Below are 134,992 nucleotides of genomic sequence, written 5' to 3' on the forward strand. Positions count from 1 at the left end.
CACTCTGAACTGCTAGAGAGGAAATGGCATTCTTCAATAGTGTTAACACAGGCCAGTAGAGGAGTGCCAAGCTGTGGCTCCTTTGAAAGCTCATTTCCAATTTTTTGAGTCACCTGTAGACATAACTTTTCTCCACGTCAGACTCATGTGACACATATATCATCATCTTAGTAGAAGAGCCTTGTGTTAAAATCCAGATCAGAAATACTGATTTTTTTTTTTTATTAAACAGAATCCATTCCCTACTCCCTATGAAACAGAATTGTAGAAAAATAGAATCAAAGGTAGAATTAGCCACATGGACACCTGATCCGTCATTTCTTTCTAAAATGGAAGAATAGGGATTGCATTGAAGCCGTAGATTGCTTTTGGTAAGACTGCCATTTTTACTATGTTAATTCTACCTATCAAAGAGCATGGGAGATCTTTCCATTTTCTGACATCTTCTTCAATTTCTTTCTTCAAAGACAGACTTAAAGTTCTTGTCATACAGGTCTTTCACTTGTTTGGTTAGAGTTACTCCAAGACTTTTTGTATTATTTGTGGCTATTATAAAGGGTGTTGTTTCTCTGATTTCTTTCTCAGCCCATTTATCATTTGTATAAAGATGGCTACTGATTTTTTCTGAGCTAATCTTGTATCCAACCACAGTACTGGAGGTGTTTATCAGCTATAGGCATTCCCTGGCAGAATTTTTAGGGTCATTTATGAACACTATCATATCATCTGCAAATCTTCTTTTTGTTGTCTTATTGCTTCAGCTAGAACTTCAAGTACTAAACTGAATAGATATGGAAAGAGTGGACAGCCTTGTCTTATTCCTGATTTTAGTGGAATCGCTTTGAGTTTCTCTCCATTTAATTTGATGTTGGCTGTTGACTTGGTGTAAATTGCTTTTATTATGTTTAGGTATGTTCCTCGTATCCCTGATCTCTCCAAGACATTTATCGTGAAGGGGTGTTGAATTTTGCAAAGGCTTTTTCATCATCTAATCAGATGATCATGTGGGGTTTTTTTCTTTCAGTTTGTTTATATGGCGGATTACATTGACAGACTTTTGTATGTTGAACTACTCCTGCATCTCTGGGAGGAAGCCTACTTGATCATGGTGGATGATTTTTTTAAGTGTTCTTGAATTCAGTTTGCCAGTATTTTATTGAGTATTTTTGCATCAATGTTCATGAGTGAGATAGGTCTGTGATTCTCTTTCTTTGTTGCATCTTTGTGTGGTTTGATTATCAGGGTAACTGTAGCCTCATAAAAAGATTATGGCGATGTTCCTTCTGCTTCTATTGTGTGGAACTAACATAGCATGTACTCACTCATAGTGGATAGTAGATGTAAAGAAACTAATAACCAGGCTACAACCCTCAGCTCCAAAAAAACTAGATAGCAAGAAGGACCCTAAGAGGAACACATGGATCATCCTGGGAAGAGGAGATAGATGAGATTTCCTGGGTAAATTTGGGTGGCATAGAGGGAAGGGGAATGGAAACAGGAGGGATAAGGATGGTCGAATTGGGGGAGGGACAGAGAGGGAGAGCAACAAAAGAGATATCTTGATAAAGGGGGCCATTATGGGGCTAGGGAGAAACCTGGTGCCAGGGAAACTCCCAGGAATGCACAAGAATGACCCCAGCTAAGACTTCTAGCAATAGTGGAGAGAGTGCCTGAACTGGCCTTCTCCTGTAATCAGACTGGTGACTACCCTAATTGTCATCTTAGAACCTACATCTAGTAATTGATGGAAGAAGATGCAGAGATCCACAGCCAAGCACTGGGCTGAGCTCTGGAAGTCCAGTTGAAGAGAGGGAGGAAGGATTATATAAGGGGGGGTGCACATCGTCAAGATAATAATGGAGAAATGTGGTGATATATTGTGTACCCAATACAATTTGCCTGAAGATCAGAGGACAGAACAAGCCACTAGATTAAACATAGGTGCCAGACAGTGGTGGCACACACCTTTAATCATAGTACTTGGGAGGCAGAAATCCATCTGGGTTTCTGTGAATTCAAAACCACCCTATATTACATGAGATTGATTTGATCTAGGTGAGAAATAGAGCCAAGCAGTGGTACACACACTTTTAATCCCAGTATTTGGGAAGCACACACTCGATTAATCCCAGCAGGAAGGAAGTGATGGCTGGACAGAGAAAGGTATATAAAGCATGAGGAGACAGGAACTGAAGCTTTTTCAGGCTGAGGAGTCCTAGATGTAAGACTTGGCTGTGGTTTGTTCCTTTGTTTCCTCTGATCTTTCAGCATTTATCCAAATATCTGGCTCCAGATTTTTTTTTTTTTATTATAAGACTATTTATCAGTTCAAACTATAGGGAAACCCACAGAAACAGCTGGACCAAGTTTGTGGGAGTTCATGGACTCTAGACCGACAGCTAGGGAGCCTGCATGGGACCAAGCTAGGCCCTCTGCATGTAAGTGACAGTTGTGTAGCTTGGTCTGTTTGTGGCCCCTAGCAGTGGGACCAGGATCTGCTCCTGGCACATGAGCTGGCTTTTTTGGAACCTCTTCCCTATGGTGGGATGCCTCACTCAGCCTTGATGCAGGGGGGAGGAGCTTGGCCCTACCTCAACTTGATATGCCATGTTTTGTTGACTTCCATGGGAAGCCTTACCCTTTCTGAGGAGTGGACAGGGGGTGTGGGGGTAGAAAGGAGGTTGAGGAAGGGAACAAGGGGAGAGGAGGGAGGAGAAACTGTGGTTGGTGTGTAAAATAAAATTTAAAAAATAAAATGGGAGACTAGAAACTCTGAGTAGATAAATGTCATGCCCATGGTCACAGAGGAGTAACACTTTCATGACTTGAATAAGGACTTTCTTTTGCTACAAGTCTGCCCTTTACGTCCAGTCCAAATCTTGTGGTCAGAGAGTCCCCTGATGTGAGTCTGGTCACCACTCTGCACAATGCTTGGAGCAAGTAGTGGATTCTCATCAAAGGTCAATTTAGTAAATATCCAGGCAGGAGCTCTCGGCTTCTGCTCGACCCATAGACACCTCCCTCTCTCACTGCATGTTGCCCTCCTTCTTGAACTAAACTATCCACCAATGTAAACGCCAGTCCCACTTCAGCAGGGACAACAACTCCAGAGGATATCTGGTTAAAGATGTGCTGTGAAATAATTCTCTTGTATGCTGTAAAGATCTGTCACTCAAACTGGTCTAATAAAATTCTGATTGGCCAGTAGCCAGGCAGGAAGTAGAGGCGGGGAGACCAAACTGAGATTGCTGGGAAGGAGAAGGACAGAGTCGGGAGCCACCAGCCTGATGCAGAGGAAGCAAGATGAGAATGCCTCACTGAGAAAAGGTACCAAGCCACATGCTTAAACATAGATAAGAATTGTGGGTTAATTTAAGTGTAAGAGTGAGTTAGTAATAAGTCTGAGCTACCAGCTGAGCATTTATAAGTAATATTAAGCCTCTGAGTCAATTATTTAAGAAGCAGCTGCCTGGTATTTGGGAGTTGCTAGGTAGACACAGAAACTTCCACCTACAGAGATGAAGACTATTCAAAACTACGTGTCAAAGCATTTGCTAGAAGACTTTCAAACGTGTGATACAGAATGAAGATGTTTCTAAAAGCAAAGATTCATGATGAAGCCAAGGCATGTGGGTAGAATACAGTGAAAGAGAATTAGGCCAATGTACCCATTAATGCAAAATCTGGGGAAATCATTGTTCTGACTCTTCAAGGTCACATAGCTATTTGGTGCTAGGTGGGGCACTTGACTCTAGTGTCAAGATTCCTAGTCTGGAAACTCCATCTAATGCTGTTCTCTCAGTACACCAGAGGTGAGAGTGTTGCTGTGGATATCGCTCTCTGTAAATAAAGTTCTGATTGGCCAGTGGCCAGGCAGGAAGTATAGGCGGGACAAGAGAGGAGAGAATTCTGGGAAGTAGAAGGCTGGGAGGAGACACCGCCAGCCGCCGCCATGAGAAGCAACATGTAAAGACACTGGTAAGCCACACGCCATGTGGCAAAGTATAGACTAACAGAAATGGGTTAATTTAAGATAGAAGAAGTAGATAACAAGAAGCCTGCCACAGCCATACAGTTTGTAAATCATATAAGTCTCTGTGTGCTTTCTTGGTTGGGTCTGAGCGACTGTGGGACTGGTGGGTTAATGAGATTTGTCCTGACTGGGCCAGGCAGGAAAACTCTAACTACAGAGTGCTAAGTTTGGAGATGTTTGGGAGGCTACAGAACCTTTATGAGGTGGAGCCTTGCTGGAGAAAGTACATCTTTGAGAGTTTATAACATCATCTCATTTCTCTCTGTTCCTCTGCAGTAGAAGATGTTCTCTCTCATCTTCCTGCTCCAGCTGCATGCTGCCATCCCTTCCCATTATAGACTCCTATTCTGGAACCACAAGACAAAATAAACTCTCTTCCATAAGTTGCTTCTGGTCATGGTATTTTATCATAACAAAAAGAAAAGTAACTAATAAATAGCCTTTAATAAGCTTTGAGTATTTTGTCTATTTCTAAGAGGTAGTTTACAATGTGTTATATTATTCTATACTCTTAAAAATATGTCTCAGCTTTATGTATAGCTAGTCATAATTCACTACATTTATAGGATAGTATGTTATTTAAAATAAGAATATTTACCAAAGCAATAACTCTGTCCCTCATATCTATGTCTCTTTTCCTTCAAGGTTAGTTGTATGACAGATTTTTTGTTTTTCCTACTGGCACCAACTCATCTGATCAGCTCTAAGTACAGACTGACATCTGTGCATTCACCTAAGTCCAGATCCACAGCCATGGGTCCCAGGAACCATACAGCTTGTCTAGTTAGTTACCTGTTCATCGCCTCCAGGACATTCAGGTTGGAGCCTCATGATAGGTCAGTCCCATGGACACAGACTGCAATCCTGCTCTGTCCAGAGATTCATAGCTTTGATCTGTAGGTCCTATGGAAGGCCATCGTGGAGTTCTGTGCATCAGATACTTCCCAACCTCATGGTGGTGACACAGGAGAGCATGTGGAGGTCATATTTAAAGTTTTCATCTGAAGTGATTATCCTGGATCTTCTCAGAAGAGGGGGCAAAACAGACAGGAGCTGATTCTACCCCTGAACTTAGCAGGCCCCACTGAGAACATTGGGAAGACTGTGGGACATGAGGTCTCATACCGGCAACACATGGTTACAGAGAACGTGGCATGCAGCTGTCCCAAACCCAGATGTTCCACCAGTATAGATCATGTACTGAGCTTGAATACTTGCTACCAAAAACAAAATACCAATGCCAAACATCTCGTTAATAATTTTAGATCAATCCCATATTGAAAAAACAATGTTTGAGAAATACTGGATTAAGTAAAACATGTACTCAAAATTCATTTCATTTTTTTCTTTTTACTTTTTTAAAATGTGGACAACAGGAGAAATTATATTTCTGAGTGGATATCACATTCTGAGTTATATAAAGAAACCAATTGTTATTGCAGGATTCCCAGGTCATGCAATGTGTAGTCAGTGGAATAGGACCAACTCTGATTAATGCCTCCAATATGTGAGCAATTCTGCATCTCTGGACATTTTTCAGGGACTTCACCATCCTGAAGATGGTATGGATAGATTCTGCCCTTGGAGGAGCCTCTAGCTGCGACCCTCCACTTCATGGGCTCACACCATGGCCTTTGTAGGCTTTCTGGCTGAGGTCTTATAGGTACATTGTTCAAGACGAGATAAGGGAGCACCGATTCTCCAGATAGACAGGCTTTTCTACTGGTCTCTTGTTAATTCATCTGTTCATCTTCCAAAGGTAGAGCTAATCCATAGATAAGTCATGGGCTGGGCCCAAACCAAGGGACAATGAAATAGATGGACTAGGCCCACTGCACAAGGAGCCAAGAGTTTTTAAAGACAGTAACCTCACACAGAGAGGTCATGGCATTGGGAATGGAGTAAGGACCTCTCATAGAAACAGAATGTCAACTGACCTTGGGCCTCATCTCTCTGAAGCTATGTGACTTCTTCACTACTCATTGCCTTGTGTCAGGCTCAAAAGGCAACTCATTAATTTATAGGCAGCAATAAATTGCCATGGAGCAGAATGTTTGATCAGTAAGTCACCTTATTCTTCTTCCTTGAAGGACACTGCTTAGGAGAATGATCCGTGATTTCAGGAGGTTGCTTATGTGAGGAGGCAGCAGATGTGGGAAATAGAACATTAAACTAGTATTTGGAGAAGGAATAAATGGACACCCTTTGAAGACCTAAACTACTGAGGATCAGTCGCCCAGTAGATCAGACAGGAGCCTGGTCCACTCCTTAACTTGAATGAGTACTCAAGAACTACATGCAGGTGCGTGTGTGTCTAATCTATTAGTGAGACACAAGATTTGATTGAGGTAGTAACATGTCAAAGAGTAATGCATTTATCCTATAGACTTACACAAAAGGAGGTTTTAGAAATAAACTTTGGCTCATTCTCCCCATCCTGAAAGACTAGAGTTGGACTGGAGGAAGCTATCCAGCACAGCTTCCCCAGGCCCATGAGAGCATAGAGATGTCCCTGGGAAGGACATATCAAGCTGGGATGATGAATCCTGGGAGCATGCCCCTTGCTTCCAATTCCAGCATCACTAAGTTGACAGTCTGGCTCTCTGTGCAACTTCTCAGTGGCAGAGGCCAAACTGTGAGCTTGCCTTGCTTATGCATATGAAAGTTGTGTTTCCCATCCTGGAATTGGTTCTGTCATTGGAGACAGCAGTCAGTCATGGATGGAACTCATTTACATAATGAAGCACAGTACAAATTGTGTTTTCTAGTCTACACAACTTGCAAGACAAATGCTCTGGACTACATAATTGTGTCCCTGTTACCAAGGCCCTTCTGTGTCACTGAATGCCACTGTCTTTCTATATGATCTGCAGCAGTAGGCCAGCCATGTTCCAGTTGAGCAAAGGCACCCAACTTGAAGTCTGCAAGATGAGCTGGTTGAACACTGTCCTGTACTTTGACAAGCATAGACTGCAGGTGTCAGGGGGAGGAGGGGAGCTGGGCTATCATCCAGAGTCTGCTCTTGGAGCTTTAAAAACTGTGGTTCTGTGATGCACTTTTTGATGTCTAAAATATAAAACCGGGATTGTTATCTCCTTATTCAGACACTCAACAAGTATTTATTGAGCATCTGCTGTATATCAAGGCCTGTTCTAACTGCTGAAGGTGCACATTAGTGATGAACATACAGGGATATCTGCACTCAAGGAGGGAGGGACAAAGGGACAGAGGAGACCATCAGTTAACATCTTTTTTTTCTTTTTTAAGGAATAATTATGTTGGGGGAGAGGCTTTATGAAAAGTTTTAAAAAATAAAAAAAGCTGGGTATGAAGGGCATACTTGAAATCCTGGCACTTAAGAGGTAGAGGCAGGAGGGTCAGGAGATGAAGACCAGCCTTAGTTACATAGTAAGTTAGAAACCAGCCTTGGATGCATGAATCCTTGCCTCAAAAAAGAAAAGTGTCTTAAAAAATAAAAAAGAGCAAGAGGAAAATTTGGAGTGCCCACTAGTGAACTAAGGTGTTTCTGAGCACTGACTGGCTTACTTCCACCTTGAGCATGGACACTGGGGATACTCAGGTGACCACCCAGACACTTTTGTGGGGCTAATCTGAAAAGACCTCCACACTAGGGAGGAAATCAGAAATGGTTAGCAGACTTAACAACATCTGCTCTAAGAAATGACAGGTCCTAAGCCCTTGCTGTTCTCATCAGAATGAATTGCCCTGTGTGCGGTCTGTTCAGCCACTAGGTCTTTAAAGTACATTATGTCTGGCTGTTTGCCAGTTTGCGTTCTGATAACTCAGCAGTGCCCCTCCACCAAGGTTCACCAGCTTCTGCCCATCTGCTCTCAATGGGCAGAGAGCGGGAGAGACCTCCCCAGCGCTAATGGTGGCCCTCAGTATCCCTCCATGGCAAATGTCTCTGGTGAGGGCTGAGGTTTTCTCTCAGTGCTGTTCTTTGCTAGCCCTCTGCTCTGGGCTGCTCCCACCTGAGCCTTTTAGGTCTGTACCCATCAGCCCTCTGAGAGGTGGCTTTGGATGCAGGATCCCTTTTCATGTTTCCCAGCTGTGTTTCTGGATGTTAGATTTCATAAAATTTCAATTCAAGTTGTCATTGACTTTCCTTTCCCCCATCCCCTGGTTTAAAAATGCTAAAAATATTCAACAACATTATTAAATAAAGTCAACAGTATAGTTTCTTATCTTAAATCAGGTCTTTCCAACAGAGCTCAAGTTGGAGCACAACCTTGATGTCATGTCCTCAAGCGTAGAGTTTGATCAAGCTAGAATTTAGTCTACAATTCATAATGAAAAACACCTCTTGACTCCCTCAAGGTCACGTATTTCCATTAGCACCATTCAATATTTACCTAGTCCTTTGTGCTATGAAAGTCAAACATTTCAAATCTTCTCTCTCTCTCTCTCTCTCTCTCTCTCTCTCTCTCTCTCTCTCTTTGGTGTGTGTATCCCATTTGTAATAGATAGGCCTGATGGATAAAAGTCCTCACTTAAAGAATCTGATTTTTGTAGAAACAAATTTATTAGGTTCCTTAAAGGATCTCTTAAGTTATTTCCAAGCACGTCTGGAAATAAATGGGAGTTGCTTTTGTGGTCTTTAAAGGCCAACCTTAGCACGAGGTCACCTTCCACACTGTGGGGGTGGTGGAGGGGAAGACAAGGTCTCAGGAGATCTGGCATCTCTCTCTGTAAGTGCTGGCTTGTCATTGTCAGCCCTAGGGGACAGCTACCTTAAAAGCCCTGCTGACACTCTAAGAGGACATCCACTGGCAGTCAAGGCCGGGGTGCCTCAGAGCCCTACACTCTGTACCCAGGACTCCTGCTGCCTGGAAGAAGCCACTCAAAACCCACAGCAGGGGCAGTTGCTTTAAAGGATGAGGGGAGTAACATCAGCATAGAACACAGCACCTTCTAAGACATTGAAAACAAAGCAAAAAACAAACAACCACAAAAACCATATCTTCAGAATACACTCCTCAGTCTCATTTATGTAATTATACAATAAACAGAGAGCTGACACCCATGCAGGTTCCAGTGTGTAGGAACACGAATGTACGTAGACAATGATCTGGGAGGACAGAGAATGGCTGACAGCTGTGGACAGGAGAGAATTAAGGGGGAAAGAAGGGGACTTTCAATTTTTCATACATTTCCCCACTTCATTCAAGTTATACAATAAGAATTAGTTATTATTTTTAAAGTTTAAATTTAAACTCACAGTATACTCATACAACTATTGGGTCAAAGTCTTGGGACTAATAAAATTTTATATATTATTATCTGGTTTCACCTGTCCCAGATACCTAACTAAAAAACATTTTCACTTAAAAACTAAGTTTGTAAAACATTTTATAAGTGTTATTTTATTCAGTTAATATGCAAAGGAATGCAATATAGGACAGAATTCTTTTACTAAAAACATTGAGACACGTATTCTCTCATGTAGTTACTGGACAGGGAAATATGATTTTGGAAACAAGCACTGAGTGTATGGCTAATATGTCACAAGATGCCAGAGTTAGGTCGGTGACATTCATGTGTGGTCTGTTAGATGCTGTTCTGGTTTATTTACATTATTTACTTTTAAAATCATACTTTATTTTATGTATAGCAATAGCTGTTCTGATTTAGAATTGTGAATATTTTATAAAATGTACTAGACAAGAAAAGAAACACAACTGCTTTGCAACAGTATTTTTTGGGGGGGGGAGAAGAATGTAAGAATGAAATGCTTCCAATTGCTACCATTACAGATGTGGGCAGGATGAGTCAGTCAGTCATGGTTTATTTTACAAAGAAAATGTGATTCTTCCCACTCGAGGATTCTGGTTTTGTTTTTTGGTTTTTTTTTTTTTTCTTTTTTTTTTTTTTTTTTTTTTAGCAGAGGATCGAACCCAGGGCCTTGTGCTTAGGCAAGCGCTCTACCACTGAGCTAAATCCCCAACCCGAAGTCCTATTTTCTACAACTAAGATAGGACCTTCCAAATTCTCGAGCTCAGGACATGCTAGGCCAGCACGTGTAACAACAACCGTTTTCATCTGTGAGATGCCAGGTGCCCAGCATCTACTGTGTTTAGCACAACACAAAATGGGCTTCTTTCTCTCTGTTTGATATCTTAAAAAAAAAAAAACCTAAGATTTATTGAAAGAAGCAATTTCCTCAAACTCAGGACATGCAAAGCTGGGATTTGAATTTTGGGGTGTCTGGTTCCAAAGACCACACCTTTTCTACTGAGTCTTGTCAACAGAAATCTGCCACCATGAGCCATCTTCTAGGTCCTTTGAGTTCATGTTGGCATACATGGCTGAGGAGTAAATGACTTTGATGGCCCGGCACTGAGTGAGTGATAGTCAGGGTTAGAAGAAAAGCAAGTGATCAGCAAAGGAGCTCTCCAGTCTTCTAAGACTGGAATTTTCCATGTGACTGCTCCAAAGGAAACAGAAATTAATGTTCAGTCTGCAAAGAGTATGTCTACACTCTACTTCTATGGGTTCTGTGCAGATCCAAACAACTTCAAATAAAAATATTGATGAACAAATGCACTTACATTGAACACATATAGGCATTTGCCTCGTAATTCACTAGTTGAGACACTCTGTACATCGCACTTGTATTATATCAGGTATTGTAAGTAGTCAGACATGATTTTAAACGATGCTGAAGTAAGCACATAGTTTATAAGCAAGTGCTATAGCACTTTGTAGAAGGAACAGGCAGATTTTGATGTCTACTGGATTCTGAAACAACTCTTTAAAGATACCAAAGGACAGCTGTATTTGGATGCTAATTACAGACGTATATACAGTCTTCACAACATACCACCCTTTCTAGTATTTCAGAGATCATCCACAAACAACCAGTTGTCACAATTATTTTGAGAGATGCTTATTCTTTTGTGAGAGAGCTTCATGCCATAGGGCAGTTGGAAGAAAAGGGAGGGCTGGTCTCATGAGGTCAGATGTAGTATGCAGCTTTGTGAGAGTGGATTGAGTACCACGTGGTCAACAGGTCCCCCCTCTGCTGTGTGTTCTGTCTCACCACAGTCCCAAAGCAGCAGGGCTCTTGTGATCAAGCAAGGAAGAGAGGGAGGGAGAGAGGAAGGTAGGAAGAGAGAGAGAGAAAGAGAAAGAAAAAGAAGAAAGGAAGAAAGGAAGGAAGGAAGAAAGAAAGAAAGCTAAAAAGAAACTGCTATAAGTTTCTTTTTTATGTTGAAGAATATTTATTCCTTCTTTTTTATTATTATTATATTTGTGTTTTAATTTTACACATCAGCCATGGGTTCCCCTGTCTTCCCCCCTCCCGCCCCCCCCCCCACCTTCCCCCCAGACCCTCCCCTCCATTCCCATCTCCTCCAGGGCCAAGACTCCCCTGGGGATTCATTTTAACCTGGTGGATTCAGTACAGGCAGGTGCAGTCCCTTCCTTCCAGGCTGAGCAAAGTGTCCCTGTGTAAGCCCCAGGTTCCAAACAGCCAGCTCATGCACTAAGGACAGGTCCCGGTCCCACAGCCTGGATGCCTCCCAAACAGTTCAAGCTATTCAATTGTCTCACTTATCCAGAGGGCCTGATCCAGCTGGGGGCTCCACAGCCTTTGGTTCATAATTCATGTGTTTCCATTCGTTTGGCTATTTGTCCCTGTGCTTTCCAATCTTGGTCTCAACAATTCACGCTCTTACAGTCCCTCCTCTTTCTTGACAATTGGACTCCTGGAGCTCCACCTGGGGCCTGGCCCAGGATCTCTGCATCCACTTCCATCAGTTATTGGTTGAGAGTTCCAGCATGACTGTTAGAGTGTTTGGCCATCTGATCACCAGACTAGGTCAGATCAGGCTTTCTCTCGACCATTGCCAGCAGTCTACAGAGAATGTATCATTGTGGATTTCTGGGGACCTCTCCAGCACTCTGCCTATTCCTGTTCTCATGTGGTCTTCATTTATTATGGTCTGTTATTCTTTGTTCTCCCTTTCTGTTCTTGATCCAGCTGGGATCTCCTGCTCCCCTAAGCTTTCTTTCCCTCAAACCTTGCCCTTCATTACTCCCACTGTCATCCAGGTTGTTCATGTAGATCTCATCCATTTCTCTGTCATTGGGTGATCCCTGTGTCTTTTCTTGGGTCCCGTTTTTTTAGGTAGCCTCCCTGGAGTTGTGTAGCAGTCTAGTCATCTTTGTTTTACATCTAGTATCCTCCTATGAGTGAGTACATACCATGTTTGTCCTTTTGAGTCTGGGTTACCTCACTCAGGATGATTTTTTCTAGATCCATCCATTTGCCTGCAAACCTTATGATGTCATTGTTTTTCTCTGCTGAGTAGTACTCCATTGTGTATATGTACCATATTTTCTTTATCCATTCTTCAGTTGAAGAGCATCTAGGTTGTTTCCAGGTCAGCTATAAGTTTCTTAAATGGAGCAGATCTGGTGCAGAGGATTGGTTGAGAAGATAATGGAAGAGCCGTCTCAGCAGGATCAGGAGCACATGCTTCCACCCCTGGGGACAGGAGATAGCAGGAAGAGATGGCTTTGCCAAATCCTAGAGCAGGTTTCCCAAAGTGTCCAGGGAGGACCCTCTGTTCACCAGAGCAAGGGCTGAGGGGGTAGGGAGAGGGGGAGGAATGGCCTCCTACCATCCCCTTCTGAAGGTCCAGGAATCTAAAAATATAAAATTGCAACCTAAAAAAATAAAAACTGACAGCCATCAGATTGCCAGCAAATAGGGATCAACCTTTAACTGGGCCCCTCTGTGTTTTACGATGGGCAGCTCTGTCAGCAACCCAAATGTTTAGTTTTTTTTACTAAAGATTGCTCTCTGTAGCCCTGGACTTAGTTATTCTCCATACCCCCTACCAGTCACTACCAAACCCAAAGTTAACTTTTAATGTGCTCCATGTGACAACCTGCTTTGCCTTGTTTCGTATTCCTCCTACTGTGAGACCAGCCATGTTAGGAGAAGCCAGTTTTGAGCAAACATCAATTAACTATGTCCAGAAGGGCTGCAGGGACATACAAATATCATTTAGCTGAAACCCTCTAAAATCTTGTTAATGGAAAATTGGAAAACCTAAAAAGCAATTTGTCTCTAGAAGTTTAACTTCAGAATTGCCAAAATTCCTTTGTCTGTGCCTAATGCTTACTTCTTGCTATAAAAAGGTGGCCAGAACCCACCTCCAATGCCACAGTCTCAGAATCCCAAACTCTGGCTGTGTTCTTAGCTAACTGATAAGCTTTTGTGCCCTGGGGTGATTTTCTTTTCTTTTCTTTTCTTCTTCTTCTTCTTTTTTTTTTTTTGGTTTTTTGTTATTTGTTTTTTTTTTTTTTTTTTTTTTTTTTCTGGAATGAAGTCCGCTTCTGGTTCAATAGACTTCGGTGGTCTGCCCCCCATTATTGTGTGACCCCCAACCCAACAATTCCTCTCAACAGCCTTCTACATTTCTCTCAATAGCTGTAATGTCCTGAAGCTAGGGGATAAGGAATCTTGGGAAATGTACTTCCCTGTCTTACAAGACCAATCTCAAATCGAAGGCCCAAACCACAAGTGACTGGCCTTACCCAAAATCAACAATGAGGTAAGGAGTAGGTTGTAAATATGGCAGGGGGAGGTAGGACAGGGGAAGAGAAGGATTGAGTACCATGAGGTCAACAGGTCTCCTGCTGCCACATGTTCTATATCACCACAGTCCCAAACCAACAGAGCCAAGCAACCATAGATTGATACCTCTGAAACCACAGGCCAAAATAATAATCCTGTCCTCTTTTTCAGTTGCTTGTCTCAAGTATTTGTTAGAGTCGTGCAAAGCTGACTGACAAACTTAGTGTCAAATAGTTTAAAGTTCTTTTTTCTTTTTTTCTTTCAGGAAAATGAGGAAGAGACACAAGAATGGGATAAAATTCGGGAAGTATGATCCCAAAAACATATTGAAGAACAGTGAGTGCACTCTTGATCTGAAGATAGGTTTAGAAGCAGCACTAGGGCTGGCTGGTGGTGGCACATGCCTTTAATCCCAGCACTTGGGAGGCAGAGGCAGGCAGATCTCTGTGAGTTCGAGGCCAGCCTGGTCTCCAAAGCTAGATCCAGGAAAGGTGCAAAGCTACACAGAGAAACCCTGTCTCGAAAAACAAAAAACAAAAACAAAAAACAAAAAACAAAAAAGAAGGAGGAGGAGGAGGAGAAGAAGGAGAAGAAGAAGAAGAAGAAGAAGAAGAAGAAGAAGAAGAAGAAGAAGAAGAAGAAGAAGGAGAAGCACTAGGTTCTTATACCCATAATTCATTGTGATGGAGCTGGCAGACAAAGGAGGTTGACGGTTGTCAGAGGAGGATCCACCAAACCTGAACAGTCAGCCCCACCCAGGGAGGGCTGAGGGGTGGAAGGCTGAACAGCCTGAACATCCATGTCTCCATGCTCCCACGTCCAAGGTTGCTGAGTGCGCTGCCCAGGGTCTGCAGTTCATGAGGCCTGGACGTCCCTGAGGTAAATAACCATCGGTATGTTCATTCATTCCACAGAAATTTGTGGAACCCCCTAGCAACACCCTAAGAACCACAGAGAACCGTCAAGTAATGGGAATATTCCAGTATCTCTGTGAGTCAGAGTGATGCTGTCCAGCCCATTTGGAGCAGAGGGAAGAGATTGTGAGGACAGACAGGGTCTGGCCAGAGAGAAGCGTCGGTGCACACCTCCTCCCTTGCTGCTCTGAGTCCTGATGCACACATCTCTGTGGTAAGGTCACAGCTGCTTCATTAACAGAGACAGCACCACAAAACCAATGATGTGTTCTTCTCGATTCTAGTTTATTCTACCCAACTCAACAAACATCTATGATGTGCCAACTGGGTATCTGGTGGTGGAGCTCTTTATGAATGGTCTCCTTTCCCTCAACAAGGCAGAAATGGCACATGTAGGCAACTTCAAATCCAGATAGTGTTACCAGAGACCTGAGTTCCCCTGCAGGTTTCTGTGAGGTGTGTGTTGTAGGGGGGAGGGTGTGGTGGTGCAGGGGAGGGTCCCCCAGGACAAAGCAATGGTGACATTGGTCAGGGCTGGGAAGCCACCTCTGCAGTTCTATCAGCCACCACTTCTGAGTGCTGATTGTCAACCATGGGGAAACCTTTTCCTCACAGTGCGCCTTCAGAATTCAGAACAACCAGACAGTTCTAGCCAGGCTTCTAGCTCCTGCAGGGCCCTGAAGAGCTTCCTCCCAGTTCTCAGGCACGGAGGCCTCACTGTCCATCTCTCCTCATCTGGAACAAGGCAAAAAGTAAAGACCAGGATATCTTTTTTGCATTGAAGTCAGATTTTCTCCTGTTAGATTAATGCTTCATACAAAGTACCTGTGGAATTTAACCCAGGAATATATTTATGACCTATTAATAATTTTAAAATCTACACCCGATAAACTCTTTGCCAACACTTTTTCTTGGGGGAAAAAAAAGCATTCATGTGGTTGATAAAGGACTCCATCCATTCCACTTGTGATACAAAATCGCATTCCTAGGGTGATACTGCTGGATCTTCAGGCACAGACACAGTGTTTCATAAGAGGGAATGAGTCACATCCAAATCTAGCAATTTTTGGTGTAGAAAATTTGCTTCTTGGAATGCCAGTTTGCTTTGAAAAGCTGAATTCTTTTTTTCTTGGAATACCAGTTTGCTTTGAAAAGCTGAATTCTTTTTTTCACACACAAAGAAAGATTTTGCATTTTCAAAGCATAAGCAAAAATGTAACCTGCTGGGCGTCTCCGCTTACCTCCAGAATGTGGGATATCAAGTGGCGTTTTGTACAGAGCTCTTGGTCCATTTGTTTCAAGAAAGCATAGTAGGACTGCTGTAGTCCTGTTGAGATCTCCCCAACCCTCCACCTCATGGGGATTTGCAACTGGGAACTCTGAGGGGTAGCTTGGGATTCCAGTCTGGCTCTCTGGTCCTCCTTCATGCCTGTCCAGGGCTGATCTCCTGACCCATGGCACCCCAAAGTCCTGCTACCTCATTTGTTTTGAAAAGAAACCTGCCTGGTTGGAGTCCTAAACTGCTTCGCTATTGTAATATTCACTGAGGATTTTTGTTGCTTTCAACACCTGAAGACATCCAGTGAAGTTTTAGGCATTGCATAATAAAACCAACTATTGTCATTGGCTTATACAGCCAAGTCCAAATACCACACGTCACTCAAATGAGCGTTTGGGAAATGAACTTGAGGGTTGGGTGGACTGGGGGCTTGTTTGCTTCTGGTTTTGTGGACTGAAGTGGCTGGGGCAGTCTAGCAGGTGTGGGAAAAGGCAGATCAGCTTCCGAGTACCCCTCCCTCCACCCTCCCTCCACCCTCCCTCCACCCTCTCTCGGTGTTAATTGAATGTCAACATTAATGCCTTTGGAATGAACAAAACAACCAAAGCTGAATTTACCTTTGGAGGGAACAATTAGAGAAAAACAGAGCATAATGAAAAGGGAATTTAAAAAGTTCCCTGTCTCCCATGGGCCACGAGTAAAAGGGCGCAGCCGCATTACTTAAAGCTGTTCTACCGTGTGTGTGTGTGTGTGTGTGTGTGTGTGTGTGTGTGTGTGTGTGCGTGTGCGCGCGTGTGTGTGTGTGCATGTGTGTCTGTGTGTCTGTGTGTCTGTGTGTGTCTGTGTGTGTGTCTCTCTGTGTGTGTGTGTGTGTGTGTGTGTATGTGCGTGTGTGTGCGCGTGTGTGTGTGTGCGCGTGTGTGTCTGTGTGTCTGTGTGTCTGTGTGTGTGTGTCTCTTGTATGTGTGTGTGCGCGTGTGCGTGTGTGTGTGTGTGTGTGTGTCTCTGTGTGTGTGTGTGTGTGCAACGCAAGCACTTCTACTAGTTTTCTAAGTCTGAGTCATCACTTGAATAGATAAATCCTTTCAGCCTGATGAGACGGAAAGGGAAAATGCTTCCCCATGAAGCCAAAGGCTTTCCCCAGGCCTCAGCAACACTCTTGTTCAACGTGTGTCATGAGTGTGACACAGCTCTAGTGCCATGTTTCTGCCCTCACCCCTCTAGGCTCCGTGGGGAGTAGGGGTGCCGTGCAGAACTTTCTCCTTGATGGTGTTTTATGGGAGCTTAGGCTTAGATGCTAGCAGGCTGGGGTGGGTTCAAGCACACACGCTCTGGGGCCAGACTGCTGTGAGATGCAGCTTTCTTCACCCTGTGACTTGATCCTGGGCAAATGGCGTCGGCCTCGGCAATCCACAGTTTTCTCAAGGGGAAAGTCAGTGTTGCTGGAGTATCTGCTTCCCAGGGTTTACATGAGAGATAAATCAAACGTTGAGAGTGTTATTAATGACTAAACGTGAGTAGCCCAGACAGAACTTATCAATGCTGATAAAACCAGTGACTTGTTTATGAACTGTGCAGGTGAACACATCCTGTTGATTTCAGCAGCTACATCGTGAAGGTGGGAATACTAGGTGCCAAGTGCTGAGGACACTTCATCAGTATGTGTCTACTGTCAGCAAGAAAACTGAAGAACTGTAAGGTCAGGGGCTGGCAACTGAAGGGAGAACCCAGTGTGTTGGCCTGCAGGGATCCTGTGCAAGAAGAGTCCCAGGCAGTTGCTACCCGCATCACTCTCTGGCCTGCACCTCTCAGTTCTCCCATTCCCACGGCCCTGCTCAGAACAGCATCTCACTGCTCACAGTGCAAAGTGCTGGTGCTGACGAGCAGAGCCCTGTGCCCCTTCACGGGTGAGGTGTCTTGCCAGCATGCCCACTCAAGTCTGCCAAGAGCTGACTAGTACGGCCCTCACAGGCTCGGGTTCATGGCTGAGTCTAAGTCCTAGGGGAGCATAGTAAGAGCACATAACCATAATTACTGCATGTGCCAACACTGAACTAAAACAAGCAGACCCACAAGCAAATGGTCCCCATGTCTGAGTTAATTGTAGTGAAAAGAAATGAGGAGGCTGAGCTGGCTATCAGTTCCCATAACCGGTTTGCACCTGGATGCTTTGAACAAGTCACTTCAGAAGGAATTTTCAGAGGAACTATTAATTATAATCATTAAACATAATTGCAACAATTAAAATTTTAAGATAAACTTGGACTTAATCATTATTCAACATGATTGGCACAGGTTAGCCATGAGACTAAGTTCTGACCCAGAGAATCAAGATTTTTAAGTAGTAGACCACAGAATACAAAATCAAAGCCCTGGTCCCATGCTCCCTGTTACAAACAAAAACTCAGAGAAAGCAAACGGTTGGACACACATGTGCATGTGTGTACACACACACTTACTTCTCTCCCTCAGTGTCAAGAACAGGTGTGCTTTTCCATATCTGCACTCAATCTTGACAACTAGGCCACTCAGCATGACCTCATAACTCAGTGTTCTTTGCTCCAGGATGAACTGAAGTGAATGTCTAACTTGTTGTAATCAGCTCTTTGAAATGCTAACTAAAGCACAATTTAGTATCCTGCCCAACAGGTCACAGGCACAGAAGGAGGCCAAGACCAGAACATTCTCCCACAGCAATTACAACCAAATCCTGGAAGCATGTCTTCATGCGCCCACATGGGAAGACAGCACATCATTTCAGAGACCAAAGGTGACCAGGAGCAAGCCAATGCTACTGGGGACGTCACAGCTATTAGGAAAAGAGGCAGGGCAGGAACTGACACAGACCGGAGGAAGCCATTCTCCTGAGTGTTTTAGAGTGTGTGGATTTCTCTGTGGAAGACTCACACTTTTGGTACTCTTGGATACACCCACTGTCTTCATGACCCGTCGTGGTGGAGGCTGTCTGTGAAAAACTATCCCTACCTCACTAGGCTCAAAGGCGGCTGGGACTCGAGAGTCTGTGTGTGACATAATCACCTATGAAAACAGGCAGGTGACTTTCTCTGATTTGCTCTCCAGTTTTCCTTTATCTCTCCTTGGGGTATGTGGAGACTTACTGTAGCTGTGTATGGTTTGTTTCAATCCAGACTCCCCACTCCTCATGATCATAGAGTTCAGATTCTCTTTCTTTCCCTAAACCCTCTCCCAGACACATGCTGCCTCCAGAACCACAGCTGCCCAGTGGGTTTGTTCTCCTGCCATTGCCCTTCAAGATGGCGGGAGCCTGCCTACCAAATGCCCTGGTGCCTCTGACGGGAGGGAGGAAAAGAACATGTTTTGTTCCTGCGCTCAGCCTCAGCTGTGGGCTCCGCAGACACCAACGACATTTTTTCTTAGGCTGCTTCAAAGGTGACATGAGACTGGCCCAGAGCAAGAGCACTAAGGAGCCTGACACCCAGGAAGTAGTGCTGTCTAAACTGCCCTGTGGGGCCGGAGAGATGGTGACTGGGTTAGAGTGATCACTGCTCTTCCAAGGGTTCGGTTACTAGCGTTCACATCAGGTGGCTCACACCATCTGTTACTCCAGCTCCAGAGGAGCCAACACCTTTCCTCTGTGGGTATGTCCCCACCCCCCACCTCCGAACCTGTGAGACAGACTCTCGATACCCCCTACCTCCTACACACACACACACACACACACACACACACACACACACACACACACACACACACACACACACACACACACACACACACACACGCACACACGCATGCACATGCACACACGCAGGGGAGAAGGATAAAAATAAATCTTTAACTTGTCCCAGAGGCAGGCTCTGAGGTCATCACCAAGGAAAACTGGGCTAGGTTTATGGAAGTGAGTGGCTTTGGGAAGCCAGGTCAGTGGGGTGGTCACTGGACATCTCACAGAAGAAAGCTATGCACCAGAGGGATGGGGGGACCTCTCTCCAGAGCTCTGTGACGAGGCGGGGGGGGGACTCCCTCCAGAGCTCTCTGGTAAGGAGGAACCACTGGACAAATAGAGCGAAGCAAATGCAGATGACTGCATTGCAAGTCCCATCTTGAGCCAGAGTGGAGGCATCATGATGATAGACAGACATGAAGTGATAGGTAAGAGAAACGACGCAGAATGGCAGGTTGATAAGCAGAAGTGATTACCGTCAAACCTACCCATAAACTCAGTCAGCAAGTCTGAGAGGGCTTTCCTACCCCAGGTTATTAGTCGGAAACATGACCCACAGTTCTCAGTGAATACCAGCTGCGGGGCATTGATGTCATGTTCTCGGGGCAAATGAGCCATTTTCAGGTACAATTTTTTTTCTTCTCTGTTCTGGGTAGGAACGCAACTTGAATGTGGAAATACAAGAATGGGATAAGCTGGGGACAAAGCAGAAGAAAGAGCCCTTTCTTCTTGACTAATGGCAGCTTTGGCTCAGTTTTCTTTTGGAAAATCCCCATATTCTGAAGCCAGGAAGTCCAGAGAGGTGCAGCTTCACAAGGCAGAGGACACTGAGGGCAGAAGAGAAGAGGACTTGAATCTATGCTGTGATGTTTACAGTGCTTCCATGGGAATTGTGTGCTGTGGCACACTCAGTGACAGAGGTAGTGTAGCACTGTGGTTCTAAAATTGTATCCCAGGGCACCAGTGGTTAGGTGCAACTCAAGATCACCATTTTCCAGCTGTGTATCATCTAAACAACTTGACCAGCCACCTTTGGCTTCAGTTAACCCATCTATAAAATGCAGGTGTCTATCTATCTCAGATGGGATTAATATAGAGACTGAATGAGTTCATGATGGATTTTTCTGGCCATTTTCAATGGTAGAAAGGTCATAGCATGGTCCTGAGATCCACTCTGAGTTTCTAGATGATCATCTGCTTTTCCACTGGTGACAGGATGTCAGTTAAGAAGAAATAAAAGAGGAAACCAAGTTATTTGTAGGGTTCCTGGATTCTTAGAGGATCCTTCCTGCTTATGACAGAATTTGTTGTCACCGTGTCTGAACTGTCCATTCATTATTGTCTGAGGCTGGTAGAATCTGAGCATTTGGGTGTTGTATAGTAATTTCCTCTGAACTGAAGAATTCCATCATGGAGGGAAGCTCATTAGTACTCAGGAAATGTGTGTGTGTGTGTGTGTGTGTGTGTGTGTGTGTGTGTGTGTGTTCATATTCATGTGTTTGCTACATGTAGGCAATGCTGGTGGTCACAAGATGAGCCTCCTGGTGTGGATGCTAGGAACTGAACTCCTCTGCAAGAGCAACAAGTGCTTTTAATTGCGGAATCATCTCTCTAGGCCCCAATACTTAGGAAGGCTTTGTTGTTTTGTTTTTCTGAGACAGGGTTTTATTATGTAGCCCTGAATGTCCTGATATTCACTCTGTAGACCAGGCTGGCCTTGAACTCACAGAAATTTGCCTTAAAGGTAGGCTATTTAAGACTTAGGAAATAAACAACTCAGAAGTCTCAGGAAGTCCCTGAAACTTATCAGATTCACAAGGCCCCTCCCTCCCCATAGTTATAGAAGCAGTAGGGACTGCTGAGGAGAAGAGACTCTCTCACCTGTCTAGCTGGCTACAAGTTGTGCAGAGAGGCCCAAGGCCCCAGCTTTAGTGAGTCTTCATTCATGCTGGGGTGGGCTTTGGTGAGAAAGCTGCCTTTAAGTCATCCCTACTTCTGTAATCACCCTTCACCCATACTCTCATAAGAAACCCCAATAAGCTCATTTGCTACCAAACTGGACTTTGGTAGTGTTGCTGCTTTGATCTGTCACCAGTTCCCTTTTTGGGGTGAGTAGACTTTTGTTCATGTCTCCCCAGAAATAGTTTCACACCACACCAAGTTTTTAGGCTTTAAAGCACCGATAAAGGCAAATTCCTGGATGAATGATGCCTAGGTCAGAGCAAGCTAGACTGACACCATGAGTAACCTTGCTGATAGAGTAATCAAAAAAGTTCGGGGAACTGATCTGAATCACTGATATGTACCTCTCAAGTCAACAGTTACTTCCTTTCTTGATAACCCAAAGAAGTGAGAAACTTGACAAGAGCCACAGGAATTTATCCTTAGTGGCTGGGCCTTGTAGTAGCTTTATAACTACACAGATAACTAGATTTTTGCCACTTTAACTTTCAGTCTTTTCTTTCTGCAATCTTCGATATCCTGTCCTTTCCCAAATCTCTGCATAGTCCTCCACATTCTCCCAGGCCACCTTCCTCCTCCAGCCACACACTGAGGACTTCTTTGTTGTAGGCCCAGCAGTAGCTCTTGTTCCTGTCTGTGAGGGTTTGAATGAGAAGTATCCCCCATTAGCTCATGGATTAGAACATTTGGCCCCCAGATGGTGGTGCTGTTTGAGGGATTATGGAATCCTTAAGAGCCTTGCTAGAGGAAGTACATCACTGAGGACAGGCTTTGAGGATATGTAGCCTCACCCAACTTGCTATTTGTCGGGTTCTTTTATCACAACCTCAGGAAAACAACTAATATGTCATCTGCCGGGTAGCTATACCAACCTGTTGCTCTACCCTCAGACCCGTTCTCTGCTACGAAGACAGGTCACATGACCCAGACTTGGTTATTCCTCTGGTTACAGAGATTGCCGGATGAGCGGTTCCTGCCTCAATCAGGGACACCTGGATTGTATCGCAGTGTGACAAAACCAAGGGGACCTGAGTCTGGGGCTGTTGGTGACTTCTAGGCACTGTGACCCAGAAATTGACTGAAAGGAGACATGGGAGGAAGATTCCATTGGTTTTAAGAGCTCCCTGGACTTGTGAACTGTAACCTGTTTCTTTGTATCAGGCTGAACCGCTCCTGTTAATTGTTTTAGGGTTGCTAATATTGTAGATGTTTCTAGGAGACGTTGCCCGGCATGGTTCCCGATTTCTCTTTCCAGCCTCATTTTCCCCTCTAAGCTGTGCCCCACTTTCTACTCTGTGCTAGCAGCCCCTAAGCTCATCTAAGCTGCCCATCTTTTTGTGGTCTTTTGTGCCTTCCTGTGTGCGCAGACATTCACCCTGCCCCTTCCTGCTCCACCCAAGTCAATCACTAACCTCCCCCCCACTCGACTTCTTTCATGGTTTCTTTTTTTTTTTTTTTTCATTTTATGTGCATTGGTATTTTGTCATGGGTGTTGGGTCCCCTGGAACTGGAGTTACAGACAGGTGTGAGCTGCCATGGGGGTGCTGGGAATTGAACCAGGTCCTCTGGAAGAGCAGCCAGTGCTCTTAACCACTGAGCCATCTCTCCAGCCCCTCTTTCATTCATGGTTTCTTACAGATGCCCCTTCTGCTTCATCCCTGCCAATCTGTAGGTGGGGGAGTTCTGCTCCGTTTGTTTGTTTTTATGTGACCTCAACTCAATTCTTCAATTCTTCAATTCTACTGACATTTCATAACCGGAAGAGTGAGCTTCCTCGGGGATAGTCTGGTGACACCAGCCTCAGGCTTTGCCCTGGGGCTTTAATGTGGGCTTTTTGTATTCCAAAACCCGGCATCTGCCCACAGACCTCAGCCCTCTGCCCCAGGCTCTGCTGCCCCTCTGCTTTCCAATTTACTATGATCTGAATGTTGGTATGCCCTGAAAATTCATGTATTGGAACCTTTTGCAGGGTACAATTGTATCAGTGGGAGGTGGGAGGGGTTTTCTGGAGGTGATTAAGTCAAAAGGTCTCATCCTCATGAATTATATAAAGAATCAGTGCCCTTATGAAAAGGTGTGGGGGAGGGAGGGTACTTGTCCTCCCCTACTAAGTGAGGAAGCAAGTCACCATCCATGAAGCCCAGAACTAGGCTCTGAAAAACCCTGAATCTGCAGCACCTTCATCTTTACTGCTGGCCTTCTCAGCCTCCAGCACTGGGATTTCTGTTATTGTAAACTATGCAGTCCAAGGGTGTCTTCCCTTCTTCCTCCTGTCCTCCTGTCCATCCTGTCCCTCTTTCCCTCCTCTCCATTCTCTCCTTCTTGTGTATAGGCTGCCAAGTGAGCATGAAGGTATTTTGCTAGAGTGGCCCATATGGACAAAGACACAGCTCAAACACTTCTTTCCTTGGACCCTTCTCTGATGACCTGGGCAGAAGAGAGGTCCCCAGAGGGTCCCGAGCAGCTTTTATGTTGTAAGCAAAGCTTTAAGGACACAGGAACCTGCTGTGTGCTAGGAAGCCTGTGTATTGCCAAAGCCAAAGCAGTCCTCCAGCACATTCTCAGTCTATTGTGAGACAAGGCAGTGTAACCCACACCTCAGTCCTGCTCTTTCCTCGTAAGACTTGAATATTTGCCTTTTCTCCCTGACTAGCTATACACTCCATAGCTTCCTAATGGTGGAGAGTAGTAATCAGTCATTCTGTGTGCTGTTACAATATGCTAAGTTAAACAATAATGGTTTAAGATGATAGTTACCACCAATTAGACATTATACATGGTTCTGTAACGTATCTTCACTTACTGAGAGTTACTCTTTGCCTTGAGAGCTTTCCTTGAACAAAGATTCAGGATAAGATGAAGCATCATCATCAAAGGCAAAAATGACTGGGTAGACTTCAAACATCAGTGAACTAGGCTATTAGAAAATGTCAACAAGTAAATACAGAAACAAGATTGAAATGTCCGGCACATGGGCTTTCAAGTTGGCTATTTCATTTTTTTTTTTTCACTTGCTTGAGGAATTTTCAAACTCCTAGGTAATTTTCTGAGTGGAAGATACCTGTTTGGAGCTGGTAAGATGGCTCAGCAGTTAGAAATATGTGCAGAGGACCTGAGTTTGGTTTCCAGCACTCATTTGGGGAGCTTACAACTATCTGCAGAGCTACCTTCAGGACATTTAACTCAGTTTTCCTGACCTCCACGGGCATCTGTTCTCTCTCTCTCTCTCTCTCTCTCTCTCTCTCAAAAAGTAAAATGGATCTTTTAAAAATATCTTTTAGAAGGACTGACCATTATTATTATTATTTTTGGCTTGGGAGGAAGTAGAAGAAAATTTATCAATAAACAACACTATTAAAATTGTTTCCTCTCTATTCCATATGCTGACAGAAAAGCATTCAAACCGTTAAAACCCAAGTAGGAAAGATGATATATTTCACGGGAGAGAGACTTTTTATTTTATTCTGCACATCTGTAGTCTAGTACAGAATCCAGCAGCTGCTAGGCATTCGAGTATCTGTTGAGTAGATTTCTATACATCAAATTCAGTGAGAAGTCTCAGAAATTGAGAATTAAGGCATTCTTGCAGAAAGTGCTACCCTACAAAATTTTAAGCCACATGGTATTGTATTAATAAAGATTCTTATTGTACAGGCTTTCAACTAATTTTGGTCGAAACATAAACGGTTGGATAGTACATAATTATTTTCACAAAAAGCCACTACCACAACTGCCAATTTCTCCATGACTAACCCTGCCAGATGTTTCTCTGGTTTTGCTGAGTCACTTTTTCGTCCCCGCTCGGAACTCTGTGTTCTCACTAACTCTGAATTCCCTCTGGCTTTTTCTCATATTTTGCCTTTTACCTGCATTGGGAGGGGGGAAGGGTGGTGGTTAAATTGTTCTTTTTACCATTTCCCATGAATAGAGCAGATTTCTTTCTTTTTTTTTAAATTGCTCTCAATTTTACCTTTTATCATAAATCTTAACCTGGCCTTTTCCTGGGAAGACAGACATTTTGAGGAAATTGTGCTCAACAGCTATTAAGCCTGGTCCCATGACTGGGCAGATTCTGAATCACCCTAGAGTGCAGGCTGTTAGAAAAATGAACAGCTCCCAAACTTCTTCATTCTGCTCTGGAACTACCTCTCCTCCAGTTAGAAGTCCTGGAAGCCAGAAAGAGCCTCAACCAACCACCTAGAGACAATTGGGGCTGGGGCTGGCTGCGGAGCAGAGCGGTGCCTTGAGATTCACATAGATTTGCATTTTCTCACCAATCTGACCATCTCACTGCCTGCCCGTTCCACAGGGAAACTTCGGTGACAGACAGAGTCCATCTCTTGAATGTTCACTCAAACTTCCAGCTGCATGCATCACTGCAGAGTACTCTTCATTGATTTAAACATGCAGCACCTCCCCAAGAGCTGGTAACTGTGCTAAGGACTAAAGGGGGAAACATGACCGGCCCCCTGCTGCCAAAAAAAGCTTGAATGGGGAAGATTGACATGTGAGTGCATAATCAAAAGTGCATGAATTACTGGATGCAATTGGTAAAGCTGTTAGCGTGCTCTATATACGTGCATAGGAAGGACTGAAGGGGTGTCCTGGCCATTTGCAGACTCCCCATCAACCTCATTTCACCACTGCTTATGTAAAAGGAAATCGAGCTCTCTACGTGTCTTCATGCATGTGTGTTTTAAGGAATAGCCAACAGGATATTTCTGCCTACCAACAATAAGTTCCTCAAACTGCGTGTGTTTTCCACGCCACTGCAGAACATTTTTGAGTGTCCGTGAATGGAAAAATTGATCATTCTTTTAACAGTTTGCTTGATGCAATCTTCCTTTGCTCCATCAGGAGTAGCTGGCAAGAGGGAAAGCCCCTGGAGTAGAGGACCAGATAGAGCTACGCTGTGTCGATTGGCCCGTGAGTCCACATGGACCTGCTGGCCTCAGGATTGGTACTGTAAAAGGATATCTTGGAGGTTCTTCTGCCCTGTCTGTTCTCAGATATAATCAGGAAGCCTAATCAAAGGCACTGGGAGTGTGACAACAGGTTAGTAATTTTTTACACTTCTCAGAGCCTACGAGGCTTTCCTAAGCTTGACTTTACTAAAGGAAGTGAAAAAGAAAAAAGTGTATGAAGCAGTGTTTCACAACCTCATGAGGGATTAAACGACCCTTTCACAGGACTCCCCTAAAACCACAGGAAAACACAGATATTTACATTACAATTCATAACAGTAGCAAAATTACAGTTATGAAGTAGCAATGAAAATAACTTTATGGTTGGGGGTCACCACAACATGAGCTGTATTAAAGGGTCGCAGGATTAGGAAGGGTGAGAAGCACCGGTACAAAGGAAGGAATACGTTGAAGAGTCAACAAGGAATGACGAGAACTCTTGACAAGACGTTGGATAACTACTACCAATACGACAAGTGACATTCTCAGACCTGACCAACTTCACAGCAAAACCTAGAAAGGAAGCAGGAAATAAGAAAAACCCAAGCTTGCAAGTGATACCTGTTTGTGGCAGGCCTCAAGTGACGGAGGTGTGCTTGAATGGGTGGGCTCCTGGGTCCGTTCCCAGCATCTAGAAAGGAAAACAAACAAATAAAACTGGAAGTCCAAATGGTATTTATTTATTTTTCAGTTTCGTTTTTTGTTTCTCTGTATTTTGGAGGAATTCCCTCCAAACCCACAGCTATCTTCCTCAACGTGAGAACCATCTTTCCTGGAACCCCCTGGCTACAGAAGTCATGCTCAAATTCTCCCAGGCTTTAAACCCCAGTTCCTCAGTCACTCTTTGAAGCTGGGAACGGGAACCAGGACCGGGTGGGTATGGGGAGGGGATGCCAAGTGGCCTTTAGGTCTAATCCAGGGCACTTGTCCATGGCAGACACGTGTATTTATTGCACCGCCCTGCACAATGTTCTGCTACCACTGGGGGCTCAGGCAGGGCCTAGAACTGCCCTGATTTATTCGGGAAGGTCCAGGGACCCTGATACATCTTCTGCTAGGGGCGGAGGCTACGTGGAAAGCCCAGGGAAAGTAAGGCTCCCTTGACTTTCAACTCAGGTCCCTCCAACGCGACTCCTTGCTTCTTCGCAAGCCACCCAGGCTGGTCTTCCAGGGATCGGCGGGGCAGCCTGGGTCTCCGCAGCACCTGGATCCGCCTGCGCCGAAGGGGCAGCTCGGTGCTCGGCGGCGCTGTTGAATCACGGGTGAGTCACCCCTTTCGGGGTCTCGGAGTTTCCTATGGGAGGAGGCGGGGCAGGGGTGTGGATTGACCGGGAGCCGCCCACCGCGAAGGCGAGTGACCCGGGCTGGGGGGCGGGGAGTCGCTGGCCTCCGCGGAGGCGGCGCGGGGTGGAGAGGCGCCGGTGGCCGCGCGGCCCTTTATAATGCGCCCCGCGCGGACCCCGGCAGCCTGGATATAGCCGGTACCCATCTCCCGCTCCCTCCGATCGCTTCCCCATAGCGCAGACCTCCGCGCCGCCGCCGAAGCCTCTCCACCTCCCACCAGCAGCCCTTGGACATGGCGATCCCCGTGCGCCCGCGCCTCCTAGCGGCCCTCGCGCCCACCTTTCTCGGCTGCCTCCTTGCCCAGGTGACCGTGGCTGCAGGTGAGTAGCACTGGTCATGAGGATCTCGTGGCGTACCAGAGACAGGCTGGCTGGGGGCTGCTGTGGTTTCTTGGGGGACCCCAACGTGTCCCGCCGCACCTGTGGACGGGATAGGCTGCGCTTGTCCTGAGGGTTTGAATGAACGCAGGGCGGGAAGGTAGTGGGTGCGCGATCCCCCCTGGCGTCTGTCGCCGCTGATGATGCCTGCTCTGGGCGTCCACCGCGGTTGCATAATGATCTAGGGTTCCCGCTTTGACTTTGAGGAAAGAGCTTCCTAGGAAGTTGTGCCCTTGAAGGTGGCGGGCCCGTGGGTCCGCTTCTGTCCAAGCCAGAGTGCTTTCTGCGGCTTGCATTTTGTCTTTGACAAGGTGTGCGCCTTCCCGCAATGAGTAGCCGCTCTGTGGCCTTCAGTTTAGATCTGATAGAAGCAACCCTGTTGTAAACTCGGGCAAGACAGAGTGCATATCCCACATCTGCCCGATGTTTGGGGTGAGACTGAGACGGAGGACCCGAGGACTTGCACAAAGAGACGTTAGTAACAGTATTTTAATGGAATGGCATCCCACCATGTGACAGGTGCCACGTGGGCCGCCCCTCTACCTTGCTGTCCGTGGGAGTTTCAGTGTAGAGATATTTTAGATTACAATCGGAAAGGTCAAGTTTGGCTTTTTTTTCGTTTATGCGCATTCCGGACTCGCCTCACGTGTGTACACTCTTTTAAACTTGTTCAAATGCTTCGTTGCTGCCTCTACTTGGAGCCTGACCACGTCAGAAGGGTCTGGGACTCTCTAGCACGGTGAGCGGACCTTGGGCGCTCCTTCCACGTTGTTATAAAGTGGGCTTTCCCTTGAATAGTTCAAACAAGAACTTTAGGGTCTTGAGCCGTTCCCACGGACTGCGATGTGGATGTTGCCAGGAGGAAAAAGTGGGTCTAGAAAAAAAATGGACACACTTACACACACACACACACACACACACACACACACACACTTCTTTGTAAGTCAGTAACGTTTTTGTAACTGACATTTAAAATGTGCTCCTTTTGAGGCTGCGAAAGTGTTTCGTGAACACAGAAGTGCATGTTATTATAGTTCTTTTGTGTTGTTTATAGGTACTCCACAGAAAGCGTTTAATTTAACCTGGAAATCAATTAATTTCAAGACAATTTTGGAGTGGAAACCCAAACCCGTCCATTATGTCTATAATGTGGAGATAAGGTAAGCTAAGTTAAAGACAAAAGGATAATATTTTTGCTCTTCCAGCTCTTGTGCACTAACGCCGACACTTTAAAGCTGATGTTAGGTGAGGCTATTTAGCAAATGATAGAGTTCTCATGGTGATATGCCGGCCACTGTCATGTCCCATCAAGGTGGAAACATTTCTATACTTTAAACTGATATGACAGGAGCTGAGGACGTACCTCAGTTCGTTGAGTGCTTACTTAGCACACTTAAAGCCCTGGGTTAGATCCCCAGTGATGCATAGAATTGACATGGTGTCTCTCAGGAGATGTGTACGATTAAAAATCTGCAGTCAGTCTTTGCTATACATATGGAGTTCCAGGCCATCCTGCAATACATGAGATCCTATATCAAAACAAACAAACAATAAAAACAAATAAATAAAATGATATCATGTCTAGTTATTTGGGGGAAATTATAGGAAAACTATTAAGTGCATTAAGCTTTAGAGGGGTGAGCCTGCTCACGCAGGCATTTAGATTATGCTTTGGGATCAATGGCGGCTAATCTCCTGTAAGCACCAATGTGCCTTTCCAGTTGCTAGCTGTCTAGACTGAGCTGCTCCTGGCATGTCAAGGGAGAGGTAGGAAGGATTCCAGTGTCTACACTGCCCTGAAGCCATGTTTGATTCATTCATCTATGGACTCTGTGAATCAAATTTTGGTTGTCCTCATGATCTTGGTGGAGGCCAAGTTCCTGACTCACTGAGCTGCTTAGAAACCACTGCTGGATTGTCTATATCCTTTGCTGTCTCAGGGCTGTTTGGCTCCTTCAAGCCTGTTCACCAATTGATAGCGCTCAGGAACAAGTAATTCAGCACTTGAAATCTAAGTATCGGGGTGTGCCACGTTTTCCTTTGATGGCTTTCACGTATTCTTGGCAAGCCTTTGGTTTCTGATAGGTTCAAGGAGATGTGCAAGGAACTTGGGAAATCGAGGCTGCCTGGTGTGGAAATCATTTTAGTAGCGATGATGGAGAGATGTAAGAGCGTCCCTGGCAAAAGTCAAGCATGGTTTTTGCCTCTGTGTTCTGCCGCTCCAGCTTGTGCCAAACCTTTTGTGTGGATCTTTCAGAGGACTCTCTTGTTTTTCAAAATCAACTCCATAACTATTGCCAAACCCAAAGCGAAGAGAACTTGAGTGTGAGCATGCATGCATATATGCATGTGTAGCTATGCATATATAGATGCAGATAAAGAAATTTCCTAATCTATAATTACCGTTGTGGTCCAACTTATCAGTTCAAAGGCTGGTGATATGGTTCAGTAGTAGGGTCCTTTTCTACCATATGCAAAGGCTTGGATCCCATTCATAATCAACTGAGTTGAACTGGTAATGGTGGAATTACCCCTGTAATCCCTACACACCTTGGTCATATGAAGCCCGAGGATTCTGAGTTCGAGGCTACATATATGTTCAAAGCCAACTGGAGCTACATAGTGAGACTCTGACTTGAAACAAATTAGACCTTGCCAGTTCATAGTCTAATAGCTGAGAGCTGTTAACAATTAATTTCCTTTGTGTAGACCTGGCATTGACCTTAGGAAGCACTTTCCTTCTAGACATGAAGATTAGGTTTGGGGAGGAATTGTTGTCTTCTAAATATATTGTCTTAATTGGAACAAAACTGGAAATGTAGCTTGGATTGACTTGATTTTTGAAATATTAGCCTTTACCAGCTGTAAGTTTGGGGCAATTTTAAGGTGGTCATTATTGAGATGAATAGAGCTCATGATCTGCAAACATCAGAGCTCAGGGCACAGCTCAGGAATGCCCTCAGGCTTGGGTATCCTACGGGTCAGCTTACCCTCCTCAGGCCCTTGCTTCTTGGCTGGTTGATCCTGGAAGCATTTCCATCAGCCAGTGCCTGAGACCTGAACTAGCCTTCACCCTTCCCAGGGGAAAGGGGACTCCAGGACTAAGGGAATCATAGTCTTTCTTCTCAATAGGACTGTTGCTCTGGGAAGCCAGGGACCTACCCTGACTGCTGCTTGTGAGTGCCAGGCTGCCTGGAACTGAGGTGTGCCACATCCTCAGGAGACTCTGTCAGTCGGATGCAAGGTTGGGAGGAGGGCCTCGCTCATCACTGCTTCTCCTGAATCTTCTTTATTTTCTCATCTCCTCCCTAAGGAGACAGCACCTTAACCAGGGGACCCTGTTCCCCACCTCCACCCATGCTGCTGAAGCTTGGCTGTGTGGTGTTGGCCCAAGGGCAGCTCTGTGGTACCAAAGCCCCTTGGCTGAGTCTCCATAGCATCTTCTCTGAAAATAGGCTCAGTGGTAGCTGGGAAGTATCAGAGGCCCAGCCTCAGCAGCATGCCATGACTTGTGCCATCCAGTCCATAGTGTGTGCTGAATTCTGGAGCTGAATTTAGAAGCATCCAGACACAGGTTCTAACTCAATTAGTGAATGTCTGTTTTCTGTTGGAACGCCTCAGGAGATGAGGAGGGACTTTTATTTCCAAATTTGGGGAGTGTTGCACTAACCTAGAGGGACCTTGAAGACTTTCAAAGTGGTTATGCTCTTAGCAGCCCCCAGAGGACCTTGCTGGAGAGCTGCCCTCTCGTTGACCTGCTGTCACAGGATGATGCAGGCCTCTGCTCTAAAGTTTTTTTTTCAGAGAGCACATGTTCCTACTTGTGAGCTGGGTGGAACAAAACACCCCATCTCTCAGTTGTATGTCCTCACCCAGAGCCTAGCCCCCAAACGACCTGTTTGTCTTATTGGTGGAAAGAAGCCATTAAGCTCACCATTGGCTTTTTATATAGAAAAGATGTCATCAAGGTGCATTTTAGTCATTCTGGATCCAAACAGCCTCTATACTTACCATAGAAGAAAATTTAAAAAAAAAAATACTAGAAGCTAAAATGTTCCTGTTTTAATGTGAGTGTGTAACTCTGAGGATAAAGGACATATGTACCCAGGTTCTTTCAATTTGGTTATGTTTTTGAAGAATCCACATTTGTGCCACTTCTGTGTGGATTTAGATAATTGAATCTCTATGTGACACCCCTGCTCATTGTGTCATATTCTATATCTATGTTGGATAATAAAGTCTATCAATAAGAGATTCCCTACGTGATTACATTCTGCCATGATTATCGTGGATGGTTAGTCAACCACTGACTCTCCTATATCCCAGATATTATGCCGGTCCCTTTGCACATGTTACCTCATTTGCTATCATTTCTTTAAGGTGGTGTGGATTCTTTTTAATGTGTGTGGTCATGGGAAGTGTGTATTCACCCTGAACGGGCAGCAGTCTCATACTCAGCACACGCCGAAGCCACGCTGCTTGGGAGAGATGAAAATCAGAACTCTCGGTCCAAAGAGAGCATGCATGTTCACAGCTCTCATAGCAGTAGGGTGGGGAAAAGAAAGAAGGATCTGTCCTCTGCCCTCGGAGGCTCAGACTTTGTTGAAATGGGTATTACCTGCATTGGCTTTCTCTGACCTTTGGAGAGGTCTGTTCTCATTCTTGCAGTCACAGTTGGCGTGTGGTGTGGTGAGGCAAACAAGCCTAGCTCTACCACCAGTTACTGAGTGACTTTGAAAGTTGCTTAGTGTCTCTGACCTTCTATGCTCACATGCATTTTTAAAAGGGGGCTGAAGAGATGGCTCAGTGGATAAGAGCAATAGCTACTCTCCCAGCACCCACATAGCAGCTCACAACTGTCTGTAAGCTCTAGTTCCAGGGGATCTGATACCCTCACACAGATACATATATACCAAACACCAATGTATATTAAATAAAATTAATTGATTAATTAAAAAAATCCAGCAGAGCCAGTAAACTTGCATTAGTGTATCAAATGCTCAGGCTGGGAAATGCCTCTTCAGGTTTCCCTGTGGCTGCCAGTTGGTAGCACAGAGCACTCTGATAGGATACAAGACCTTAACATCCCATTTCTTTTTCTCCTTCCTTCCTTTAGCTCTGGATCTAGTGACTGGAAAATCAAATGCTTCTTAACCTCAAACACCGAGTGTGACCTCACAGATGAGATCGTACAAGATGTGCACCGGATTTATCAAGCAAGGGTCCTATCTGTCCCACCAAATAACACTTATTTGGGGGACCCGCCACTTACAAATGCCCCAGCATTTTTACCTTACCGAGACAGTAAGTAGCTTGGCTTATAATGCCTTCATTCTTGGCCTAGCCTTCTGTATATTCTTGTGCTTTGTGACCCCTACTGGCCATTAGATTAAACATATGACTCTATATACAGGGAGATAGATAAGCATCTAATAAATGAGCTCCCACTCTCTGCAGATGTGGCAGGAGGTTCACAGAAAGTGAACTTGTGTGTTGATCACTGTGCCATCTACTGTCTACCCTCTGGAGGTTGCACCGAGGCTAGGGTTGTGGCTTTTCCTCCAGATACTCTATCACGATGGATTTTCTGTCCCTTCATCAGATCAGAGGTCCTAGTTGAGAATTTCCCCCAAACAAGCACAGGTCCACAGGGAAGCTCACTTGTGCCTATAATCTGGTGCGTTGGTTCCTCAACCAGCTGAGCTTCATTTGATACCGAGATGAGCCAGTACGTGCCAGCTCTGGGCCAGCCTCCCTCGGGCTATGTTTGAACGTGTGGCATGTATTCTTCCCTACCTTTGTCCCAGTGTGCTAGCCTAGTAAGGAAGTGCAGAGAATTCCCGCCAAGTAGGAGATTTGTGAGGAGGTGGGGCGGCTGTCAGGACTGTGGTTCAGAGGTAGACATTTCATAAGCACATGCAGCCTATTAGGAAGACTGAACTCCAATCCTCTTGCGAGGCCTGCTGGGTCAAACAAAAGTGTTGTATTTTTGGTGTTCCCATCTGTACCCTCTAACAGCACCGTGACGTGGATGGGTACAGGACAATTGACCAGAATTTTACTTCTGATATTTGCTCTCATGGTCTGATTGCCCAGGTGAATGTGCCTGAATTCCCAGGGTCTCCATTGACAAGCCCCTCTCTTCAGACTCCTTGTGTTTTTACCCATGTGTTTCTGCTTCATCTTCATGCAGGCTCACTCACAATCATTCTCCTCCCCCAGCACCACACACACACACACACACACACACACACACACACACACACACACTGTCCTTAGGCGTGCATAAAGTGAGGACTTATCTGACCATCACATACCCAGAGCACAGGAGGTAACTGGACCAGGAACCACTAGCTTAAAATGGATTCCTTGGTGGACCAGGGACACCTCTTGGGCTTCCCAGCCCCTAATTTATTGTAGCTAAAATATGGCAGCTTGCAAAACTGCATTGGATGATGTGCGTTCCATCATCCACACATGGCCGCCAAACTCTAGAAATATGGCTAATGCTGCCAAGATAAAATACATGCCAGTTTTTGTAAAATGTAAAATATCCATGAAGTGTTTATATTGATTGCATGTTAAAATGCTAATTTATTAATGGCCCTGTTGAAGCTTATTGTTAAGATTAATTCCACCAGCTCCTTTTCAGATCTTCTAATGCTGAAAGCTCTCCTTGTAGTTCCAGAGGATGGCATTGTTACGTGCTGTCTTGGACTCTAGACGCCCACCACGCCTTTGATTCTGTACAGATGTTCTAGCTGAACGACGGAGGCGCTGTCCATTGTGACAACTAAGTGATCTTTTCTTTGCATTGATTGTAATTTCCAGCCAAGGTGATTTATTTTCTTCCATTTCAGCAAAACTCGGACAGCCGGTAATTAAGAATTTTAAACAAGTTGACCGAAAACTGAACGTGACAGTAGAAGACCCTCGAACTCTGGTCAGACGGAACGGCACCTTCCTCACCCTGCGGGACATTTTTGGCAAGGAGTTGAGTTACTCACTCTTTTACCGGAGAGACGCGAGCACAGGAAAGGTGAGAGACTTTCTCATTCATCTTTATGCCTTCTTTTATAGACCCTTGATTCTCCACGTCCCGCTGCTCTCCTAGTTCAGATACAGAGGACTAGGGTTTGTCACGGTGGTACGGACGACAGGTCCTCCCTCTCCGGCCACTTCTGAGTTAGTTGCCTTGTGCCCTTGGGCGGGTCCTTTCAGACATTCCAGTCTCCCAACCAAGGAGCTGGACCAGATAATCTCCGAGGGCTCCCAGAGCAGGGAAGTGACTTATTAATTTGTGTGCGCATGCGTGCATGTGTGCATGCCGCGGTGTGATGCTGGGGATTGCTACCCAGGGCCTTGTCCACCAGACAAGTTCTCCACCACTGAGTTACATCCCTGGCCCCCAAATGTGTCCTCTTCAGTGACTCTTTTTTTTTTCCTACAGAAAAAGGGGCTGAACTGAGTTGGATGCACCTAAGTTGTACCTTTTTAGCCTTGGTGAAGGCATCCTTAGCCGTTATCAGGAGATACTGGTCAGCCCAGTAACTTCTAATCCTGTGTCAATGAGGTCTGCATAGACTTTGGTTAGATCCCAGGTTTCACCCTCCTCAGTGATTAAATAAGGGGAAAGAACTCGTGCTGAGCCTCGATGGAATAAGCACTCTTTATCTTTTCACAGAAAGAAGCCACTACAAGCACTAATAATTTTTTCATTGATGTGGATCAAGGAGGAAGCTACTGCTTCTACGTCGAAGCTCTGATTAACTCCAGGAAAATTAACCAAAGGAGCCCAGCAAGCATCACTGAGTGCACGGACCAATGGAGAAGTATAATGGGAGGTGAGTGGCCATGGCTGTCAGTGGCCTGGTTGGCTGCCCCACGTCAGAGCCAACATGTACCTCTTTGGTTCAAACGTTCTGGGAGAAATGACTTTAGGGTGTTTTAGGGTTTCCTTTGGGTTCTCTTTGGGGCATTTAGAAATGATTCCATGTGGCCCCCTTGGTTAGCAAGCACTTCCCTGGGCCCTTGCAATGGGTTCAATTCTGTGGGGCATTGGGTATGCAGAGCAGTTAGGACTTAAGTCTCAGGTCACAGCCATCTCTGCTTGTGCTCCCAGACATTATGATCTGGGGGCAGTGGCTTCTGGACCAGTTATCTCTGGACATGGCAGATATTTCAGTGCATCTATGATGGCCTGTTGCTACAGGGTGTGTGTGTGTGTGTGTGTGTGTGTGTGTGTGTGTGTGTGTGTGTGAACACACACTCTGGGTGTTCAGTGTCATGCCTGAAAGCCTGTGGCTATCCCTCTGGGCCCCACAGAGAAGGGGCTCTGCATGCTACCAGGGAAGAAGCAGCAGGGGACAGGAGCAGTGGCCTGGCCCCTGTTAAGTTTCAAGTTATTATGTTAAGGCAAGTAAGCTGGACTCAGAAAGACTAATACCACAGTTTTCTCCTATATGTGGAAACCTATATTTAAAATTATATACCTGTGTGTGCTTTTGTGTGTGTGTGTGTGTGTGTGTGTATGTGTGTGTGTGTGTGCAGGTCATGGAACTAGAAAGAGGGCCATGAGAGAGAAGGGTAACTATAAGGGGGAAGGTAATGGAATAGATGTGATAAGAAAGTACAGGGGTGACCTATCTAGGGGGAGGAACTGGAGAAAGACAAAAGGGTATGGGCGTAAGGGATGAATGAGAACAAAGTCTAATTACATGCATTTATGAAAATGCCATCATTAAACCCATTACTTTATATGCTAACCTAAAAATAATATTTTAAAATGCAAGAATACATTGAAGCATTCTGCCTTCTTACCACTATTGACAGAAAGTTCTTTCCATTGGGTCCACACCCCTCTGGGCCAGCTCCTGAACCACAAGCCTCCAGACTCCCTTTCCTAAACCTCTATCCTGTGAGGTATTTTCTCTAGAAAGCCTCCTTGCTACACCAGCCAGCTACAGTCCCCCATCTCCTGCACCACAGTGGACCTCCTCTTTGCCCTGCCCATTCATCTTCTACTATGATCTTGGCCACATTTCCACTGCCCGTTCTTCACCCGACTCCGGGGGTCTTCTCTACCTAGGAACATAGGGTGACTCATTCAATGCTACAGCCGTTGACAGTTTCTCTCCAGCATGTGATGCTGGGTAATTCTTTCTTAACCCAAGAATGGTAGAAAGAGTGGATAGAAATAGACTTCAAATTTCAGCAAAGCAGGATGGTATAATTTGGGGTCACGCTCACCTGTGAGTGGGATTTGAGCCTCCAAATTGACTTTGTGTCTTTTTTTTTTTTTCCCAGAAACACTCATCATTGTGGGAGCAGTGGTGTTCGTGGTCACTGTCTTTATCATCCTCCTGTCCATATATCTGTGCAAGCGCAGAAAGGGCAGAGCTGGGCAGAAAAGGAAGGAGATCTCCCCACTGTGAGTGGCGGAGAGGAAAGATGCCACTCACTTCCGCATGATCTGCAGAGCACTGTTACCAAGACCTCTGATGGGAACAGAGGATGTGGAGCATGGAGCTTGAAGACTGACTCAGAAAGGCTCCCTGTGACCTGACACTCCAGCCAACGCTCTGAATCCAACACTACCATTTGTCACTTTAAAATATACTGAACGGTACAGACTGGTTGACACTACAGCGTCTTTTGCACAAACGCTTTAGAACATATTCTATGCTCAGGAAGACACTAGGTCATCGGGGACTTTCGGAAGAGCCTTGGAGAAGCGATTTCATAGGCTGTAGGACAGTGCAGTGGAAATTGGTGGACTTTTCTAGCAGCTGCCCTTTTGTAAAGTGGTATGTGGTTTATTTGTCTCCCCTTCGAGGTACTTTTGGAAGTTCAAAGCAACTGGTAGATTTTCATATTAATGTGTTAAATGCAGGATATTTCTGCTTGGGGCATCTTTCTGATATGTTACAATTTAGCACTTTAACTGACAATGGTGGGGATTAAACATTGATAGCCAATTCTATTTTTATAAGACTACTATATAAAGAAACTACATTGAGTTTTAAGATTTAAGGTACTTTAAAGTGTCCATGGTTAACCTTGCATATATTTATATAAATTTTAAAGGTTTTGTATGTGGGTTTTTCTATGTATATAGCTTCTATTTGTATATATTGAAATAATTTATTTAATATACTTTTATAATAAATAAAGGCCATTGGGAACTGAGACTATTTTATTTATATCTTCCATTTATTTTTTACTACTTGGTATTTGCATTAGGTGACTTTGCTGCAGTGACACATGATCCTAAACTCTTAATGGCTTACCACAGTGTACAGTTTTCACTGACACCATATTTGTGAGTCTCGGGAAGACGATGGCTCCTTATAGTGTCTTCTCATTGCAAGACCCCAAACAAAGCAGAGATCTCTATTTGGATCAGAGCAAAGGTGAACACACACACACACACACACACACACACACACACACACACACAAACACACACACACCAAAACCCAAACACCAAACACATAAACCCAGGTTGCTGCGCCTTCAATGTTTAAGCCACTTTTTAAAAAAATCACTATTTAGGTCATAATATAATCACATCAATCCCTCCCTTTGACCCTTGGTCTCATTCCAACTCATGGTCTTAAAACTTCTGGTCCATACTTTGGTTCACATGGCCAAACAAGTCATGTGACCAAGCCTGACAAGATTTGACCTCTGAGAAGGACCAGAAGTCACAAATTGATGGGCAGGGATATAATCTTACAGACAAGGAAGAAAATGCTGAAATCCAGTACAGACGAGAGATTTCTCCCCATTGTCACTCACTTGCATTGTGGATGAGGCTAAAAGAGGAAGAAAACTGCTTTTGACTATTTATTATCTTGACAAAATTAGAAAGATCAGAGAGGGAGTGAGATGGAACGGAGACTGAGAGCTCTTTGTGGGTGACTACTGAGTTTAGCTCTTGGTTTAGACCTCATTTGAGGAGACTAAGCCCAAGGACTTGGTCATGCTGAGCTGACTTGGTGCCTTCTAAAATGGAGAGACTGAGGGAGATCTTCACATGCAGCAAACTCTGCAGTACAGAAAGAAGATTGGAAGCGGATGAAGACGCAGGTCTGAGCTGGCTGAACCACAATCCTGCTTTGGCTTTCCTCTGGAAGGTTGGGGAGCTGCCAGCGGCCCGTCTAACCTGGTAAGCTTTACTTGTTTACTCAATAACAAACATGCTCAGTTGCCCACTGCAGGGGCTGAGCCTGCTTGCACCCCTGCAGCGTTGGTTAGAGCAGCAAAGGGCATGCCCAGCAGTCCAGAAAGAGAAGGGCCAGGCTTGGGTTCACGTCCTCAGAGAAGGGTACCTTTGCCCTTATCTTGAGTTTCTGCTCACACGTCTTGCCGAGGACAAAGAGCTCCATGTACCACATGAAGGGCAAAGCAGGCTGCAGGAGCTTGTGCCTGGCCCTGCCTTTCTCTGCCAGGAATAATTATAGCATTATGTAATTCCCTTCCTTCATAATCTAAGGAATTTGAATTATCCACAGACTGAAAGCAGGTCTGAATATAAATAAGGTACCTAGCTGTTCACAGAGAGGAAGGCTTCCCAGATCTGATGAGGCAGTAATGCAAGGATCAGAGGGCTCCACTCCAAGCGTTAACCACTGCGCGCAGCCACACCCCTTCTCATTGCGGACACTAAACAGCTGCTCCTTGATCATCCCTGCCACGGGCTCTACAGCTGAAACCAGACACCAGGATTTGCTGCCCTCTAGTGGGCCAAACTGAACACCTCCTTGCCTTACTACGTATCGATAAAGCTTACTACTAACTAATAAAAAGAACTTACGTGCTTTCTACAGATATTTTTCCCATCTTAGTTTGGCATATACGTAAGAAACTAGAATTTGTAAACTCTGAGGACAGTGACAGCTGATGGCTCTTAGTCTGAGTGCCTACCTCTTAAATAAACAATACTCTTGTTCCATCAGGAAAAAAACCTCGTTTCCAAATGCCTACATGATCTAAGACATACGCATTATATTCCTCCAACTGTTGGCTTCCTTTTTTTTTTTTTTTCATTTAAGCTTTGATTTAATACTGTGGGATTAATCCCATTTAAAGAGAGAAGCTCTCAAATGACTATCATGTAAATTTGTTTATCGCAGCAGGAACCCTCACTTAATTTTACACAAAAGGATGATCTAACTGGGTGGTGCACATGGATGATCAGGGTAGCAAGATAAGAAGACAGTTTTGGGATGTGACACAGACTTCTGAAATATGCTTTACCACAAGTCCCCACCATGGACTTTTCACGGGACCTATTGTAACTAATTATTTCAGTAAGCTGGAGCGGGAGTTTCTGTTCTCTGTGACCAGGTTTTCTGTTCCTTGTAGTCAAAAGCACCCAAACTAACACTATATAATCATCAATCATGGAGGTTAAGAATAAAGGAAGAAGCCACCCATGGTGATTTAAATAAGAATGGCCCCCATAGGCTCATGTGTTCCAATGCTTGGTTCCCAGTTGGTAGAACTGTTTGGGAAGGATTAGGAGGTGTGGCTTTGCTGGAGTAGGGTGTCACTTGTGGTGGGCTCTGAGGCTTTAAAAGTCCAGCCCATGCCTTTCTGGGCTAGCTCACTCTCTCTCTCTACTCCACGCTTGTGAATCAAGACATAAGCTCTCAGCTTCTGTTCCAGCTCCATGCCTGCCTGCCTGCTGCCATGCTCCTCACCATGATGTTCATGGACTCTATTATTCTGAGACTGAGACACAGTTAAATAGTGCTTTGTCACAGCAAATGAAAGAAACTAAGACAGCACCTATAATGAAAACTTAAGAGGCAGAGTACTAATGTAAATAAATTCCATATCCAGGAGTTCACAACTCTCTAAATACTTTGCCACTGAAATAATCTTTTTCTAGCATGACATCCTCCTCATTTGGTTATTCGTATCATAATATAAACACACTATTTTCTCCCTCAAAAACACTCTACATTATGAAAGTTCTATTCCTGGGACACCATCCTCTGCCCTGCAACTTGTAAATGCTAAGTTAACCTAGTACCTGAACCTGTCTCCACAAGTGGTTAGTTACTCTGGCTTCCTGTCCAAGCCTCTGGTCTAGTATCGAGCACACATGCTGACCTAAATGTGATGATGCCTTCCAAACACGTACTGCAGCCCCACCTTCTTTCAAAGTTCAGAGTTGACCCAGCTACTTATACAACATACTTGATATCTTAACAGGGAGCTTATTCAAACAATAGAAATGATAGAATAGAGGGTAGATTATTGAATCTACTTGATATCTAACAGGGAGCTTATTCAAACTATAGAAATGGTAGAATAGAGGGTAGATTATTGAATCTACTTGGAAAACTAAAGAGAAGATAGAGATACAATATAGATAAAAAGATAGATTATTGAATCTACTTTTAAAAGATAATTACTAATTTTAAATATCTTACATTGGATTGGATTTTTTACATTGTATACAAATTATATATATATTGAAATTGATACTGTTAGAAAATGCCATACATATATTTCTAATCTTGTTCAAGATATTGTACTTATACCGCCCACTTAACAATGTAATGCAATTTGCTAATCCTTGAATGTTATTAGGATATAAAGAAATAAAAGTTAGTAGTTAGACATTACAATCGAACTTGTAGTCATATTAGGTGTGTTTTCAAGATCGAGCAGATATATTTTAGATAGACAGGTTATCTTCAAACCCTTCAAAGATCTACAGAATATGGCATTTAAAATGTTTTAATAACTTAAATTATTTTTGTTATGACTATTAGACATATCGGCTCCTGGCAGTAGCAACCTACCTCAGAGAAAATATGGGCATTGAAAAAACTGCATATGGAGTTAACTTTCATTATGGCAAAAGTTAGCCACTGGACAACAAAGTATCCTCGAATCAACTGCTGACCAACAGGACAAAATGGACAGACAGGACACAAAACAAAGGACTACTGATTCTTGCCAAGACAAGCATGGTTGTGGCTTTAACAAACGGCATCTTCTGAGGCCAGGACAATATGGCACCATCCCGGAAGTGGCCTTTGCAATCTGGAAATCTTTGAAGGCAGCTGAACAGGCAGTGGACCGATGGCTTCTGATGTGCAGTGGAACAGCAGATGAAACAGTTATTCTTGAAAGAGTAACTAAGCTGACAGAGTCTAACCTCTCAATGGTAGCTTGACATTTAATAAAAGAGTTGAAGCCACTCACAGGCTGAGAAGAATGGGATGTGCCAAGATGAAGCCACACACACACACAAGGCAAGAAGAATGGACAGCTGAATTTTTTTAAAAAATCAGCAATTTCCAGAATTTAAAATTCTGAATCATGACAGGACACTAGTGGAATTCAGGTGTTTCTGGTACATGGATTATTCTCACCAAATGTGAGCTCAAACTGTTAAGCTTGTGTGTATCCTACTTCACAAATGAGTCTGTCAGATACGCTAAGCCTATAGGCTGAAGATGATGCCCCAACGCTGCAGAGAAACCTCAGGTGACTGTCCAGGCAGCTGGCTGTTTCTGTTAACTCACATGTTTTTGGAAGTCGCTTGTTTGCAGTTCCTGTTTTATTAGGTTATATTATTTCCTTCTTAGGTCTCTGAGGGAGTTGAAGATTAGATAGAGTTATAGTTGAAGGTTAGATAGTTATAGTTTTTCTTATTAAGAATTTCAGAAAAAAACTCACTAAAGAGGTGTAAGTGTATAAATTTGAAACACATTATAAAATAGTTCTATTAGTAATATGTTAGGATAGAAAGTGAATCAGGTACATTTTGGACTTACCAAAATGGGATAAATAATGGAATAATTTTTTCTGAGTTTGTCAAATGCAAATGGACTAGACATTGTTTAGGTATTTATTGCTTGTATATATTGTATATAGTTATTGTACTTATTGTATATAGTTTTTTTAATATTAGTTATAACTTTTTTCCTTTTTTCTTTTTATTAGAATAGAAATGGTGATATTTTATTTGTGCTGAAATGTGATTTTATTTGTATGTTAATAAATAAAGTTCCCTGGGGGGTCAGAGCTAATAGCAAGCCATTCAGCAGAAGTCTGGCAGTGGTAGCACATGCCCTCAATTCGATCACATGGCAGGCAGAGTCTGTGTGTTCAAGGACATAGCCAGCTTGGTGACTCATGCCTTTTATCCAAGTACCAACCATAGAGACCTGGAGGTCTGTATAGACAGGCAGTGACGAGGAAGTCATGTGGTTGGGTTTAGAACCAATGAGAAGGCAGAACAGAAAGTCAATAAAAAATTAAGACACACAGGAAGTAGGTCTCTCTCAGGGGAAGGACGGCAGTGGCTGGTAAGCTAAAGGCTATTTGCTAGTGCTCTGACCTCTTGGGCTTTTCACTCTTTATTTGGCTCTGTGTTTCTTATTTAATAAGACTGTTTAGAATTTCATCCACACCCGGGGCTGCTGTGACACTTGCAGAGAGCCCTCCTGGAGCTATTTGGTGTCTCTGTCTTTTCTCTTATGTTTCTACTTTTCCTATCTGTTTTTTGCTCAATCCTCACTCCCCTATTCAGGTCTGTTTGACAGGTTGGGTGGGATCCAACAGGCTGGTACACCTCCCTTTGCCCTTTACCACCTCCAGGAGGTAGAGGACCTGCCCCAACCCCTTACCAGCTACAGCACTCAGGAGAACAGGCCCTGAGCCTCACCTGGGCACCACAGTAGAGTTGTAGTCAGGAATGCAAGTGAGCTAGCACTGAGGGTGAAGAGGGTTACAGCTGGTACCACCTCCGTCATCATCTCTGGTGGAGTGGTGGAGGTGAGGGAAAGATGCCCTCCCTCCTTGCCTCTACTGCCTCCAGCTGACAAAGGAGCTGACCCTCTGCTTTATCAGCTGTAGTACTCAGAAAAGCAGGCCCTACATCTTGTCTGGGCAGCACAGTAGAGGTGACCCTGTAGATGGGGGCAGGAGTGAGCCGGTCCAAGAACATGACTGTGAGAGATCTGGTCCTGCCCCTCATCTGCCATATGGTAGTATGGGTAGGGGAGAGATGCCCCCTGCCCCTTGCAGACGGGAGAGCTGGCTCTAAGGTCATAAGAGTGGGGGAGCTGTCTCTGCCCCTCACCAGCTGCAACTCAGGAGGGTGATCCCTGGCCCTCACTTAGGCAGAACAGTAGAGCTGGTCATGGTGGTGTGTAGGTGTGGGAGGGCTGACCCTGAGGGAGAACTGGCCCCATCCCTTGCTCATCCTTGCAAGGAGTGAACTAACTAGCCAGGGCAATGCAGGAGAACTCACCATGGGGATGAGGACAGGGGAGAGCTGGAGGGCTGCCCAACCCTGCAAGTACCCAGGCCCAGAACCAGAGTTATGAGTTGGTCCACCCCAACATCCACCCTATGATCTGCTGGAGCATGTGAAGGGGCTGGTCCTGTTGTGGAAACACACAGAGGCTTCCTAGTGAGAACTTACTCAGGGTCAGAGAATCTGGGCTTGCTTTACCCAGCAGGGCTGCATAAGATTATTTTGACTATGGGTGTGTTTACTAGGTGTTTGAAAGGGTCTACACTTGGCTGTGTGGTGCGCTTTGATCTTGGAAGGGAGGGGGTCTTTTGCCTCTTCCCTTGGCATTGTTATAAAAAGCCCTTTTGAATAAACATCTAGGCTATTGGGTATCGACCCAGGCCCTCCAAAAGCTATCCTGTGTCTCTTTCTCCTCATCTATGTCTTTTTATCTGATATTTTCTCATTCCTCTCTCCTCCACCTAAGAACCCTTCAATAGATGAGAGCAGGTCAGAGCTGGACTCCCAACAGTCCCCAACATCCTGCAGACCCAAAGCTGCAGGATCTCCAGGACACAGAGCAACAGCAGGATATCTAAGAGGAATCTCAGTGAGGGCCCAGCATCAATAGTGTAGCAAAAACCAGAGGCTTCCAACCAGACCAATGACTCTTTGCAATGAACACTTAAAGTAAAGACATGTGGATAAAAGGGTTTACTGTGTGCAGTTGGAGAGCTTTTCTCCAGGTGCCACCACGCCCCCACAGTCCCACAACCCAAGTATAAAATAATCACTCAGATGCTTATATTACTTATAAATCACATGGCCATGGCAGGCTTCTTGTTATCTATTTCTTCTATCTTAAATTAACCCATTTCTGTTAGTCTATACTTTGCCACATGGCTCATGGCTTACCAGTACCTTACATCTTTCTTGTCATGGCGGCGGCTGGCAGTGTCTCCCTGCCTCTGCCTTCCACTTCCCAGACTTCTCCTCTCTGTTTGTCCCACCTATACTTTCTGCCTGGCTACTGGCCATCAGTGTTTTATTTTAACCAATCAGAGCAACACATTTGATATACTTGAACATCCCACAGCAACTGTGTGACTGACTCGCTGTGTCACACTTCAGCTTCCATGACGAGATTTGACTTTCTCCTCTTTTTTCTTTTTTGTCTCTTAAATTTTATTTTATTGGAGGGGGGTTTGCAAGGGCAGAACACAGGGGAATGAATGGGATTGGGATACATGATGTGAAAGACACAAATACTAAATAAAAAGAAAGTTAAAAAGAATAAAACAAAAAAGGCCATCTCTTTTTCACCTCAATTCTGTGACTATATATTAGGAGTGTATCAATGAATAATTTCTGGGGAAAATTAAACCACTGGAAAAAAAAATCCAGGAATTGTAAGTGTGAAAAACAGTGATTCATTTTAAATTAAACAGATAATTTTGTGTGTGTATGTGACAGGATCTTGCATGTAGCCCAGGCAGGTGTCAAACTCATAACCTGTTACTCCAATCTTCCCAGTTTGGGAATTGCAGAGATGTATAATACACTTCTAAAAAGAGACCTAAGAAAACATTGACAGGTTCCTGACAGTCTTTATTCACCCTGATCTTCAAGCACCATCAACAAAACATTGCTTTAGCACAGTGAGTCACCTCTGACAAATATCTCAAGTCATTAAAAGGAGACACAGCCTCCAGGACAGCGGGCATTTTCCCCTCACACAGATTTACAGCGTGTCTTCATCACAGTGATGGAGGTGTCATCTATGGGTCCTGCAGGCAACTGGACAAGAACATTCAGGCTAGATCACAAAATTACTAAAAAGTCCATAAATGAAAGCAAAAATGTTACACCTATAAATTATTATAAATGAAGAGGAGGCCGGAATGACTAAGATAACATTCCCCAGGTTCCTGTGATTTCTGGGGCCCACAGCTAAAGGTGTCACACTGTGGAGGGACAGCCTCTTTAGGAAACTAGTTGGAAAACCAGTTAGAAGTTGGAATTCATGGACCCCTGCTGAATCTACGGAACCAGAATCAGAATTCTCCAGATGCGTGACGTACACTGAAATTGAAGGAACTGTTCTCTGCAATTGCCCAAACCTCTTAGCCCACCATTTCCAATGTCATTCACAAAGGTTGGGTGAGGCACATGGGATGGGAAAGGACAGAGCTACAGACTTGATGAGAGGAGCCATTTATTTAGCCCCAAGCAAGCTGTTCAGGCACGCTCACAACAGAGCTGCGACCCTCTCACCATCTACTTTCCCAGAGACGCAGGAAGACGTCTGCCCTAGCCCACAGCTGTGTGAATGGCAGGCTTCCCTGCTCCAGTCCCAGTGCTGGGTACCCTGCTTCTGCCTACTTGTTAAATCTAGGTGCTTCCCCTGCGACGTCCCTCCTCCCCACTTCCGCATCCTCACTGTGCTCACATAACTCACTGCTGTGAAGACAGCTGTTCGGCTGTTGCATCCCTTTTATAGACCGCAGTCCCCTTGGCAAGAGCCACACTTATGCATTCGGATTACTCACGTATTCACCATCCTAGACTAACTCTATGTGCCAGACATTATGGACTTTATTGAACTATGACCGGAATCATCTCAGTTCTTGTAGAACTTGCCTAAGTGTAGGGTACAGTGTCAAACAAGCCATTAGAACAGTGTGCAAATGTTATGACCGAAAGAGTGAAGGCACCCACAAGAGCCATTCACCTTGAACTGGTAAGGATGCTATAATATCGCATTTTGAAGACAGAGTTCTCCAGGAGAAAGGGCAGAGTGTTTCAAGAAAAGGGACCGTTGGACCCGAAGCATCTGAACGGCACCTTGGGCACAGATAACACACGTCTCATCAAATCTGGGCTTGTGTTACTCTGCAAATTCCTAGTCAGACACTGCCTAAGTGTCTCCAGCTAAAAAAACCTAGTGGAGCCAACTAATATGTCAAAAAATGGCAAACTACAAAATTGGGGAAAATGCAAGTATTGATAATTTTTAAAATTTAGGATGACTGTTGATTTTTTTCTTTTCTTTTCTTTCTTTTTTTTTTTTTTTTTAGAAAGAGGACCATAATGACCACATGAGACCACAGAGCAAGCTGTTCCAATCTAAGAAGTTATATAAGCATCCCAAATCTATGATGCTCTAAAGGGCAGTCCAGAATCATGGCGCATTGTTTTGAGTTTTCTTAAATATGCCAAGCTCTAATGTTATAATGAGCACCAATTTATGAAAAATATGAATATAGGAACTGTCAAGTACTTCCAGCTAAAAATGAAAGACATTTGTGTTTTCTTTTCCTTCTAAGACCCCCACAAAAAGGATACTAAGCAGTATTAAAAAGACTTGAATCTACAGGGCAAACAGGGAGGGAGAGGGACCATTTATCTGCAGCATACATATAAGAAAAGGAGAACAATTTGCCACCACTGAGCTAACAAGAGGCTGAGACACCAAGACTTTCCAGATGGGCAGAGAACATTCTTGGAGTGAGGAGAAGCAGCACAGAGGTGGGGATAAAGGATGAGAAAAGGCAGTAGGAATTGCCACATGCAGCAAACTCAAGACAACAAGGACCACAAATACTCCAGGACAGGCTGCAGAGCTGGCTCAGCAGTTAGGAGCACCTGCTCCACAGCAGGTGGCTCACAACCACCTGCTAACTTCAGTCGCAAGGCATCCAATGCCCTCGACTGGCCTCCACGGGCACCTGCACAAAGGTTGTGCATACACACACTCACACAAAAGTAGTTTAAGGAGAGGGGACTGTGGGGAAGGCTCAGTGAGCAAGGTGCTTGCTCTGAAAGCGTAAGGACCTGAGTTTGCTATCCAGCATGAAAGTAAACAGCTGGGTGTGGTGGCCTGTGCATGTTAATCCCAGTATGGGGGTGGCGGCCAGATAGGAGGATACCTGGGCAGTCACTGGCCAGCCAGTCTAGCCTAATGATGAGCTCCAAGTTCCAGTGAGAGACATGATCTCAAAAATAACAACACAACTAAAAACTGCACAAAAATACAAAACCAGGTGAGGGGATGGGTGTATGGCTCAGTCAGTAAAGTAGCTTGCCTTGCAAGAAGGACTTTAGTTGAATCCTGAAAACTCACATTAGAATAACTGGTGGGACAATGCACACATGTATCCCACACTGGGGAGGCAGAGACAGAAGGATTTTTTAGTTTGCTAGCCAGCCAATCCAGCTTGCTTAATGGTCTTCAAACCAACAAAAGAGCCTGTCTCAAAGGCAGTGAATGACTTGACTAAGGAGGACACCCAAGGCTCTCTTCTGGCTTACAACACACATGCATCTACACATAAGGACACACACATAATACATTACAAATAAAAATAAGATGAACAGCTCTTTAGGAATGATACCCAGGGCTGACCTAGTACACACACACTTATTCGCACACTTGTGTGCACACACATACACATTTTTTTTCCCCAAGAAAGGGTTTCTCTCCATATCCTTGGCTGTCCAGGAACTCACACTGTAGACCAGGCTGGCCTCAAACTCAAAGATCTGCCTGCCTCTACCTCTTCACTGCTGGGATTAAAGGTGTGCACCATCACCACCCAGCTTAAAATAAATTCTTACTAAATTTATCCCAGCTGAACTTTTCACAAGTATAATGGAACAGAGAGATTTTTAGACATACCTAGGGAGTCACTGCAGGTAGAACATATTCTGCTAAATGAGAGAATAAACCAAAAAGAGGAAATGGAAGATAGGGAACTTTTTTTTCCCGAGACAGGGTTTCTCTGTGTATTTTTGGTGCCTGTCCTGGATCTCACTCTGTAGACCAGGATGGCCTCGAATTCACAGAGATCTGCCTGGTTCTGCCTCCCAAGTGCTGGGGTTAAAGACTGTGCTACCACCACCTGGCTAAGATAGGGAACTTTATGAGCTTGGGCTATAGCACCACCAGCCTGGAGTGCAGGAGGATGGGCAGCCTGAAAGAGCATCCCGAGGGCCACAGATATGTCGAACAACTGCTTAATTGTCTTAGTTAGGGTTACTATTGCTGTGACGAAACACCATGACCAAAAGCAAGTTGAGGAGGAAAGTGTTAGAATTCCTAGCCACTCCCCCAGCTACATGACCACCCTTGTGCTGTCCAGTAGCCAGGCAAGATGCTTAGTCATCCTAGGGCCTTACGTCCTATGTAACCTGTGTGCTGTGTGATCACATAATCTGCGCGAAGCGTGGTCACGCAATCTATGCACATGTGTGGCATAGCTATGTAAGCCCATATGTGCACGTGTCGGGGGAAACCTATAAAAGTTGGTTCCACTCTTCCCCTTCTTCCTGCACGGTCAGTCCACGGGCCTGTGCACCCCTTCTACTCCCTTCCCTTAACAAACTCTGTAGCGAGTTTCGCTGTTCCTTGTGTCTTTCTCTCACACGGTAAACAGTGCCACTTAATCAATAACATTACACTGCTTAATTAATAACAGGAAGGGTTTATTTAGTTTACACTTCCACAGCACAGGCCATCACTGAAGGAGGTCAGGACAGGAACTCAAACAGGGCAGGAACCTGGAGGTAAGAGTTGATGAGGGGCATGGAGAAGTGCTGCTTTTTGGCTTGCTCTCCATGGCTTGCTCAGCCTGCTTTCATATAGAACCCAGGACCATCAGCCCCCTTTCCACCATGGCCTGGGCCCTCCAACAGCAATCACTAATCAAGAAAACGCCCTACAGGCTTGGCTGCAGCCTGATCTTGGGGAGACATTTTCTCAATTGAGGCTCCTTCCTCTCAGATGACTGGTTTGTGCCAAGGTGCCATAAACGTAGCCAGCATAATAAAAAAATTAGTACCTATTGTAATGATGGCTGACAGGACAAGGCTAACAAAATGATGGAATCAGACTCTAGAGGGAGGTCTGCAACAAACAATGTGTTCTTTGGCTCTGCATGCCCCACAGGATTGTTCGAAGGCTGGTAAGGGGTTAACCACACACATAGAACTTAAGCTTCAGTCTACTGATCATAGAAGCAATCGAGTGGCCAGGAATGGTCCCATGCTGTCTATTCCTCCGCAGTGACCTAGCACCACTAGCTTGCTGGTATCAAATCCAAATTCTCATATATCAATAGATAGTGCCACCCTGTCATGCAACCCTGTCTACACGCCATCCACATAAAACTTGTATGACAAGCCCCTCCTGACCTGGTCTCTTTCTGCATCAACACCCAAATCTCCAAATTTATCACAATAAGCTCTCCAAGTTCAAGAGGTAACATGGACTCACCTTTCCATGGATGATGCTGACACCACAGTGTTATAAAGAACAGATGGGATAGCACCATCTTCGGAAAATGCAACTTGCCACTAAGGTGAATGTATAAAAATCAGCTGCACTTTTTTATCATGGCAAAAACGAGAAAATTAAGTGTTAATAGTCGAGATACATAAGTCTAGATGCTAATCAACAGATAAATGTAGAAAATGTGCTATATATGTGCAGTGGAGTTCTACTCAGCAATAAAGAATGAAATTATGTCATTCTCAGGAAAAATAGAAGGAATTGGATATGGTTATGATCAGTGAATGTCAGACTCAGAAATACAATTACCATGTTTTCTTCTGTGTAATCTAGGATGGTTAGAAAGCAAGGAAAAGAGAGAGGGAGGGAGGGAGGGAGCAGACAGAGGGGTTATTTGTGAGGAAGGACACAACTGGGAGAGGTGGGTGGGAGAGGGTAATGGGAGCAAAGATGAGCAAAAGTACAAAGACACACATGTACGAAAATGTCATAACAAAACCCATTATCTTGTATGCTAAAAAATAAAAAGATACAATTGATACTATCATCAAGTATCAAATGCTCAGGAATAAGACTAAATAAGGAGGTGGAATATACCTACACAGAAAGCCACGAAACACTACTGGGCAGAAAGTAAAGTCCTGAGTAAAAGGACTTTACATGTGTTTCATGATTGCAAGAATTCTCTATGTCTATTAGGCCTGGTTAGTCATGCTCAAATGGGGTTTGTATGTGGGTTCAGAAAGGGTGTGTCTTCAGTTCTATTAGTTTCCCTCACAAATAGCTCAGTTGCCCATTTTTTTGCTTTATTCTATCATGTTTTAAATTAATATTATTAGACACAAATGGAGAATTGTTACACTTGTTACAGGATTGGCTGTTTTATTAAATGTCACTATTTATTTATCATCTACTCTGTCTGATATTAGAGCACTTAATAAATTAAAGACTCATACCAAGAGTTCACAGGAGCAGCTCTGAAATATCAACAGGACATGTTATTTATGGAAGGAGCCTGCAGTGAACCGTCCCCCAGAGGACGTAGACACAGCTAGTAACCATGTAGAGTTCAACCTCACTGGTGATTGTGGAAATGTAAAATGAAGACATGAGGCCCTACAGTCCATGGCTAAAGACACACAGTGAGAAAAAACCAAAACAAAACCACCAACAAAAATACTGACCATTGTCAAGGACTGGGGAACGTGATTCTACACTTACAGTGGAAGCATTCAGAAGGCAATTTCAGCAGAACCTAAAAAACAAACCCAAGTAAGTCCCACTCCAAAATGCACCAAAAGACACACCAAGGGATATCTGTAAGGCTTATTCATAGTGGCTCCAACAGAAGGCGACCTAAGCCACTGATGACTAGGTAAAAAGCATGCAGGTAGTTAAGTACAGCCACAGAACAGGAACTGCTGCCGCACCAGCTGTCAACCTCAGCACTGAGAGAATAGTCATGTACAAGAGGGCACCTTGTAAGTAAAAAGTCTAAAAACCGGGCAAAATGACACTAGCCAAGTAGGGAGCTAATAATTGGGAAAAGATGTAAATGAGGCTTTTGAACTGTGATAAATTTCTATTTCCTGGTTTCAAATGACTGCAACTGTGGACATACAGAAAATCACTGTGCTTAAATTTAAGGGCTTTTCTGTACACATGCTGTAGTAGTGTTTATAAGGTTTTAAAATGATTTAACTGTATGGGGAGGAGAATGTAGCAGGAAGGTAAATGGTAGGAACTCTCCAAAGCTAGCAAGTTATGACGCACAACCTGTAATCCTAGTACTTGGGAGGCAGAGACAGGAGGATAGCTGCAAGTTTGAGGCCCACCAGAGCTATGCCGTGGGGCCATGTCTCAAAACCAACCAACCAAACAACAAACAAAAACCCTAGTCATGTTAAAAAGATAAGGGTGAAAATGGTCACCCTTGGGGGCCAAGTGTACTGCTAGGTTGGTGCTGGTGAGTGAATGAGTGAGTGAGTGTGTTTCATTTTGTTGGTACTAACATTCTAATGTGATATACACATGGTATATTTATAGAGAAGGTCAAAACCTTTCCATCTTTCATAAATGGAAAAATGAAATAATAAACATGTTTAAAACATTGTGAGCTGCTTCTTAAAATTAGTAACGTCAATCTGACAATGGAACTCGGTTACCAGGTGCAGGTCAAAGTTTTAAGGACTAAGCTTTAAGGCTCAAACTCATGTTAAGAAAATGGCCCCACAGTACTGACCCCATAGCTATAAGAAAACTGCCAGTCACCAGCAGACACACACTTCATACCAGCAGTGCCTAGCAACACTGTTTACACACGTTCTCATTAGATAAAAAGAACTCTGGACATAGAACAACATACTTGATTTGCAGAATGCAATCCATAAAGTTCTTCCATTCACTTTCTGATTTACTGTTCAGGTTAAACTAGCATTTTTCAGTGTAGTTTGTGATAACCATGTAGAGAATGACTGTAGCTATAATTTGCCTGACCCTCCTCAAGACAAATCTCTCTCACCCGCCAGTCCCGCAGCCACTCAGACCCGAACCAAGTAAACACACAGAGACTTATATTACTTAAACTGTTTGGCCTAATGGCTCAGGCTTCTAGCTAGCTGTTCTTATATCTTAAATTAACCCATTTCTATTGATCTGTAAGTCGCCATGTGGCTTGTTGCTTACCAGTACCTTAACATCTCATGGTGGCAGCTGGCAGTGTCTCCTGACTCAGCCTTCTTCCTCCCAGAATTCTCCTCGTTCTTTGTCCCACCTATACTTCCTGCCTGGCTACTGGCCAGTCAGCACTTTATTAACCAATCAGAGCAACACATTCAGAGCATCCAGAACATCCCACAGCAAATGACTGCATAATCACTCATGTTTTGGAAACACTGCTATAGTCAGCCCTAAGAAAACCATCATAATGTTAGAATACACTTGGATTCTCCTGGAAGACTTTCCTCGCTGCCTCAAAGGGTGAAGCACTTTGTTATTAGATTAAAAGGAAGGAAGGAATTCTGAGGCAGACAAGAGGATGGATAATTCTGCTGGTAGCCATGGGTAGCCAAGAAATCTGAAAACTTATAATTTCCCTATGCCTTAAAACCTTTCTCAGTACAGACCATTTTTTAAGGTCTCTTGGCTAGCTGGTAGCATCTGTGAGATATAAACACTTGATGAGGATTTTTTTCTAAGTAATAAAAACACATTAAAAAGTGTACATTAGCTAGACAGGATGGAATATGTCTTTAGTTCTAGCACTTAGGAAGCAAAGGCAGATGAATCTCTGTGAGTTCAAGGCTAGCTTGCTTTACATAGAGTCCCAAGCCAGCCAGAGCCATATAGTAAGACCCTGTCTAAAACAATAAAACAAAAAATTTTAATAAGGTTCTATAAAAAGGCCATCTGGGTGCTAAAAGCTCTTTCTGAATATCAACATTTACAAGAATAAAAAAGGACAAGCAAAAATTGTGTAGGTTATCCAAATTTTTTTTTAATCTGAACAGAAAATAAGTATACAAGTTTGCTAAGGAGACATGGTAAAACTGAATGTGATGTATTTCTGGACTCAATACATCGAGGTTATTTTGGTAGCCAGGGATTCTGAGTTATGCAGAAACAAGACCATTAAGCCCCTTTCCGACCCTGTTTGATAAAGTCTACTTCACAACCACTTATTGATCATGTCCGGCCTTGGCCCTCCTTTGCACAGACAACATGCCTCTCAGTCAGTCATTAATGGAGCTCGGGAGCCAGAGATGACATCTCAACATGGTAACCCAGATAGAAAAGTAGTCGTAGAGGAGTCAGAGACAGCTCCTAGGAAATGTCATTCACCCATGTGCATGTTTACCAGTTTTAAAAACACAAAGCCAGTCAAGGACAGCAATAGCACTGCGTGCTCAGTGTGTTTCTTCATGTAGTGCCTCTACAGTCACATGGCGTTCACCACTACACAACCACATTTCTGATGAACCTGTCCAATTCTTCTCACAGAAATCTAAAATTCTGGTAAGACCGTGAGCTTGACACAGATCATGCCTGGACACCCCAAACATTGGTAAAACTGGGAGTAACATGTATTAACCACAGGCTGTAAGCACAGCTGCACACACTGCTGTACACCACCACAAAGAACCTTCAAAACAACTCAGTCCGTAAGACTGAGGGGGTACACTGATTTAGCTAAAGAAAACCCAAATGGCTCTCTTGGAGTCAAATGTACCTCAAGGCTTGTATGAGGAATGAGTATAAATCAGCAGCTAAAGAAATCTGCCACTGGGTAATAAGTGCTATCCTGTATTGATGGCATACATCTTAATAATACATTGTGATTGGTTGGTTCCCATTACCATGGGGCACATAGAAATGAAACTCAAAGACTATTTTGTTAGGACAGAACAGCTAATGACCCCAGTTTTAAATAGGGTTCTTCATTAAAAGAAAAGATAGAGCCATAAAAGTCAAATTAGCTGACTTCAAATGGTTTACATCCCAGGATGAATCAGGTTACACTGATTTAAGCCCAATTTAATTCAGGCAGGTTTTTTAACCACAAGAATAAGGACATTCTTAGTACATAATTAATAATTAAACCAACATATACACAATTAGCAATATCCTATACAATATTAAGTGTTTTCACATGTTTCAATTAGAGCCTGTATCTAGTCAATTTGTTGCTTTGTTTTTTTAAAAAAACAAGCTTAACTTTATTTTACAATGCACTTTGCATTAACAAATGCATTCTTGTTTCATCGAAGCAGGTGAAGTTCTTGAGATGGTCTCTACGATCCGAACTCAACTGTATCTTCTGTGATCTTTTTGAATTCATAATTGCCTCTACCATCCATATGCAGGTAGTACTAAGGGAGAGAAGGGAAAGTCGGTAACTACAAACAGGTACATTTGCACAGGCATCCCGCAATTGAGGATGCTTCCCCAGTTCTGGATTGCAGCTCAGAGCTACCAGGATGACCTGTGCCAGAACCTGATGTTTCTTCACTGGTCAGCTACCAAGCTCCACTTTAAAGTCTTTTGTTTAGGTTTAGCAGAGATGAAAAGGAGCCGTTCATGTGCCTTCTGAAGACACAGACAAAGCCTCCTGTTTTTAGCTAGTGAACTTTTAATATATAAAGATTTGTTTTTTCTGTATTGTGATTTCTTAGCTGCTCTTTGTGTCCCCCTGTCCCCCTTCACATGAGCACTGCTCTTGCCTAGCAAACCCAAGGCCTAGGGCTAGATCCCACAGGCTCAGGGAGGAAGAGAGAAAGGGAGAAACAAGGGGGAAGTTGGAGGAGAAGAGGAGGATTATACAAGTGGAGGGAAGGGAAAGAACTTGTTCTCAACATTAACCCCCGCCAACCCTATGGACACTACCCAGAATACACAGTGTTCTGTACTACGCACAGTATCTTTGGAAATTACCGTGACTGATAACAGATCCTACTTTATTACATTCCAAACATGGCTGGCATTATGCCATCTCTCCCTTACAGTCCTGGCCTCTACTGAAAATGCTCCTAAGCTTTTGCCATCTAACTCTTAAGACTTTCTCTTCTTCTGCCCAACCTGAATGATAATGACACAGCTCTTTACCCATAGCTATTACACAGCAGTCACTTAACACTAACTGCTCGCTAATCTCAGTAGAGCTAGATTTTATGTACGTTATAGCTTTCTAAACTGACGGAGTACTACTGAACAAAGTCCTACTGGATACTATAAAACTCAAAACGCTTTTGCCTTAAGGCATAAGCCTATACTGCAACATTCACCATGAAATCCAAAATCAGTCACCAAGACCCACATTTTTATGTGAGATAAACATTCATCATCCCACACAAGGAAAGAAATACAAACCTCATGGTGCTTCCAAAGGGATTTTCTGTGTGAAACAGTAAAGAGGGTGATGCCAACCTAATTCAAAGAAAAGGTTTACATTTACATCAGTAACAGTAAGTCACAAATTACACACATTTAAGTTGTTAGGATAACATGGTCAGTGGCTAGTTAAGAATTAATGTCAAAATACATCCCTCTACATTTGATTTATTATGAAAAACAGTAAGATAAAAATAGCAAAAGGCAGCCAGGTGGTAGTGTGGCATGCCTTTAGTCCCAGCACTTAGGAGGCAGAGGCAGGAGGATCTCTGTGAGTTCGAGGCCAGCCTGGTCTACAGAGCGAGTTCCAGAACAGCCAGGGCTACACAGAGAAAGCCTGTTTTGAAACACAAAAACAAAACAAAACGAAAAAAAGCAAAAGGTTAAAATCAGGACTAAATAGCATAAATGGTCTATAGACAATTTGCTTTCAAATGCAGGCTCATAATTTGCTATTGCAGAGTCTTATTTGGGGATGTGCCTTGGAATTCAGACACATTTGGCAGTGTGATTATTCTATCTCTTCTAGAAGGCTCTAAGGCAGAATTCTGCCATGTGTCTATAGTAACATGTCACTGAGACAAAAAAGCTTAAATATCTTTTGTACGTTTAGATCAGGTATTGCTATGCAATAAACCTACTATAAAATTATAAAAATATGTTTAGTCCTGGTCCAGCTTCCAGGATTTCAACTGCACTTCAGATTTTCAGAGAAGCATCAACAGATTCAATTGTAGTTGCTCTGGATCAGTGAGAGCAATGGTTCTCAGCTGAGGAGAGAGCTCTCTCTGGTGGACACTGTGCTATGACTGAAGACAATATTGCCATCTAATGGACAGACACTAGAATTGTTGCTAAACATAGGATAGTGCCCAGGACAGCCCTTGCACAGACTGCCTAGGAGTTATCCAGCCAATACATATGAGGGTGAGAAACACTACCTTAAGTCAGATCTTCAACACACATCTCTCATGTTTGGGAGATTTGGCAAATGTAAATCTACCACCTATACGAAGTGCCCTCAGAGGCCAAAGAGTGTGTCCTATCGTTTGGAACTGGAGTTATAGGTGGTTGTGAGCCACCATGTGGATGTTGGGAACTGAACCCAGGTCCTCCTGGAGAGCAGCCAGTGCTCTTAACTACCAAGTCATCTCTCCAGATACTAATTTTATTTTTATTTTGTAATAATTTTAAAAGATTAATCTAAGTAAATTCTGGATAATTTCTACCATGAAATTTTATGACTAAATTATTCTGCTGGTACCCAGTGATATCACTGAAACTGTGACATAAGTTTGGCTGCCTTATGCAAATTACTGAGGACCTGCCTACGAAGATGAGCACACTATCAGCTTTGTTAAACACACATTTCAACTGCATCAAAAGCACTTAGACATATTTTTCTGTTCCTGATTTTATAATTGGATTAGATCTTAATTAGAGTAGGCATACCATATATTAGAATTACTTAAGCCAAAACACAAAAGCAAAGTTTCAATGCTGAGATCTGAACACCAGATGCTACCTTTCCATAATTAAATCTCATGCTCATAATTAAATCTCATGCTGGTTTTTGCCAACCAGCACCACTGTTCTCTTTAAGGTTAAACATTCTGAATTGAGTTTAAGCGTTGCTTTATTCCTTTGTAAATTTACACTGGTTTTGTAGTTAAAAAAAGTTCTCGGGCTGGCAAGATGCCTTAGTGGATAAAGACACTTGCCACCAAGGCTGAGTTTAATTCCTGGACTGGCATGGTAGAAGAAAACTGACTCCCACAATTTTCCTCTGACCTACACCATGAGCAGCACAGCATGCAGACAAATACAAAATCAACACCAACAACAAGGTTCTAAACTTAAGGATCCACTCTGTTCTGTTCTTGTATCCAGTGCTATTGTGACAATGTTAAATTATCATTGAAACCCCAAGTGAGTGTCCTCCCTCAAATGGACTATGCTATACAGATTTAGAGACTCTTGAAAACGTGAGAGGCAACAACAGAGAATTCACAGGGAGAAGCCTTTAAGTAAAAAAACAGTCTATATGGTCTGATGCATGAAAACATGACACACATTTCTAATACCTTTAACATTGAAAACCACATACAGATTACTAAAGGGGATTCAAAAATAAAAAAGTCATTAAAGAAATACAGTCAACGTTCAGGCCTTCCTATGAAGAAGACTACTGAGGATCCTTTTATTATCACACCACACTTTTCAACCTTTCATATGCATCTGCATAGGAATTTGGCTAATATGCCGTTCTACTTGGCAAAGTTAGAGACTGTATTTCTAACAAACTACCAGGAACTGCTAATGCTGGTGATCCATGGCTAGCCTCCAAATGGTCGGAATTCTCTCTCTCTCTGTGTGTGTGTGTGTGTGTGTGTGTGTGTGTATGTGTGTATGTGTGTGTGTGTACACAACATGACTATTTTATTTATTGTAAACTCCCCAAATACAGACAGAAAGTGTTAAAATAGTCCTGTAACTCGGTTACTTACACAGCACCTCTAAAGAGGAATATATTATTATTTTTCAAATCTAACCAGAGTACAGATAGTTGCAGCAATTCCTAGAAACAAAAAGCTTACCAGGACTAGTGAACAAGGACTTGAATAATGGCAGCACAACCAGCCTCCTATTTGTCAACTAAAAGACATTTGGTAAAATACTGCCAGATAAAATAAACTAGATAAATTTATAACTACTAAAAGAAGGACTGGAAAGATACCTCTGTGGATACAGCAACTGCTTTGCAAGCATGCGGACTAATTTTGGCTTTCTAGCACCCATGAAAAAGCTCGACAGGTGTGGTGGCCCATCTGGAATCCCAGGGTTTGGGATGGGAGACAGGGCAAGCCAGCTAGCTAAATTAACCAAATGAACAAACTACAGGTGCAGCAAGGAACCCTGCCTCAGCAAATGAAGGGAAGTACGATTAAGGATACCAAAAATCAGCATGTGTCCTCCACACGTACCCTATGTATGCACACTACCACACATGCAAACACACACAAGCACAGGTATGTATGCCACCAACACATACACACACAAAATGAGAAATCAAAAGAAATGTTAGATTGCCAAAAATCAACTATTGACTTTTCTTGATTTAAAAAGTGATATAAAGGTAAAGTTAATGGGACAAGGGAAAGTTAAGAATTTTTTTTTAAGTCTAAGTAATGAGGTAAAAGTTAAATATATTTAAATACTGTACTATTTCTAAGAAATTGCTAAAGAGAGTTCTATTTAGAATGAAAGGATAATTCCTTGTATTCTGTTTATATCTAAAAAGTTGTATTTAGAATACACCAATAATTCTTTGTACTCTGTTCATATCTATTAGTTACCAATTTAAAGACAATATAGGGCATCAACTTTTGGTAGCAATCTTGTTGCTTGGAATTTCCTTTTGGTGTAGGTTTGTGGTTGAACATGACACACAGATACTCCAATAACGCACCTGTAGCGTGACACTTACCTTTCGACAGTGGCTGTAAATGTAGCCTTCCACATCCACACTAACTGCACTTGTGCATTCATCCAAAATGGCAAACTGGGGTTTATGATAAAACAATCTTGCCATCTAAAGCATAAAAGGAAATAGTCTGTGTAAACAGAGGCAGGGCTAAAAATAAAACTAATAAGGAAAGGCACATTTATTTCTCTTAAGTATGCTTTTTGGAGTCTTCTAAAGCTAAAATATGAAAATTATTCTAACTAAAAAGCATCATTCCTAGAGATAAAAATAATATAAATAAAACAAACTGTTTGTACTGTCATCATAGAGAGAAATACAGTGTGTGGGAAATATTTATTATTAAGAGAAAAACAAAAACTGCTGTGAGATGGGATTGAGTTTTAAAATAATGGAAGTTCACTAGACAAACAAGTTTTGTGTTTGAACCAGACCTTAAAATTCGATCTCAGACCTCAATCAGGTGCTGTTTAAGTAATGGCACCCGTTAGAGCCCCCACCAGTATCCGTTAGCACTGCCAAGTCTCGCTGTGCGTCCTGGGCGTGCGCAGTTCTTGAAAGCTTCTGAGCAAGACTGTGGGGCCTCTTCCCTTACTTCCACACCGAGTGCACTCTACTCTCTGGAAAGGTCTGTCCTTGTCTTGGACAGTAGTCATTCTGTTATTGCCCCCACAGAGATCATCACGTCACAAAACCAGGCAGGAGACATGTTCCTAAACGCAGTCCATGCATGCTCTGTGGAACACTCCTCTCAACCTCTCCTTCTTGAGAGTGACAGAAAAGCCACTGGAGTCCGTCCCCCCCCTCTCCCCCCCGCCTGCTGCTGTCTTTTTCCTTTTAGTGCGTTCCCACGTGGCCATTAAGTGTGTGTGTGGAGTTCGCAGAACTAAATCCCAGACCCTTTTTCTGAATCTTCTTGGCCCTGTCTTAACGCTCTCTCTCAGCCACTCTCCTCTCCAGAGTTTAAAGTCCACTCACTGCTCCTCGCCTCTGCCGTGCCCTACCCCAGAGAACACTCACTTTCGGCCAGGATGACACAGCCTCAGCTCCCTCTCTGCTTTCCTCCATTCTCCGTGTAACCAGGACAATCCATCACATACGCAAAGAACCCCATCCAACTTAAACCTTCTCCACAGCTCCCCCTTTCTCATCTCCAGGGTCCTGTGGAGTCTTCTTCCTCCTCCTGCTCTGATCTCAACATAACTACTAGGGTTAGGCATCCCAGGCCTTAGAGACCACGTGTTCCTGCTTTCCTTCTGAAGTAAGGCATCCTGGCCTTAGACTCCGCATGCCACCTTTCCTTCTGAAGTAAGGCATCCTGGCCTTAGACTCCGTATGCCACCTTTCCTTTTCTTCTGATTCTGCTGCTATATTGTGTTTCTGTTTGCCGAGACTCTCATTCTGTGCCTCTGGTGGCCACAACTCATTATGTAGCCCAGGCTGGCCTAAATTCATGGCAATCCTCCTGCCTCTGCCTCTGGAATGCTGGGACCATGCCTGTGCTACACTTCAAGCTTATTCTTAAGTCCCAAGTCAGACTCTGGTCCAGACATCTTTCAAGTGTCTGCTCAATGTTGTTCTCTCAAGCCAAGTGAACCGTTTATGGAATAGCAACAGTTTGTATATGACATCCTTGAGTTTGCGTGTTTGCCTAGGCTATAAGATTCACTAACACAGAAACCATGACTAAACCTCTACAATACACCTAACACTTACCTGCTGTTCTAGTCAAACCTACACCGAGTGGATAACTATAACAAACTGCTTTCTTGGAGTTTACACCATGTGCATGAGGTGAGGAAGAGGAAGCAGCAGACAGATACCATCACACAGATACGGCTCATTGGACAGCATTTCACAACTGACTCCCTTTTCTCTTCATGTGTCTGTGTGTGTCTCCATCTCCCTCCATGCTGCCAGCTATTTGTCACCACAAAACAAGGAAGCTGTAAAGCAGATACTCAAGCCAGCATACTGTCTGAGCTGAGCTTGAGAAGCCACCTTTCCCCAGTTCTAACATTAACAGTCGCTTGGCAAGCCCTAAATCACTCAAGTGCAGTTTCCTTGGCGGCTGGGATATTCAGTGATTACTTAATAGGACTGCTTTAAAGATATAATGTGTTAGCCTTTGGAATCTGCTTGGCATCTTGGCTATCATCTACCAAGCACTCAAGAATTAGCTGTCATCGACCTGGATAACAGCCTCTCTTTTTCAAGTATAGAACGAGTTCCTCTGCTGTCAGGTAAAGTAGTATGGTAGAAAACTGAAGCCTGGGCTGGGAAGACGGCTCAGTGGGTAAAAGTGCCAGTTCTGCAAACATCAGGTCCTGAATTCTAATTACCAGCACCCATGCTAAAAAAAAAAAAAAAAAAAAAAAAAAGCTGGGCATGGTGACCTCCACCTCTAATCCAGTGCTGGAAGGCAGAAAAACGGATCCTGTGGCCTTACTGGCCAGCCAGCCCAGCCAACTTATGAGCTCCAAATTCAGTGATAGACTCTGTCTAAAGGCATCTGATGTAGACCTGTGGAGTCACCAACAGTTGTGAGCTGCTATGTGGGTACTAGGCATCAAACCTGGGTCCTCTAGAAGAGCAAACGGTACTCTTAACTACTAAGCCATCTCTCTGGCCTATTTTCTTGATTACTAACTGAAGTAAGAAGGCCCAGCTCAGGGAGCCTGCATGGGACTGAACTAGGCCCTCTGAATGTGGGTAAAGTTGTATGGCTTGATGTGTTTGTGGGTCGCCTGGCAATGGGACCAGGACTTATCCCGGGTACAGGAACTGGCTTTTTAGAGCCCATTCCCTGTGGTGTGATGACTTGATGTAGTGGTGATCAGCCTTGATGCAGTGGGGAGGGGCTAAACCCAGCTCCAACTTGGTATGTCAGCCTGTGTTGACTATCCAAGGTGCTGTGGATATCGCTCTGTGTAAATAAAGTTCTGATTGGCCAGTGGCCAGGCAGGAAGTATAGGCGGGGCAAGAGCGAAGAGAATTCTGGGAGGTGGAAGGCTGGGTGGACAAAGACACTGCCAGCCGCCGCCACGACAAGATGTAAGGTACTGGTAAGCCACAAGCCATGTGGCAAAGTATAGACTAACAGAAATGGGTTAATTTAAGATAGAAGAAGTAGATAACAAGAAGCCTGCCACAGCCATACAGTTTGTAAGCAATATAAGTTTCTGTGTGTTTACTTGTTGGGTCTGAGCAACTGTGGGACTGGCGGGTAAGAGAGATTTGTCCTGACTGGGCCAGGCAGGAAAACTCTAGCTACACCAAGGGAGGCCCTACCCTCTATGAGGAGGGGATGGTGGTGATGTGGGGGTGGGGGTGGGGAGCAGGAGAAGAGGAGGGAGGAGAAACAGGGGTTGGTATGTAAAAGGAAAGAAAAAAATTTTTTTAAATAAAAAAATTATTTAAAAAAAAAAAAAAAAAAAAAAAAAAAGGAAGGCCCAGCTTACTGGGGCAGTACCATCCTTAGGCGAGCAGTAAGAAGCATTCCTTTGTGGTTTCTGCTTTAAGAGCCTACCTTGAGTTCCTGCCCTGACTTCACTAGATGATGGTCTGAAACAGGTAAGCTAACATAAAGTTTCTTCTCCAAATTGGTTTTAGACATGTGTTTATCACAATGAAAGCAAATTGGGACAGAAACTGGTACCAATGGTGGAGTTTTGTTACAATGGACCTAACTATGGTGTGTTTTGGAAGGATAGTGGAAGCACTTGGAACTTGCAGCTGGAAAAGCCATTTGCTGCTCAGAGTTTAATGGGCTATTCTGTGGGAGCTTGGAATATAGTAAATAATGAGGGGATGGTGTACTGGAAGAGTAAGTGCTGGGAAGCAGGGGGAAAATCTGTCTTTTTCCAAGATAAGTTTGTTATTATATATATAAATCAAACAGTGTCTTTCCAATTCTTCTTTATACTAGGAAAGTTTAAAGTTCAACTAACTTTCAGAGTAGGTCAGTAAGTGGAGAAACAAGTTAGTTACAGTGAAGGAGGGACAGTGGCAATGGCCAGCATGGAGAACTCATGTTTCCAGTGCTTCCAGCTACTCAGGAGAGCAGTCAGAAGAGGGGAATGTGCGACCTAGAGGGAAAGATGGAACCACAGTGGTCATCCTCACAGCGCCAATGTCTAGAAAATGAACTGGTGGGGTATGGCAGACCTCCAGCTTTCCCTTTCACAGAATAACAGCATTACTGATACATGTTTCGGAATTCCAAATTTATATGAAGTTAAACATTTCCTAGCACTTTTATTACAATTTAAACTAATACTTTAATAGTTGCTGAGAAAAGACAAAACTCTGTGTTCAGATTAGCCAAACTCTGGATTCTCACAGTGACTCTAAGAAGTATTTGGTACCAGTCTTCAGAGGATACTGACCGCCATCCTTTGTTTTTCTCCTCCGCTGAGTACATCCATCCAGTCCTGAACACTGTCCCAGCCTCCTTCCCGTTCAAGGATATGACCCAACTGCACATTATCCAAGTACTCCTTCAGCACCTTTATACAAAGATGAAAGAACGAAAAAGTAGATTGGAAGCTAGTGACCTCTCCCACCTATTGTTAGACGAGCTCAGTAACTCCATGGCCAACCACGTGGACAGGTAGGTGCTCTTCAGACAAGAGACGGCGCAGAGCTGACCTGAGCTGTCAGTCTCTAGGCAGACTTCCCCTAAACGTCTGGCAGCTTAAAGACGGTATCCTATAACTGAAGGAGGAGGGTGATGAGGACACAGTGCTGTCACAATGGTTAAAACATGCCACGAGTCCTCCTGCAGTGAAGCAGCTACCCTCCTGCCACCGCCTGGAGAGCTGTAACCATGGTTTGGAAGGCTTTAGGTTAGGCCACACTACCTGACGTCTAAAATGACAAAGAATCTGAAGTGGGCATGCTTGGTGAATGTAGCTGTGATCACCCCTTACTTGGTCAGATATCCCCTTCTTCTTCTGATCCTCTTTTCCATCTGGATATATCACTTGGTCTCTCAGTGTTCCCAGAGTCATATAGGGTCGCTAGTAATCATAATGACATAGCAAGAGTCATTAAAAGTACATTTTGAAAGAGTAAACCAAAAAGTCTTAAAGGTTACAAAATAGCTCAAAGTCTTACCTGAGGAACATAAAATAACTTTCCTCTCTCAGGTTTAGTAAGACGTCCTCCAAAAAGAGGCCATAACTATGAACACAAAGAGAGGACAGAAGTGACTGTGACATTCAGAACCTAACAGCATTACAAAATAAGACAGTAAATTTTGGAAACCAGTATGCACATACTTCACCAAGAACACGGAAGAGGGAACTCTTTCCACATCCATTTGGACCACAAATGAGAACATTGGCCCCAGATCGTACCTGAAAGACAATAAAGCTTTGAATTAACTAATTAACTAAATTAAGCATGTGTACTTCCTTAGAGTCAAAGGGGTCTCTGCTTAATATTAGCTTCTAATTTTACCTGTAATGTGGTGTCAGGTACAAACAACTATGGAGTGATATAGGGAGAAACCTTTGACTTCTGCTTACTTTCAATTTTTACTGTTTCCTTTTTCACTTAAAAAACATTGATTTAGACTGTTCAATGTAGTGTTAATCAGAATGTAAAATTTGAAAGCTTAAAAAATCTGAGGATTCTTGACAATAATAATTGTGTATATTCATGTTTACTAACATATTTTTAACTGAACTACAGAGTATATTCTTTTACTTAGAGGTCTATATTTACTTAATAGTATGTCACAAATATTCCTCCAGGTCACTGTATTTATGTGCCTTTTCTTTTGCCCGTTCTTTTAATGCCTGTAGTACATACTAAGAGTTACCATAATTTACCTAAAAATTCTCCAATGATTAGCTATGTAAGTCATATTTTCTTTTGTTCTTTTAGATAACACTGTGCATGACTTCTGTGTCAGCAAGAATATATACAAAAAATAAGTTAAATTGTATACTACAGACTCAGTACTATGGAGAAAAGCCACAGGGTAAAAAACACCTCACTCAAAGTGACAACTGAGAAAACTTCCAGAGATGTGATAGGAGCTTATCATGAGAAAACCACTCCTGGCCACCCCTAGCAAGCAGGCATGAGGACAGGAATGAGCTCCTCTCACAGGACAGACAGACTGCTTCTGCTGGAGAAGATAGCAAAGAGAACAGTAGACTTACTGAGCTCAGAGAGTTAAGAGGTAGGAGAGGTAGTAGTCAGCAAGTTCTAAACATAGCGCAAGCCAACTGAGGGCTCCTACTGAGATAAAACAGACAGCCATCAGCATTGTTTAAAGGAGCCAAAGGGTAGAAACAGCCCAAGCAGATGAAGGGTAAACAGAATGTAGTATATGCACATAATGAATACTATTCATCTTATAAAGGAATAAACTATGCCTGTACTGAGAGCTCATAAAGGATGAGGGTTAAAATCTTAGCTATCACACAGTATGCAAGCAAGTAGGAAATGTGTGCTTTCTGATGGCCAAGTAGGCCTTATGACGACTTTCCAAAGGAGTACTGATTTTCAAAAGTTGAGTCAGATGGGCACAACTAACTAGTATGATAAAGAACTGAAGGATGTTTGTTCCATAAAGAAACTCTATGTGGAGGAAAATCCTGGGAAGACAAACAAGAAAAGACCAAATCTAACCTAGAGGTGAGGCAGAAAAGGGATTCTTAACAGGAGACCAAGAGCACAAGAAGACAGTTTCCAGAGAAAGAAACAGGGACCAAAGGCAGATAACAGGCGAGTCAGGAACGCGACTAGGAGGGGAGAAAGAGGCTACGGCAAATCTGGGAAAACGAGGGCCTCAGAAAGACTTGGCCGATGAGACAAAAAAGGCCAGGAGCTCAGGGCTGCTGGCGGGAAGGAGGAGCACTGCCTTACACAGGAAGCAGCGGTGACCTAGAGAAGTGCTCCTCACCCTAGGCCTGCCAAGATTTACCAACCACGGCATAGTTCCTACTTCCTGTCACAGTTCCTGGCTGTAAAGGAGGCATGACAATGATACAACACTCACTTTGCATAACTAACATTTTCTATTTCTTAGTTACTTAAGACAGTAGATATATTTAGTAAATATAAATTAGTAAGAGCAGAAAACTAAAGAATTACCTAAGATTATAAGAGTTTAAAAACAAATCTAACAATATTCTTTATTTTATAAGCTATCAGAAAACATTTCAGTGAAAGCAGCTAAAATACATACAAATACATTAGCACAATGGGTACACACAGAGGAGGGTTCTAGAGCAAGACTGTCCAATACTGTCACACATGGCTATTTAAATCAAGCTAATTAAAATTAAATACTCTCTACAACTGAGTCTGATGACTGCACCTGCCATACTTCCAATGCTCAATACCCACCCTGGCCACAGAGCAGCCCAGAGTTCTCCTGGCCAGTGTGCTCTACAGGTTGGTATCTGGAACCATTTGTAGGGTAAGAATGTGTTACTAATTTTTAAGACTTCGAACTCAGAAAGTCTCAACAAATAACCTAAAACAGTAATCCTCAAACTTCAAGATACAAATCACACAAAAACAGTCACGGACTGCCTTTTCATTTTACCTATCGTATCACCAGTTTAATTAGGAAAACACACTGAATCTATATCACTGTTTACTTGACTGACAGCCTACTGGCTACACGAGGTGCAACTGTACTGCTAGCTTTTCAGGGACTAGTGAGATGGCCAAGGAGGTAAAGACGCTTCCTGCCAAGCCTGATGACCTGAGTTCAACTCCTGGAGCCCATATAGTAGATAAAGAGAACCCACTCACTCAAATTGTGTTCTGACCTTGACGTACTTAATATGACATGTGCTCCACCCCCCAAAATATATAAATAAAATGTAAAGAGAGAGAGAATGACCTTGTATTGTTTGTATAGATATCAATCTTCCTGCATATCAACACCTCCCTCCCCAAAGAGACTTTTGATTTAGTTTTTTATTTAAGGTGATTAAAACTGTATTTGCACGTTTAAGTTTTCATTATACATGGTAAATCAAATTAGATACATCTTTTTGCCACAGACTTTATTTGCAAAAAAATTTGTTTGAAGATTATTTTTTCATTTGTGTATGTGCATGCCTGCATAAGTTTATGTGTACTATGTGTGTGCAGGAGCCTGCAGAGACCAGAAGAGGATGTCAGCTCTCCTGGAACTGGAGTTACAGACAGTAGTCAGCTGCCATGTGGGTGCTGCGAACAAAAGCTGGTTCCTCTGTGAGAGCTTAAGTTCTAACTGCTGAGCCATCTCTCCAACAAAACAAATTGGATGCAGTAGGAATCCCTGAAATTTTTAAAGCCCAGTTAATTTTAAGAAAAATGAGATTTCTAGATGGTTCAAAGAGTTACTTTCAAATATAACAGTATGGTTTAGATAGAGACAACTCAAACCTTAAAGTTAATTTAAATATTCAAATTTCCAGTTCATATTTTGAAGATAATTTAAACTCTTATATGAACATTTAAAAACTTACTTCAAAACTAAGATCTCGGATCAAGATATCTCCATTTGGTGTTGCTAAAGGTACATGATCAAACCTGGTAAGGACATTAATAAAAAAAGGGAAATTAAAAACAAGTAAGGAACTCAAAAAACTCAATACCCCAAATAGAAATAAGCCAACACAATAAAAACCATTCAGACACTAATAAAAGGACACATTCAGAAGACAAAACGCAACTGAAAAGGGTCTCGAGATCTTAACCAACAGAGAACTGTGTCTCAAGACTCAATGAGAGTCACCCTGTCAGGACAACAGTTATCACGACGAAGGTAAGTGCTGGCGAGATGCAAAGGAATGGGAACCTTTAACCACTGTTGGTAAGAATGTAATGAACAGCAATGAGAGGAAAACAGCATGGAGGGTCCTCAGAAAAGTAGACTTAACTGCTATAAGTTCTCTGCTCGAGAGACAATCCTATTCCAGAGAGATATCCAAAGGAAATAAAATAATTGTCACAGAGTGGTATCTGCACTCCCATACTCACTGCAATCTTTATTAAATAAACCAAAAGGGGAAACTCCCTTAAAGTCTTTCAAATGATAAAAAAATAAAGAATATATCATATGTGTAAGCATACACTCATACAAAGGAGTATTATCCAATCTTTTTTTTAAAAAAAGCAGCACTTGCTGCTCTTGCAGAGGACCCAGGTTTGGTTCCCAGCACCCATCAGGTGGCTCACAAACACTTGTAGCTCCAGTTCCAGGAGATTCAGTGCCTTTTTCTACTTCTACATGCACCTGCACAAACAAGGTACACATACAGACAAGTAGGAACACACAAGCACATAAGTAAAAATCCGTTTTAAACTTTCAAAACCACAACTTATTTTTAAAAGAACTGAATCAGTCATTTTTGATGGTAGAGAGCATCACGGTAAACAAAGTAAGACAGAAAAAGAAACACAGTTCATATATAACTTATATGCAGACTCTAAATCATTAAATTCATAGAAGAGAATGTTGCTAGGGACTGAGGGAAGGGGAAACAGAAGTGGTGTCATTCAGAAAGTATGAAGAAAGATGAGTAAGTTCTAGAGGTCTAACCAGCAGCATAGGGACAACAGTTAAAAATGCTCTACACACATGAAATGGCAAGTAAATAAATACATACATACACATGTTCAGATGAAGAGACAAGAGATACAATAATTTGCTGGAATATGGACATTGTTTTACAGTGTGTATGTAATATTAAAACATCAAATTATAGGCTTTAAATATATATAACTTTTATGTCAATGATACCCCAAAGCTATTTAAATTTTTTCAAGTCAATTTTACATTACACATGTAACTACAAGCTGATGAGAAAGGCTGCCATGAAGTGTAATAAATGCATATAGTACAGCACAGCCTTTTCCTGTACATACTTTATAATGTTGTCTGCATTGATGACTTCTCCAGTACCAGGTATCAAGGGACTAACTTGTGCTCCTTCATTACCTTAAATGGAAAACAATTATTAAAACATCATATATTAGGAGTAACTTAAGAGCTGTGACTACAAACTGTGGTGTTTATATTTACCCTTTTCCTGCTGTGATACCATCGTGCGTTCATATCTGCCATGATTTAAATCCTTTAGTACTTGCATTAATTCTGTAATCCGAGCCGTAAAACTAAAATTTAACAGAAACCATAATCAAAGTCCAGGGTATTACTACATCTTTTATATAATCTGAAATGTCTAAAATTATAACTTAGCTTAAGGGACATAAAAGAAGTCTCATCAGCATAAAATATTAATGATAACACATGTGTCCTATTTTGCTTCAGTAAAAGAGAAAGGAAAAATAAGGGAGGAGGCTTCACAGGCTCCTCTTCTCAACAACACCCCATTAAGAGGCAAGACAACAGTGTTTCCCTTTGTCAAGTAGTCTTGTTAGTACAGTTTGCAGACCCAGGAAGGTTGGGTCCTAAGCTGCTGGAGTGACTTCTTGTCACATCTAATACTTTCTACCAGGAGGAAGGATTCACTAAAGGCATACTACTTCTCTCTAAATGGGGAAACTGAAGCTATTTCTGCTCTCATACTCTGAAGAAGGGAAAAGATGAAGAATTCTGAATATATGATCGAGTTCATGGGAGAACAGAAATCAATCCAGTAGCAAGAAATTGGGGAATATAAGAAGGTCATGGCCGAGCAGTGGTGGCGCACGCCTTTAATCCCAGCACTCAGGAGGCAGAGCCAGGCGGATCTCTGTGGGTTCGAGGCCAACCTGGGCTACCAAGTGAGTTCCAGGAAAGGCGCAAAGCTACATGGAGAAACCCTGTCTCGAAAAACCAAAAAAAAAAAAAAAAAGGTCATGAAGGTCAAAGAGAAGTTTTCTTATCACAGAAGCAAAGGGGGACAGTTATTTGTTTGTTTATTTGGTGCAAATAACAAGCAGAAACTCCCAAAAGGAAACCTTGGGAGGTGACAGGTACCAATTACACTCTTGGTGTTGATAGTTTCAAAGAAGCATACTTGTTCTTATATTCATGATTTTGTGTGCATTAAATATGATGTTTTTAATATACCAATCACTCCTTAATAAAACGTTTTTTGTGGGGAGGAGAAAAAAAAAACCTGCAAGGAAAACCGACATGGATGAACTCATACAAGTCTGAGGAAGTTACTAACAAGTACAGCACATAGCAGCTTCTCGAGAACAAGGCCTCGCAGTGTTTACCTCTGTCTTGTTATGAAGACCCTAGCAGCTATGACAGCAGAGAGAACACAGGAACAGATAGCCCTACGAAAAAGCTGAGGGCGGCAAATTTCCTTAGACAATTCAAAGTCTGTGGCACTTTCATAGCCTGGGACGGTTTGAGGCTTCTGCCTTCTATTTCAGCTTCTGAGGTTCAATCCTATCCCGTGATCTAAAGCAGCTTTGCTACTGGGTAACACATCTACAACGACCCACAGATGCCACAGGTAACTGGTTTATTCCACTAAAATCAACCTCTATGTATTTATTTAGCTAAGTTGTTAGTATAAACCCTTAGGGGCAAAACTCTATAGTCGAGAACAAAAATGTTCAAATGTGAAACTTCTATTTACTAACTTAAATTTCTGTAAGAAAGGGCTGCAAGAATTATCATTTTCCAACTTATTCGAGGCCAGAGTCTGTGAAACACAGCAAACATAACACTATTCTGAATAAGATTCAAAACAACTGTCTACAGGAAGCACAAAAAGTTCACTGAGAGAGAGGTCTTCCTTAATTTTCTACCCAAACCAGCTTCCTAGAGTAGGAAGGGTCAGTCGCTCCCTGGGTACGTAATCTCAACTGGGCACCACTATAAGAACAATATACATTTACAATTGATTCAATGCATTACTTATTATTACAGATCTTACCCAGCCAGTCTAGTCATTTCACGCCCAGCCAAAACTATACGGCCTAGAGCTTGAGACATTCTTAAAAGCATTCTTCCACTTTGGTAGTAATCCTTAAAGAGAAACGAGCATTAGATTTGGATCACATTTCTAAAACAAAATCAAAGCCTTAATGTGAATTTGTCCTCATCAGTGTTACTATCTCACCTCCAGGAGCTCTGAATGTGTGCTATGAAGGTGCCGAGGATGGGAGAGATCCAGGAAAGGACGACTGACAACCAGGTACCCGACCACAGTGGCAACATCTGGAACCAGACAGTTCAGCTAAGTCCCATTACTTCACTTGCCCCCAAATCATGCTGCACCATCTCTTTTAAAACATACTTACATTTGGCAATGATGCTATCAATGAAACCCATAGAAAACCGGAAGAAAATGAAATTATGTAGGTGTTCCACCTGAAAGAAAAAAAATGTATTTTTTTCTTTACAAATAAAAGAACTAGTTTTCCCTAAGGATAAAGCACAGTTAATTTACAAACAGGTACTGAGTAAGCTATGATTTATCACTCTATTAGACACCACACAATGAGCACAACACCAAGAAAAAAGCAGATTCCAAACACACACCCCAGCAACCATTACTTAACAACAACATATTACACATAATAGTATAATGCTGTTTACAATACTGCTAGAGACATACAAACTCATCAGTCACTAAAGCAAAGAAGAATGAGAATTCATTTCAAATAGGCTTATCAGAGAAGGTAAAGCTGTAATAAGCTGTTAGTATTTGGGCTGAAAACCCCCAGGCTGAGAGAGCAATGTGAAAAGCTGGTCAGTGAACACCAGTCTTAAGGAAAGGAGCTTTAGATGCTCTAATCAGTGAGCACTCTAAAAACTCAAGTTACATTAAATAGCAAAAATACAATTTTTGAAATAGCCTAAGACAATGCTTTAGTATTTATAAAATATGTACTTAATATCACAATTTCCATTAAAATTTTAGCTCCCTAGAGACAGGATTTCATCTACCATGCTCACCACCTAATTATAATTAGCACCTAATGATGGCACCTACCAAGCATCCTAGCTGATACTCAGTATCTGCTGAATGAGTAAAACTATTTGAATTCAAAATTTCCAAGCACCAAATAAACAAAAACTGTTTTTAAAAAAATCCCTATATTCCAAATCAAAGGTCACTTGCATTATCAATCAAGTTTTATTAGCATAGGCACACCCACTCACACTTATTATTAGTTCCAACAGAGACTATGTGGGCAGGAAATATAATATATATATATATAACTATCTTGTCCTTTTTAGCTGATTCCTGCTCTATAAAATATTCTCCACTAATCTGTGGGAGCTATTAACTTAACCATCCAATTCTTTAGCAACTACTGCAAAAATGCACAAGATTAATATTTTAGTAAATCATCCCATTTAATAAATGGAGAATTTAATGTTAATGCAATAGTTTTAAACTCATTTCTAGTTTAAAACACAGTATAAAGACTTGTTATTTAAAATACATCTTTAACTATGTATTCATACCTATGTAAGTGTACACACACACACACAAAACATGTGACCCTCAAGTGTTTTGTTTTGTTTGGTTTTTAAAGATAGTTTCTCTGTGTAGCCCTGGCTGTCCTGGAACTCACTCTGTAGACCAGGCTGGCCTCAAACTCAGAGATTTGCCTGCCTCTGCCTCCCAATGCTGGATTAAAGGTGTGCACCACCACCACCACCTGGTTACCCTCAAGTCTTTATCTTACCAGTTTTCGGAAGACTGAGTGGATTGTCTGCTTTTCTCGTTTATTCCCATTGTAAAAGGCAATTTCTTCACTATTAAAGAAAATAATTCAGCAATTAATGGCAATGGTATCTCACCCTGAAATGTAACTGAAATGCGGTGTTCAATGAGTGAACATTTATATTTGTATGGACATCTTGGTCCAGTGCGATGGCTCAGGGGTAAAATGAGTGCTGTGCAAGCCGGCCAACCTGAGTTCAATCCCGACACCTACAGGAAGGTAGAAGGAGAGAACAAGCTCCACAAAGCTACCCTCTGACCTCTAAGAGCACTAAGCAGCAAGCTGCCTCCTCAATAATAGTAAAACAAATGATAATAAAGAGCAATATCTGTCACTAAGAGAATATTTGGCATAAGCCAAGCCAGGGACTGGAACTGAGATCCAGTTTCTAGCAAAGCTTTAGGAGTACATGGGCACACACCTGACTGGATCACAGACTGGACTATAAGCTACCTGTATGTAACCTGGTGTTAAAGATGAAGTGAGCAAATGCTCACAAACTGTAACTGAGGCAGAAGAGGAAGACGCTTTGATATAAAGAAAGATTAGTCTGGGATGGACATTATAGACCACATGTTAAATTGCAGACCTAACCCAGAGAGAGGAGAAAAATAACAAAAAAAAATACAAGTAGTGCTGTTCTGACCCAGAGCCTTTGAGCACTGAAAAGCCTGAAGTCCCGACAGTGCTGCAGCGTCCTCAGGGCTAGGTGCACTAAGGAGCTCTTGTTATTCCTCAACAATGTCCTGAGAGGGTGAATGGGTCCACAAGGGCCAAAAGATCTTCAGCAGGGAAAACCAGTTCCATACAGATGAAAAAAGGCTCAGGATAATTAGATACATTCTTTAGAAGCCAGTACCTTACAGGTGAAGAAAGACTAAATGTAGCTTTACGTTCTTTAAAGTCACATAACCAGCAGAGTTCAACAGCTGAAATTATCACTCTTGTCTAAACTAAAGCTTATATTCTACTCTGTAAATACGATGTAAACTGCCAAGTAAAGGACTTCCGAAGTTACAGATGGTTGAGCCACCATGTGGGTGCTGGGAATCAAAGCCAGGTTCTCTGCAAAAGTAACAAGTGCTCTTAACCAGAGCCACCTCTCCAGCCCCCACAAAGTACTTCTTACAGCACCAGAAAGTAAATATCTACATGGAAGCCCAAATACCACAGCTCAGATACCTTGAGAATATGTGTGGGGACCAGTGAGATGGCTAGGCAGCACTTGTATGCAGGTTGACAATTTGAATGCCATCTCTGAACTCAAGGTGGCAGGAAAGAACTGAGACCTCCACATAGGTACTATTATGCATCTGTGAATACAATCTATAATCAAAGTGACACTGGATAGGGATATGAGGTCGTTTGAATGAAAATGGCCCCTACAGGTCCATAGGGAATAGCACAATTATGAGATCTGGCCTTATTGGAGTAGGTGTGGCTTTGTCAGAGAAAGTGCATCACTAGGGGGTGGGCTTTGAGGTCTCAGAAGCTCAAACTAGGCCTACTGACTCAATCAGCTAATTCCTGCTGCCCACAGATCCAAATGGAGAATTCTCATATATTTCTCCAGCACCATGTCTGTCTGCATGCCACCATGCTTTCTGCCATGATGATAATGAACTGCAAGCCCACCCCAATTAAATGTTTTCTTTATAAGAGCTGCCATGGTTATGGTGTCTCTTCACAGCAATAGAAACCCTAACTGAGACAGGGTGGTATATAAGGCAGGACAGAGCCAAGAGGATAACCAGCAAGAGCCACAATTCCAATCCTACTGTGCCCTTGACTGCTCTGTCCTAAGGATTCTTATGTGACACAAGCAATGTCTCTACTATGGGAGCACGTTTGTTTTCTAGCTAAAGCATCCCATAAACAGCTTTTCACTAGTTATACCTATTATTCCCCTGCTCTCCTAGAGCATGAAACTCCACATATAAAATTAATATGATTTTAACAAGGAAGCAAGAGAAGAGGACACTATTTTTTGTTTGTTTGTTTGTTTTCAAGACAGGATTTCTTTGTGTAACAGCTATGGCTGTCCTGGAACTTGCTCTGTAGAACAGGCTGGTCTCGAACTCAGAGATCCACCTGCCTCTACCTCCTGAGTGCTGGGATTAAAGGCGTGTGCCACTACCACCTAGCTGGAAGAGGAAACTATTAAGAGAGAAATCTCCTAGGGAATTCTGTAACTTCCTATAGAGTAGCCTACACAGTATTACATAGATACTAGGACCCTCAAAATTGACTTAAAGTTAGCAGATAGACACAAGAAAATTTACAGCGCATCCTAGCTCCTGATCAAAACCTGAGCCAAACGCATATATGTAGAGTTAATCCTCATAACAACTCCATTATTTATCTAGGAGAAAGTAAAGCTATGAATAACTTGCTAAAATCATGTAATATAGAAAGAATTGATAAGTAGAAAGGGTACATTTTGAAACTATTATAGATGGCTTCAATACCTACATTTTTTTCATCAAATTTAAGATTTCAAAACTGTCCAGAGGTCTAAGGGCATCACTTCAATGGAAGAGTACCTGCCTGAATTCAAGAGATCCTGAGGCTCCCCTTCTCCCCACCAAAAAAAAAAAAAACTATCTGGAAAACAGAATCACTGAGCACTGCAAAACAGTCACAACTTTAAAATGTCTATGGATAAGTTAAGGCAAAAGTTTCTTTGAATAAATACAAACAAATTTGAATTATATCAGGACTCAACTTTAAGACGAAACTCACAGAAAATTGGTTAACAAAAGATATGAAGAGGTAAATGAAGGAAACTACATGGCTAACAGAAAGAGGGCTTGAAACATGAAGGATTTCTACTTTATAAAACTAATATTCTTCATAAAGCTTATTTGCAAAATAAGTAAACACCACACTATTTTAGTAACTATATTGCTAGACTTTTAATATAACTGACATCAATTTCCACAAAAAGAAATTTTCTCTATAGTTCTAGAACGTTTCTCCTTACCTATTTGTGATAAGTCGAGAATTAACATATCTATATTCTCCTTCATACTTCTGCTCTGTTATTGTCATCTTGCCAATGGGTCTTCTAAGTCGAGTGAGGAATAGCCCAGAAACAAGCAAGTAGGCCATCATGCTTGCTGGGCCCTATGGATAACGAGAGAGAATGATACACGGAGCTCAAGGACATGGCAATAAAAGCACGTGTAGGTCTGTAAGTAACAGACTGAGAAGAGCTCAGCCTTTGCTTATTTTCCTTCCTTTCTGGGAAACAGAACACCTGTCTCCACCTTTCTGTTACACCCACCACAACTCCTGTAGCTCCCCTCCCCAGCAACTGTTCCCCTAAAACCGCTCCCAGAACATCTCTTCTCAGTACCTAACACTCTTCCACTGGGACCATCTCAACGTTCTCTCCAGTCCACACATTCTCGGAGCTCTGTTTTACATTCTATTTGAATGTTAATATTCCCCTCGGTTCCTTCCTAACTCTTGTCTCATCCTAAATTTATACTTCTAGGCCTATCATTTTTAGAGTACATGGTATTATTGCCAAGTATGTGCCATACATCCTCACCCGAACAATGTATAGGTGCCTTAAGGATACTTCGTTAAACCAGCTATCAGCCTTTCCCTGCTTGCACACTAAGCTTTTGTCTTCTATACTTTACAACTCTGTAAATGACCTCACTGTACACCGACAATCTTAGAAGATGCAACCAGTTCCCCAACTACCCTTAATTTCTACACATCTCTCATATTCAAATCAAATTTATCCCAAACAAAACTGTTTTCCTGGACATGCCATTCAGAGGGGCTGTTTTTACATAAGTTTAACATAACTAATAGATATCTAAGTATCTCTTCAAAACAGTCAAACATCAGCTCCAATTCTTCCAGGCACTAAATACTTCCCTGAAACTTCCATTAGTGGACATTCTCACTTCATTATAATTGCCTGAATAACTACTTTTTTAAAAACATTGTAATGTTTAAACTTCGGCAGGAACTGACTCACCTTTTATGGCTAGTACAATGTATATGAACATATGTACCAAGATTTTTCAAAATTGTACCTGAATGATTCAAAACACTTCAATAAAAACAGCACATGAGCAAAGGTGATAACTGTATTTTTAAAATGCTGATGCAGAATTGTACATATTAATATGTACAAGAAATATAAATTACAGTATAGAAACTAGAAAAATTAGGTTTATTCACTCTTATGGTACAGTCAGCTAGAGAATGATTAAACCTGGATCATAGGGTAGTGAAGAGAAAAACAGGGAATTCAAACAGGGAAGCAATAAAAATAACCAGGCAAATTATCAATCAACCACAAAATGAATGTAAAGATACATATACATAGGTACTTAAAACCAACACACTGTTATGTGATTTGCTATAAATATGTAACAACTATAAAGTAACTATTCAAGTTAGATATCAATAAGAAAGAAAGATTCTTGTCACCATAAATGTCAGAGACAAGAGGATAAGGCTCATGGACTAGTCAATATTTATATTAAAAACACTTCTGAAATGAGTATTTTTTCTGAATATATTGATGATTTTATTCTAAGTTTTTATTAAAATTATTTGCTGCCAAGTCTCTTTAGATGTGACTTTGAAACAATAAGTACATGCGTGTTCAATGTACGTAGTATGTGCTTAAATACTTCTAGCTATTATTGTGAAAAAAATTTAAGTAACTAATTTAATAAATATTAAAAAGCCAAATTACAATACTTTTAAAGCCTCCAGTATAGTATTATTTTACAACCAGGTCATATTAGGTATAATGTGAAGATGTTCCCAAGCTTAATTTTTTTTTTTCTTAGACCTTCATAATGATCACAATATAGTATTACAGATTTTAAAATGTAGAACAGGGGTAGCTGTGAGATGACTCATCACTAACAGGCTTGAGGACCAGCCAGCCCAAACCAGTAAAAAAGATACTTTCTGACAGCCAACCTGGGTCTGCCTAAGAGCCTTAGCAACAGCAGCTGAGACATGATCTGGACCAATGAGAGGCAGCCATGTCACAACAGCAGATGCATATTCATCAGACCTTCACTCAGAGTGGGGTGGAGGGTACATAAGGCTTGCCTCTTCCTGAATAAACTGAGCTTGTTGTTTTGACATTCTCCCAGAGTCTGTGTCATTGACTCTGTACCTACTTGGCTCCCTCCCACAAAGGGAACAACAGCACAGGACCCTGACACCGGTAGCAAGATGGCTCAGTGGGTAAAGACATTTTTTGCCAAGGCTAAGCTCAATCCCTGGGACCCTACATGGTGGAAGGAGAATATAAAACTCCTATAAGTTCTCCTGTGACATACGTGTGTGTGTGTGTGTGTGTGTGTGTGTGTGTGTGTATGTGTGTGGTGTGCGCATCTATACAAATACAAATGAAAGAATGAAAGTGGACTCACCTGAGCTCCAATTGCACTTGTTAACTTGAAAATATACAAAACTATGTCTAAAAATGGCTGTAAAATAAACATTAGAATATACAGAATTAGAGCTCTTAAAATGGAGGTATCTCAAACAATGACTACTAACTATCAAGTGGGAAAAATACTTCTCTTCATCATTAAGATAGCTCTATTAGGATAATTACCCATTAGTAACACAGTAACATTTAAAAAATTACTTAAGGGGTTGGGGATTTAGCTCAGTGGTAGAGTGCTTGCCTTCAAGGCCGTGGGTTTGGTCCTCAGCTACACCCCCCCAAAAAAAATTACTTAAGTTATAATTCCAAATCTGCTAGGCAATTTTCTAGTTTTGATACAACTTCATCTGTAAAATGAGAGGGTCTTTCTTCTGTAATACTGTTTGAGTCTATTACTTTATTATAACAATTACATAAATGAAATAATCAAGTGAGTCTATGGAGCTTATCTGATGATACAATACTCAAGTTTCTACATATTAAAGTACTGCTACTCGCTGAGAACAGATTCAACCAAGGTTCTGACAGAAGCATCTATTTTAACTCTTTTCAAGAAACCCGTATTGTGTTCATTTATTTGAAGTCTAATACTTGAGTACTAACACAAACGGCTTGCTTTGTGAATTGGCTCATACAAAAATGTACCTTTCACTTTCTCTGTCTTGCCCATTTAAAGAGCTTAAAATATTTTAAAATTTCAATTCAAATGTATGTACAGGTTACTAGCCAAAAATGATATTCATAATTTAAGTCAGAAATTAAATCATGTTTAAAACAGAGATTGCACTATCATGCATAGAAACACTATAATTAATTTCAGAACACTTCTCTATTGCGGGTATGACATTTTATAAGCTACAGATTTACTCAAGTCCCAAGAGGAAAGAATATGTAACAGTTTCTCTACAAAATTAGCTCCATAGATCTATTTATATACTGAAGAGAGAGGTGCTAGGAAAATGAGTTGGTGGATAAATTTGCCATGAACCTGACCATCTAAGTTCTGATCTCCACAACACTGCAGCACAAGCATCTGTAATCCCAGCATGTCCCCTCTGGAGATGAGAAATTGAGACAGAAGAATCACCAGAAGCCTGTGGGCTAGCCAGCTTCAATACAATATGAACACAAGAGAGATACTATCTCCAATACGTGTGGGAGGCAAAAACTGACACCCAAAGTTGTCCTCTGACCCTCCACATGCATGGCATGGCACCTGACACATGAACACATTCAACACACACACACACACACACACACACACACACACACACACACGTTACTTTCTTCACATAGGACGACACTGAAGAAAAACAGGAAGTCTTGTCTCATTTTATGGATGTGTACTTTGAAATATAAACTGAAAAGTCAACCTGTATCAAGTGCTAGAGGTAAACAGGCAAGAGACCTGATGGCTGAAATCAGTCCACAAAATTCTTATAAAACTTTTGTAAGACACTACTTTCAAATCTAAGTCAAATACTTCACAGAAATAAGTTTTGTTTTTTTGTTTTTTTTTTTTTTGAGCTGGAGATCAAACCTAGGGCTTTGCGCTTGCTAAGAAATAAGATTTTTAAAATATATAATTTATAATTATCCTAATTTTCTTTTAAAAGAATTGTTTATACACTATTCCCTTTCACCCAATCAATTCTATATAAATTTGCTCAGATTCCAAATTCAACAAATTTAACAAAATTTTTTAAGTAGGTAAACTTACCTTACTAAGATTTGAATACAGATCAACTACACTGTTACAAAATTTTTCTACATCTTGTGTGAGCAGCTGGTCTGGATTTGCTATTCTGTTATCCAGGTTGCCCATTTTATAATAGGTGAAAGCTCTGAAATAGCAATTAAAAAGTGATTTCAAAACAAGCAATTACAGAAGCCATGCATTCATATACTACCCACCGCATAAACACAAACAGACCAGTCTAGACACCCTAAGAACTGTCCTAACTTAGTCAGCCATAGGGAAGCAAGCCCAGAGAAGGGTGATCTGATGGCTATTGGGAGAGCTAAGGCTAGAGCCCTGTCACTGACAGGTCACTCCTCCCCATGTGCCCCTTGTCTAAGAGACATGTCTTCAAAAACAATCCAGTAGACAAGAAAACACCTGGTATCATACACAACTGAACTATTTGGAAACAGGGCTTCACTTACTGGAGGTACTCCTCATAGAGGTACCTAGTGAGCCTCACTCGGAAGCACAGTTTGAGCTCGTTTAAACCATACTTCAAGAAGTTATTCACCAGAGAGATCTAAAACAAACAAGCAAGCATTATTTGTTTTGCTTCAACTTCTACTTACTAAATTGCAATTTACTTCTCTATCAGTTTCTGTATCTACAAGCTCTGATTTTCACAACTCACAGGCCATACTGTACTTCAGTTCTGTTTTGTTTAGGTTTTTATAAAATGCAAAAATAATAAGCTAAGCCACATGCACTTAATTACCCTATTTGGATTCTTAGTTGGAGCTTAATTTTAATATATATTCTGGTTTTTCGAGACAGGGTTTCTCTGTGTAGCTTTGCGCCTTTCTTGGAATTCACTTGGTAGCCCAGGCTGGCCTCGAACTCACAGAGATGCGACTGGCTCTGCCTCCCGAGTGCTGGGATTACAGGCGTGCGCCACCACCGCCCGGCTTTAATATATTATTATGAGATCCTTTCTGGGTAATCAAAAATGCGAACCTTTCTGATTTCTACCTGATAGAGACTTTGCAAGTTCAGAAACTTGTATTTCTACACTCTGCTCCACTACCAATACTACAACCTGGACAGCAGGTTTTTGTTTTCAAAGTGTGAGTTTTATATGCTACTTTCCAGATTATTCTAGAGCTACTTTCCTAATCTATCCCACCATTAAGCAATCCTTCCAGTTCTGCTTAAACTCATTTATTAAAAATGCTCCCACATAGTGCTTCCAACCTTTGATACTTGTTAGCTATCTTAATTTTTTAATTAAAAAAAAATCTAAAAATTATATATGTCCATCCTCAAGTATTAAACTAGACATTAATTAGATTTCACAAGCAAACTTCTCCTCCTAAATCTGGACATTAAAAGTCTTATATGACCAAGAAAATAAAAATTAAAACCAAGGCAAGAAAATCATTTGGTTTTAGGCTAAACTAATTTCTAAGTAAATTCAGATATAGACTCCAGTTTAACGGTGGTTCAAGTTGCAACTGTTTATGTTTTAATCAATAGTTCCTGGGCAGTTTGCCCATCTTATCCCAATTTCACAACCTGGAAATGTTTCGGTTATCCCAAGTGGGAGAGGGGTGCGGTTGCCACTTAAGAGAATGTGGTAAACACTTAAGACGACCTGGTCAGGAGAGCCTTGAAAAGAAAAGAGAGAGAAAGAAGGGAGGGGGGAAGGAGAGAAAAGCAGAGGGGGGGAGGGGGACGGGGGGAGGGGGGAAGGGAGAGAAACGATAACAGAAACAAGAGAAAGAAAAACGTGTGTGTGCGCGTGTTATATCACACACACACTAACATAAGTAAGAACAAATCAAACAAATTTTTTTAGTTTTCAGTTAAGAGTAGGTTTACACTGAAATATTAATCCATAAACTACAAATTTTAACACAAAATTAGAATTTAATACCACAACTCTTTAAAGTTAGTAAGTACAAACTCAAGATTTAATAGGTGTAAAGTTCTCCCAAATAAGAGTTCAAAAGGGGTGCACTTACAAGAGGCATGGCAGCAATGAAGTTGAACAAGTATCTCTTGAAGTCCTTACTGCTACGGCCAATGATGCCACTGCAAACCACCACATGCAATGCATTAGTTGCAAAAGGAGCCCAATATAACACTAGAAAGCCTAGAACTCTAAAATCCTTCTTGGGAATTTCTACTGAATCATTAAGTAATAAGAAAAGAAAAGAAATCTTAGAAACACGTTTGCAAGTTCTGCAACCTTTTAACAGCTTGCTTGAACTTGACTCTGTAGATGATAAAATGAAGTAAAAATGGTAACCAAGGGCCACCGGTATTCAAGGGAAGACCTGTAGAACCTATGCTTAGTTAGCACCTGCAAGGTTCTGGGTTACAGCACCCTGAATTCTGGGATATTATAGATAAACCAAAGTAGTATTTGCTTGTTTTAAATATTTTGGTATCCTTGATTCTCACTGGAATGAACTAATGACAGTAGAAAGACTAAGAGGGGCTATCTCAGGCAGCTTGAAAGAGCAGAGGTAAGAAGTGCAGGCTTTGTGGGTCTTAAAGTTCTTGTTGCAACTACTCACTGCTTCCACCAGTGGAGTATAAGTAACCTAAGACAGCCTGACAAGGGAAAGGGAGACTGAGTGTGGTGGTGCACACTTTAATACCAACAGTCAGAAGCAGCAGAACTCTGTGAGTTTGAGGTCAACCTGGTCTCCATAAGGAGATTCGGGCCAGCCAGGACTACATACTGAGACCCTTTTTTTTTCTCAAGGTGAGTAATGAGACTTCACGTATAGGTTCTGGCTGACACATGAGAGAAGCATCAGAATCAGTCGACACATTCAACAAAATCAGCTCCTCTTTGATCTGCTTGTGGTCCTCTTTATGTATTTATCTGCTTTTAAAACACATATTAAGAATCTAAAATAAGGGTTCTACTACTTTATTTAAGAGTTTGGAAGCCAGGGCTGGAGAGATGCCTCAGCAGGAAAGGGCACTGCTCTTCTTGTTGAGGACATGGGTTTGGTTCCCAGCACCCACACAGCAGCTCATGATTGTCTGGAACTCTCTTCTAGCCTTTGAAGGCACTAGCCATGCATATGGTGCACACACATTCATGCAGGTAAAACTCATATACATAAAATAAAAATAAATCCTAACAAGAGTTTGAAAACCATTATGACAGTAGTATACTATGCATATGTATATATTAAAGAGATAAATCATGTGGTCACAGAACTTTCTTCTCAGAGAATTCTTATTAATATATATTCCCTAATGTGATCATATAAAATTTTTTCTCTCGTTTTTTTTTTTTTTTTTTTTTTTTGAGAAACATGGTGGCAAACAATTTGCCTAGATCTTCCAAATACCTGACTGGTATATGATAAAGAAATAAATTTTTTTTCATGAAGGAGTAGGTAAATAAATTTGAGGAAACCTGGATTAAACAAAGCTATCAAACATCCTTTCAAAGATTTTAAATATGTAAAAATCTAAAGGGGCTTTACAGCATGCTCTATTTCTTGACAAAACTTTGAAGAAATGGCAATTTTTCTATAATTCTTGGAGAAAAAGGAATAGAGGTCTTTTCAAAAGCTGCACTAGAAGGAAAACATGGAACAGTGCCGACATACTGTTCACAGCAATGCTTCTACCTGAAACATGAAGCAATCAGGACAGCACAAAAGCTTCTACGTGTCGGTTAAAATGGATTCCAACTACAGGAAACCAGAATGCTTTCCACTGCCCAAGCTGTGAAGCACTTGAAACTACCTATAACATCTGGCACATGCCATCCATCATTGTGCACTGTTTACCAATGGAGTAGCTGCTATAAATTTAAAAAATGGTTCCTTGAATAAAGCCACATTTCTGCTTATTATTCCACTGCAAAAGAAAAGTAATTAGCAATGAGTAATCTAGTCACTATTACTCCCAAAGACATAAAGACATTTATGAAAGATTGTTTTGTATTTTAAAAATCATGCTTACAACAAAGTAGATGAAAATAATATACATCTTGATGGTTGGATAAAGCAGCCACAGTTAAGAAGGGTCCTCTTCCACACTGTGGCATCACTAATTTCTACCTTACAATGTCTGGCCTATTACAATTTACCCATTCTACACACTTTTTGGCCATTACTCACAAATAAATCTTAAATATGAAAGAAAATAAAATTTAGCTAATAACACTAACAAAGCTCCTGGAAACTCTAAACCCACTTAGAAGAGCCAAAAAGAAAAAGACAAATTCATTCACAATGTAACTTTAATATTGATATAGAAAATGTTAATTTTTCAAATGAAATTGTCCTGCAATATTAAAACTACTTTAAACTACACAACCAGTAAGTATTTGTATTTACCAAGTGCCAAAGTCCCATACATTCCTGATGCTCGAGAAGTATACTGCAGAGAAAGCTGTCTTGGTCACTCTCCTGTGAAGGGATGCCATGACCAGAGAGAGCGTGCAAGCACAGCGCTAACTAGAACAATGGAGGCACCTGGAACCTCAAAGCCCACTCTCAAGGAACAATTATTAAATGTTCGTTTATTTGAGACAGGGTCTTGTATAGAATGCAGGCTGGCCCCAAATCTGCAGTCCTCCTGCCTCGTCTCCTTAAAGCTGGGATCACAGGTGTGTGCTACCACACTCAACTCCTGAAGAATTGTTTTAAATAAAATAAAACCTCAAGAAAACTTGTAGAAAAGAATTTTTTAGTTTCACAATTAAAACGTAAAACTTGATACCGAATAGGCTGACTAACAGAATTTTAAATCGGCTCATGTCCGTCATCATCAATTACATTACACACTACCTACTCTCAGCAACGCATTTTCCATGTCACTAAGTATGTAAGAAAATCAATTCAACAAAAATAGAAATGTCTAGTACATAAAAATTACTGTTTTGAACTACAGAAACATAAATTTATAATATCTGAAAAGAAAAAAACTTTAAAAGATAATTTTCCATTTTATTCTTTAAGAGATAAATATTCAATTCTGTATCATTCTTTACGTGATTCTATCCAGATACTTAATATAATATTTGTAGTGGGCATAAATTGTACACTTTTACCACAAATACAATATCATTTGTGAAAATGGTAATAATTGGAGAGACTCTCAAAATATAGATGAAGTTATCAGAGAAAAATATGAAAGGTTAGAAATGCCTTTTGTGTATCTATCATATGAAGGCCTCAAATTACTTGGGCTTATGGCTTATATAAATATAGAGCATGACCAAAAAATATTATTGCACACGCACACACTTAAGACTCCTACAGACGCCCTTCAATGGAAATCAGGTGATCAACAAGCCTTAACTGGTTTTTAAGGCCTTCACTCTTAACTGTGAATTCACAGCCATGAGTCAAAAGCTGCTTGAGAACGTCCTCTAACATAAGCAAAGACCACTAATGACACAGAAATAATACTGGCAACTAAATGACAGAACAACTAAGAAGAAATTAAGGTAATAGCTTCAGAAATGAAAAAGTTCCTTAAGTGAAAGTATGACTACTATAAAAATGAGGATCTCTACAATAAATGGTTCTTGGAAATAAAGTTCTAAGTGTGGAGAAACTTTCTAGCTAACAGAATTAAAGACATGATAGGTAGTTTTCAATCCTTCCTGCAAATTAGAATCACCCGGATGTCTCAAACAGCGACAGCTAATTAAACCGGAACTCCTGAGTGAGATTTAGGCATCAGCAATTCTTAAGATACTGAAGAGTCTACATCCTGCAGCCGAGATGAGAACTACAAGCCACAGAGGGACACTCTCAAAGATGACAGCTCAATCATCGATGAGTGTGAGCACAGAAGACATTTTCAGAACCACAAGGTCTCAAACTTTTACTCTCCTTGGCCCTTTCTCAGAAAAAGATTGTGTCTACCAAGACGAGGACGTTAACAGGGAAAATAACAAGAAAAGATTTAGGCACACAGGAAACTACAGAGGCATGGGCTGGGGGTGAAAACAGGGATGTAAAATTAGATTGCCTGGTGTGCTGGGCAATATTACATTAAACATGCTGTGGAGATTTTACAGTACTGTGAAAAACCTTGTGCTGAGTCAGAACAGTGGGCAAACAAAAACCTGTAATTAAAAACTGGCAGGCCAAACAGCATGCTTTCAGAAGAGCAGCTACCAAAGCACAGCCTTCAGCTTAGCTCCCAGCAATACACAGTAACCAGTAATTCCTGACAACCAAACACCAGAGAATGACACCATAGAGACAAGCCAGAGACTTCTCTCCTTCCAAACACAAAACTCTAAATCCACACAGCCCACAAAAAGAATGCACATACATTCAGGGAGATCACTGTCGTGTTTGGAATTTACCTATACATGTTTACAAAGGGCTTTTATCCTAGGCAATCACAATTCTTCACTTTCCTTCATAAGTGAGTCAGAAAACATGGGCATAGAGTATACTTCCTACAGATCAAGGATATAAATGAAAAACATTATTTTAAAAGATTATGAAAGTTTGGGCATATTATCCAAAAAGGTACCTTAGATATATATTTTAATACATATCTGATAAACACTGCATACTACAAAAAAGAATTCCAATAAAAATTTTCACTTTGTCATTCCTATTATGCTAGTAAATTCTTTAACAGACAAACAAGTGCTACAACTCTAGAGACCCCAACTGCCCTTTTCAGTATTAAATTCAAAATTTTCAATTACAGTGATTAAGTTATGTCAGAAAAAATGAAGTTTAGAAACAGAAAAGCTTAAGATTTTCTTCATATTAAAAGGAAAAAGGCACACTCCATATGATTCACCAATTTGATACTTCCGTCTAAATCATCTTATTACTTTTAGACACTCAACACTTGCCTGCTCTTCTAAGCTTGAATATCGCACCTGTTAGACTGCACTGTAATTCTGGGCTCCTTGTCTGTTCTCCCTGACACACGAGAATTTCTCCTGTTCACTGGTACACATCCTACCATCAGGTACCACAGTGCCACCAGCAAACACACAGGAAATACCCCAGAAACTGTTTATGTAAAGGAACAGCACATAACTAGACTTCAGTATATTTTACCTTATGTTTTTTTGCTTACAAAGGCAACGCTTAAATACAAGGCAAACTACTATCTCACACACACAAGAAAAACATGAATGAACAAGTACCTTTCAATGAGCGTCCCATTTTGAATCATCCAAACATCACAGTATGTTCGAGATACCAGCATAACAGCAATAAGTATCAAGTAGCCTGTCTAAAATAAACCATGTAGAGTAAACTAAATGCATTTCAGAATGCTAAAAGAAACAATAACTTGGTGAAGTTTTTGGTTTCAAATTTCCAAGTTTTACACTTACAATATTTATTTACATTATACATGTATTTTATCTATAATAAATTTCAAATAAAGTTTAGAAGGAACTTAAAATTATACCACACAAAAAGTCAATGGTGGAAACTAGACATGTAACTTAAGACTATCTGGCTTGGTAATTTGTGATTTTCTTATTTATTTTTAATATACTACTTTAATAAAGAACACTGGTAATGGTTACTGTGTTAGTTAAACAATAAGCACTGAAGCTTAAAATTTGCACAAGCTAAACAAATGAGGTTCAACTTGTTAGATTAAAAAGGTCTTTTAATACCGTCAGGGTTTCTTTTCTTTTTTTGGTTTTCCGAAACAGGGTTTCTCTGTGTAGCTTTGCGCCTTTCCTGGAACTCACTTGGTAGCCCAGGCTGGCCTTGAACTCACAGAGATCCACCTGCCTCTGCCTCCCAAGTGCTGGGATTACAGGCGTGCGCCACCACCACCCAGCTGTCAGGGTTTCTTAGGGCTTTCAACTTGAGTGTTTAAGGCAAGAGTTATACATAAAAAGCAACAAACTTAGTCAAATGGAGTTGTACAACTTTATAGAAGTGAGAAGATGGGAAGTCTAGAAAAGCAGAAGTAGCTGTGGCAGGAAAAATACATTAAACAGAGCAAGAGAAACAGGAGAGGATGGAGACTAAGGGCAGGTAAAAAGATTAAAACCACATGGAGCATGAAGGTGCTGCTCCGAGAGATCGGGATAATACAAAATTATCATAAGCTTCTACTAGGTAAAACCGGGTGTTAAAAGTGATGAGCAGGCAATGGTTACATCAGCAATACAGGTGCTAATTTAGAGACTGATAGTCTTCTTTACCTACACAGAAAACATCTTACCTGAATTGCTATGACTTATTGTTCTGAATAGTTATGAATATGGAAAGTTGAACATACAGTATTATAATATCATAAGACTTACCTCTTTACAAAATGTTCTAGGGACCATGATTTTCAGGATCTGTGAGAGCCTTGATAAAAACACTTTGTCCACCACAGCCCGCTCTTTCTTTCCTTCTTTCTACATTTAGAGAGGAAAAAGACCATTTTAAGATGATGGCTGCAGCATATGCACAGTGATTACAGGATCACATTCAAGAAAGCTGCACAAGTGCAGTGATTTCAGAACTACATTTAAGAAAGCTGCAATAAATGCACAATGATTACAGAGCCTCATTAATACAGCTGCAACAAATGAAAACTAATTACAGAACCACATTTAAGATGGCTGCAACAAATGCAGTGATTATAGAACCACATTTAAGATAGTTGCAGCATGGGCTGGAGAGATGGCTCAGAGATTAAGAGCACTGGCTGCTCTTCCAGAGGTCCTGAGTTCAATTCTCAGCAACCACATGGTGGCTCACAAACATCTATCATGAGATCTGGTGTTCTTTTCTGGCCTGCAGGCAAAACACTGTATCCATAATAAACCAATCTTTAAAAAAAAAGATAGTTGCAGCAACGCACAGTGATTACAGAGCCACATTGAAGATCGCTGCATAGACAAGCATTAAGATGGACAGATAAATTTAGAGCACACACTTGAGCAGCCCTCTATTCAAACAGATTCCAAGAAAACAGAATTACTAGAAGAAAAATGAGGTGTGCTCTCTAAGGGAAGAGCACACCTGAATAAAGAGTAAGTGAAAACAGCTTGTCAAAGTACTCCAGGGACAACAAGGTGGCCAGCATGGACGAAGGCCTGAGACACGCAGAGCAGTCAGAGCATTTCCTGACTTATTTTTTGTAGGGACAGGTATTGAAACCAGAACTTCAGGGTAGGCATGTACCCCCCACCCCCACTATCCTACAACATTAGCCTCTACTTCTTGATAAACAGAACTTTTCTAAAAATCCTGAACATGATTTACCTAATTTAAAGAAACATCTGCCAGACAGTGGTGGCTCATGACTTTAATCTGGAGGTAGATCTCTAAGTTTGAGGCCAGCCTGATCTATAGACTGAGTTCCAAGACAGCCAGGGCTACACACAGAAACCCTGTCTAGAAAAAAACAAAAACAAAAAAACAGCAAATCCAAACAACCAATCAACTAACGAAAAACAAAAAACAAAAACAAAAAAACAGCAAACCCAAACAACCAATCAACTAACAGAAAACAAAAAACAAAAACAAAAACACAAAAGAAGGAAGAAGGGAAGGGGAAAATGGAAGGGGGAGAAGGAGGGAAAGAGGGGAAGGAGAAGGGAATGGGGTAGGGAAGGGGAAGAGGAGGAGAGGAGGGGAGAAAAAGAAAAAGAAAAAAGTCTGGGTTACTAGATTTATCACTTAACATTTCTAAAACACAATCTTTACAATTCTTACTCATAAATTCCTAAGCTCCTCACCACATGCAATTCATGTCTATGAAAGGCAACACAGACAAAAGTAAATTAATTATAGAAGAAGTAATTATAGCTCAACTAGCCAGAGTCAAGAGAAAAAGAATAATTTGGACAGGGAGACACAAACAGATATCAACATTTAAACTGATAGGGTAGAGAAAGAAGAGCACAAGGAACAGCAACAACAGCGCGGACACACACGCGCGCGCGCACACACACACACACACACATGGTGCTGGGAAGGACACTGGTGGGCACACTTAGCAGCAAGATGCTGGAATAAAGAGAACATAAATGACGAAAGTTAGGAGTGCCTACAAAGAAGAGCCTAAAGGACATAGAAGGATAACTTGTCAGGATGGAGATTTAAGGTAAGATCATTGTTTTTCCTGGAGTCTATTTTCAACAGTGCAAGAAAACAGAAGGACAAATCATTTGCAAAGCTAAAAAGTGGCTTCTACAGCTTTTGGCAGGGAGTATTTGTTTTACTACCCTTAGACTGGGAGAACAGGAAAGAGAGACCCTGAAAAACTACAAGCTACTGTAGAACACTTGTTTAACTACTATGTTCTCAATAAACAAATGCCCATGACAGAGCAATTACCACTACACAAGCATTTGCATAAATATTTTCATTAAACTAATACTAAATGACTATAAAATGAATAGTTTTATGTAGTGATATACTGTGTACCCTAATAAACTTGCCTGGGCATCGGAGGACAGAACCAGCCACTAGATTAGACATAGAAACATAGAAGTCAGACAGTGGTGGCACACACCCTTAATCCTATCACTCGGGAGGCAGAGATCTGTCTGGATTTCTGTGAGTTCTAGGCCACACTAGAAACAGAGCCAGGCAGTGGTGGTACATGCCTTTAATCCCAGCACCCAGAAGCACACACATCCCAGGAAGTGATGTCTGGGCAGAGAAAGGTATGTAAATTGTGAGGAAACAGGAACTCACTCTCTTTAGGCTGAGGATTTTGTAGAGGTAAGAACTGGCTGTTCTGCTTCTCTGATCTTTCAGCTTTCACCCCAATATCTGGCTCTGGGTTTTTTTGTTAAAAGACCATCTAAGATTCAAGCAACAGTTTTAATACTGAATTAAAACAATAAACTAGGGGCTGGGGTACCACTCAGCAGTTAAGAGCACTTGTTGCTCTTACAGAGGACCTGGCTTTGGTTCCTAGAACCCACATGGTAGCTCACAACTATCTGTAATTCTAGTTCCAGAAGATCCAATGTTCTGTTTGTTCTGTGGGCATCAAGCATACACGTGATACAAACACATACATGAAGGCAAAACACTCATACATGTAAAATAAGTAAATAAATAATAAATTAAAATTAGTTTAAAAAAACATAAATTACCTTCCCAGGTGGCATACTGTGCTGAGTGCATTTATACACTTACACATACTTACACACACACACACACACACACACACACACACACACACACACACAAGCTACAGCAGTTATTTTAAAAAGGAAGTCTGGAGGCACTATGTTTACAGAGTTAGAACTAGGGATTTCAGATTCAGATTTCTGTTTTTCAGAGGAAACTGTGGTGATCCTGAATGCTGTCAAGGTGACAGCATCTAGAATCACAAAAGAGACAAACCTCTGGTACATCTGTGAAGGAGTCTCCAGATCAGGTTACCCAGGGTGGAGGGACCCACGCTAACTGTGGGTGGCACCATTACATGCACTGAAGACAAAGAGAAGGTGAGCTGAGGCCTAGCATCCACCTGTCTGCTTCCGGACTGCAGATACAGTGTGCCCTGTGCCTCAGACATGCCACATAACTCCTCTTTCTCTTTCTAGATAGACTGACCTACCCTCAGACTGTGAGCCAGACTAAACTTGTCCTGAGGTTGCCTTTGTCAGGTATGTTGCCATAGCAAGAAAATTTACTCTCAAACACCTCCCAGTGAATGGCAGGCCCAGTCCACTTCATTTACACACAGCTGCATTTATTCACTCAACATTTCCTCCAGGCACTAATCCAAATGATGAAGGCCTATTAGCAAAAAGGACAGACAAAACCCTAGTCAGTCTATTAGTTGAGCTAGAGCATTCTCTCGCAGCCAAACTTCGTAACTTCAACCTAAGTCTCTCTGTATTTCCCCAGACTAAGCCAAGGCAGGAAGAGAACAGAGTAAGCATTACCTCGCCATCCTAAGTGACATGACTACTCTCAAGTCCCGCTTCCACCACTGTCCTCTCGCCTCTGCTTACAGTCGGGACACGCCTTACAGAGTTAACGCAATATTCTCGTCCATTTCTAACTTGAACTTGAAGCAGAATTTTGAGTTAAAATCACCATCTACCTACAGAAACTTGGGAATACCTATTTCTAGCTGACCCTAAGAAATGATCTGGTACGATGAAGGAGCTAAAAAAATATGAGTAACAATGAAGCACTTTAAGAATATTAGTAGCTAAACTAATTAGTTTGCACAACTGAGGGAGACAGAGACAGTCAGACACAGGTTTAAGCCACGTGTGGTGGTGAATGCTCCCAGCACTCAGGAAGTTTGCTGGCAATACTAAATAAAATAAAAAACAAAACTAAAAAGTAGTGGCTAGCTAGGCAGGGTCTCACTGTGAAGCCTCAGTGTTCTATCATTAATACATATCTTCACCTATTTTTCAGTATTTAACAAAAATTAAACACTTTGGTGATGCATTTAACATGGGAAATCATAAAAAGAAAATAAAAAAATAGATAAAGATCACTTAAGAAGTTGAAGTAACACATTTCACACAACTAGGAAAATAAAAGTAAAGTCAGGAGGCAAGAAAGTCAAGGAGCAATGAGAAGCCCCTGCTCACATTCACCCAACTTAGAAGAGTGAACTATAAAACTGCAAATAGTGTTTGACACACCGAGGTAAGAGGTATTTGGGTAACGACTAAAGTATTCCTGTACATTGCTGTAAACATGTAAATTGCAACAATTATGCATCAGTTATCAAAATAATCCAGCAAATTTATTTTTAGGAATTTCTGTTGTGGAATAATCTTTTTGTACATTGTGAAGATTTGTCACTTGGATTGGTTTAATAAAAAGCTGAATGGCCAATAGCTAGACAGGATATTTGGGGGCAGAGAGGACAAGGAAAAAGGGCAGAGACAAAGAGAATCCAGCCAGATATGGAATGAGTTGGACACACAAACTGGGATAGAGGTGAAAGTAGTGTGATAGAACATAGATTAATAAAAATATGGGTTAAGTTATAAAAGCTAGTTAGAAACAAGCCTAAGCTATCGACTGAGTTTTCATAATTAATAAGAAGTCTCCGTATGGTTATTTGGGTGCTAGCTGGTAGGACAAAGAAAGACTCTAACAAATTTAACTTGCAGATATCCCTATACATACATTCAGCAACATTAATGGCGAAAGCAGCATAGTTTATAATACTATAAAATGGAAACAATCTAAATGTACATCACTACTACACAAGTTATGGTGACTTTGTTATAAGGAGAAGCAGTTCACATTCCTACAACAGAACATGAAGTTACAGAGCAGTGACACAGAACAGAGAACTATCTGACACACAGCTAAATTAAGTAGATCTTACATTGAGCATGAGGATGCACACCTGTGATCCCTATGCTCCTTTTTTGTTTTGTTTTGTTTTTTTGTTTGTTTGTTTTTGTTTTTTCGGAGACAGGGTTTCCCTGTGTAGCTTTGCGCCTTTTCCTAGAACTCACTTGGTAGCCCAGACTGGGCTCAAACTCACAGAGATCTGCCTGGCTCTGCCTCCCGAGTGTATCCCCAATGCTCTTGAGAGCCAAGGAGGAGGATCCCAAATTTAGGACCAGCCTCAGCAACACATTAAGTTTCGACCAGCCTAGGCTACAGAATAAGACTTTAATCTCAAAAATTGAACAAAAAAATTAACTAAAGTCTACTGTTTTCAGCATGGATGAATCTAAAAAGCATTATACAAGAAAAAAATAGAACGGTGTGTTTTTCACTTTAAAAGTAAATTCATAAAATCCTAAATATGTAAAATAATCCTGTATACATTGTAGGTATGTACATACCCACACACTAATAAACACCCAGAATGTTAAATACCAATCACAGCCTAGTGTTCACCTCCATACTGTGCATGACACCAAATTAAATCAGTATTTAAAATAAAATAAACTCTGTGCTATTTTCTAACTCTCCAACCTTTACACCTTAAATTTCATCTTATGAAAACTGTCTTAGTTATCCTCATCCCAAAGAGTATGATCTGAAAAAATATTTTTGTCTTCTCTCCTAAGTAACAGTTACTGTAGAAAAAATTTTAAATTCTAACCAGCAAAGTAAGAAATCTGTACCTACCACCTGAAGTTCTCAACTGTTGATATTTGAGATGTTTCCTACAACATTTCATTTTAGCATATCTGTGCACTTCCTAACAATCTGCCAGTGCAGTGCTGTAGGGATTTGAATGAGAAATGTCTCCCAGAAGCTAAGATACTGGAAGAATTAATACATAGTTGGTGGTACTGTTTGGGGGAAGTTATGGCATTTGCAGGGGGTGGAGCTTTGTTGGAGGAAGCAGTCACTGAAGGCAGGCTTTGAGAGGCCATAACACCTCCACCCATTTCCAGCTTGCTCTCTCTTGGTTTCCTACCTGACAACATTATCAGTCAGCTTCCTGTGTTGGCTGCCTGTTGCTATTGCCATCTTGCCATTACAGACTCCCCTCTGGAACTGTAAGCCTACATAAACTTTTCTTTCTATAATTATCTTGGTCATGGCCTTTTATCATTGAAGGAAAAAAAAAAACCGAACTGATACAACTATAACTATTTCCATTACCAATCACTTACCTAACTTAAATCTACCTTGATTACACTATACAACCTACAAATAATTTATTTTATGTTAACAAAAAACTGTCCAAAAGGGGAAGGGGTACAAAATAGGTGGAACCAAATTAACTGTCCTAGAACTTAAGACACATTTCAGATGGATAATTTAGATGTGAGAGATTATAGGGACAGAGTATCAGAAGACCAGACTTAAGCATATAGTGAGACTGTATCTCAAACAAAAACAACAAAAAATTAAAAGAGGGCAAACAAGACAGTTCAGTGGGTTAAGGTACCTGCCAACAAATTTGCTGACCTGGGTTCAACCCACAGGACCCACATGGTGGGAAAAGAGAACCATCTCCGTCAAGTTGTCCTCCTAACCCCATCCTTCTCTTAAAACATCTAGAGAAGGTAGGCATAGTGGTGCCTGCCACTAATCCCAACTCCCAGGAGGCAGAGGCAGACAGATCTCTACAAGTTCAAGGCCAGCCTGCTCTACATAGCAAGTTACAGGCCAGTTGAGGCTACACAGTGAGAACTGGTCTCAAAAGAAAAGAAGGAGGGTAGTAAAGAGTGACCTTGGATTAGTGGAGAAATACAAGTTTTGCTACAGATAGATACAGTCACGGTGGACAGAGACAAATTGAGATAGAGAGAAAGGGTGGGGAGAGCTTAAGGGATGTAACAGGGTAATAATCACTTGGATGTTTAGTCATTTCTAACAATAATTTTAAGGAAGAAAAAGAAGGCAAATTAAACTTGTATGTAATAGCCTGTATTAATATACTAGGTATAAGAATTACATTCAAAACTATACTAATAGTACAGGCAGTTAAAGCCAGTAAACTGACACAGAGATAAATACCACTTATTTGAAAAAAAAAGTCAACTGAGTTACTATATAACCCTAAATTCCCCACTAAGTTATAGACCATGCAAAAGAAATAAAAACATGTATCCACCTCAAAACTGGTATATGTTCACAGCTGCATTACTCCTAAGTGTGCATGTTTATGTTAACAACATAGAGTCCCTCACCCCATGTTACACCTATACAACAGAATACTATTCAGCATAAAAAGGAGCAGAGTATAGATACAGCAACAACATGAAGAAATCTTGAAAACATCATGTTAAGTGAAAGGCCGAAAGGACCACACATACTGCATAAGTCTATTAACATGAAATGTCCCAAAGCGGGCAGACCAACAGACACACAGTAGATCCATGGTTGCTAAGGGGTGAGAGAAGATGCTAACAAGAAGTGAGTGCTGCTAAGCATGAGATTTAGGGGTGGGAGCTAACAAAAAAAAAAAAAAAAATGTCTTTTCAGTTGTCGCTCTTTTACTGTTGATCTGATCTGGCTGGAATTAAGGAGAATAACATACAGTTTCACAAGCTGAATCCATGCCATCACCTCAGCCACAAGGACAGTCAAGGTCATAGTATGTTTCTCATATGCTATCATGAATCAAAGCAACTTCATCACACTCTCTACTTTCCAGGTTAACTAAGTAATATGAAAAGGTGATTGTTTTTCTTTAAACTGTTAAGTACAAAGAACATGGTATATGATTTTGAAAATAATTTATAACATTAACCTCAAGATACAATATATCCTAAGACCATTATTTTAAAGGAATGGATCCTTACAAGACCCAAATAACTCATATACCATGAAGTTGGTTTAGTTTTCTTTTTTTTTCCTTTCAACAAATGTGCACCACAATGTTCCAGTAGCAAGGCTGATGCCATGAATATGAAAGCTGCTATTTGCAAGGTACTACATCTAGAACCTGGGGACACCAATTAGACAGAGTGGATGTAATTCTAATTAGATGATCAGGTGACATCACAACACAATGGGATGCAGCATCACGACTCCCCTAAGTTTCTATTTTCTTGATGATCAGAGGACCCAGGTTGTTACCAGTCTCTTCTTTGTGTTTTATGTGAGCGCCATTGCAGAAAGGAACTTTTTGTACCCCCTGCGGCATCAGTATATGACCTTATCTACCATATCTTCCGTGTTGAAGGCATGCACGACCTTGGGGTTGTCTTTCTGGATCTGAAGGTTCACCATAGCTTTGGTGTGATGATATTTAATGTAGAACTTTTGGTAAGCCAGGTAACCAAGTATAGCTGTCCCCACAGCAAGTGTGGTGACTCCAATCCATTCAACTGGCCCAGCTGAGGTGGATCTGAGGCACACATGGGGCAGCAGGAGGTGTGGCAGAACTACTCAGGTGGGCAATGGGGACTGTGGAGATCCATCTGGGCAAGACATGACCTCAGGGTCCACCTGGTACCACCAATAATTTAAGAGAGGGTAACAACCATTCAACTCTGTGACGAATATACTAATAACTGACTTGCACACTTAAATGATGATTATTAAAGGGGTGTAAAGCTACTATTTAAAAAAATCAATTGGTGAATACAGAAACAGAGGATCTGTTATCAAAGAGATCATCAAAAGATACCTGAAGATTATAGTTACCAATAACTTGTGAAAAAGTTATAAATAAATAACATCAATGTTAAGCTGAAAATTATCAATATGGTGTTCACATCAAATAATTTAACAGTGTTGATGTGTTTTATGCTAGTTAAACCTCCTTTGGGTAACTACGTTCTATATTAAGCACAATGTCTAAGGAAATTCTAGGGTAAGTTCAAAAGCATATATACAGAATTTTAAAAAGATAAAAATGATGTTGCTGGGCAGTGGTGGCGCACGCCTGTAATCCCAGCACTTGGGAGGCAGAGCCAGGCAGATCTCTGTGTGTTCGAAACCAGCCTGGTCTACAAAGCGAGTTCCAGGAAAGGTGCAAAGCTACACAGAGAAACCCTGTCTCAAAAAAACAAAACAAAAAAAAACAAAAAAAAAGATATCATATGATAAATATTTAAAGAAAGTTTCTTATCATAGCACTACACACATGTTAAATCCTGCACTAAGGAGGCTGAGGCAGGAGGATAAAGGGTTTAAGGCCATCCAATACTATACATATAGTGAGATCCTGTCTCAATAAAAATATGAAAAACAAAGCTACATGGGCAGTCAATCTCACCAGGGGCTAAATCTAACAGAGCCCAGACTGCCTCCTTAGAAGACCGCTTTCCATGAACAGATACAAGCAGTACTAGAAGATACTAGACGGGTGGGATGCTTAAAGAGAAAATCCTATAGTTCTTCTATCCAGTAGGTTGGAAAGGATACTTTAAAAACTGAATTCTAAAATTCTGACTTATCTTAATTCAAAAGTACTCAATAAAATTAACTAAATAATGCAAACATCCCCAAAAGTAGATTTAATTTTTTTACCTCATTGTTCTGTAATGGTGGTTTTCCACTTTTCTTACTGTAAAGGAAAAATAAAAGAGCTTTACTTTATGTACTATTTGCTTCCCTAGTAAAAATTATTCTAAGACGTCAATAAATACATCAAATTCTCCCAATGGTTGTTTTCTTTTATTCATAATCTACAGGAGCGAAATTCATTCATAGTTCAGTTGCCTTTTTACAGGTTGGGTGTCTGCTGCATGAAATGCTTGGGCCCAGAAGTGTTTCAGATGTCACAGTTTTTCACAATTTGGAATATCTGTTACATACATTTTACCAGATACAAAAACCCAGAGTGCTCAAAAAATTTCATTATTTCAGAAAATTTCAGGGCAGACATGTTTAATCTGTACTAAGTATTGTTTAAAGAAAGTAATCAATAAATATTACCTTACTAGTATTATGAACAAATGCACTCTGTGTGTGTCTGTGTACACACACGTATGTGTGTAAATTCCCACACATCATTTATACTTTTTCCTATAAATCTTCTCACAGAATGGTGACAATTTAACTCTCCATTCTTGAATAAAACTTGGCTACATTAACTGTTTTAGTCAATGGTACTTTAACAAGTTGACACAAAGCTACATGTGTTGAGACTTAAAACACTGGGGGGGGCTGCAGGGAAGATGTATTTTGTTGCAGAATTTCAGGGGCTTCAGTCCACCATGACAGCAGAGCAGCATGCACCATGAAGATATGAGAGGGCCTGTGACAGTGAACTTCCTTCTACCCCTTACCCCATCTAAGCTTCCAGTGCTGTATGGTGTTTCTTACATTCAGGACAGGTCTACCCACTTAGGCAATCTCCTCTAGAGATGTCGTCATAGATAGTTCTGGATTCTATGAGTATTTCTCTACCAGTCATGCTGTCAATTGAGATTAGCCATCACATTAGAAAAACATTTCTACTTTGTGTTCTCTCATGCTGCTCAGAATCTGCACCCCTCAATCACATGAGTAACCAAATCTAAACTAGCTGTCTCAAGGAAACAGTAGCTCAGGTTCAGATCTGATTACTAGTCCCTGTTTGCACAGCATCATTAGCTTGGCTTACAACCTATTGTAACATACTAGCCTTGTGCTTCTTCAATGAAACATGAACCACATTTTAAATTCCTGTTTGGTGTGTTTCCTTCCAGTAAAGTATTCTGAGGAGATAAGAAGCTGACGCAGATTGGTTTCCTGAAGTTAGAGTATAGCATAGCTGGAATATGGAATCTGTATCCGTGAACAGAAGGGGAAACCAAGTTTAGGCAGAACTCAAACACGCCCAGCAAAATACCAGCTGGTCAGACAGATATTCTTGGTGGTTTGAATGAGAAATATCCCCTGTAGTTCAGGCATTTGAGCACTTGGTCCCTAATTGTGGCACTATTTGAAAAGGCAGCCTTGCTGGAGGGAGTATGTCCCTGGGGACAGGCTTTGAGAACTTAGGCCTCACCTGCTAGCAATCCACTTCCTGTTTCATGCCTGCTGTTCTAAATGTAAGCTCTCAGCTCCCTGTTCCTAGGCCGCCATACCTGCCGCTTGCTGCCATGCTCCCTCCAGACTATAAACCCAAACATTCTCTTCTGTAAGTTGTCTTGGCCATGCTTTATCACAGCAGTAGAAAACGAACTAAGACATGTTCTCAGGAAGTACTGTCAAGAATGCTCTGGGTGAACTGAAATGTCTTCACACCTCTGCTTTGCTCAGACTTATCCAAATGTATGCTGCTCTTGTTAAGTCACCACCTGGGGGGTCTGTGTGCTTGAAGTAGACTCTAAAGTATGGGCAGAGGGGCTGCCTGGCTCACACACTCCTTAGACTAGGCAGTAAGTCACTCTAAAGAGGAAGCTTTGTTGCACATCTCCAAGTCTTTTGCAAGGGTCATGTATACTCAGCCTTCCACTGTCAGTGCCTCACTGAGCTTAACCAATCGGTAGACTTCATTTTCAGCATTAAGATACATAAGACCAAGCAAAGCTAGAAAGACACAACTAACGACAAGTCAAAGGGTGTTCCATTTGTTAAAATGCTTGAGTTGAGGCTGGAAAGATAGGTCAGCAGTTAAGAGCACTAGCTACTCTTGCAGAAGACCCAGGTTTAGTTCCCAACACTCACATAGTGACTCAAAACTGTAACTCCAATTCTAGAAGATCTGGTGCCCTCTTCTGACCTCCATGGGCACAAGGCACACTTATATACATGCAAGCAAAACATACACATAAAATAAAAATACATAACTTTTTTTTAAAAAACAGCACTTTAGGTTATTATTTTCTTAATTTAAGTGTACTTTAGGATTGTTTAAAACACATTACAAACTATAGACCTGTTTCAAAGCATCTCTTAGCACAGCAAAGATAATAATCAACAAAAGTGCCAGCATCTGAATGAGAGAAAATATCTGCAACCATTAATTTAGTAAAAAGTTAGCATTCAAAACATAAATAACTTTTTTTAAAAAAGCAAGAAAACACAGGGCGATGGTGGTGCACATCTTTAACCCCAACATCTGGGAGGCAGAGGCAGGTGAATTTCTGTGAGTTCAAGGCCAGCCTGGTCTACAAAACAAGTTCCCAGGCAGCCAGGGCTACACAGAGAAACCCTGTCTCGAAAAAAAAAAAAAAAATGAACAAACAAACAAACAAAAAACCAATTCAAAAATTAGCAATGATGCCAGGCGGTGGTGGCACAGCCTTTTAATCCCAGCATTCGGGAGGCAGAGCCAGGTGAATCTCTGTGAGTTCAAGGCCAGCCTGGTCTACAGAGCAAGTTCCAGCTACACAGAGAGGCAGAGAGGCTGGCAAAATGGCTCAGTGGGTAAAGGTGATTGTGGCTAAGTCTGATTGCCTGTGTTCAGTCCCTGGAATCCAAGTGGTGGAAGGAGAGAACCAACTCTCACCTGCTGTCCCCTGAATGCCACACATGCACATGTGCACACATACTTGCATACACACACACACACACACACACACACACACACATACACACAAAATAAGTGAATAAAAGTTTTAAAAATACTGACAGATTTACCTATTCAAGTTCTAATAGCTACAACACCTGACAGACTGGAAGAGGGAAAGAAAGTTAATTGTGTGTGTGTGTGTGTGTGTGTGTGTGTGTGTGTGTGTGTTTAATTCTTCAAAGCAACACTGATGATAGAAGGTGGCTTTCATTCACCAAGAGACTTGGATAAAGACATTTACAGGAGTGCCGGGCAGCAGTGGTGGCGCACGCCTTTAATCCCAGCACTCGGGAGGCAGAGCCAGGCGGATCTCTGTGAGTTCGAGGCCAGCCTGGTCTACAGAGCGAGATCCAGGATAGGTACCAAAACTACACAGATAAACCCTGTCTCGATAAACAAAACAAACAAACAAACAAACAAAAAAAGACATTCACAGCAGCTCCCCGACCTGGCCAAGACTACAGATAACTAATAGAAGTGCAGATACATAAATTGGACTATACACACTCAATGAAATATCACACAATAGTTTTCTAGGAGTGGTAGTGTCTGCCTGCAACAACAATATTAGAGGCAGAGTCAGGGAATCATGGGATCTAACCCAGACTGGGCTACAGACTAAGTTCCAAGCCAGTGTACACTAAACAGTGAGACTGTCAGAAAAGGAAGCCGACAAGCCAGGTGTTGTGGCACACGTTTTTAAATTCCAGCACTCAGGAGGCAGAGGCAGGCAGATCTCAGTGAGTTTGTAGCTAGCCTGGTCTACATAGTGAGTTCCAGGCCAGTGGGGGCTATGTAGACCCCTTGGGGCAGGGAGACAGAATGATAATTTACTTCCTAGGTGGTGGCATACAGCTAACACCAGTACTTGTGAGGTGGAGTCAGAAGCATCAAGAGTTCAAACCAGTTTTGGCTACATAATGAGTCTGAAGGCAGCCTGGGCTACACAAGAAACCAGAAGGAGGGAGAGGGAGGGAGGGGAGGAAGGGAGGGAGACGGGATGGTGGGGGAGGGAAACTATACAGCAATTTAAAAAGTAAGCAAGTAAGCTGACAGGTGATGGTGCACGCCTGTAATTCTAGCACTGTAGAGGTGGAGGCAAGAGCATCAGATCAGGTCAGCCATGGTTACACAGCCTGTGCTATATGAGATCCATGTTAAGGAAAAAAAAAAAAAAGCAAAACCTAGAAAATAATGACTACCTTACAACATAGATGACTCTACCTTACAGCATAATGGACCCTCTAAAGACAGTAACTCTATTATCTGTCCCAGAGTCTTCTAGAATGCTTCCATAACCAAGCCTAGAGATAAAGTCTATGTGCCCTCCCCTTGATTCCAGAGAGACTCTATCTCAACACACAGAAAGAGGTAGATAATGAGGCAGTATTACCTAAGGCTAGACCATAAAGTCTTGCTCTTTCACCCTGCTCTCAGGATGGTCCTTTCTTAGAAGGAGCCTCCATGCTGTACGGAAACCCAAGCAGCTCAGGAAAGACCCACATGCATGAGCAGTAAGCCTGAGTAAGCTGCACTGCTGTAGCTGAGCCGCTCACCAAGAGCAGCACACACACTTGTCCACCACATCCCTTCCTGATCTGTCCATTCCAAAATGGGTAATTCGCTTTCTCCCCATCTGCATGTTCTCCTCATCTCCAAATACGTTAGCAACTTACGATGTTTAAAGAGCAGGCATGGTGGACACAGCTGAAATCCTAGCCTTTGGGAAGCGGGAGAAGGGGATCAAAAAGTCCAAGGCCAGCCTGGGCTACCCAGTGAGCTACAGGACAACCTGGGCTACAAACTGAGACCCTGCTTCACAAAACAACAAAGATTGGGAGCTGGAGAGATGGCTCAGTAGTTAAGCAAATATATTGCTTTTGCAGAGGACCCAAGTTTGGTTCCCAGATATATTATAAATTATGAAAGGTTAACGTCACTAAAATATAAAGTCTTACAAATGACCAAAAAAAAAAAAGAAAGGAAGGAAGGAAGGAAGGAAGGAAGGAAGGAAGGAAGGAAGGGAAGAAAAAAGAAAAAACATCATATAAACGAAGGTGAGAGGATAGGGATGTCACAAAGTTACTTTAAAAATTCAAAGATAAGGAATACCATGTCAGGTGTGGTAGCCCATGCCTTTAATTCCAGCACTCAGGAGGCAGAGGCAGGAAGAGCTCTGAGTTCAAGGCCAGACTGGTCTACACAGCTGTTCCAGAACAGCCAGGGCTGTTACACAGAGAAACCCTATCTTTAAAAAACAAAAGAGGAGGGTTGGAGATTTAGCTCAGTGGTAGAGCACTTGCCTAGCAAGAGCAAGGCACTGGGTTCGATCCTCAGGTGAGAGAGGAGCAGAGAGAGAGGAGAGGGGGCAGAGAGGGGCAGGGGAGGGGGGCAGAGAGAGGGGGCACAGAGAGAGAGAGAGAGAGAGAGGGAGGTATGTAGTGCCTCCCTCAAAATTAAGAAAATGAGAATGCAGAAGCACAAGACAAAAGCCAATTAAAACAGAAAGTCTCTGGATTTCTCATAAAGTAATTTAAAAATTGGATGAAATGCCTAATTCCCTAGAAAAAAGTTTTCCAAAATTGATCACCTAATCAAGAGAGAAATATAGAAAAAGGAAAAAAAAAGTGGATTGAAAAGGTGGGAAACTGAGAAAATTGTCAGAACCGTCTCCTATGGTGACGAGTATTCAATAAAAATGACAGTTTTACTGTCTCCAATTTCATGTTCCTGCTGACCCTTCTCCATGGCTTTGCTCAAGCTGTTCTCCCTACTTGGAATATCTTTGACCTCTTAGCAAAAGAGATTAAGATTGAGCTCAAAAGTGAATCTATCCATGTAACAAAGAGATTAATTAAATCTTTCTAATTCCATGCTCTCCTAAAAGACCACATTTCTAACAAAGGTCTAGGAATTCTGGATTTTTAAAAATTATTTGTAGTTTCATATTTAATGTGCAATTCTCACTTGCTAACATACCGAGAAACAACAAATATTCAATAAAATGTACTGGATAAATATTCTATTTCTCTCCATATTAATTCCACTTTCTCCAAGGGGGAGCTTGCTATTGCTGAACCCATGTTAATCACATGAACTGAATGTTATCATTTATCCTACATTGGCTTCCCCCACTTCCATCTCTCTACTAAACAGCCTATCTTGGGCATTACTAAAAGAAAAAGTCAAAGGAACCCCTACAGTTGAAAATACCTTAAATCTATTTTTAATACAATATAGTTGTATTCACAGGTAAATAGAGAATGGTATTCTGAATATAATATTATTAGAGGATTATTTTAGCAGGGATGCTTGAGGTTGAACTAGAAAAGTAGTACTGAAATGTTATACTGCACATTTCTCTTTCAGTGGTCTGGTTTTTTTTTTTCCTTTTTGCATGTGTACTTATTATGTAGGTGCAGTGAATATGCAGGTGGATGTGGGGGGCAGAGATTAATGTCAGTGTCTTTCTTGATCACTATATTCTCTTACGTTAAGGTTCAAAGTTGGCCCATATGTGGTGGGTATTGTGTTCCCTGAAATATTGTGTGTTCCCCGAAATAAACATATCTGGGGTCAGAGAACAGACAGCCACTAGAACAGAGCCAGAAATGGTGGCTAGAAAATGGGAAGAGCAAGCCATAGCAGAAGTTGGGCAGTGGTGGTACACACCTTTAATCCCAGCACTTGGGAGACAGAGCTAGCCAGATCTCTGAGTTCAAGGCCACTTTAGAAACAGCTAAGCAGGGTGACCCACGCCTTTAATCCCAGGGAGTGGGGGCAGAAAGGAAAAGGTATATAAGGAAGGCATGAGGACCAGGAAGGAAAGAGGAAAAAGCATATAGTTAGTTTAAGCTTTGGAGCAACACAGTTCAGCTGAGATTCATGTGGAGGAGGACTCAGAAGCTTCCAGCCTGAGGAAACAAGATCACCTGAGGAACTAGCAAGGTGAGAAAGCTGTGGCTTGTTCTGCTTCTCTGATCTTCCAGCATTCACCCCAATAACTGGCCTCAGGTTTGAGTTTTATTAATAAGACTCTTTAAGATTCATGTTACACCCATACCCCTCTATTCTCAAGAGGATCCCTTGACCATCTACTAACAGGCAAAACCTCAGCATCCTCTGAGAAGTTTTTTTGTTTTGTTTTTTTGAGACAGAGTTTTTCTGTGCAGCCCTGGCTGTTCTCAGAACTCACAGAGATCCGCCTGCCTCTGCCTCCCGAGTGCTGGGACTAAAGGCGTGAGCCACCACCACATGGCCTGTTGTTTCTATATCTACCTAATGATCTCAGGCCAGCCTGCTTCCTCCAACTCTTGGTCTGGAATGAGGAAAATATATGATTCTATTACAATTTCTTGTTTCCCTAAGCATATGATATACTGAAGAACAGTAATAACATTAAATTTAGAGCCCTCCACATAAGCTGATACAGTATTTTTACAAACAAGATAAAAACATGCATAATAAAGAGGAAATGCAATAACCTAAGTACTGTTCTAGTCAAAACTAAGATATATCAGTTGTCTTTTGCAATTTAATTTCAGAAGTTAAAATGTGAAAATGGATGCTATGTGAAAAAAGTAGATTTTAGAATCAATGAAATATAATGTAACAGTGATAAATGATAGGTGCTTTCTCCTTTTCTTTTTAGTATTCAAATTTAAGATGTATTAATTTTTTTGTTATTAAAATGTTTAATATTTGAAATATGAAGCATTTAAAGAATAATTTTAAAACTATTTCTTGCATCTAGTGCTATTCACTACATTAAAATAAAGCATCACTTCCTTCTTTAGAAATACTATGTTACTTACTTCATAGGGTTGGTTAAGTTTCATAAATATTTTAAAAATGAGAACATACAGTGGGCGGCACATAAACACAACATACTATCTAAACTATTATATACATAAGGGCTGCTCTGTTCTACATAGTGCATCTATTTATTAATGCCAACAGATATGAATGAGTAGCACACACCTGCAGTCTCAGCACCTGAGAAATGGGGAGGCAGGAACCTCAAGAATTAAGGTCATCCTTCGTTACATAGCTGAATTCAAAGCCAGCCTGGGTTCCATAAGGTCTTGTCTCAAAATGTGTTAATAAATAATAAGTATATTAAATTGTGGTCTGAAAAAGACCACCATTATGCATTGCTTAAAAACCAAAAGAAGTCATCAAAATAGTTTACACATGGAGTAAATCATATGTCCACTTTAAGGTCTGCCTCATGCTACCAGTACAATGCTGAGCCTTCTACACCTATTTATAGGCATCATGCTAGCTGATGACGCTCTGATGAGCTTCAATTTCAATTTATATTTTGTTCAACCGCATTCACTCAGGCCTACTACACTAGCAAAAGGATAAGAAATGTTATTTTTAAAAAAAAAATACAAAGCCATAGAAGCACATGCCAGTAATCTCAAAATTTAGGCGATAGCGACAAGAGGCTCAGGAGTTCAAGTCATCCTCAGCTACCTAGTGTTTAAGGTTAGCCTGGACTACACGAGACCCTGCCTCAAAAAAAGTGGCCAGGTGGCTTTAATCCCAGCACTCGAGAGGCAGAGGCAAACAGGTCTCTGTGAGTTCGAGGCCAGCCTGGTCTACAGAGCGAGATCCAGGTCAGGCACCAAAACTACACAGAGAAACCCTGTCCCCCCCCAAAAAGTTTAGCATTAACAAAACAAAACGCAAAACAAAAACAAAACATTCATAGACCTGTAAAAATATCCTAATGTGTGTTACAGTCTCCATTGATGAACACAGTGAACACAGCCTATGTACCGTGCCTTTATGCTTACCTCTTGACACAGATGTCTACAACAAAAGTGACTCTAAAAAGAATGTCTTTTTTTTAACCAAGGCCTAATGCCTTTGTACATAGTACAAATTCCATTTTAAACAACCTCTAACAATTCTTAAAACTCTCCAAAAGAAATAACATTTTGAATAAATTTGAATTTAATTGGCTATATATAACTCCAAAGAAGACGTAATCTTTTCTTCCCCATGATTCCAGATTAAAGGTGGAGGATAAACATCAGATCCTAGATGACTGATCCTGAGAAAGCATTACAATATATTTCTCTAAAGGTACAGTATGGCCTGAGCACTTCAGAAGGGTGTAGTAAATTCTAGGATTAAGCATGAGCTTGCTTGCTAGACTAAGACCAATCTGGTCTCTGAAGGGATGTGGCAACTCTAATGTTAGACTAGATCAGAAAGGGTTTCTCCCTCTTCAAGGTCAAAGGACCACTGGCTCTACACTGTCATCATGACAGCTCCATGGCCAAAACTGAAAGACCTTTCCCTCCGGCTTCAAGAAAAATATGCTTAAAGGAGCATGCTACTCAGTAAGGACGAGACGGATGGTGGCAGGTCTGTTACCAGAAAGTGCTGGCAAGTTACAGATAAAAACCAAAACAATTCTCAAAGGGTGTCTATTATCAAAAAGGTCACACCTTACCTAAACGTACTCTAATCTGATCCTTCAAATTTACTAGGAAAATATGAATAAAGAATCAAGCCGGGCAGTGGTGGCGCACGCCTTTAATCACAGCACTCGGGAGGCAGAGCCAGGTGGATCTCTGTGAGTTCAAGGCCAGCCTGGGCTACAGAGTGAGTTCCAGGAAAGGCGCAAAGCTACACAGAGAAACCCTGTCTCGAAAAACCAAAAAATAAATAAATAAACAAATAAAAATAAAGAATCAAAACAGTTTTAGAGGAAAGACACACAGGACCAGCAACGACCAATACCCAAAGATCAAAAATAATAATAACAAAGGAACAACCTGAAGAGAGGAAGTCAGTGAAGAATATGTGGTTGCCATAAAAATGAATGCAACTTCATGCTATTTCAACAAAATCTTATAGTCTACAAAGTAGGTCATAGTTCTTTCTGCTCTATGAGACCACACTTTGAATACCAGGAGTCTAGACTACCTCTTTATCAGTGGAGAAATACAGAGTATCCTATTTAGGAGATAGCAACTGGAAACACGTAAGACCTGAAACTGTGTCTCTGAAACCAATGTAATACTCTAAAAGCAAATCGATCTACCAATTTCAAAGTTATTTAAGGACATTTCATTGACACATTTGACAGCATTTTCTGGAAGCCTCAGTAGTTTCTGAAAAGCTAACAGAGGGATAATTTGTCTTCTTTTTGGTTTTCTTTTGGCAGGCATAATGATGGCTTCTGAGCTGAGCACTGGATTAAGGTGTTTTCTTATTCAATATTCAACCTTTACATAAGTGATGGCTTAAATAAATACTATTATCCTCTTCTTCTGAGGCTCAGAGAGGGTGGGGAAATTCATGAGAAGCCATAGATCTAAGGCATAGCTGACTAAACCTCTGAACCCTTACCAGACCTCAAAGACCATGTCCTTTAACTATATCAAGCTACTTCATGATCATAAATGCTGCTGAATGAAAATATACAAAACCTCATTCTTGCCAATCTATAAAACACATATAAACTAACTTTTCAACATCGTTTTGAACCTCTAAAAGAGAAAAAAAATCCCTCAATAATGGTAAATTATACTAACATTCATAGCATTACAAATTTTCATGACCCATTTTAAAAAGTCATGTCAATTTGCATAGTTCAGAATGTTCACACCCCTTCCATCATGATAAAGACATCCATACACTTCCATTTATTAATCCTATTTCTGTAATTTAGTTCAAAGAAATTATTCAGCAGAGATATAAGTATTTACTTAAAAAATATACTATCCATAAACGGCCATAGGCATGGATCAGTGGTAGAACCCCTCTAGATTCCATTTTCAGCACTACAAGAAAAAAACAAAATCTTTCACAGGCAGTCAAAATACACAACATGTAAGAGTAAAATAAAACAGGATGTCATGCAAACTATAGTCATAAAGGCCATATATAAAAACAGGATTTATGCCTTAAATGAAAACTGTGAAATAATAAATTATAACTGCAAAAGGCATATAAATACAGAGTAAGCAAAAATAAAATAATGTTTACTATATTTATGGTCATATGAGCAATTATTAGTTTATTTAATTATCTTCAATATTTCCACTCCTTAACTACCAAAAGTTGGTTTCAAAAAAACCCATAAATTAATGCTATCATTTATATTGTTTCTGAACCTACAAACAGCATAAGAGCTCTAGTTCTTAAAGAGATGACATGCTTACGATAACATATTTAGAAGAAGACTGTTATTTAATTTAGCAGTAGCCATGCCCTAGGAAATTAGCATCTCCAGGTAAAATCACTGCACAGTGTTTTCTGAGTACACTATGCCAAGCACAGTTCTTCCCACTAGGGCTATACCAATGAATAAAACAGACGGAAATGTCTTCCTTTGTGGAGTTTAACTGCATCCCAGTAGCACAGGCGCAGGCACAATAAACAACACATTTGATAGCACTAAGGGCTATGGAGGAAGTATGGCTAGGAAGAGACACAGAACATGAACACACAAAGAATGTTACTGAAATCACAGGGCAACGGGTCTAACTGTGATCTAACTGATCAATGACTGAAAGGGGAAGGAATAAACAATGTGACATCATGGAAACAACATTCCAGACGGAGGAAAGAGCAAGTGAAGCGCACTGGACAAGAGTGGCTGCCAGAGGGGGCCAATGTACCAAAACCTGAGAATTGTAATTAACTAGACAACTCTTACCCAGTAGCCCTAGCAGACCGCAGACACACTTCTCACAACTCTGCCCCAACTGGGTTCAGTACAGAGCTGCTGTTGCTGACACACCCTTTTTTAAAAATGTTTTAAGTTTCCTTAAGTATCTCCTTTTAGTCTAGAAGCCCAAAGAGGGCCAGCCATAGGGCTCCACTCAACAGTTAATTCTAAGGATGCCACTTCAGATCCAGTCCCTGACATGGCTCATGCTTATACAAAACCCTCAGTGAACTTGTAAAACTAGGAAAGGTGAAGCCAGCCACTAGCTTGATTTGAAAAGGACAGACAGAAATAAGGAAAGGGCAAATTAAGTTTGCAGGGAAGCTACCAGGGGTTAGAGAAAGGAGTGCAAGAAGTAACCACTAGACGGGAGCACATCCAGTGCTAAGGCAAAGGCCTGGCACAGGCCCTCAAACTCGGGCTGAAGAAGCAGCAAAGAAATTTCCAGTCATGGGAATACACAAGAAATACCTGGAGTAAAAGAATCATAAGATGTTAACTAAGCTGGCATACCACCTTTGCTACTAATTCTGATTTTCTAACAACTCGTCTGTAAACAGCTGCTTTGGGGACCATGCTTAGGGTGTAGAGAAAGAAATGCAGGTATGAGACAGGCCCAAGACAAGTGAGTGGGATTTAAAACCTCCACAGAAGCGCCTGGGAAGGAAGATACACCCCACTGCTTACAGACTAAGACTTTAAAGGGGTACTGGACACACCCAGCTGGATTACCCCAGTGAAGCAGGGTACAACAGTCAAGGCACTGGAATGACAGGCTAAAAGCAGAGCGGGGTCAACTGAGACCATCAAGAGCAGCTAACCACTTCATGTCAGGGTGACCCTTCTCCAGCCCTTTACGTGTGTTAAAGAACTGGAGAACAAAGGAAACAGAAATTATAGATAAGACTGATCACATGGGCAAAGGTCCAAAGCCAGGAATGAGGGAGGCCTGCTCAGAGAGAGAACAGTACAGAAACTGGCCTATTTGGAACACAGAGGACCAACTGGCAGGCAAGACCACAGTAAGATTAGCCAGGTAAGATGACACTAGATGGAGGAAAGCTCTGAAACCTAGGATGAGAAATCTGAACTTTATTTCACGAGCAGTGATGGGAAGGGAAACAGCTTTCTTCTGTTTTGACGCCTTATTTATATCACATAGTAAAATACTGTGGCAATGTAGATTGGTCCCTTTCCTTGCATTAGAACTGGCCTGATTTCCCACTATTCAGGTCACATTGCAGACTCTCGGGTAGACTCGTGACTTCGATGAAGCTAAGACCTCTATTTGCTACTCCAGCACCTGCCAACTGTTCTTAAGAGTTCCTCCACAGCTCTGCACCATTTATTCCCTCTGTAACATTTATCGAGTGTCTATCCTGGGACATACCCAAATGAGGGATTTAAATATGACTCAAAGTCTCCCTCGTTCAGTGGTAAATCACTTGCCTAGCATGGACAAGGCCTAGGTATGACCCCTGGTACAGCGAAAATAGAAGTTAAGTAAATTGGAAAAATAAGCATGACTCAGTCCAAAGGCTAAAGAAATTCAGAGTCTGATGTGAGAAGAAGCCAAGAAAACAGTCAAGCACAAAACTAATTGGTGGGTGCTAGAGAAGAGGAATCTTACGGTGTCAGAAAAGCAAAGGACAGATATGTCAGTGTGCAGTTAGGAAAGAGAAAGACCACCTAGCAGAAATCTTTTTACTGAGCTAAGCTGTGAAGAAAAATAACACATTGGGGAGAAGTGGATGAGATGGCACAAATCCAATCAGACCCCCAAAGAAAGCCTATGCCACCCAACAGACTACAAGTTAATTGCACATGGCTGAAAAAAATACAAAACCAAAGCACAAGCATGGGTAAGCTAGGATTGTAAAGTGGCTATACACTCCACTGTAACATCTTACACTTTTAACATTTCATGTTTAAGTCTCTTTTCCCTAATAAGAATGTAAGCTCCTTAAGATGGCTTACATTTTTTAAATGTTACACATATCTGTCTCCTACAGCATGGAGCACAGAAGTACAACATCCTAAACAAACAATTCCTTTTTAGTAATTCAGTGACTTTTGCCCATGAGTTTAAAAAAAAAAAGTCAATTGTTTAAGGAAGAGTAAAGTGGGAAAAGTCAGCAAAACAGTGGTAGAAAATGATTAGAAAGAAATACAAAGGAACCTTCTGGGGAGATGAAGATGTTCTAATTTGTAAGATAGAAATATAATACAAATGTCTCTATTTGTTTGAAAAAATGTAACTAAGAATTGCAAATTTCAATGACTAAAAGTTTTACCTAAAAATCTATAAAAAGGATCAGGGCACAAGTAGATATGGATGAAACAATATGGATAAAACTAATGGGGGGTTATTATATGCTACATATTCTGTATATATGTAAAAATTTCCATAACAAAAGAGTGTGTGTGTGTGTATGTATGTGATATTTAATAGGGTGATAAAAATTACATTAGCAGAACTTTAAAGCAACAGAAATTTTATCCACTCTAATATTTAGAATAATGTTGCAACATAATTCCTGAAGTGGTTTTACTTGCTCTGTTACCTATCCAAGTCAAAGACAGACCCACTATTCACAAGATGGACAAAATAAGGACTAGCAACCACTTATCCCTTAGTTAAGCACCAGACATTAAAATAATTAGCTCTTAAGCTCAGTGGTAGAGTGCTCACCTAGCAAGCACAAGGCCCTGGGTTCGATCCTCAGCTCAAAAAAAAAAAAAAAAATTAGCTCTGTTACCAAATACAAACAGTAAAATAGAAGGTCAGAATTTTCTAACCTCCAAACTGTGAAACCAATGGCAGGGACTGAAAGATAAACATAAGATCATGGAAGTACACAATATCTATATTAGATACATATATACAACTAAAAATTATATATATATATATATATATATATATGAATGGTATATATATAATTCTTGGTGATTTTTGTAAGTTTATTTTATCTCAGGAATTTATGACTCACATTTATCTGCCCATAATCTGCATTTTCACCCCCCAAAATATTCACACCTAAAACAAAGATGATGCTACTCATCCCAATATGAAAGATTAGCAACTCTATTTTGTTCATTAAATTACCTATTGCATAATTCTATCTCCAGAAAGTTCACAAAGTTTCTCAAAAAGATTTCTGGAATGTTAGATGAACAGTTTCAATTACTTAGGAAGATGAATTGTATTATACCATGTCACCACTATTGCTACTATTTCCCATTAGATTATGTTTCAAACCCCCTGTACTCAATAGTCTATAGCATTACACACCAGTGGAGCCGTTGGCTTGGGCTGTGACTGGAAATGGATACAGGGGTTTCTCGGATGCCTCTTGACCTGCGCCCCGGTAACACAGGTGTGCCTACTTGCACGAGTCTGACAAGCCTGACACTGGCGCTGGGTGTTGTTTTCTGTATGCAGTGTAACGTCCTGCAAAGAGGACTGTTTTTAAATCTTCAGAGCTGTCAGCAGTCAGGCTCCCTTCCTATTAAAATGCCTGTTCTATGCACTGACACGCTCCTCTGCAAAAAGAAAAGTAACTGAAAGCATTTAATATTTCCTATCGGCATATCCCCAAATAATTGGTAACTCCTAACTGCAAATGGACATTCAAAAAGGACACAACCTAAGAGAAAAGTATTTACGAGTTAATCCTTTCCTCCCACCCACCCGCCAAAAATACTTTTAAAAAGGGGGAATAGTTAGTGTATGACGGTGATGCAGATCATTATTTTGTAAAGCTGATGTAGGAAGGAAAAGTATCCTGCAGACAACAGGCAAGTCCACGCAGACAGAAGGACAAAAAATACTTCGGGGAAAGGGTATTAAGAACTCCGTGCTAGTATGTTGGACCACATTCCAGATAGTTCAGGCAAACCAAAGGCAGGAGACAACAGTACCTGCCCAGAGGGTTAATGAAATAAAATGCATGGAAGCATTACTCTAAGGCTGAATATTAACTATCCAAAGACTCGCAAGAACGCTTAGGAAGTAACCTTTTCTCCTTCACTCGCTGAAATCACACGTGCGACAAGAAATAAAACGGTGCCTGCAATCCCACTACCAGAACCCAATGCTCTTCTTCTCTCCTCATTTCCCCAAAGTTCAAAGCAAACTTGAACCTCCTCTCCAGGCGGGAAGCGGTATGGTGTCATAAACAAGTGCTCTTCACCTAAAACACACTTTCACCTTTCACCTACAAACCGAGGGAGGAAACTTTGTCCTCCACACACCTCGGGGCCAATTCAGCTTTCCCAAATGCAATGTCAGGGCGTTCGCCGACCAGGTCCGGAGGCGAGGGCACCACTTGGGAAGAAAAATCGTGCCAAGTGGACCTAGAACACCCCCCTTAGGAACGACGCCCTGGCGACTCGGCACCGCCACTACTCCGGAGTCCAGCCCAACCTGCTCCCAGGGACTTGGCCAAGTGCGTCCAGCCTGGCGAGTCAAATGCCCACCCTGAACGCAAACGTCAACGTCCAGCGCACAAATCCTTCGAGCTCTCGGTGGCGATGAGACGGCAAAACCAGAACGCACCCAGAAAGTTGGCATAGAGGAGGGAGGTGGTGAGGGGGCGCAGGGACACGGCGCGCCCTCTTCCCTCCCACAGTCCGGGGCTAGCGCGGGGACCAGCAGGCCGCCGAGGGCCGCGGGGACTCGGGGGAGGGGGAGGAGGGGGAGCGGGGGAGGACCGCTGGCCTCGCTCGGCGGGCACCCGCGCAGCTCGGGCCCGGGAGGAAAGGGCGAGGCGCGCGCCCGGGGCACCCGCTCGGGCCCGGGAAGGCGGCGCGGCCGCGAGCCTCACCCGTGCAGGCCGAGGGCGCGGCGCCGCTTGTGGAGCAGGCAGAGCAGCAGGAACGCGGCCCCGGCCAGCGAGGAGTTCCGCGCCGTCAAGTACTTGCTGAAGGCCGCCATGGCACCGGCAGGGCGAGCGAGCCGCGGGACAGGGGACGCGCCGGCGGCGACAGCCTCAGAGCAGGAAGCGCGGGGCAAACTGGGAGGAGAGCTCGGCGCCGAGCGAGGGCGGGGCCGGCCGCGCGGGAACGCCCCCTGGCGCGCGCCGCCGCGCCGAGCCCACCGCGGACTTTGGCTTCTCGGGCGCGCGCGCCGGCGCGGGGAGGTCGAAAGGTTCCCCCACCCTGCCAGCCCCGGGGGAGGACGCGCTGCGCACGCGCGGACCCCCCGCGGACTCGCCGGAAACGCGGCGGGCAGCGGCGGCGGTTCCAGGGCGCTGGGTCGGTGGCTGCCCCCGCTTCGGCCTCGTGAGCTCCGCGTGCACACACCCTAGCTTTCACAAGACCTGGAAGAGCGAGCCAGGCCTGCGCCGCCGACTCGGTGAGCCCGGCCCCTCCGCCATCCCCTGGATGAGTCCGGTGCCACCGTCTTAAAGAAGCCGGGCAAGGAGGGCAACGGCCCCATCACCGAGCCCGGCGAGGCTGGAGGCGCGGTCATCATTTGCAACTTATCTTATTCCTAGTCGTCGTGGGTTATGATCTCTATAGAGTTCTGTAAAATCGGTTTAGGAGAACGGGCCCATCATTCGATCCTTAAATACTATGTAGTAGAAAAGAGTGCGTGACAAAAAGGAGTTTTAAGGGAAAAAAATTATTTTTTTAGATATGTACCAGGAATGGCGATTTTTTTTAAAAAAAAGTATTTATGTTAGGTCTGGTCAAAGAAAGTTTGAAAAACACTGTTCTTTGCAAAGGGACATTCAGAAATAACAATCGTGCGTTGTATTAATGCTGGCCTTCCTCCCAGAAGCAGAGGGCTTTACAGATTACAGCATTCTTCTGTCCCACCCCTGTCATGCAGGAATTGTTATCCCTAGCGTTTAGTCTCACGCATGCACAATAACTTAATGAATGGTTGGTTTCAGTTGAGGAAACCGTAGAGAGGCAAGTGTCAGTCAGAAAGGGAGCTTATAAAACCTCACACAATACATACACGTTTGAAAGTTGCCTACGAGTTTAACCAGTGAAACAGTGGTACCCCAGGTGTTCTCTCTGTGTGAATGGATGGCCATTTAAAAGGTTATGAGAATGTCAAAGACCAGACACAGCGGCGTGAGCTGTGTACAGGTGCTCTCAGTCGGTCAAAAGTCTAAATTATACAAAAGTAAAACCTCTACCAAATCCTCCATATGCCATTGTGTATTTCCTATTACCCTGGGAATCATTTAGGTAATTAGGTATGGTTGGCCCAGAGAATACAAGTATGAACAATCAATCCCTTATTCTCCAGAGGCTGATACTGGAGAAAAACATGAAGAAAAATATGGATGAGTTAAGTGACTTGTTAGAAAAATGAACTAGGTACTAATGGGAATACCAATAAGAACATGTAGAATTCTTTTTACAACTTTTAATTAAGGCTTGACAAATACGATGATTTCAAAAAACGACAACCTCAGGCCAAAGGAGTCTACCAGCAGATGGGAAGAGGGGGGTGCTAGTTCACTAGTGAACTGCCTTGTAGTGTAAAAGTGCTGGGGACCTGGGGAGAAAATCAGTTTGTAGTAATGAAAGAAGTGCTTCTAAAACATCATTGAAAACATCGTCTGTGAGGAAATAGAACTTCGAAACATTCGGGGGAGGGAGGCGAAAAAGACAATAACCCACAGACAAGATATTCTACAAAACACTTCTTGTTCAAGAAGCATAGAAGATTCTAGGGGGCAGGGGGAGAAAGGAAGAAAGGGAAGGAGAGAGGGAGGGAGGGAGAAAGAAGGGAAATTATACAAGCTGCAATGTTTTCTAGTTGTTGATATGCCCATCTGATAAAAACCACTGAGGGTTAGTCCCACAAAGTCAGCTTTACCAAACTGATGCAAAAAGCAACACCACACAGCAGAAGGATTGTGGCCCTGATCCCCAAGAAAGGATGAAGAAATCCCTACACTTAGTATAAAATCTGAATGAAGTAGTGCTTGAGAGGCTCAAAGCAAATCAGATCTACTTCCAATAGTAAACCTGAGTTGAAAAGCAGACTCCAGGAAACGTACATTTTAGATCAGTGCAGAGTTTTGTTTATAAACCCCTTGTCTCTAAATTTTGGCCTGTCTTAGTTTGGGTTTCAATAGCTGCCATGAAACACCATGACCAAAAAGCAAGTTGAAGAGGAAAGGGTTGATTTGGCTTATACATCCACACTGTAGTCCTTCATTGAAGGAAGTCAGGACAGGTACTCAAACAGGCAGGGTCCTGGAGGCAGGAGCTGATGCAGAGACCATGGAGGGGTGCTGCTTACTGGTTTGCTCGCTCATGGCTTATTCAGCCTGCTTCCTTATAGAACCCAGGACACTAGCCCAGGTATGGCACCACCCATGATGGGCTGGGCTCTCCCTCATCAATCACTAATTAAGAAAATGCTTATAGGACTGCCCTTGTGAGTCTTACAGAGGTGTTTTGATAACTGAGGTTCCTGCCTCTCAGATGACTTCAGCTAGTGTCAAACTGACCTAAGACTATCCGGCACGGGGCTACTTCTCTAAGTCAAACACGGGTCATTCAAATCCTCCAAACAAGAAGGCGTTTCTGTTGTTGTTGTTTTCTCCTCTTAGTGATACAAGCTCAGAACCCATCCTTTAGGATTTTAGAGGGGAAAAAGTTCTTCAGCACTATGTCATTTGATATGCAATTGTTTCAGATTCACATTTCATCATGCCAAGTAAATATAAGAGAAAATAGGATTTTATTAAGCAGTCTGCAGGAGACCTGACCTTTAGAGTTGAGCTACTGAGAACAGGAGAGAGAGGAGACATGTGGAGTTGGAGAATCAAGAAAGCCCCCTGGGAAAAAAGAAACTGTGGCAGCCAATCTCATGATTGTTTTCCTGAGTTTTGCCTCCTGGTCTCCTTGCCTTTGTGTCTCTCCTTCAGAGCCGGTGCGAAGACTAACCTGATGGTATGTGATTTGACGAGATCCGAACAAGCATCATGACTTCTGCCTTGATCTCCTGCACTGCTTTCTATAGAACAGTGGGTCTCAGCCTGTGACAGGTTATGACCCCTTGGGGTCCCATATCAGATATTTACATTATGATTCATAACTAGCAAAATTACAGTAATGAAGTAGCAGTGAAATCACTTTATGGTTTGGGGGTCACCACAACATGAAGAACTGTATTAAAGGGTTACAACATTAGGGAGGTTGAATCCACTGCTATAGAGGGAGCCAGCTGCCATGGAGAATTCTCTGGAAGCCCCAGAGAAGCCAGCACCAGCCTGACAATCACTTGAGAAACAGACCTCTCTCTGCAGGCAAATCTTCAGAAAGCTACAGTCTCACGAATGATCCCATCATACAACTCAATTAAGATTCACCTAAACTCCTGACTAACAGAAGCTGTGAAAAATAATACATGTTTACTGTGCTAAGCACTAAATTTGGAGTGTGATCTTTTTGCAACTGATTGATTTGCGTCAACCCTTAAAAAAAAAAAAAAACTGGGACATTTAGAAGAAATAATGGAATCAAAGTCACAGAAGCAAAAATAAAGGCAGATGGAGGAGGACGGGGAAGGCTGGGGTTGGAGGAGGGGTGTGAAGCAAGGGGGAAAGGTTGAAATGTTTAGTATCAACTTGTGGAAGGTGCAAGTGCCAAGGTGTGCTTTGTTCTGCATGCGAGGATATCTATTCTGTACATCATGCGGAAGTTTGGGGAAAGACTAGGACCTTAGCTCTGATTTAGGGCAGAGAACATACTCATGGAGCATGATGGGTAGACAGAAGGAGGAAACACCAAGCTGAGAGACCAGTTTACACACTTGTGTGGAATATCTGGGTAAAACGGTAATGAGAACTGAGTCAAGGCAACAAGAAGCAAATGGAGAAGGAGTCTGTGATTCTGTGGGTTAAATTTGGACGGGGTAGGTGATGTTGCCGATTAGTAGGAAGAAAACTTTTTAGCTGACTGTGATATGTCCTGGCTGAGAGAACACTCATATTTACCCACAGTCAAGGGCACAGAAGTGGTGCATACTTGTTAATGAAGGAGAGTGGGAACCAAATGAGCAATCCCCTTACTGTTCTCTCATCAACAGGATAAACTCCAGGATCCTCGACACTCATACGAAGCCAGTTGCGAGAGAAGCTCTGCCTACCTTTCTAAACTTCCCACCATGGCAGAAAATAATTGGAAACTCCAGTCACTTCCTCCTGGAACGTACTCTTCTTTCTGCCTTAGATACCAGATACTTCCTATCCTAATACCCCTATTTCCAACTCAGTTCATCCTACAAGACGAAGCCCTCTTTTCTAGATTCTGGTAGGATCCTTTGAGTCATCTCCAACATCAACTTCAGTTCAAGTTTTGACAAAAAGTCACGAAGCCCTCCACCCATGGAGGCACTGATGTATAGAGCCTGTTCTCCAAATAGGTGAAAGGGAAGAAGAAAATGTTTAATATCTCAAGAAGTTATCTGGTGAGTCATGCATTGAGAACACACCTAAAAGTAAATAAAACAGCCCTGTCTGCTTGTGATTAACAATTGGAACAAGACAACAATCAAAAAGGAAATGTAATAAAAGCTGTGCTGGGTATATCAAAATTATGTATGAATGTGCAAAAGGAAGGAACTAATCCAGGCTAGGGACTTGTAAGGAAACAAATTCACATTGCCAGATGTTCACTGTCATCTTTTCCCATGCCTGCCTGCACTTGAGTGCTCAGTTCCTTTTGTTTGTGAACTGTACAGAGCAAACTGAAGTTAGTCTTCATGTTCTGTCCAGCAACCCAGTGCCCAGTCATCCGTCTGTGTGATCAAACATTCCTTATAGACCTCAATAATGCTCAGTTTGACTAGCTGTTCTTTTCAACATCACCATCCTCTTTTGAGGGCACAAATTGCTAAGGTGAACCCACCTATGACTGGATTCTTCCCTGTGCTATGTCAGGTCTCCTTCCTAGAAACAGAACTTGGCACAGTACCCTCCTCAGGCTGAATCTTGCTCGACCATCTTCATGAGGCACAGGCCCAGTATCTGACTCCCACATTCTCCACCACTACTCACCAGACTAGAAAATTGTGTAACTAAGACAGTCTCCTATGGTCTAGGCTGGCCTTTAACTCACTAGGCAGCTGGAGATGACCTTGAAACTCTGACCCTCCTGCTTCTAAGTACTGGAATTACAGGTTTACACCACCATGCTCAATTAGTGCTGAGGATGAGATCAGGGGCTTTCTGGATGTTAGGAAAGCACTGAGCTACATCCCCAGCCTAGAAAAAAAAAATAATGATGCAAGCTAGTTTTAAAGAAAGTTTATACAAAGTCAGATGGACTCTTTATTATTTTCACTTTTATAATATAAAACCATAGTTTCACCAATATAATTACATGTTATAGTAATATGTTTGATATAAGAAACATATAAATTGTCTTAATGAAATATGTATATACATTAACTCTACTGAACTATTTGTTCTATCTAGATTATAAAATGTGTTAAAGACTTATTAATGGCTATTGTCTTAAGAGAGAAAAGACAGAACTCCACAGCAGATGAAGAGAGCAGGGAACATCTGAGGATGAGTGTGGTAGCAGCGTTGGTAGCAGCTGAAGGTCTTGTTACATTTTGATTCAAGAAGAAAGTCTTTTATCTCGATTTGCCCTAGGCTTAAGTTCCTCTTAAGTTCCTAGGACCTGGTACTTTTCTATAATACAGAATCTGATCATGTCAGGCTGGCATCTAAAATCCTTCAGCTACTTTCCATCAAGTTAAGAATAAAATACAGGGCTTGGAAGATGGCTCAGTAGGTAAAGTGCTTGCTGTACAAGTGTGAGAGCCTGAGTGTGCATCCTCAGACTCACGTAAAGCAGGACTCAGCAGCATACCTGTAATCCTGGAACTCCTACTACAGGCTAGGAGGTAGAGACAGGAGAATACCCAGAAACTCAAGAGCCAGCTAGTTTGACAGATACAACAGAGAACAGAAAAAAAAAAAAAAATGCCCAACCTCCAATAAGGCAGAAGGCAGGGACCAATATGCAATGTTGTCCTCTGATCTCCATGTGCATGCTGTCACAAGCAAATGCTCTCACACACATAGACACATATACACGCACATAGAGGCTTAAAAAGAAAGAGGAAGAAATACAGCCGGGTGAGGCAGCTTATGCCTACAGTTCTAGCTACTTGGGGACTGAGGCAGTAGAATCTCTTGAGCCCAGAAATTGGGCCAGCCTGGGCAACGTGGTGTAACTCTCAACTCAAAACCAAACCAAAAGGAAGGAAGAAAATACAAACTTCTCAGCCACTGAGCAACATCTCCAGCACTTACAGATGTTTAATCTGGCCCTTGGCTTCCTCTTTCCCTCCAGGCACAGGGGTTTCTTACTCAGTAGCCCAGGCTCTGCTAACTGTTGCATTCTGATGAAATAGCTTCAAACCTTAATCTCCTGCCCCATCCCAGTACTGTTTGGCTTTCCATGTTTAAGTTGGTTTCTGTATGTTTTCTGTCTTTTCCTATCCACTTGGCTCCTCGACAAAGCAATTAGAGTTCTGTGCTATACTAATTTATTAACTTGACTTCTGCTCCCCTCAAATAGCGAATCCTTCAGGGAAAGGGCTGCAGATTTTGTCTACAAAGGGACAACTAGTTAATAAGTTGGGCTGTCTGGACCAGAGAACCTCATAGCTGCTTGGCTTTGTCAGTGAACAATGAAAACAAACATAGGCAATAATGTACACAAACAGGCTGTGTTATAATAAAACTTGATACAACAAAAGCTTGAATTCAATATGGTCATCGTGTATGATGGAATATGGTCATCGTGTCTGGTGGAATATGGTCATTGTGTATGGTGGAATATGGTCATCGTGCATGTAGGGTGGAATATGGTCATCATGTATGGTGGAATATGGTCATGTATGGTGGAATATGGTCATCGTGTATGGTGGAATATGGTCATTGTGTATGGTGGAATATGGTCATCATGTATATATGGTGGGATATGGTCATTGTGTATGGTGGAATACTGTTTTCCACTTGTTGCTGTTTTAAGTTAATTGAAAATGTAAAATTTAAAAGCTAGATGTGGTAGTGCACTCAGGAGGTGGAGGCAGGAGGATCAAGAGTTCAAGGCCACCCTTGGCTATATAACAAGTTCAAGGCCATCCTTAGCTACGTGGCCAGATTTGGCTGAACACCAATAATTTGCTATTTCATTAGGGACATGGATGAATTGAATATGAAACAGCTATCAGTAACAACTATTGACCTAGATGTCTTTTGTTTCCAGCCTAGCTACATGTGACTTTTATAGACTATATAATATTGGGCAAGGTATGTCTCTGTTTTCTCATTAGCACAATAGTACCTACTTCAAAGAGTTGTTATTAAGATTAAGTACTTTAGTTTGTATGACAGTTGAGCAGTGATTAGCACATAGCAAACCCTATAAATAAAGGCAATGACAGCTAACGCTTTGATAATATCTTGCCCCAGGAGAGACACTCAATGTATTTCTCTATATATAATATATTAGAAAGTATTGAGAGGAATTGTCCAATAAGCAATTGCCTAAAAGAACACACACACACACACACACACACACACACACACACACACACACACACCAACAACAACAGCATAAAAATATGTGTGATGGCTGGAGAGGTGGCTTAGTGCTTAAAAGCACTTGCTGTTCTTAGAGAGGACCAGGATCCAATTCCCAGAACTATCTGTAACTCCAATTTCACAGGATATGACGCCCTTTTCTGGCCTCAGTCGGTATTGCACACATGATGTGCACATACAAACATGAGGGCAAGACACTAATACACAAAATAAATTAATATTTCTATAATGTGTGAGATAGATAAGAGTCAAATAAGAATACCTTTAGAGTCAGGGAAACTAATATTTATGGCAACTTGATTTTATATTCGTTCTCAAAACAGTTTCTTCCTTTTCCTAATATTGTTTGCCGATGTTACCCCTGTTGTAGCATCTTTTCCAGCTCAATGACCTCACCTGGCCAGCTTTCCCACCACTGCATCCCAGTGGGTACTCTGTTCCTAACAGACCAGTGCTGCAATTAGGCCATACTCATTTATAACTTTAAATCATGAGACTAGCCGTGCCTGCAAGGTTCTTCTCTCAGACCTCTGCTGTTATTAAAGCCCACTCCTTGCCACGGCTACAAGGGCTTTTTGGTCTGGTGCCAAGTGACCCTCATTGGCTCTCCTTATTGGTATGTGTTAGCCTCCTTCCTGTTGATCTGCTCATGTTTGGGAGATGGAATAAGTTAAAATGTCTGTAAAGTGTTTAAAAGAGAGCTTAACACATGGTAAATATTTCCTAATTTTGGTGAAATGAGATAAAAGAAAATATGTGTACATTTACAGATAAATAGTTTCTTGATTTTGTTTGTCTGGAGAATACTGACTAAACTTAACCCTTTATATAAAATATATTTGTAACCTCACCCTAGAAAAGCAATGACAAAATTACCTAAAATAATAAAAGATTTGTAAAAAGTAGTAGTATATAAAATGAATATGCAAAAAGCTATATTTATATATAAATAAAAAGTTCAAAATGTAACATGATAAAGCCTCATTTCGATAATTTTTTTTTCAAAAACAGATAACAAATGTTCAAAATCGATCTGAAGAAAATTATAAAATATTCCCTGTGGTGATGTGGAAGAAAAGGGCCCCCATGGGCCCATAGGGAGTGGCACTATTAGGTGTGGCTTTGTTGAGGGAGATGTGTCACTAGGGGGTGGGCTTTGAGGTCTTAGATGTTCAAGCCAGGCCCAGTGTAGCATTCACTTCCTGCTGCCTGCAGATCCAGATCTCAGCAACCTCTACCAGCAGCATGTCTGCCTGACTGTCACCATGTCCCACCATGGAGATAATGGACTAAACCTCTGAAACTGTAAACCAGCTCCAATTAAATGTTTTCCTTTATAAGAGTTGCTGTGGTCATGGTGTCTCTTCATAGCAAATAGAACCCTAACTAAGACATGTCCAAAAGACACAAAAGGAGACTCAACAAATAGCAAGATATTCTTGTCCCTAGCCAGGATGTTTCATTATCATCCACATGTCAGTTCTCCCAATGTTGATTTATAAAGTTAAAGTAATTTTTAGAACTGTTGGAGTGGTGGCATATACTTGGAATCTCAGAATTTGAGAACTTCCAAGCAGGAAGGTTACAGGTTCAAGGCTATCCCTTCACCCCCAGTGAGTTTGGGACCAGACCAGGCTACATGAGACCACAACTCAAATCCAAAACACACACACACACACACACACACACACACACACACACACACACACACACAATTCAATGAGCTTTTTTTTTTTATGTAAGTGAGAAGAGTTCATCTTACAATCCATATAGAAAAAGAACATTCCAGAATACTTACAAAGGAAGAATCTAGTTCTCTCAGAGAGTAAAATACTTTGTAACTGGTATAAGAATAGACAGTCCAATGGATTAGAATACAAAGACTAGAAATGAAGCAAAATGCATATAACAATTTAGTGTATGTAAAGATAGTGTGTATGTTTTATAATTTTAGCAAAGATAATTGTTTATTTGTTGTCTGTTTAATTGTGTTGAGGCAGCTAGGTAACCATTTGAAAAGTAGAAAGAATTCATTCCTTACTACCTACATGATAAACTCCATACGAACATAAAATCTAAATGTTAAAAATAAAGCTATATAAGAGCTACAAGAATACATGAGTGAGTTACTCTACAACCCAGATACCAGAAAAGGCTTTTAAACCATGACTAAAATCTTAAGCCAGTCATGGTGGCATGCTCTGTAATTTCAACACTCAGGAGACAAGAAGAGCTCCAAAAGTTCAAAGCCAGCCTGGTCGCCACAGCTAGTTCCAGGCCAACTGAGGTTATACAGTGAGGTCTTACCTGAAAAACAAAAAAGAGTAACAACAACAACAACAGCAAAACTTATATGCGATAAAAACTCCGATAAATATAATAACTAAATGTTATATTTTGTCAAAAATTATCTTAAGCAAAGCCATGTAGCAAGTGACTGACTGGAAGAAAATATTTCCAACACACATTGCAGGTAAAAGGCTAACATTCCTAATTTTTAAAATAACTTTAAACTTAAGTAAAAAGACAAAAATTTCTATTAAAAATGGTCAAAATAACAAGAACAATTTACAAAAAAAGATATTAGAATAGTCTTTACACATTTTGAAATATATTCAACCTCACTCATGATAAAGAATTGTAAACTATGAAAAATATGTAAAAAAAAATTAAGTCAACTATACTGCAGTTCATCTTGTACCCACAACATGGGCAAAAATTCTAAAACTTATTAACATTACTCTCAAACATTGTTGGTATGGATGGAGTGTCACCACTGTAGGGCACATGGCTATCTCATGCCTCTGAATGCCTCACGTTGAGGAGGAGGAGGAGGCGGTGGAAATGGGGGCTCCTATGCAGGGCTCCAGGTTAAATAACATAAGGGCAATTTATTTGTGAGACAATATCAGAACCTTAATGAGGAATGTGTTGTTGAAAAGAGAAGCAGATGCTGTACTTGTCAGTACCGACAACGTCATAAAAGACAAAGAATGGAAATGTCTTAGATTAAGGCTAAAGAGAGGTGATAGTTAAAAGTAATAGTTGACTCCAAATTGGAGCTTGATTTGAAATGAGCATGGGGACATTATGGAGTCAATAACTAACAAAACTGAAATACTACTGGTAGATCAGAGAAGCATATCACTGTTAAATTTACTAAAATTGGTAATTTCCTTAGTTATATTATAAGGTATACATACTCTAACTCATACACTAAACTATTCAGATATAAAAGGGCCATAAATTATTTTTTGAGACAGGGTTTCTCTGTGTAACCCTGGCTGTCCTAGAACTCGCTCTGTAGACCAGACTCACAGAGATCTGCCTGTCTCTGCCTCCTGAGTACTGAGATTAAAGCCATGTGGGACCACTGCCTGGCAAAAGGGCCATAATTTAAGAGTAAAGGTCTTCAGATAGTTCAGGAAGACAAGCTATAAGTGTATGAAAAGAAAGCATAACACACAAATGACAAAGTAACACTATCCTTCAGCCAAGACTATGTTTGTGCTTTGTTAGTTTTTGCAGCTTTCAGTAGGTCATAAAAAATTTCAAAAGAGAAAGATTTTACTAAAAAAAAAATGAGAGAGAAAATTTAAAGAGTTATTGAAGAATGTCCATAACAGCTATATTAGTCAGAGTCCTCTAGAAGAACAGAGCCCACTGAATATATACATATATAATTATATATATTATTGGAAGTCCAACAATGGTGGTGTACACACTAGAGAGGCTTAGAACTCAGTGGCTCTCAGTCCAAGAGGCTGGATGCCACAGCAGTCCCCACTTGGCACAGAAGGAAGGCCTGCAGTACGCCCAGAGAGCTGCTGGCCATCAGTCCACACTGGACAGCTTAAGGAACTGGGTTCCAGTGTCAGCAAGTGACCGCGGCCACAGTGGCAGCAACAGAGTAGATACACTTACCAGCAAGAGCCAAAGCAGGCAGTTTATATTGCCGTTGCCCTTGGTTACCCCTTTCAGGTGGAAGGTAAGTCCCTATTGCTGATGACACCATGCGCTTCAGAAACAGGGCCCAGAGAAGCCTGAGCTGGACCTGACCTGAATACCCTCCTCCTCGAGGACTAGCTTTCACGGTATTAGAAGGAGCCATGAAGGCTTCCAAAAGAGGGAGGCAACCGACAGTCCTATAACTGGGTTGGTCCATAACCAACCCAGCTCTGATGCCTATGAACTGCATTAACAACAAACACAACCCAATAACCCTATAAGTGAGGTAGTAGCGAACACAACTTGGTAATAACCAATCGCTCCTAATTGGACTTAAAACCTGACCAACAAGAGGGTTACCATGCCTGGTACTGTAAACCTGGCTAACTACTCAGCAAGAGTGAAATCATGGTTACTAGAGGAAATCTACAATCACCGGGTTAGTAAAGCATCATAATCCCTAGCCACAGCCTATAAAAGTCTGTCCTTAGATCCACAAATAAGTTTAATAGATATTCATGCAATAACAACTGCTGAAAAAAGAGGCCCTGGATTTGAAGGAGAGAGCAGGGAGGGGTGTATGTAAGAGTTTGGAGGGAGGAAAGGAGAGGGAGAGGTTAAAATACAATCTCAAAAATATAACCCCCAAAATGAGCTATTAAAAAAAAAAATCAGCATTGCTCTTCCATAGACCTGTTTGGTCTGTATTGCCCCTGGAAGGTGCTGCATACTCTGAGGGTGGGTTTTCCCCTTTAGTCCTTCCAAGAAAACCATCACAGACTCATCCTCTTAAGTCTAATTAAGATGTTCCTCTTAATTAACCCCAGATCCAAGCAAGTTGACAACCAAGGTTAGCCCCAGGCATGCTAAAGAAATACTCTAGCAGGAAACTATACCTCCAGCTCACTAACCATGTGTTTGAAAAGGAAAAGGCTTAGAGCAAATCAAAATAGATATGTTAAGATCATTTGCTGATACATTCATGCTCTGTGAGTACTTAAAGCTATGGAAGAGAAATTATTATATCTTAAGACAGCATGAGAAGAAAGCAATCTAGCTCAGACATCCTTCAAATAACCTTTAAAATAGTTAAGAATGTCCCATAGGATGTTCAGTTAATGTCAAAACACTTCCTAATCCAAAAAGACGCCTGCCATCAGGGATGTTGCGTTATACATAAGGAGTGAATGGCAGTTCTCCCTAGAACTGAGGCTTGTCTGGATACCATGGTGTGCTGGGTGTGTTGTCTGGGTCAGCCCAGGCGGGACATCAGGGCTGTGACTATACATGTTAGCAAGCTTTGCTCCACTGCAAACATGGCTTCTTAACAATACAGGAAGGGGGCTTATTCTACTCAAACAATGAAAGGAATATAATACAGAGAAACAAGATTGCATAATGGTAGTGTGTGTTTAAAACCTGTGCTGTCAGGGCTTGAGAGGTGATTTAGACGTTAACCGATCTTGTGGTCTTTTAGAGGGCCCAGGTTCAGTTCCCAGAACCCACGTGGTGGCTCACAATCATTTAGAGAAAAAACAATCAACTGTGCTATATTTCAAGTACCTTTTGCCATCTCCATGGGCTAGCTTGACAGAGAGCAATAGGCCTTTCTCTAGAGGCTGTGAAGCTGAAAACTGACAGGCCCTGGCTGGTATCTGTGTAATCATGTGGGAGCTCCACATGTAATGTCAGAATGCCACTGTTCCTCTGTCTCCCAGAGCCACCTCTTGCTAACACAGTTGCTAAACAAATCCAGAACTTTCTCCCTCCGTCTAGTCTTCAGACTTGCACTTTCAAGGGCATGTATCTTATCAGCAATTCTTGTTTAAAAAATATTTACTGTTATTTTATGTGTATGGATGATTTGCCTGCAATTAAGTGCACCGTGTGTGCAGTGCCAGCAGAGGCCAGAAGGGGGAGTCAGATTCCCCTGGAGAGTGCGGGGACCCGAACGTCTGCTGGAAGAGCAACCAGTGCTCTGCCCCTGCGCTCTCTCTCCAGACTCGCATATTTCTGTTACAGTTCCAGAATGCTGCTCTCACGCTAGGACTTTCATAAGAACATCTTCGCTGAGGCCTTCTGGCTGCTAGGATCCTTGTTACTCCCTGCTAATTTCCTACCGCAGCCTGGTTGGAAAGGGTTTTTTGTTTGTTTATATCTATCAGGTCTGGGGTTGTTCTTGTTTGGGCTTTTTGTTTTGTTTATGTTGTCGCTTGCTTGCTCACTGCTTTAAAGAGCTCTGTATGGTACAAGGTAAGAAGTGAAAACATTTGAATGGAGATATCCCTCCAACACATAAGTGCCCCCTACAGCAGCTGAGGTCACCATATGGTACTTTCCTGCTCATAGGCGCTTTGTAAGTTTCATACCACCCACAGTTGGTCCTCCGATTGCTCTGAATGCAGACCCTGAAAAACCAAAGTCAGAAGAATCATGTGCCCGAATCTTGAGTTTAAATCCCACCTCCAGCTTTGTCATGGAAACTATAGGACTTTTTTTTTGGCTCTGAACAGTACCAGGTGTGACAGAAAGGATTCAGTATTAGTCACTTTCCAGAATCAGTCTTAGAATACTTGGCTACTGGAAAAGGCTTGTGGGTTGAGAAGTCGAAGAGTGGGCACAAGAACTCACCCGTGGGCATCGTGGGCATCCAAGCAGACAAGCTCTCACTTACTCACATGCAAACACCATCTAGGGAGGTTCATCTTCTCTACCATTAAACACAACATGTGCATTACTTTTATATAGTTAAAAAAATTATACAATATAAGCATGTTAGTTAGACAAGTTGATTCCTAATGCCCTTTATTGCTAAGTGTTGGGGTTAAAGAGCAGGAGTTCACTCTAAAGGAGCTACACTAGTGTGGAGGCTTGAATAAGAATGGCCTCCATGGAGAGGCTCATACAGTTGCAAAATTAGTCAGCAGGGAGTGGCACTACTTGAGAAAGATTAAGGGGTGTGGCCTCGCTGGAGGAAGTGTGTTACTGGAGGTGAGCTTTGAGGCTTTCAAAAGCCCAACCCAGGCCTGCTCTCTCTCTCTCTCTCTCTCTCTCTCTCTCTCTCTCTCTCTCTCTCTCTCCTGTCAATCCAGATATAGAATGCTCAGCTACTTCTCTAGTGCTATGTCTGCCTGTGTCTCCATGTTTCCTGCCATGATGATAATGCACTGAACCTCTGGAACTGTAAGCCAGCCCCAGTTAAATGTTTTCTCTTATAAGAGTGGTCTAGGCCGTGGTGTTCCTTCACAGAAATAGAACAGTGGCCGAGATGTTCGGGACTAGATGACTTTGGGAAGTCGGAACTGCTCTGTCTGATACTACAGTGGTGAAAAGAATGACCACATCCTTAGTAAAATATTCAGATTGCTGTACCACAAGCAGTAAAGGTTGCCGTAGGCGAATTTAAAAAATAAAGCAGGCTGTCGAAACGCTCAGGATGGAATGTAGACTACTCAAATTAATCTTAACTGTACAGACTCACGGAGTGAGGGAAGAGCTGACAGGTAATTGGGGAAACAGTGTTTGGGTGTTTTGTTTTATTTTGTTTTGTTTTGTTTTTCAATCAAGGGGTCAAAGACAAAAAGAACTGTAGACAATACTTGTATTCCAGTGCTGTTTTACACCTGAGTACAGTTAGCAGTTGACTTCCTACCTCTTTACAATGGGCTAAGACTGAACATAGACACAGACAAACAAAGGAAAACTATCAGTCACAAAGTCAGGCCTCTCACTGCCAGAGAAGTTATCAATCAGCAAGAAGGTAGGAGGAGATCTGCAGGGCTGGCACTGAGTCTCTCTGTATGAACTCGGGTAGAGTGCTAGCTGGCTAGATGATACAGAAATTAAAAGGGCCCTCATCAGCCAAGCCTGGAACCAAATCAGCAAGCTTAAATGGAATTAAGCACAAAGAATGAAATAAATGTCCACCAAGCCATATTGTTATGGGCATACACATAAGTGATGGTATAACAATTGAACAAAGGGAAAATTCTTTGTCACGACAACTTAAAAAGCACCAGTTGACAGATGTAGAACTAACTAGGGCAATAGAAAGCCAGCATTTGAACATGCTGGTAATCATTATAAAGTCAAGACTTATAGAATAAATACTAAAATTAGTGAGTCAAACTTTATCAAGGAATAGAACAGCTGTGTCGCCTCAAAGTCCGTACTAAAAGTTCTGCTGACTTTGACACGGGTCCGCACATTCTTTGACACCCTCCGATCAGGAGGCAACACAGTTTGTGTTTGTCGCTGTGAGAGAATATTTTCAAACAACAATATAGGAGGAAAGATTTATTTGGGCTCACAGTTGTAAAGGTTATAATCCATGGTTATCTGGTTCCAAGGGAAGAAACATGATGGCCAAAGACCATGGTGGGAAAGTTGCTCACTTCATGGAAAGCAAAGAAGTAGCCAAAGAGAAAGGGTCTAGGGACAAACCCTTCAGAGGTACAACCCTGATGACTCACCTCCTCTGACTAGGCCTTCCCTTCTAGAGTCCATTCAGCTGTGAATTCATCTATGGGTTAACCAAATGAAATTGCCACCCTTATAACCCAATCACCTTTTAAAGTTTTCCTGTGTCCAGGCTGGCTGGTGGTCAGGATAAATCTCTCCCACTCACGTTCTCCAAGTAAACACACAGAGGCTTATATTAATTATAACTGCTCAGCCATTAGCTCAGACTTATTACTGACTAGCTCTTATACTTAAATTAACCCATAATTCTTATTTATGTTTAGCCATGTGGCTTGGTACCTTTTCTCAGTTCTGCCTTGTCATCTTGTTTTCTATGTGTCTGGCTGGTGACTCCTGACTCTGCTCTTCCTCTTCCCAGCATTCCTTTAGTGTTCTCACCCCACCTATATTTCCTACCTGGCTACTGGCCAATCATCATTTTATTTATCAACCAATCAGAGCAATACATATTCACAGCATACAGAATGACATCCCACAGCACAGATGTTCAACACAAAGCCTCTTTTTTGTGTGGTACTTTCATATCTAAAACAACCCAGACCTGGAATGTTAACTAAGCTTAGTAGCTCATTTCTAATGACTACAAAGTATAAAAAAGAAGAAAGTGTAGTCATTTTTATTGTTGAGGAATCCGGCTTACCCCACTTTAACCAAGTGATCAGGATTGGCATTTTCAAGCTGAACAGTGGTGGTGCACACCTTTAATCTCAGTGCTGGGGAGTCAGAGGCAGGTAGAGCTCTGTGAGTTCGAGGGCTACACAGACAGAGAAAGAAAAAAAAAAGGAAGACTGCCATTTCCAATAATAATTTGATTGCTACATATTGTTATTATGTATCACCGACACCCAAGAATGAAAAGGGTTCTTCCCTTATGTGCTATTCTGAAAATCCTTTAACTCCAGTTAAATCACAAGCACATATCACATAAATAGAAGCAGAGCAATTTTTATAAAGCCTCTGACTAGTGATTTTCAACAGTGTTAGGCTGATGAAAAGAAATAGCTGCAGATTGGAGGAAAATAATGGCCTCATCATGACCAAATGCAATATGGTATTCCACTGAGTCCTGGAGTCAAAATAAAAATGGAAGAGGAAAAACTGGAACCTTTAAATAGTGTGTGGTTTAGTTAGCAGTCCTGTGCCAATGTCAACTTCTTGGGTTTGATAAACCTAAGTACATCTGGTACAATTGTAACATCATTAGAAGCCAGGTGAAGGAGATGCAAGAATTCTATGCAGCATCTTTATAATTTGTCTGGATATCTAAAAATAGCTTCAAAATCGAGTTAGAGCGATGTGTTAAAAATGCTTTCAGTAAGCTGGGTGTGGTAGCACACTCCTGCAGTTCCAGCATTTGGGAGGCAGAGGTAATGAGTCTGAGGCCAACCTGCTCTAGGTAATGAGTTCTGTGTCAGCCAGGGCTACGTAGTAAGACTCTGTCTCAAATTAACAAGAAGAAACAACTAAAACAAAATGCCTCTAGTGTCCCAATAAGTTATTATGTCTAACCAAAAGCCTTATCTTTGGATCCAGAAGCCAACTAAGAAACTAGGGAAAATAAACCCTAAAATTAAAATTCAGAGAAATAGAGACCATTGTTGCCCTTTTCTTGTGCTGCTGTCTTGTTCTCGTGTCTATCAACAAAACCTGGAAACATTGCTTGCAATGTGAGATTAGAAGTCATTATTTTATCAGTTCATTAGCTTTTCCCATCTCTGGATGAACCTCAAAAGACGTGTCGTTCTAGGTTGGGAAAACGTTTTGTTCATATCTAGGCCTCAAAACCATAGGGGAAAAATCAGTGTCAGCACAAAGTAAGTTGTTGTCTTGTATATCTTTTTTCCAGAGATAGAAATACGTGATGTTATATTCATATAACTTTAAAGACCCAAAGAATCCACATAAACTTGTTCCAAAAATTAAAAAAAAAAAAACCACAAAAATATTTTATTCCTATTAGAAACTGTTTATAAGAAGGAGGGGAGGGATGAGGAAGAGGATGAGAGACTATGGGAAGTCATGCGTGGATGGGAGTCGATGGCTGGTCCTTGTTGATCGTCATAGTCAGGGAATAAAGGTGGATGATGCAGCTGGGAAGCAGCCATGAGAATATCCTGAGAGCCTCTACTCCACGTGGCAGAGGATGGTGAGTGTTAAATTCATAGTGAGATCTTCTTGTCAGGCGCACAGTGTTAAAGGGAGAAAGTGGATAATCATCGAAGCTTCCATTTATAGTGGTACATCTCACTTTATTCTCACAGAAGCCTGAAGTGTCAGGGCCTATTATCATCCTCAGTTTTATAATTGGGAAAAATGGAGCTAAGAAATATCAAGGAATTTACCCAAACTCACACCCAGGTCGTAACTAGGGAAGGTAGGAATGGAACCTTGGGTCACTGTGGTGGCTAATCTTGGCTGTCAGCTCGACTGCTTGTGTAATTCACTAAAACACAAGTTTTTGGACACTCCTGAGGGATTTTCTTGATCAGATTATTTGAAGCAGGAAGACGCACCCTGAATGTGGGCTACACCTTCTGGTAGCAGATGAATGAACACGGAGGAAGGAAACTGTTCTGTGCCTGCTTGCTCTCATTCTCATTGGCCAGGCCATCTAGCATGCAGCCAAGGCTTTCCTTATCAGATTCCAATGTAGACTGAAGACCAGCAGCTCTCTGGGGGTCCTCAGTCCTTCAGTGCCAGATCGGACTGCTGAGACATCTAGCTTCTTTCTTAGACTGAGCAGCTGCTGGATTCTCGATCACTCTAGTGTGAGATAGCCACTGCTGAATTACCCAGAGTGCACCCTGTATACCAACCTAATAACTACCCTTCTAATATACTCATTCTGTCAGTTCTGTTCCCTTAAAGAACCCTGACTAATAATACAGTGATCTCAGAGTTTGTGTTCTCAGTCATGATGCAGAGTCAAAAGCTGAACAGACTTGGGAACCAACACGGAAAACGTGGGTGAGCACAGATAACAGGAGAGATTAGCGCGTGTGTGCATGCGTGCGTGTGCCTGCTTGTGTGTGTGTGTGTGTGTGTGTGTGTGTGTGTGTGTATGTGTTTGTGTGTGTGTGTGTGTGTGTGTAGTGCCTCAGAACCATGGGCTGACCCTTTTTTTCGATAAAGTGTCCCATTCTGAAGCCCAAGCCAGCCTGGAAATGCTAAGTATCTCATCCTGGCCTCAACTCACAGTGATCCTCCTGCCTTTGCCTTCCAAACACTGGGATGACTGCCATGAACCAACATGCTTCCTTCCTGAGATCTGCCCTTACTGGCTAAGACTGGATTCCAGACTTAAAAGTTAGAGCCCCTAAGAAGTGAGTAAGGGGGAAAAAGAAGCGAAGACCCAAACAGAGTGCCCTATATACCCAGTCTCACTTCCCCTGCCCAGCTCCGCTGTCATGCCCAGAAGACAGGCCAAGGGCATGTTAAAGGCAGAAAAGCCAAAGTGAAGGGCAAGCCACAGAGATCTGCAAGGTCGTCTGCTCAACATGTTTCCCCAAGCATATGAAGA

At 41.9% G+C, this 134,992-nt stretch overlaps 2 protein-coding genes and 1 pseudogene across 5 annotated transcripts; 1 reads left to right on the plus strand and 2 right to left on the minus strand.

Annotated features, from left to right (window-relative positions):
- The first annotated feature begins 27,476 nt into the window (after positions 1 to 27,476).
- On the plus strand, positions 27,477 to 38,325 carry F3 (coagulation factor III, tissue factor). Of its 2 annotated transcripts, XM_036189902.1 has the most exons (7): positions 27,477 to 27,727; positions 27,985 to 28,129; positions 29,241 to 29,346; positions 33,303 to 33,490; positions 35,047 to 35,225; positions 35,871 to 36,030; positions 37,493 to 38,325. In XM_036189902.1, the coding sequence occupies exons 2-7, from the start codon at positions 28,042 to 28,044 to the stop codon at positions 37,618 to 37,620; spliced, it is 849 nt and encodes a 282-aa protein (XP_036045795.1). In that variant the 5' UTR covers positions 27,477 to 27,727; positions 27,985 to 28,041; the 3' UTR covers positions 37,621 to 38,325. The 2 variants fall into 2 exon arrangements, with proteins under 2 accessions (XP_036045795.1, XP_036045794.1); XM_036189901.1 differs by lacking the exon at positions 27,477 to 27,727 and having other exon boundaries at positions 27,828 to 28,129.
- A 15,893-nt stretch (positions 38,326 to 54,218) lies between these two features.
- Abcd3 (ATP binding cassette subfamily D member 3) lies at positions 54,219 to 115,558 on the minus strand. Of its 3 annotated transcripts, none has more exons than XM_036190535.1 (23): positions 115,267 to 115,558; positions 98,772 to 98,808; positions 89,189 to 89,287; positions 88,064 to 88,152; positions 82,920 to 82,989; positions 81,381 to 81,478; positions 80,935 to 81,058; positions 79,195 to 79,251; positions 76,758 to 76,900; positions 73,736 to 73,805; positions 72,338 to 72,407; positions 72,157 to 72,254; positions 71,971 to 72,062; positions 70,155 to 70,246; positions 69,998 to 70,070; positions 68,596 to 68,659; positions 65,395 to 65,472; positions 65,231 to 65,296; positions 65,044 to 65,133; positions 64,501 to 64,620; positions 60,116 to 60,220; positions 56,608 to 56,664; positions 54,219 to 55,610 (listed from the first exon to the last, which is right to left on the minus strand). In XM_036190535.1, the coding sequence occupies exons 1-23, from the start codon at positions 115,374 to 115,376 to the stop codon at positions 55,533 to 55,535; spliced, it is 1,980 nt and encodes a 659-aa protein (XP_036046428.1). In that variant the 5' UTR covers positions 115,377 to 115,558; the 3' UTR covers positions 54,219 to 55,532. The 3 variants fall into 3 exon arrangements, with proteins under 3 accessions (XP_036046428.1, XP_036046429.1, XP_036046430.1); XM_036190536.1 differs by lacking the exon at positions 115,267 to 115,558 and adding an exon at positions 114,999 to 115,128; XM_036190537.1 differs by lacking the exon at positions 115,267 to 115,558 and adding an exon at positions 114,920 to 114,968.
- LOC118585510 lies at positions 97,330 to 98,571 on the minus strand (annotated as a pseudogene).
- Positions 115,559 to 134,992: the final 19,434 nt, after the last annotated feature.

The sequence above is a fragment of the Onychomys torridus genome, chromosome 6 (assembly GCF_903995425.1).
Source record: "Onychomys torridus chromosome 6, mOncTor1.1, whole genome shotgun sequence".
Classification (NCBI taxonomy): Eukaryota; Metazoa; Chordata; class Mammalia; order Rodentia; family Cricetidae; genus Onychomys; species Onychomys torridus.

Coding starts and splice junctions, on each gene's coding strand:
- F3 (XM_036189902.1), top strand. CDS start 28,042: ATGGCGATCCCCGTGCGCCCGCGCCTCCTAGCGGCCCTCGCGCCCACC. Junction 28,130..29,240: donor CCAGGTGACCGTGGCTGCAG/GTGAGTAGCACT, acceptor TGTTGTTTATAG/GTACTCCACAGAAAGCGTTT. Junction 35,226..35,870: donor GAGACGCGAGCACAGGAAAG/GTGAGAGACTTT, acceptor ATCTTTTCACAG/AAAGAAGCCACTACAAGCAC.
- Abcd3 (XM_036190535.1), bottom strand. CDS start 115,376: ATGGCGGCCTTCAGCAAGTACTTGACGGCGCGGAACTCCTCGCTGGCC. Junction 70,071..70,154: donor GGTATCACAGCAGGAAAAGG/GTAAATATAAAC, acceptor TTTCCATTTAAG/GTAATGAAGGAGCACAAGTT. Junction 64,621..65,043: donor AGAAGGGGATATCTGACCAA/GTAAGGGGTGAT, acceptor CTTTGTATAAAG/GTGCTGAAGGAGTACTTGGA.